We start from the raw sequence: 120,600 nt of genomic DNA, 5'->3' as shown, positions 1-120,600 counted from the left end.
AAGATCACCAGGGATAATTTAAAATCACATGGGCCGTTGAAGGAACATTCCAGTTAGATGACATCATTTACGAAGTGCAGTTAAAAGCAAAGGCTTCAAAATTCCAAATTAGCCCCATTGAAAGTTTTGTTGCAAGAAACCTAGTGAAAAATGAAGAGATAAGAGGCACCTAAAAGAAAAGACTATACGAAAATCTGTTAAGTTAATGGCTTTACAGACATTCACATATCTATCTTTGAAGGAAGACCCCTGCATGGGCTCCTTCCAGAGTTAACGAGACTCTGAGAGGTTTTCTGGTGAACAGCTACATTCATCTGCCAGAAACCAAATTTGGATTCAACTATTCCTTCATAACTAGTGAGCTTTGTATTACTTACTCTACTTAATCCATGGCAGTAATTTTAAAACAATAGCTATGGGGTCTCTACGTATGTATGTCTATATATGTATGTTATATATATGATCATTTTCACCTCCAGATGGCATAATTTCTAAGAGTTCTATTGAACTGTCTTAAAGTAAGTGCTTATATAAATTATTTCTAAATATAATAAAAATTAACCCAAATGGGGCCAGCCTCAGCGGTCTAGTGGTTAAGTTTGGTGCCCTCCTCTTTGGTGGCCCAGGTTCGGTTCCCAGGCACAGACCCACACCGCTTTGTTAGTGGCTATGCTGTGCTGACGGCTCACATACTGAAAAATAGAGGAAGATTGGCAAGGAATTTAGCTCAGGGAGAGTCTTCCTCAGAAGAAAAAAAATTAACCCAAGTGAATTTCAGCATCATGTAATCTGGGAAAATATTCAATATTAAAGCTAACTTGTTTGTCGTCTTTAGAGTTATAAACATTAAATATAAAACTTTTGTTCTACAGAGGTTTACCAAAAGCCAAACAAATTCATGTTACCTCTTTTACAAAATCTGGCAGCAAAAATTGATGGCTAACTATGTCTAATATCTCATGAAATTTTTGTAGGTAATATAATTATTAGAAACAAGTAAACTAAACAAGTATAAATAACATTAAACAGCTTTTAGGTGAACTTTTTAACAATAATTTTGTGTTACGGTACTTAAAAATAACTTCAAAACCTTTTGGTAACTTGAAACCTTAGACTTTTGCTAAATTAAATTAAATAGAAATTTATTGAATATCTGGATAATTTCTAAATAAGATAAAATATTAGGCATTAATTACTAAATATAGGTTTGTTTAATTTTGGCTTCTTACTACAAAAAAGTTAAAATATTTGGGTTTATTAATAAATAAGTTTTGTGCCATGCTGAGAAATTTTCTATGAGAAAGCATGTGTTTTTAGAAAGTATTTTATAAGTCTACCATCCACAGCATGAAAAGACAGTTGATCATAGCTTGCTGCTTAGTTTTCACTAAAAATTAAGGTTTCTATGGGTTAAGAATTCTAATTATTATATGTGATTACAGCTACTAAAATTTAATAAGGGGAACATTTCTGTACTTAAGGAAAGTTAGATGCATGCTTTTAGTAAAGAACATATAAGGAATGGGGATATTTTTATTTGTTTGTTTTGTTAAAAAAGTAAACTTGTCTTAAAATACTAGGAAAAAAGAAAGGCATGGGATAAATTCTGAACATAAAAAAGAAAATTATAACAGGTTTGTGGAAGGAAAACCCTGAGAAAACAGTTTTATGTGTGGTCTTGGTGGCTTAGATTAAAATAAATTTAATTAAATAAATGTTTTAAAATCATAAGTAAGCTGGTGCAAAATTAGAATTTGGTTTTCTCTCAAAAGGGTAATTTCCTTGAACTTTTAGTCTGCTCTTGATAAATAGATTTGAAAGGCTTTTTTTTACTTTTGTGTAGTCTACCGAAAAGGCAGGGACTTTATGTTTTATCAGAATAAATTTCCTATATTGTTTTTATCAGGTCTTTAATCACAAAAGCTAAGGTTTTTCTTACAACTATTTAAATCTCTGTATTTACCCAAAAATCTTTGATTGTCACCATGATTAAAGGGATAGCTAGGTATTGTTTCACAATGACCTATGATCCTATTTGACCAAGTGTTCTAAAACCTTTTGATATTTTTGACAAACTTCCCAAAATTCAACTTCAAAATAAAGTCTTCCTTTTGACCTGAAAACAACTTTGAAAATTTCTAGCAGATCCCGGGGACTTCTCAAAAAATTTGTTGTCTTCTTATAAAAAGGGATGTATTAAACCAATTAGGTTTACTTGGTAGTTGAATTGCATGGGAAGCATTGTCAGTAGGTGATGCTCAGCCTCCCTTATAGACATCCTTGAATGCATATCTGTTATCAATATAATGTTTTAAGAAGTATATGACCTTTTCCAAGTTTCTAATATGTCCTGGTATAATGTTATATTTGTAATTCTAGTTATTATCTTAAAATGTCATATGTCACAGAAATAACCAAATTTCTTCAGCATTTACATTATAATGTTAAATCTTTTGTCATTCACAAATAGCTATTCTTTTATTCCAATGCTTTTACAGATGTGTTTTATCTTCAGAGAGACTCATGGAGAGGACTCTGACACTTACTCTAGAATATAGACGTTCAGATCGTAAAACAGAAATAGGTAAGAAATTACTGAATTCTAACAGAGAAACTGGTGGCTTTAAAAAAACCTGCTAACAAGAGATCAAGAACAAATATTAATTACATAAGGATGGAGGATGCTCTAAAGTTTTGTTTTTCCAGATTTAAAGAAATCTTTTCTCTTAATCTATTAATAATTTGGTAGGATAGATCTTTATGAACAAGGATGAAACATTTACTTTTTCTCCCTATCTGATCCCTCCAGAATTCAGAAACTCTCAGTGAGTATTCTTATTTTCACTTGTATAAATAATCAGGCCAAATTTTTAATATAAACAAATTAGTTTTACTATAATTATCTTTGGTAAAAAAAAAAATGATGAGGGTAATTGTGGAGAGAAAAATTATGTTACGTCTTTGTAGATATTGAATTCTAGTCCTGTTAATTGTCTTTGAGGTTTCATTATACACCTATAGACTGGGCTCCCCTGGCCTAAGGTATTGCCTTTGGTCAGGCCGACAGTTCACAATGTCCTCTTTGGAGAACATGAGCTGATCCCGCGTGGGATGACCACTAGCAGATCAATGTCTGTTGGTACACACCCTTCTGTCAATCTCTTGTTGTCTTATGGTAGTATGACCAGCTACTGTAAGTCTCTTAAGGTCTTATGCTCCAGCCTATCAACAAGTTAAAGAAGGTGTCCCAGATACCAATTTAAAGGATCCTATTGATCACAGTCTAGAGCCTGGTGACTGGGTATCTGGAAACATCATCAGAGGAAGGCAGCCCTTGAGCCCCATTGGAAAGGGCCTTACCACCTCCTTCAGATGACTGGAAGTCCGCTCTGATCTCAGACATCAAAAAAAAAAGCCTTCTTGCAATAACAACTTCCAGGAGGAGAAGTAGCCAACATCCTTTGTAGGCAGCTGTCCCAAGACCCCAGACAAGGCCTGTATATCCATTTCCATGACTGTTTAATGTCACCATTGTGATGTTCAAATGTCACTTAAGATTTTTCTTATACTGTGTTTGTTTTTCCAGTCTACATCTGAATGGACCCCCAATAGCAATGTCTTTTTACAATAGGCTCATTTCTTTGCTACACATCAAAATCTAACTATTGGATATGTGGGCAACTCCCCCTTTCTAGTTCATCTGGGTTATCTTGGTGGATTTCTCCCTGCCAGGGCACAAACGGGAAAGCTTTGAAACAATTTATTATGATGGCTCAAATATGGCCCTGCCTAATGATAAATAAGAGACTGCCTGTATAACCTCATTCCTATTTCCCCCTTTCATGCTTTCCAGATCTTTTTAGTTGGTTACTCTGAGGTCTGGGCTCACTTTTAAGATTGGGTCTTCAGGTCCTCACATTATTGTTGGTTTTAGGACTAATCATCTTGTTATTCTTTAAAATAATTCTGGCTTGTTTCCACAAATACCTCTGGGGAAACTCCTACCCAAATCATAATGCCCACCCTTGCAGGAACCTCCCTGAACTTCAATTCTGAGACTTAATTGACCTATACCAGGTACCTGGCTAGATCCCTGCCCTGTATGGCCCAAGTTACTCAGTTGGATAACCGAGTCCCGCTAAGCCCACAAGTCCTTCTGTGGGACTAGATGGACCCATGGCAGGCAGAGGTTACCTTGGCACTGAAATGGGACAAGCACCAAAGTGATCATCAACACCACTCATGGCAGGTTTTGATCAAAAGGGAAAAATGTGGAATTAAAACAAAAGACACAGGACCCCTACAAGAGGAAGACAAAATGGACTCTGGCTAAGTGGAACCTAAAACAAAACATAGTCAAGTGCCCATGCTAAGACTGAGGTGCAGTCATGTAGTCTGTTCTCAGAAAAACTACAACTTGGCACGCTTGCGGCTTGATGGCTGCTGCACTGCACTGTTTTTTGTTGGGTATTGCCATGATTTCCCAGACTAAAACTGGGGAGCTCCAAAAGCTGAGTCCTTGTCCAGCTGCCCTGTAGAAAGCCGCTGGCAGCGTCGGGCACAATATGGTGGCCAGAGGGCACCTACCCCCGTGTCTGTACAGTGCCCACAGGAGTGCCCAGCAGGCCACAGGTCAAGTGTCTGGAATCGTATCAAGTGCTTCTCCGACCATAGTGGTAGGAAGGTGGGAATCACTAGTAGGGAGAAATTGGAAAATTCACAAACATGTGGAAATTAAACCACAACTCCAGAACAACCAATCGGTCAAAGAAGAAATCAGAAGGGAAAGCAGAATCTTGAGACAAACAAAAAGAAAAACACAGCAAGGGAAGCTCAGGAGATGCAGCAAAAGCAGCAGTATGAGGGGCTTTCATAGTGATAAATGCCCATTTCAGGGGACAAGAGGGATCAGAAATAAGCAACCTGAGCTTCATCCCAGGAACTGCAGAGAGAAGACCATGCTGAGCCCAAAGCCAGCAGGAGGAAGGAAAGGGTAAAGCTTGGAGCAGAAATTGGTGAGATAGGCTAGAAAGACAAGAGGAAAAAATCAACAAAATAAGAGTTGAGGTTTTGAAAAGATAAACAAGACTGACAAACTTTTAGCTAAACTAACCAAGAAAGAAAAGAGGGAGGACTCCAATAAAATCAGAAATGAAAGAGGAAATAGAACAACTAATATGAGAAAAATACAGGGGATCATTAGAGACTGCTAAAACAGTTAAGTGCCGACAAATTGGAAACCTGTTGAACACAGAGAAGGGTGATCAGACCTCACCTGGGGGTGGGGGAGGAAGAGGATTCTGATCAGATGCCCAGGGTGACCAGAAATGGGGGGGTGGGAAGGGCAGTTCTGGTGAAGCTGACTTAGCAGGGTTCTTGCTAAAACTGGATTTTACAAGTGCACAGATGAGCCAGATGGGTCCCGCCCCGTGGAGAGGACACCCTGGACTGCCTGGCCTCACCCCTGGACCCCACAGCAGGCCCCTGCCTGAAGGGCACCGCTGGTTGTGGTACACTTGCTGCTGATGGCTGCTCCATCATATTGGTTTTTTGTCAGGTGTCACCTTGATTTCCAGACTAAAACTGGGGAGTGGCAGAAGCAGAGTGCTCCTCGTGCTCCCTGTGGAGAGCAGCTCACACTGCCACTCTGGGTCATGCGTGCAGGCCTGTGGAAGGTGCCACCAACATTGCCCACGTGGTGCCTGGGCCGGAGTCCAGGAGCCCACGACTCAGCGCCTGGGCCCCTGGACCGTTTCTCCAGCTTGTGTGCCCCGGGGAGGGAGCACTCCATAACCACTCACCCTCCTCTCTCTGAGCTTCTCTGAGTCGAAAGTCAGCCTCCGCAGAGCGTGGGAGAGTCCTCTGCTGGAACGCTCCTGCAAGTGTCTCAGACAGTCGCTGGGCAGCGTGCAAGCTGCTCAGGGAGTTGGGCCTTGCTGCTGTCGGATTTGTCCCCCAACCAGCCGTCTGCAGAGCGTCCTGTCCCTGGAGAAACAAAGACACTCTCAGACAAACAGAAACAGAGAGAACTTGTTGCGAGTAGACCTGCCTGTCAGAATTGTCAAAAGATGTTCTTTAGAAAAAAAATAATAATAATATATGTCAGAAACCCAGATCAACATTAAAAAAGGGAAAACATCAAAGGAGTAAGTGAAGGTAGAATAAAAACCTTTGTTTTCTCATTCTTAATTGAACTAACAGATAACCGTTGATTCAAAATATTAATATCAATGGTGTATTCAGTGTGTATCTTATGTGTGTACACATATGCTCGTTATGTGTATGTCTAAGCGAAACGAGTGACAGCAGTGACACAAGGCACAGAGGGAGGAATGAGGATTATTTTGCGATTATAAGGTGCTCACACTACCCATGAAATTGTATAGTTAGTGGAAAGTCAACTTGGCTTAGTTGTACATTCATATTGCACACTCTAGGGCAACTATTAAAAAAATTTTTTAAGATATCAAATTAGATATTGAAATTGACTTTAGTTTGCAAGGAAAGCTATAGACCCTCTGTCTTTGGAGGTCTCTATGAGAATAGAAATGTGAGCCTGTGCGTAATAGATCCTAAATACTTATTGAATAAAGAAATAAAAACCCAGTCTGAGGTATTTAAATAATCACCTGCATGAATGCAAAATTCATGTGATTTTTTGACACTCTTTTTCTAAAACGTTTGGTAATTTTAATTCTCCCCGCCTCGGTCAACCAGCTTCTAGTGTGAATTCAGTAGCTGGTGGGTTTTCTTGCTTATATCTGTACAATTGTAAGTACAGATTGCATCCCAGAACCCAAACTTGGTTCTATGAAGGGACAAATACAATCAGTAAACTTTTCATCAGAAAGAGTTAAAAAAGTTAATTAATTAAAAATTCAAAAAATAATAAAATAGGAAAAGAAGTACAGCTGATGTGCCAAGAAAGGGGAGAAATGGAATCACACGTGGTGTATACCATTATAGATAGCGTGTGTACAGGCTGTGGACAATATATTTAAAGGTTTGATGTAGGGTCCACAGTACCCTCATTTGGGTTGCAAAATGTTTGCTTTAATGAAATTTTTAATTATGACAGTGTTTTTTTCTTCATAGTTCAGTTGACATTATACAAACATGTAGTATCTTTGGTGATTTAAGACTATGTGGTTCCTGTCCCACCCAAGAAGCAGCTCACTCTGTACTACAGCTGAAAATAAGTACCTTCATGAGGAATGCCGTTCTGCTTTCTATAAAGTAATAATTATGTAATATGTAAGTGCATGAGCATTGAGAACCTGTTTTTCTAAAATAGGTTTATAATGCAAAATGGATATTCTTTTTTTTTTTTTTTTTTTGAGGAAGATTAGCCCTGAACTAACTGCTACCAATCCTTCTCATTTTTGCTGAGGAAGACTGGCCCTGAGCTAACATCCAAGCCCATCTTCCTCTACTTTATATGTGGGACGCCTACCACAGCATAGTGTGCCAAGCGGTGCCATGTCTGCAACCGGGATCCGAACCCGCGAACCCTGGGCCGCCAAAGTGGAACGTGCTCACTTAACCGCTGCACCACCAGGCCAGCCCCCTGCAAAATGCGTATTCTGTGCATGGTGTGTAAAAACAACCCCTATCTCTGACTCCTGTAAGAATACATCAGGCATTCTGTATGTAAATATTCTGTCAGATACGTACCATCCATCAGCTAGTTGTAAATATTGATTCATTTGAATTTACCGTATATTGACATTATGTTTTATCAGGCTTTGCTTTAGAAGAGTGTCAGTAATAATTTGATTCTTAAAGTCCTTCACCAAGTCTATTATAAAACACCATGGCAAATGAAGAAATGATTTGATCAAATATCAAGTAAGAATTATTGCCCGCCCTTTAATATTCTTGCTGCATTTTTTTTTTTCAGATGCACCATTTGCTCCTGCGAGCTACCCCGTACTCAGGAGAGCCTTATTTTGCCTGTTAAACAGTTAGGTCCCTCTGTCTGCAAGGTCCATCCTCTCCCGCTGGGAAGGAGACCCTCGAGGAAGGTCGCTTGATGGGTCTTATTCACAGGTTTCAATATTTGTCGCTGTAGTAATGTACTCTGATAATCTTTTAACTAAAGTGGCCTTTTAAATCACTTCTTGTTTGTTTAGAGGTGTCTCGGACATAATTCCCACAACGAGAATGAATAACCAGCATAAATAGTTACACTGTGGCTCTGAAAACAATCTTCTAGGATGTTCAGAACAGAAATTCCTCTCTCTCGTCTGTTTCTACAAGGATTAACCTCTAGAGCCAGCAGTTTGAGCTCAGTATTGCTTCATTTTGCTTGCTGTTAAAGATACAAATAGAATTAACTTGTTTAGATTTTAGAAAAGAAAAGAAAAGAAACTACTCTTTGTTCTCATATTAACATCACCTATAAAACTGTCATTTCTCCGGGCTGTTTTTTGGCGTATGACTTTGCCATAACTATCCCTTCAGGCACCTCCATGGGTGTCATGTGAACTCTGGCAGATTTCCGTATTTGTTAGAACTTCTGGAAGACATCATCAAGTAGAAACCTTTCACCTCACTTTCCAACAACTGTCTAGGACCACTTCGCTTCACGTTGACTCCTCAACATAGCACATGAGGATCACCTCCCAGGTAGGGTACAGCTCGTTAGACAGTACTGAGGCCCAGGTTCCAGAGCTAAATTAAAAAAAATCAATTCATCCAAGTGGTTCTCTTTATTTTAGTAGTTGGTAAGACGTTTTTTTCTTCTCCCCAAAGCTCCCCAGTACATAGTTGTGTATTCTAGTCATAGGTCCTTCTGGTTGTGCTATATAGGACGCCACCTCAGCATGGCCTGACGAGCGGTGCCATGTGCTCACCCAGGACCCAAACCAGCGAAACCCTGGGCCACCAAAGCGGAGTGCAGGAACTTAAGCACTCAGCCACGGGGCCAGCCCCAGTTGGTAAGATTTTATAAGTGGTATGTGATGCATGGAACTGTTTAAAAAATAAATATTTATTATGCTTGAACCATTTAAATCCACAGACTATATGTATGCAGAATTATTTGCACAACAAATTTTAACTGACCTTAAATTTTTGTGCAATTAGAGGAAAACCTTGGAGCTAATTCAACCCCGGTGCTGGCAGTAGGGGTGAGAAGGGCAAGTTCTGCCAGTGCTCACTTCATCTGCAAGTAGGCCCCTTGGGCAGCGTGTCAGTGCCTGCAGTTTTTTGTGATCATATTGTGTCACTTTAAGCAATCTTTTATTATTAAAAATAAACATTTACTGTATTTGCAGCTAGATAACAGAATACTTGGAGAAAATCTTTGTGTCCTTCTATAATAGATGACACAACTGAAGTGTTCTTTCATATCTCCTGCCAGTTTGTCCCATGGAATAGGCAGCCAAAGAGAAAATGAAAAACCCCAGACTCAGTCTTAAGCAAACTTTTAATCCTCAGTTTGTATTTGTGTTTGAAACAGGTCTACTGGAGATCGCTTACTTAACAAACGGATAGCACAGCCTCAGAGTCATCAGATACAACATCAAATTCCAACATATTAAAAAAGGAAAGAATACATGTGACGGAAATTACCTTTGCTTACAAAAACTTGTTACATACAATCTGCATATTTTTATTGGACCAAGAACTGTACTCTCCATTTACAAAACCCAGAGAGAAACCTGGTAAGTATTGAGGATCAAGGCTGACCCTGCCCCAGGGAGAGAAGCCCAAGGTGTCCCGCCCTACATACCCATCTATATCATCCTCAGGGAAGCGTGGACATCCTGACCTGATCCGATCTAATTCTTATCTAAAGTTATGGGACCACCCAATAACCAGATCCCACCTGCACTGATACCATTTTAACGATTTTTTTAAAATGTTTCCATCGTCTTGTAAAGAAATAACTCACATACCTATGCCTTATAAATTTAGCTCTAACCCTCAACACATTGCAGCTCTTTACTGCCCATGGGTCCTGTCCCCGTGCTACTCCATGCTATTCTCTGAATAAAGGAGCACTACTGCCAGACCTTGAGAGTCCAAGAAATCTTTCTTTCAACTCCTCAGCTCGCCGAGCCTGCATCAAGTATTATTCCCCCAACCTCTTGTACATGCACTGTGTGTAGTCCCAAGTTTTTAAAGCTCATCTCGGGATCCTGGGTCTCCATTTACACTATAGTCTGTTCACTACTCTTTTCCAGCTAAAGCAAAGCAAATTGAGTCTGCAGTTTTCACCAAGAGGTTGAAGGACTCTTCCACGCCAAGAGCAGTGCTCCTGACGATGAAGACGTGGAGAGGGTGCGGAGGGTGGCTGAGCACTGGTGATTGTCCCACCTGAGCATGATGGTTCCCGATTTGGGAACTAGCCGTTCCACCCCCTCTTTCACTATGTGCCCGAAAATATTCAAAATGTCGTATACACATACAATGAAATGCTTTTCAGCATTAAAAAAAGGAAGACATCCTGCAATATGCGACAACGTTGATGAAGGGGGACGTGATGCTCAGTGAAATAATCCAGTCACAGAAGCACAAAGGCTGCGTGATTCCACGTGTATGATGTAAGTAAAATCATCAAACTCATGGAGGCAGAAAGTAGGATGGTAGCTGCCAGGGCCTGGGGCTGGGGGACATGGGAGTTGTGGTTGAATAGGCACGAAGTTTCAGTTGTACAAGGTGAGTAAGTTCTGGCTCTCTGCTGCACAGCACAGCGCCTGAATTAGCAAGACTGTATCGTGCACTTAAAAGGTGGGTGGATCTCACATTAAATGTCCTCACGACGAAGAGAGGGGGCGCACAAGGAAACTGTCGGAGGTGTTGGGTGTATCTACTACCTTGATTGTGACGCACAGATGTGCATGTGTCCAAACTCATCAACTCATGTAGGTTATAGATGTGCAGGTTGTGTATATCAATCACACCTCAACAGAGCTGTTTAAAAAAAATAAAATACACTACTAAAAAAAAGAATATTCTACTTTAATGTTATTTATTTTTCATCAAATTAACAAAAATTTAACAGTTATAATATTAAGGGCTGGGAAGGGTGATAGAACACACATATTCTCATATAATATTAGTAAAAAGCTTTCCTGAAGGGGAAAGTGACTGTGTATATGAAACTTTAGGCTGAATATACCTTTGTTCAGGAAATTCCACCTCTGAGACCTATGTACAAAAATTTTCACACACATGCACTGAGAAATATGTGATAGCGTTTTTTTCTAAAACATTGCAACTTAAAGAAAAAAACTGTAAAGTATGTAAATGATTACAGTGAGAAAACTCACCCCCCCAAATGGTGCTACATCCATACAATGGGATCCCATCCAGGGGTTAAAAATAGTGAGGTCAGCCCAGGGGTCAGCAGACTGCGGCCAGCCGCAGGCCAGATCAGGGCTACCGCCTGTTTGTGCAGCCTGCAAGCCAAGTATGGTTTTAAATGGTTGTAAAAAAAGAGTAACTAGATGCACACACAAAGGAGAATATGTGCAGAGACTATATGTGGCCCACAGAACCTAACGTTTTCACTATCTGGCCCTTTACAGAAAGTTTGCTAACCCTTGGGTTAGATCTTGATGTCTGAGATGGAAAGTTTTCCAAGCAAAGTCAAGGACTGATATTACCATATTAATAATTCTTAGATGTGTGTGCATACCTATACGTGCAAACACATCCAGACAAATATCAGACAGACAGTGAGCAAATGGGTGCCTGTAATTTCCCCTGAGGAGTAATGTGGGAGCTGAGGTGGGCTTTCACTGCTTACAAATTTCTGTTCTGTTCTTGTCTTCTACAAAGAGAATATATTCATGTATTACTTTTATATTTGAAAAATTAAAAAAGATAAAACATAATGCCTTGGGGCGGGCCCCATGGCGGAGAGGTTAGGTTGTGTGCTCTGCTTCAGAGGCCCAGGGTTTTGCCGGTTCGGATCCTGGGAGCCAACATGGCCCCACGGCCCCACTCATCAAGCCACGCTGAGGCAGCATCCCACATGCCACAACCAGAAGGACCTACAACTAGAATATACAACTATGTACTGGGGGGCTTTGGGAAGAAGAAGAAAAAATAAAGAAGATTGGCTGCAGATGTTAACTCAGGTAACATCTTGACAAAAGGTACTAGGGTGCATGTGGCAGATTAGTGCCCAATATCCATCCTACTCTCTTTCCAGTGTGCCCTCCTGTGTGAGAGGGTGCAAGATTAGAGATGAGCACGCCCACATGTTCCAGACTCCCTCACAGCTGGGGCTCCCAATGTGATTCACGTTCCTCTGCTCAGACAAGGAGGTGGAGCCCACTCTTGCTGTCCCTGTGTCTGTGCTTTGAGTGTTGTCAGAGGTGCGTGGTTCTGGAGGCCCCTGAGCAGAGGCCGCGCACCAGGCACCAGCTCTGCTGTGGAGGGGCGGCCGTGGCCTCAGGGTGCGTGGTCCCCAAGCTGGCCGCCATGGGGCAGCCTCCTCTTCAGGAAGCCTTCCCACTGAGTCAGCAGGTGCCATGCCTTCATGGCCAACTGCCATGGTGGTGGCTTCCCCCTTTAGCAGATGGTTTCCTGATAGAATATGCAGCAGCTTCCTGGGCATCCTGGTTCTGCAGTGTGACTTTGAGAGTCATTTCTAAACACTCGGCCTAGGATCTGTTTCTTCAGCCTCCAAATTGTGACTACTTTTCCACTTAAACCAGCTTGAGTGGATTCTGTTCTCAATTAATGAACCTGATCAATACAGCCACTTCACTCCGTCCTATAAGAAAGGCTATGGGACCAAAGAAGGAATTCCAAGGAGGTCACAGACACTCTTTCCCATCCTCAGAGTGACACATGAGGTAGAATTCCCGTTTCAGAGAAGAGAAAATAGGCTAAAAGGAATGAAATTACCAGGTCAAGGTCATATAATGATTAAACAGCAGAACTGGACTTTGAACCTATGGGGGACTGGAATTGGCCACCCCAAGATATGTCTCTTTGGCATGAGGATTATTTTGGGCTGCTTACTTTTAAAAACTTCAGGCATGAGAGAAACTCTGAAAAGTAGAAGTTACCCTTTGTTAAGAGGCATTTACATTTGTAAAGGAAATCTCCATCTGTAAAGGTGTCTCCCTCTCTGTACCAGGAAGAAGGGGGGATGGCCTTATCTCTAGAAACTCTTATCAATAAGGAAGGCTAGGACTTAAATCTGCATGATAATCTGACTCTTGTTTACTGTGCTTTTCTGGTAATCTCCCGTAACTGACTCCCCCCACGCCCAACATCCTCCTTTGTCTTTATTTGAGGGTGGTATTTAAAATGAGAGCTTCTGCCATTTTGGCAAGTTGCTCAGTTTTCCTGAGTCTCTCCCATGTACACATGTTATAAAGCTTTGTTTAATTTTCTCCTGTCATTCTGTCTCATGTGAATTTAATTCATAGTCCGGCCAGAAGGACCCTGAGTGGGTAGACGAAATGTCTTCCTCCCCAACAAACCCAAACCTGTCTGAGCACAAAATCTGAGCTTTCCATACACACGAGAGCGTGCACGTCCACGTGGCCTCAGATCCTCAGGCTCACCCTGGATGAGGTGGTGCTTGTCGTCGTCATTGTTATAAGCACAAATCCACAACACAAATAGTAACTGGGCAGAGGTCACATGTAGGTGGCTCTATGTGACTCAGAGTATTTCTCAAAGTGCACCCATAGGTTTTCATCTTTGGGGGTCACAAACCCCATTGATAATCTGATGAAACTACAAATCCTGCAAAGGAAGCAGTTTGCATTCAGAGTGAGGGAGTTTATGTACCCAAGTTAAGAACACATTCAGTAAATGTCATTCCTTTGTGCTCCCCTGAGTCCTGAGGTTCTAAGAGTTTGTGTGTCTTAAAACAGCCTTTTATGAATTGTGTTATTCCAAAGAATTAAGCCACACGACCTCCCTACTGGATTTTTCTTAGCTGATTCATCTCTTCGAATCATTCCCCATTGCAGGCTTTCCTCAAGGTGTCAGGAAGCCCTTGCCTCTGTGCCTTTCTCACTTATAAGGTTCTTCTGACGTTCAAATATGATGGCATCTCTGGTCTCACAGCCTGTCTGCCATCATGCTTTGTTTTATGGGAAAATAGCCCTTCGTGCCTGGCTCGTCCGTGAAAGAACATGTAAGTGTGCATCAGCTCAGTTAAATTAAGCAACTCAGGGAATGTGGGAAATACTCCAAGCTGTCTTAGTGCAACACACATCCTCCAGCCACGCCAGTCAAGAGAGATCATCTAGAAAGGTGGCCTCGCTTCCATCTCATGCATGCTGCGGGAACGCCCGCCCACCCTCACACGCCTCCCAAATGTGCTGCTCGTCGCTGTCGAGCACCTTCAAGGTGTCCTTGACGCAACCCGCCATCTGCCTCACTCAGCAGCCTGAGCAGGTGCCAGGGCCTCTGCAGCCACCGCAATGTCACCAAGGCCACGTCCTTCCTGCCTTCCCCATGAGCCCCTGTGTCCACCACCCGCTCCAGCAGCACCGAAGGAGGAAAATGTCCCTTTGGATGGAAGTAAAAGTGATTAAAGCAAGCTCAGAGCAGCCACTTCACCTTCCAAGTTGCCGCAGTACATCCGCCATTCACATCAGGAGACAAAGCAGTGTCTTCACCACCTCTTTCTACCCAGACGCTGGAGAGGGGAGAGGAGAAGGGCCTGGAGTCTCCTCAGAGCTGCTGGGCTGTGGGCCACCGAGTAGATGGCCCCCTGTCTCAGCAGAGATGCTGCGAGACGTCAGCTCTAGGAAGAAAGGCCTGGAGAACAAGGGAGGGTGGAGAGTCTCAACTGGCGGCAAGGCGGGAGATGCAGAAACTAGGTGTCTTGGTGTCAGGTTTTCCCCAAAAGCAGCCCCTGAGGAGGGCCCAGGAGCAGGCGGTTTGCTTGGGAGGTGTTGCCAGGAAGCAGAGGTGAGGGGCTGAGAGACAGGGAAGGGAGAGAAGCCAGGGAGAGGCACACCAGCGAGGGGCCTATGTGGGCGAGCTCATCTCCGTCCTGCAGGGACCCCTGGGGGCTGTGTGGATCATGCCAAGAAATGACCCCCTGCAGGGTGTTTGTCTGGCTGTCTGTGTCCCTCAGTGGAGGGTCAGTGCTGGTACGTTGAGCCCCGTCCTGGGCCTGTGGAAGCCCTGAGGCAGAGAAACATCTGGGGCCTTGAGGTGAGGGGTGTCAGCGCTCCATAACCGGCGCCAAAGTGGAGGTGGCCTCGTAGGGGGCAGACTGCTCTGCAGCGAGATAGGAAGACCCTTCCAGGGAGGCGGAGCACGTGTGTTGACAGGGTACAACGTCTGGACTCTAAACATCAGGTCAGAGCTGCCTCAGATGAACGCCTTAGGTGAGGGCATCTTTGAAAAAAGTCAGGAGTAAAAATCACAGGAAAGTGCCTGGATTCCAAATCCAGGTCAATGGGGAAGAGAAGCACCAAGGGGGCAGGGGCACAGAAAGTCCCGTGGAGTGGACACCAGAGGTGACCCGGGCACAGCCCGCTGGACATCCACGGAGCAGGGTGCTCTCGCTGAGGCTGCAAAGTGGGGTCTCCTGTCCTTTCTGCACCTTCAGAGGTCCAGGCGGGACAGCTCCTTCTGTCTTCACTGGATGCTCGTTGCAGCCGTGTCTCCTTCCCGCTGGACTCAGGAGTGCAGCCCAGGGAGCCGGCCCAGGGGTCATCAGGGTGACAGACGCCCACTGTGCTGTCCTCAGAATGCCCTGCCCCCAGCACTTGCCTCTCACTGACTTTGAACCAAAGATGTGAATTTCAACTCTTTCCTCCCTTAAAAAATAATTTCTTCTCCATGAGGCTCCTAATCCAAACGGCCAACCCCGGCCTGCATCAGCCATCCAGATCATGCCACTGCAAGTCTGAATCCTGGGCGAGCCTGGCTCAGGCTGTCGAGGAGGCGTCCCTGATATGCCTGCACGCCCGCCGGGAGGGCACTGGGCCCAGCCGCCAGGCCCTGGCTCACAAAGCCTCCCGAGCCGCCCTGCATCAGCAGCTGCATCCGCACTCTTGGAGCAGGCGCTGCAGGGAGCCAGAAAGAGCTGGTTTCCTAACCGCTGGAAAAGATCTAAGACAAAGCCTGGTCCTCCGAAGCCTTAGCCAGAGTTTTATGCCACGGGCAAATTAACCACCATCCTGCACAGTGGGGCTCCACAGAGGGAAATGGTGGGGCTGGGGGCTGCTAAGTGACCAGGGCAGTGCCTGAATGATGGCGCCACCGTTAAGGCAGGTGACAAATTCCAGATCCTGCTGGAGCTGGGGCAGGAAGTCCTCGCACTCCGTCATGCTTGGTCTTCAGAGTTTGCAGGCGCCGACTAGGTCAAAGTTTCCAAACATTTTGTTTTCTTTACTCATGTTCTTGAACGCTTACTTACAGACTGCCCAAAGTTTGGAGTGTCTCCTCCTGAGATTGCTTCCATTCCTGTGAACAGATATGTAAAAACCTTCTCTGAAAACAGAGAAGAACAATGTGCAGGTGCTCAGGGAACAAATACAGCCATTCCTGGAGTCAGCAAACGGAAGTCAGCAGTTGCCTGCGACTGTCAGAAGTGCGGGGCGCGGGGACGGAGGACAGCAAAAGATGGTGCGAACTTCTCCCTCCGCCACGTAGGGAAGCCTTGTCACCAATGACCCACTGAGTGACAGCTACCCTCAGAATCCATTAAACATCTTTTATATTTTATTGTATTAAAAAATATCCCCAAGTCAGATGGGCAAAGTTATGCTACAATAACAAACAACCCTGAAATGTCAGTGGCTTAAACAGCAAAGGCTTGTTTCTCGCTGTGACTTCACAGCCATCACACCCTGGCTGGACGCTCTGCTCCAAGTCCACTCCTAGATATCATACCATTGAACCCATAAACACTTCGGTATTCGCTGCTAATGAGGATGTTTTCTAACATAATCACCTTTCCGTTATCACACCTGATAGAACTGATAAGGATTCCTCTGTTTGTCACATCTAACACCCAGCGCTCATGCAAGGTCACAAAGGCAGGCAGGATTCAATAAGGTCCAGACCCTTTATTAGCTTACGAGGTCCCTTAGATCTCTTTCTCATAAGACCTCCTTACCCCTTTCTTCCTCACACCATACATTTGTTGGAGGATCATTGATCCTTTAGAATGCTTCACATTTGGGACGAGGCTGACAGCTTTGTCGTGATGTCATTTAACTTTTCCTCCATCCCCCAAATTTCCTGTAAAACGGCAGTGAGAGCTAGCAGCTTGACTAGATTCTGTTCAATTTAGTTTAGGCAAGAATATGCCATCAGTGACGCAGTGCCAGTTCTCTCCCAACGGTAACTGTCAACCGAAATGTAAAATGCGATTCTTTCGTCCTTAAATTATATCCCACAAGGATGTGCAGGCAGGATATTGAAGTAATTTTTTCTCTGTGTGGATATGCTACCAGCTCGATACAGAGGTTCATTAGTTTCTGTTTGTTTTCCATTTTTAGGGATTGTTCCTGAAGGAAACCAGAATACGTGACCCCAAAATATGCCACCTTGACACAGTGGTTAATTTGCATTAAAGGCACTTGAGAAACAGTTGGTGCAAGAAGGCCACTCTGACGCCCCTTTGTCCTCCTGCGACTTCCCTGCGGCATGTCCCCTCCCAGTGCCGGGACAAGGGAGGCATCCTCACCGCCAGACACAGGGACTGGGGCCGAGGAATCTGTGCAAACGAACCTTGCGAAACTCACCCTTAGCTGCCCAGTTCCATCCTCATGATTTACTGCCCCAACCCAAACCCCTTTGTCTTGCCAATTTTTCACAAATTTCTTGTTTCTTTGTCTAAAAGATATAAAAGCTTCCTGCTCTGGTTGAGTTTTGTCGACGAAAATAATCTATAAATGAAAATTTGGGTGAGTTTATTCCGAGCTGAAATCTGAGGACCATGGCCCAGGGCCTTTCTTCCCGAAGGAAGAAAGGGTACCAAAGAAGTGAGATATACAGAGTGGTTATATACCCCCAAACAGGATGTTTCACATATGATTGAAATGTCCCTCCCACAATAGTCACAAGATTGCCCTGTAGGCACAGCGCTTGATGGACACAGCACGTAGTGGGTCTGCTCTCTCAGAGGGCAGCACGTAGTGGGTCTGCTCTCTCAGAGGGCGTAGCAGGAGGCAAGTCTATTGTCTCGAGCTGGGCGGTCACAGGTGAGGGCAGCAATCAGTTCCTAGCCTAAGGAAAGATGCTTAATCCTTAAAGAGATGCCAATGTTGGGAGTGGGAGGGAAGTTGCACCTTTATCTCAAGGGCCTTTGTTCTTGCCATAGGGAATATCTGAAGCAGATATACAATGAATGCTCAACGGCCACGGTCAGGCCCTTTTGGAAAGACAAGGTCAGGCCGAATTAGGTTTACACCAAATGGCTTCCTCATATTCTCCAATATATCCTACTGCTTGCCATTTTTATTTGTCAGTTTTCATTCTCTTCTGAAGGCTCCTACGTACATGGAAAAAATTAATAAAATTTTATGCTTTTCTCCTGTTAAAATGTCAAGGTTATGTCAGTTTAACTCCCAGGCCCAGCCAGAGACCCAAAGAGAACAGAAGAGACTTTTTCTCCCTATATTCTCTTCATTTGATTCAATTTGTTCTTTTAATTATTTAAAGCAAGTATGGTTACTGACAAACATTCTTTGACCACTTTAGTTGGGCTCCTGACCCTTCTTCCCGGCTCATCTGTGCACTTCGTTATAAAGCCTGGTATAGCAAGGACCCTGCTAACCAGTCTAGAAGAGTCCCCTCTCCATGCGAAGGGTCCAAACCACTGCTGGTCTAACATATCCCACAACTTGAACATCTGTGGTGAATCGTGCTGTGTAAACCATATGCAACGACGAGAGAGAGAGAGACAGAGAGAGAGATAGGAGCTACCAGGCCGCCATCTTGGTGTTTCCAAAGTCCGTGAAAGTGGATTAAACATCCAGCTTCCCCATCCACTTCTTTCTGAATCCAAAGCTGTCATTTGGGCCCTACAGATCTCTTTAAGATTTCCTTAGAAATGACCCTAAAGAAGTTCTCTCCCTCAAGGAGGGGGTGAATAATCCCATCAAGTATCTAGGGCTGTGCAATGGGATCTAGGGGCATAGCCCCAAGGCTTGGAGACTGCTTGGATTTCTCAGATGGTTGAGGAAGAGACTGCTAGTTTAGCATATTTATCAGCTATTTAGGGGAATTCTCCTAAACTGATTTAACAGGATTCTTGCTAAAACTGGATTCTACAAGGAAGAATCCTTGTTGGAGAGTGGGTTCAGAGGAGCCAGAGTCAAGTCTGGTCAAGCAGACTCTTTGTCAACACACACATATACGTATATACACACACACACATTCATACATACACACATATATGTATATATAATACACACACATACATACACACATATACACACGTACACACACACCCTGACTTACTGAAAAGGCAGCATATCATAACACAGTTCTGGACCCATCTTTCTCAACTAAAATATATCTTGCTGAACACTCCACATCAGTATATAGAGATATTCTTTCTTCCTTTTCATCTGCAGAAGACTCCACTGTACAGAGGTACCATATCTCTTTGATTTAGGTGTGTCTCTTATATATAGCATAGAATTCACTTAGCTTTTTTTCTTTTTTGCTAAGGGAGATTAGCCTTGAGCTAACATCCATTGCCAATCCTCCTCTATTTTGTATGTGGGTCGCCACCACAGCATGGCTGATGAGTGGTGTAGGTCCGCACCCAGGATGAGAACCCGCAAACCCCAGGCTGCTGAAGCAGAGCACACAGGACCTTAACCGCTACAGCAAGGGGCTGGCCCCAAGTTAGCTTGTTTTTAATGTCATAAAATGATTTATAATTTTGTAATGCGGTTGCCAGTTCTATATGTATGACGTGTCTTGAATGGCTGCCTGCAAATGTCTCTCCCACTTAAACTAGGTCACAGTGTGGATCAGCAGGACAGAAGGCTGGGAGGCATCATCTTGGACACTGTGGCTGCACAATAAGATGCTCAGGACACTGCCAACAATTGTCAGAGAAGCTTGTCTCCTAAGACCAGTGAGAATAAACTTAAGATGAGATAAGTGTGTGTTGCCTGGGAATGGTCTCTGACATTTTATTGCTCCTTTATGGCTTAACTTAAAAGAGTGTGATGCTACAACAGACTGAAGCGATAAAAAATTTCTCCTTGGGGCCGCCCAGTGGTGAAGTGGTTAAGTTCGCACATTTCGCTTCAGTGGCCCAGGGTTCACTGATTTGGATCCCAGGTGCAGACATGACATCGCTTGGCAAGCCACGCTGTGGTAGGCGTCCCACATATAAACTAGAGGAAGATGGGCACAGATGTTAGGTTAGGGCCAGTCTTCCTCAGCAAAAAGAGGAGAATTGGTGGCAGATGTTAGCTCAGGGTTAATCTTCCTCAAAAAAAAAAAAGTTCTCCTTGGCACGCAAACTCTGACTTCTCTCAGGGTTTCTGGCAGTGGCATTCGTCCGAAAGTTTCGGTCACCCGTGGTCACACTGATCCCCTCAGTTTGAGGTGAAGGTCCTTTTAGATGTTCCCACCACTCAAAACCTTCACACCGAGCCGCTGAATTCACTCCTGTCCCTCACTGTGAAGCCTGGTCGTTTCACCAGCAGATCTGGGTGGAGAATCAGGAGACGCTGAGCCGAGCTCGCAGGACCGGGCGCAGCCACACCTGTCTGAGGGGACTTCCTGCCCGGACACCGAGCAAGGACACAATTGGTTCAGAACTCAGATCGGGTACAAACTAGGATGTCTCTCACATCCCGGAAACATGGCATCAGAGGGTACCAGCTGCTGTCCAGCCCTCTCTCCTAGTAGAAGCTGCTCCTGCGTGCGTCCAGCCTCCCCAGGCCCATTGACTCTCCCGGCCCGGCCTTCCCAACCGCTTCTGGGCCAAAACCCTCCTGAGTAGAGAGTTTGTCACTCAACGGGGTCAGGAAAATAATAATAACAATCCAGCTGGTGAGCTATGAAAATGACTGTCCCTGGTGTCTCCTCTGAGGACAAGGCCGGGTTTTCTCCAGCCTGTCTCCCTTGGTGAGAGGACTCAAGGTGAGCTGCCATGAACCGTCCTCACCACCTGGGACCATATCAGGAGGTCTGCGCGTGCACTTGCTTCTCGTTCCATCCTCACAGCAACACCCGGACGTTGGTTCTCAGTCTGTTAAGTTTTCCGTTTGTTTCAAAAACAAGTTGCTCAGTTTACCTCCCACACTGAGACTTTCCCATAATGTTACCTTGAATGATGAAGCCGTGGTTATTTTTCAGGGATTTTGCATCATGTGATATACGGGAGTTACAATTTGGTCTGGTAACAGATAACAACAACAAACTCAAAGGAATGGGGACCTAAAGGCCTGTGTCCCTCAAGAAAGTGAGTTTGGAGGTAGAAGGGGGTCGGCATTGCTTGAGAGCCTCGAGACTTTCCGGGCTGAGATCTCGGGGATTCTAGATTCTTGTAACTTCTCTCCTTCCCTTATGGTTCCAAAAGAGCTACAGAAGCTTCAGCCATCGTGTCTACCTTCCACAGCACACCCCCCCAAGGCAGAGCCAGCTTTCCTTGAAGGCCAGCCAATGTTTTCCACATAAATCATAGCAACCCTTCTCCGCATCCGTGGAAGCTGGAGACGCAGACACATCGCTGTCCTAGACAAAACTGTGGTTCTGATGCTAAGAAAGAAGGAAGAATTTTGAGGAGGCAATTGTGTCCCTGCCCCAAGGAGAAAAGGTAATAATAGCACTTACCAATCCATAGTCTACCTGGAAAGCACCGCGGGCAAGTCATGGCATAGTAATCATAACGTTTATGGAGACCTCACTCTTCAGTGCTTTCTCTGCTGTCTTACTGACCCCTCACAACAACACCGACAGACAGTATGTCGATAATGTCAGCACCCCCACTCTCCAGGTAGAATGCCAGGGCTTGGAGAATTTCAGAAACTCTCTCAAGGTCGCTCAGCCAGCCTGTGGGGGCAGAGGAGCTGGAACCCAGGCTCTCGCGAAGCCCACCATCCGGCCGTCGGCACGTGGGTCTTCGCCCTCCCTCTGACACATCGACTCATCCCAAACCAAGGCCTCTGCCCCACAGAGGAAAGACCCATCCCTGGGTGGGGTGTCCAGGCCCTTCTCTGCACTGGCCCTTCTTCTGATCAGTCTGCCTCTGCTTTTTTCTCCTGCCCAGTAGTCGCTTCAGCGCCATTTCCATTTTCTGTTTGGGCTCAAGTGTCCTGCTTTGTGCATTTACCACCCTTATGTGCACTGGTGCAGTAATCATTTGGGGTTCTTTCCAGATGAATTTCCAAGTGTGACATTTATTGTGACGTTTGGGTAGCTGAAATGACAGGAAAGAAAGAGAAATATTAAGTATGCTCTTTTTCTTGTGCATCAAAGAGCCATCAATTTGTGTCCGTGGGAGGGGGCTCTCGGCCTCCAGCCGAGGCTGCAGCCTGGCGGCTCAGGTGCTAACTGGCCCCGCGGGATGCAAGAGAAGCGTCCGTTGTTCCACTTCAATATATTTATAATTCAGCAAAAAGTTCTCCTCGCTGTGCTTCCTGGACCTCGTAAATTTAAATGGAAAATATTAAATGGTTTAATAGCTGGGCAGCACCAAATAGCATGCTTGGCGTGACTTAACATTTTTTGAAATATAGAGTCTCATTATATTAAACATGTCTCATTATTGTAATTATGCCGCTGCAAATGTAGTGGATAACACATCACATAATTATTTAATTTTATGGAAAAGCTTTCTAAGCTGTTTGTTGACAGATAATGCCAGATTCTGTTTCTATTTTCCTAAATTGCAGCCTGGCTAGGGTTTTATGGTCACTTTAATATTTCTTAGGCTGTACTTATCTTTGGGATCTAGCTTGATCATACTTTATTCCAGCGTAAGACAGACCAGGAATTGCTTTGAAGTCAGGTTTGACAGCACCGCAGGTTTTGTGTCCCAGGATGACAACGAAGTCCCCACTTTCTTTTTTTTTTTGACTTAACAAACATTTCTTTCTCATAGTTCTGCAGGCTGGGAAGTGCAAGATCAAGGCACCTGCGGGTTTGGTGTCTGGCGTCCTGGTTCATATACGGCTGTCTTCTTGCTGTGTCTTCACATTGTGGAAGTGGTGAATGTAGGGATAATGTACACATTCCACACTTGAAGTCATTTCATGTGAAGCAACGCAAATGAAAGGATATTTGGACATTGTTTCTTTAAGAGAAGTTAGAATTTTATCTCTCTAAACTTGCTATTCAGGGCATTTATGACGACATAATGACAGCATGAGGAGTACTTGAGTGCTGAAATTGAGGATGAAATTAAAGGCAAGAACATATTGATAATTTTGACAGGAATAAACGCATACACTTCTGTGTATGGTATGCACATTGGCACTGTCTTCCACATTCCATGACACTCATCTCACCCTAGCCCGGAGAGTGCGCATGTCCCCAGCTCCCAGCTGAGATAGCCTCTCTTCACGGAAACCAAACCGCTTCAAATCTTACACGTAGGTATCACATGAGCTGTGCTGTCTGTGTTCCAGTTTCTAACTTAGGATTTAAACCTCTGTGTCTAACTGCTGAAGCTACCAAGGGTGATTTCTATTTTAGAAATAAACTGATAAAAGTAACTTGCTGAAATTCATGCTGTCCAGATGTCCTTGAATCTCATGAGCCTGGTGGTCTCTGGGGGCATCTTGGTGAGAGGAGGGACCTCTCCAGAGACTGAGACGTTGGTGGGGGCCGTTGTTCTGACCTGGTCCAGGCGTGCTGACACTGACCCCGGCAGACCCCATGGGGGTTCTTCCCCTGGCCTCGAAGTCCCCGCTTTCTAAAACGCCTTAGAGAACATGTGTAGAATGTGCTTTAGGCAGTCAGTAAAAGCATGTTTTTGAATAGTATAAACGTCACGGGAAAATGCTCATGGTGAAGCAATAAGGGCACGTTATAAAATTGCAAGTACAACCTAATCACACATAAATATTTTTAAAATATAGAAATATGCCAAAATGTCAAGGGTTTGGTTTCTCGAAACAGTGGAGTTAAGGATGATTTTAGTTGTCACTTTATGCTCTTTTGCATTTTCTGAATATTCTGTGATAAGCATACTACTTTTTTATTGAGAAAAGTTCTTATTTTAAAAGTTCCTTTGAGCAGGTGGGTGAGAGGTGGACGGCAGGCGCTGACCTCAGAGCAATGAATCAGAGCCGGCAACTGCCGCCTCACCCAGGCAGGTCCCACTCGGGGACAAGGACACCAGCATCCTCGCCGACCAGTGGAGGTCGGGGCCTGACTCCAGGGGACCAGGTGCCCCTGCGGGGACTGCTGCCTGCTCCTTCCACCCACACCACCCAGTGGGGCCGGCACCCTCACCTTTTCAAGCCCTTCCTCTGGCTGCTGGCAGCCTGGGGCCCTTCCCGGGCCTAACCTGTCTGTTGAAACTCCCTTTAAAAATTCAGTACAGGGGCCGGCCCCCTGGCCGAGTGGTTAAGTTTGCGGGCTCTGCCTCAGCAGCCCAGGGTTTCGCCGGCTCGGATCCTGGGTGCAGACATGGTGCCGCTCATCAGGTCATGCCGAGTCAGCATCCCACATATCACAACTAGAAGGACCCACAACTAGAAACATACATAACTATGTACCCGGGGACTTTGGGGAGAAAATGGAAAAATAAAATCTTTAAAAAAAAAATTCAGTACAAAAACAGGAGATCTTATCTAATTGGTGTAGAGTTGCACATCTGGAAGATTGAAAAGTTCTGGAGTTCTGTTTCACGACAGTATGAATATTGAACCACTGAACTGCATACTTACTAATGGTTAAGATGATGAATTTTATGTTGTGTGTTTTTCTACCACAATTTAAAAAAAAAGAAATTAAAAAAAATTCAATACAGCGAGCTCCAACACGACAGAATAAACCCAGTGGACGCAGACACACCTTGCTGAGCTCATGTGGTGCCTGAAGGGATGAATATATGCCACCAGAATACGCCCCTTGGTGCAAGGATTATCCTGAGTTGAAGGCACTCGAGAAACAGCAGACGCAGGAGGAGCACTCTGTGCCCCTTCTTTCTGCCTGAAAGCAGGACACCACTTTCCCTTCGTGAAGGTAAGCGTTTCCCTCTCCTGTGCCAGAAGGAGAAGGACTCTTGTCACTGGGGATGGCATTGACCAGAGTCTGCAAGACAAACCTCGCTGTCTCAGTCCCTTCAGGCTGCTGGAATAAAACACCGAAGACTGGGTGGCTGATAAACCACAGAAATTTGTGTCCCACAGTTCTGGAGGCTGCAAGTCCAGGAGCAAGGTGCCAGCATGGCCGTGTTCTGGGGAAGGAGCTCTTCCTGGTTCACATTCAGTGCTTTCTCGCTCTGTCCTCACAAGGAGGAAGGGGCAAGGGAGGTCTCTGGGCCTCTTTTTCTTTTGCTGAGGAAGACTGGCCCTGAGCTAACATCTGCTGCCAATCCTCCTCTACTTTATATGTGGGACACTGCCACAGCATGGCTTGAAAATGATGCGTAGGTCCACACCTGGGATCCAAACCAGCAAACCCTGAGCTGCCAAAGCAGAGTACACAAACTTAACTGCTGTGCCACGGGGCTACCTTCTGGGCCTCTTTTATCAGACCACTAACCCCACTCATGAGGGCTCCACCTCATGACCTAATCACCTCCCAAAGGCCCCCCCAAGACCATCACCTTTGGGAATTAGGATTTAACAGATGAATTTAGGGGCACACAGACAGACTTTCAGACCATAGCACTTACTAAATAACCCTCGTCTACCATCCGTTTCTTAGTTACCCTCCCACAATATATCACCCTGAGAAGCACAACCACCCCGTTTCTCCACAATTTATTACCCCTTGTTGAAATGGTGAATAAGCTCAGGTGCCTAATGGCTTCTTTGCGTTTTTCCTTCTTTCCTGTGAAGTTCCTGTGTGCATGAGAAATACACTTTTTCTCCTGTTAGTCATTTTGTCAGTTTAATTCACAGGCCCTAGCAACAGGACATAAGAGGGCAGAGGAAACGTTTTTCCTCTCCTACATTATCTTTTCAGTCCCTGTGTGTCATGGCAACGGTGTACCTGTACACTGACACCTGGAGCAGATCAATTTTTAGCACCCTCCCCCCTTCCTCAATATGACCAGATTATTTTAAATAATATCATGAAATGAAACAAAAAGAAGACGAGATGGTGAGAATTCTCATTTACCGAACTTGTCTATGTAATTATGTCAGGAAACAAAATGAAAAATAAATAAATAATACGTGTTTATAGTATAAAAGGAGGAAAAACGAACAAGTATTTCTTCAGCAGTTTTTATATATAGCTAACAATTTGACTCTTGATCCCTAGGTTACAGTCTGATACAATAATATTTTATGCAAATAATTGTCCAGTGACAGGGCTCAGGACACGCTACCCCAAAATGTGGCACCTCATCCTGCATGTCGTGGGTCTTAAGCTGATGGAGTCAGAGGAACGGCAGGTGCAGGCAGGGCTCTCTGGCCTCCCCTGAGGCAGGTCCTAAGAGCTCATGTGAGAGGTGCCCTCCTGGTACCCGAGGACAGGAGCATCCTTATCGCAGGATGGAGGGACACTCAGGTGTCCTCTCGGGCCACAGGCCTTGCCCCGTTTCCCCCGGTCACTCCCCTCAGCTCACACCCTTTGTCCTATGTCATTTTCCGACGCCTCTCCACTCTTCGTCCAACACAGCCTGAAAACGCTCAGTTTTAACCATTTTTTTGGGTCTTCATTTCCTTATGAACACAGGCTCTCGTGACACATAAAATGTATTAAATGAGTTTGCCGGCTTTTCTCCTGTTAACCTGTGTCTGTCGCAGGGGCGCCACTTAGATGGACCAACAAAACAGTTACTTTTCCTCCCCCATCAGCAATTAATCACCGACTTTTAATAAAGCTGGTATGCCCGCAGAAGGTACAATGTTTGCCACTGTTAATCACCTCATTGCTGTAATGCTTTGACTTTTTGAATCACTCTTTCGTTTTAAAACAATTTTTAAAAATGATTTTCAACTTAAAAAATATTATCCAAATTCAGTAAAAAAAAAAGTGTGTCTGTGGACTAAAATTCCCATTTGCCTAACAAAACATAGTCCTCCTTGCAGCTCCCTGTTGGTTGCACCATTGGATGTTTTAAAGATAACTAAAAACTCCAAGTGGTGGCGTGGAACAAAGAAGTCAAGATGCCTTCAGTTCTGTTTCTCACTCTTGACCACGACCATCCCATGGTGTGTAGTTCAGATCTGTTGTTGAGATGCACGTGCAGCATGTCGGTGGGAAACACAACCTGCCCCAGTGACATGGACCCTTTACCAGCTTCATCTCAAAAGAAAGCATCACTGAGTCCACAGGTGGCACTGGGGCAGCCCTATAACTGGGAGTTTTTTCAATTAACTTCCATGTAAGATACGTTGTCTATTAAAGAATAAGTAACAAAAATTAAAATAAGTAATTAACTTTTATGTAAAACATATTATTTATTTAAAAATAAATTTTAGATATATATATATGAATATATATATAACTAAAATGCATAGTAGTCACAACAATCTTTTTAGAACTTAAGGCAACAAAAGATTTTTTGAGGGGAGGAGTATTTCATCGCCGCCCTTGTTGGAATCACTGGCACCGAGATCACAGAAGCAGAAGGGCTCCGGCTGCACTGCTGCTCCTCAGGGCCCCACGGGCAGGGGACTCCCTTACCACCGGCACCGGGCAGGTGGCTCCCGGGACACCAACTTTGGGCAGCACTGTTGTGTAGTTCAGCTGGTTAAAGGTGGTTTTGTTAATTTAATCATGTTTATAATGCATTCAGGTTTCACCAGGAAAACACAGAGGATTCATACTTTTTAAATGAACAAACCTAAAATTTATTAAGCAATAAAAATGATTGCCCAATGACTTATCTTTCTGTGTACTCAATTTTCCTAAAGTGAAACAACTCAAGAGGAAAAGAATTAGAAACGGACATGAGGGTGGAGAGCGCAAATTCCCGGAGGGTCCAGATGGTGCAGTCTGAGTGGGGGGCCGGGAGAGAGGTGTGGAGCTGGTCGGGGCCTGGAGCAGCCATGCTCAGCTTCCGCCAGCCGTTTCCTCGTGGGATGCAGGACCATTGTTACCCAGATCTGGCAATTTTTTCATGAAAGGCCGACAATCTAAATGGCTATGGAAGACCTGCTGATTTTTAAATGACAGAAATTAATTCAAGCTCTAGAAAACACTGAGCAGTGCAGACAAAACAGACCCACAGCTGCAGGACGCCCCAGGCCACCGTGCTCCTGATGAGAAACGCAAGTCGTCACCGAACCCGGAAAACAGGTCAGGAAAACAGGCTTTTTTCTCTGATCCTTTTTCTTTCCCAAAGTGTGACATTTCAGGAAAATCCAGATACGCTTACATCATGTCAGGAATCTGCAGTCTAACGAGAAAAGCAGCATAATTAGAGTAATAGCTGGGAGCGGCCTCAATTCTCTGAGCCGTCCTTTCTGTTGAATCAGGACCAAGGATGGTGTCACCAGATGCCGGCTGACTATGTAACACACACCAGATCTATTTAACCACTGACGAGCCACATTCTCTTTCCAGGGCAATAAGTTAAAAGATTATTTACCTCCCTTGGTTACAAACAGAGGAAATACGTCTTCCAAGACTCAGGGTACTGCGGCCAGTGCCCCCACCCCCACATGAGAAACTATTAGCCACAAAGCTGCAGGGCACAGGTGTCTTCTGAGAGGGAAGCACTCACTCTGCCCTCAAAAGCTTCAGGCCCTGACCTTCTGAGACTCGTAGCTCAGGGCAAATCTTCCTCAAGGAAAAATCGGAAGACTGGCACAGATGTTAGCTCAGGGACAATCTTCCGCAACAACAACAGCAATAGCAGCCCCCCTCGCCCCCCCGCCCCCGCACCGTACAGCCAGGTTGGCATGGCCCCGTGTGACCTCCGAGCCTCTGGATCTGTGACCGCGAGTCTATTTCAGCACCTCAGGAAACTTTGCATGGTTCCAGCCTCACCATTCAACCCACTATTGGCCCAGAGTGTCACCCTGGCCTGCCCACCCTGAAGAAAGCGGCCGAGAGACACTGGCACAGGGAGACAGGGTCGGCCTGGAGGGCAAGAGGGAAAAAATTGAAGAGAGGGAAGCCTTTCCATTTCTCACAAATCAGCTTCTTTCATAAGAAAATCTTCATTTGTGCAATATTCTCTCTTTTCCGGTGATTATGTTCTGAGCTGATTTTTTTTTTAAATAAACAGCAGCAAAAAACTTAACAACAATCAATATGACCCAATTGCATTCTCCCAAATATCCATTTCTGAAATTCCTATCATCAGGTGTTGGGGGCAAGTATGCCATTTTAACCTCAGATCAGGAGGGAAGAGATAAGGGTGTCCCTGATCACATCACAAGACGGAGGCCATGCTGCTCACCCCAGTTTTGTCTGGTGGGGTTGGAGTGGGGCGAGGGGATGACCATCTTAAAATCACCTGATCCATCCTGAGGATTAGAACTTCACTAGAATAATACAAAGCTCCTCTTTTAAAATGTAATCTCTTCAAAAGAACGATTCTCTAACAGTGAAACTTCAAGCATCAGTGGAGAAAAGATATTTTGAGGGACACAGCCTGCTCCCAAAACCATATGATGGAGGCAGCATGCACCGGCTCCTCTGAGCCCTGTTGCCGTGTTGACCTGCTCACAGGCCGCGCCCGCTCGAGAGACCCTTGACACGCTAAGCACGGCAGATTGAGAACTCACAGTGATGCAGAAAATGGCCCAACTGCCCTGAAATCCTTTTATCTGACCAATGTTGTTCCTGCCCCTACCTTCCATGCACTCGATTCTGGAAACATCTCTTCTCACAGAGGGACGGGTAGTCTAATGATGAAATCTCTTAAGCACGTGGGGCGTGGAGTCACTACGCCTGGTTCTGAGCTCCCACTCTGCAGCTGACGACAGAGGCTGTCTTGACAGTGCTCCCAGGCTCCCACCCTCCCGCGTAGCCAGTGCCCCGTTGCCCCTCAGGCGGCAGTAAGTTATCTGTAGCCCATCTGAGCACTTCGGCTCCAACTCCTTGTGAAGCACGGACCAGCTACAGGGCATACCTTGCCATGTCGGCCGGGCTCCTCACGCGCACAGCCAACGACAGGCCTCATTGGCCGAGAGAGTTTATTTACGGTTCCTGATTTTTTTGGACCAGTTTCAAAGCTAAGTAAGCATATGTTTCGCCTCTGCTGTTTTAGGCAGTAGCTGAAACGTAAAAATAAAAATGCTTACACTCGCCTGGGCTGCAGTGTGAACTGCGCTTGACCCCTTCCTGGCACATGGTAAATGCTTGCTGAGTGTCATTTCTTGTCTTCCTTCTCTGTCCTTTGCTACTTGATGCTTTCTGTTCTGCCACCAAAAAACAAACCCAAAACCACATAAAGTAACCAAAACTTCCTGAAATTCTCCCCAAAAATGTCTTTTGTGGGTGAAATTGTGCTTTCATGCGATTCCGGAAAGTAGCGTGTAACTATCGGTAGATACTGACGTTGCTGATGCAGAGGAGCGGGAGCTGGCGACAGAGCTGGGTCTGCAGCCGGGAGCTCCCCTGCTGCCTCCTGCCACAGCCTCCTGCACGCTGAGGCAGCACCAAAAACAAACCTGCCACGAGGATTCACAGTGGTTATTTCTGTGGAATCAAGGGATGGGGGCAAACGTGGGAGAGCGGATATCTTACAGGGCAGAGGGGCATCTGTAGTTTGAACGAGGGTTCCAGTCCACCCCCCAGGATTATTCCCACATGCTGCCACACCCCCCCTGCCCCCCCAGTGAGGGGCACTGCTTTAGATTTTCTAGACCTGGTCTCGCAGGGGAGGAAAAATAATTTCTTCTCTACCTCCCTTTGTTCTTGGTGCAGACGCCCCTGTAACACAGACAGATGAACAGGAGAAAAAAAGCAATTCTAGTTATGTGCCTCCAGGCGCCCCGCAAAGATATGAGACTCCAAAGGCGGCCGGGAGATTGAGGATTATGGGCTGCCCGGAGCTCCGGAAAGGGACAGGGGTCTGTGGCTGACAGGGAGGAGGCAATTCCGGGAAGCTGAGGCTAGGAATGTCGGTAAACAGGCGCCCTGCTGGGCGGGTGAGTCTCAGGGGAGAAAGGGCCTGGGACAGCGCCCCCCCCCCCCCCCCCATGCAGAGTGCCTTTATAAACGTGGATTTCCCTTTCAAAAGGGCGACTTCTACTCTGGCTCCAGAGCTGCTTCTGTCTGCAGTTTCTCAAAAATAATCAGCTCAAAGCAGGTCTGAAGCTTCAGATATGTGTTTGGGGGCACCGCCAGCTGCCCTGACCCTTCCCGCCGTCCAACCGCGTGCTCCTCCAGCTCCTCCCCACGACGTCCCGTTAGCCGGCCTAGCGATGTTTTAGGACCCGATAATGCTCAATTTCCAACGTCCTAAGGGCAGGCTGACGTCAGACCTTACAAAGATCGAGTTGTTGTCTCTGCAGAGGAGAGCTAACCACATTAAGGCTTGCTCCCTTCAGCCTCCACACTTCTCACCCCCTGAATTTCTGAGTTCTGAGACCGGCCTCAGGTACACACTTGTGTCCACATCTGCCAGGACCACAGGTGAGATGAGGGATAAAAGTCAAGACTTTAACCTCCTCAGAGCCGGGAAACATGATAACTAATGTGATTCTCATTCTTCGCTATCAGAAATACACGGACTCCTGGTCTGTAGAATCCTTCTCACGGGTCCCACCGTCTGCTGTGTGCTCCGGGGCTCTCCTCTAACGTTCTAACGTCCTCTCCATTCCCTCTTGGGGGGAAATTTAAGTTGACTTTTCATAAACAAAAGCCCACCCCAACAAAGGAGGGACTGGAGCCCCCTCCATCGCTCCTTTTCAGCCCGTGTTACCCGCAGCCAATAGCAACACTCTCCGTTCAGAAAACAAACGTCAGTGCCCCGTGTGCACACTGAGTCCAGCACCAATCTGTGCGGCGTCCTCGCGGCTGGCTGTCTCCCGCAGCACACGATGAACTTTTATGGAGGGGGCGGGGAGTGCAGAACCACATGCAAGCGAAACCCAACATCCTTCTCCTCCTCAGTGTCATGTCAAAAGCCAGATAAGAGCCAAAGAGGAGGCTGGGCGAGGAGTGCGCCACGCAGCCGCTCGGAGAACCACCCTCCGGCTCATTCCGGAGCGGGTCACGCCTGGGCACCACCGCAGCGTCTCTCCCCGCACAGGACCCACCGCGGTAAGTGCCTCCCTGTTTGTTTTCCTCCCACCACACGTTTGCAGCTGACCTGGGGAGGATTCCTGCTAATGACGTGTTTACAAAACAGTAGCCGGACTAACCACCCGCTGGTAAAAGGGGAAAAAGACTCCAGATCGTTTGTGGAAATGCTCCATGTGCAGATTCTTGTTTTGGGTCCTGCCAGCAGTTTCCAGGGAAGATCACAACAGGGTTCGCTGCAGCTGCTGATTGATGTAAAATCCTGGAAGATGATGAGGCTGCGGGGGAAGGACGGAGGGAAGGAGGGCAGAGAAGGACGTTCAGTAACTTCCTCAGCTTTTACCTAGAAAATTACAGCGCACAAATGTGGGTTTAAGTAGCTGTGACAGGACTAGTCAAAGTCCTTATGGAAAGCCCACTGCAGAGAAACCCAGTAGGAGACAGCTGCTCTCTAAGAGGAAAACTGAGTTCTCCCTCCTTCCAGTACAAGGTAGGGAAAGCTCTAAATTGAGTAGCAATGGGATTGGTTGTTTTTTCCCTTGCTTTTTAAGATGAAGAGCTTGTGGTTCTTCAAAAGGAACGTTTCTTTGCTGTGCTGCATGTCTGAAATCTCACACCCAAGACCTGTTGGAATAATTGGCCTCGGGCTCGCCTAAGGAAGGACCGTGGCTAGACGCAGGGAAGGAGCTGGGAGAGGGCTGCGCCTGCCCGGTGGTCCCTTGGTGGTCAGACAACTGTCAGCACCAATGGCTTTTTGTCTAATACTTTATTCTTCCCTCCAAAAGAAAGCTAATGAAAACCAGATGAGGCTTTGATAACAGAACTTTCATCAGCAATTACTCTCTTAAATTGGCCCTTTTCACTTAAAACAAACTCATTCGCCCAAGTTTCCACTAACTTGTTGCTAAATTAAATCCATCAATGTTTTGTTTGTTTGTTCTGCAGAAAAAAAGGCCCAGGGACGTTTCTCCGGGTCTCAAATTACCCTCTTCAAGTAATTCCTCTTACTGAATGATTCTCCTCGTGTTGGCACGTCTTCCAGACACTGAATGGTTTTTAAGTTTTTCATGGCCTTTATTTGTGATTTTACCTGACACTGAAGTCCTTTACTTTATAAAAGAATGTCATGCATTTTTATGTTACCTTACAACGAATTGTCATGGGAAGCAACATCCCTGACCTATGTGTTTAACCCAATAATCCCCTTTCCAGGGCCACAGCACATGGAGCTAGCCTTCAGAAGAAACTTTAAAAGGAGAAAAGCTTTATGCTCAAAGATTTTTTTTCCAAATTATTTATAATTTTAAAAAGCCAGAAGCAATCTAAATATCCAACAGTAGGAGGCTAGGTAAGGAACTTCTTATATATCATCTCAATGAAATATTTTGCAGTCATTAGGAAGTCAAAATTTGGAGGGTTATGAAGCATCATGGATGGGTGCTCATGTTATAAAGTTAACAATGATTATAATTATGTAAAAAATAAATGCAGGTGAAAAGAATTGAAGAAATTATGCAAAATTGAAAATAGTTGTGTTAAGCTGGTGGTTTGTCAAGAAGAAAAACTTTTCATCTACTCTCTTAGGTTCAGTTGCTGAGGGCCTGCAAATTACCTGACAAGTGACAGATTAGCAAAAAAACCCACAAAATTTAATCGCATATGTTATTAAGGTACATAGGGGAATTCACAGAAAAATGTGACTCAAAGGGATGGTTAGAATTTGGGGGGCCAGCCTGGTGGAGTAGTGGTTATGTTCATGAGCTCCACTTTGGTGGCCTGGGGTTCTCAGGTTCAGATCCCAGGTGCAGACCTGGCACCACTTGTGAAGCCATGCTGTGGTGGCATCCCACATAAAATAGAGGAAGATTGGCATGGATTTGGCTCAGCAACAATCTTCCTCAAGCAAAAAGAGGAAGATTGGCAACAGATGTTAGCTCAGAGCCAATCTTCCTCAAAACAAAAAGAATTTGATCCTTGTATACTGTCTTAATAGAGGAAAGTAAGGAGGAAAAAGGCCACTTATGGGAAGACAAATGACCTTTTAGAGATAAATAAGCGCTTAGGAGAGTAGATGGGCGGTACGTGACAACATCTGCTAAGGTGTGGTTGGAGACTCCCCGTCTCCGGTGGTGAAGTGTCAGTCTTGCGGTTGCTCCCAGGGAGGGGACTTATGAAGCTACGTTCTCCTGAGACCTCAAACGCCTTCTGCTCACAGTAACTTTTGCGCCACAGCAGCATATGCTGGACCCCCTCAGGTGATCTATTCCTTCTTTTTCACCCAAACTTTTTCTAGTAGCCCGTTACTTTTATTATTGAAAAACTTTATAATGTTGCTAATTCCTATCTATTTTTTTCTTCCGGTCTCAATTTTCACATAAACTACAAAAAGACCCTTCAATCTGGCAGGTGCTCTTTGGTTCTCATTCACCTGGTTTCTTCAGTGACATTAACTCTAATAAAGGTTTTTGCCTCATAAAACTTCTAATGAAAGTCGTAAAAGCCAAGACCACAATAAACATTGATGATATAAAAATTTAAAAGGTGGGAAAGACATAACTAATTAAATGAAGATTACTAACAGCCTTCTCTTAAACTGGACCGTCTCCACACACACCTTGCATCTGTGGTCACACAAGCTCGTCACGCTTGCTACTCGATTTTTCCTGTCGCCCAGAGCTGCGGTCCCAACCCCGCCTCCCGCCTGTTCCACAGCTGAAGCAGAGCAAACTAGCGCCTCAGTTTCCTTTCCTCTGAAATAACGTGATGGACTCAGCTCCTCCCAGCACCTCCATCTCCTCCCTTTTTTAAACCTCTGCTTGTTAAATCGTCCACAGCGTGGGGCACGTGGTGGGCGCCCAGCACGTGCAGTTGGTACCTAATAAAGGTTGGGAGAGTCTTTTCTTCAGACTATTTTTTCATCTTCTTCAGTGATCAGAGTATGCTCTGATTATTCCGTTGATACTCAAATAAGATGCAAATACTCCTCATCGTTAAAGAGAAGGGAGTCAGGAGGAACACAGTACACGTGATCCAGGCGCAGCTTTCTGCTGGAAAGGATGAGTCCTCCGTTCAGCCAAATGAGGATGTTGTTCAGGTGGTTAATTAGGGGGTGGAAGGGCAAGGGTCAGACGGGGCCTGGCTTTGCCCGTGGAAGTTTCTCTGTGAAGCAGACTGACCCAGGGGGGAACCAAACGTCCAGCCTTGGTCTCCTTGGCTCCCCCACCCCCACACCCCGCAGCAAACACATCCACTGGCCCGTGTGGCCTTGGGTGTGGGAAACACACACAGCCGCCCCCCAGCACAAGTGCAAACAGGGACCTGGTTTGTGACAAACAGATCCATCAAGTCAAATAACCAAGGTGTGTGAGCGCTTTCTGAATGGCTGGGATTTTGTGTTATTTTATTGTTTGTTTTCGCCTCTATCTTCACGCAAAGGGAGACAGAAGTTGGAAATCTGTTAGTTATTTGGAAGTCTGCTATTTTCCATATTTTGGGGGGAAGGGGGCCTGTTTATCGTTAACCAAGAGGCCACCTGCCCCTGTCACACTCAGTCAGGCAAGTGTCAACCGGAGCGTCGGTCAGTGTGGTGGGAGAGGACGCCGGGATTTTAGTGGGAGTTCTCGCCTTCACTGAGCTTAGAGTTGTGCTGCCTGGGAGACAGAATACGTTACAAACAAAAAGGTTCTAAAAGTGTGCGGTACCCACAGAATACGGAGTTCAGCAGAGGGAGGGAGGGACAGATGGGAACCGGAGTGTGCGGCTTCACAGGCCACGTGGGAGGGGAGACTGAGGGGGAAGATGTGGACTGACTGCGCAGCTGCGTGTGCGCACCTGCCAGAAGGCCTGCTCGGCCGAGGAGCCCCGAGGGAGGACTGCCAGGAGGGAGGAGCCCGAGGAGGGGGTGTGAGAGCAGCACGAGAGGGAAATGCCAGCAGTTTGTTCCCCCAAAACGTCACGGCACAAGCAGCCGTATTTGGGGTCTCCTCTGACAGCAAATGTCGGAACGGAAGAGAATTCTCCAGCCCACTCCCCTCACTCTGTCCACAGCTCCACCCGCTTTGACAAGGCAGCAGCCCGTGCTCGGGCGGGGCCCCCATGGAGTCTGGTGCTCAGGAGGAGCTCAGTTCACCTCCTCGAGGCCCCCGCAATGCTTGTCAGTGCTTCTTCTCAAGTGCGATGTATTTACCGGGTAAACGCAGTGGGTACCGCATCAGCCGATGGGGACACCCCAGTGAATCCTGAATTGAAACTCTAAACACTACCCCATTTATGCCCACTGTCAACTGGGCAATTTCAGGTTACAATGGGAATATATTTATATAGCACTTCCCATTTCACTGCGCTATTTTGGCAACACTGCTGACTACTCTCCTCTAGGGAATCCACATATAACCCGATTCCGCAAAGAAGGTTCTCACTGAAGCCCTGAAAACTGGTAACACCAGTGTGGCTGATCTTTGTACAGTCTTCAGAATTTAACCAAGCCAGTAATACAGCTGCTCTCAAAGCCAGGCAAACCCAGTTGGGACCAGGAGGTCCCCAAGTGGACTTGGCTTCGGGTGCAGTTCTGTATTTTGTTTTTTGCAGGGTAAGACTCGCCCTAAGGTAACATCTCTTGGCAATCCTCCTCCTTTCCCCCACCAAAGCCCCAGGACATAGTTGTAAGTTCTTCTGCTTCTTGCATGTGAGCCACTGCCACAGCATGGCCACTGACAGATGAGCAGTGTAGGTCTGCGCCCAGGAACCAAACCTGGGCTGCTGAAGTGGAACGCACCGAATTTTAACCACTAGACCATCAGGGCTGGCTCCAGGTGCAGTTTTTAAATTGAAGGCTGAAGTAGAGTAGGAAAGCTCAGGCCCACAGTGGGTTAGGTGGGCATTCTTAGAACCCAAAATAGGAGGCCTGGTTGGGATCACTGGCAAAATGGCAGCCCCTGGACAACAAAGTTGAAGCAAGGTGGAGCCAAGGGAGGAGTTCACGTGCTAGGTTTAGCACATAAGGAATTCAATAAGCAGAGGTCAGAGTCTTCTCTCAGGAACTGTGCACAAGAAAGGCAGAGCTCACACGTGCTTAAGATGGCCTCCAGGGTTACCCCCTGAAATTCTAGTTGTCTTTCTTTTTAGGCAAGAAACAAAAAAAGTTATTGAAGAACTGTCCATGGTCAGCCAGTCAGTCACTTAGTACCAGAACTGAATCCGCTGGGAGGGGTTCCCCCATTTCAAACACTTCACACAGTTGCGCGCAGTAGACCCCAGCACTCAACCAAGAGTGATCATTGCAAACACGTGTAGCGCGATCATCACAAAGTGTCTGAGGACGCTAAGGGTACATCGGGCTCAGACACAGGCAGAGGGAACATTCAAAAGGGAAGACCCCAGGCAGAAGGACCTTGAAAGGAGCTGTGCAACCAGGCAGCTTGCAAAGGACAAGGGACCCAGGCCAGGTCTAATAGACATGTGCAGGGTTGAATTTTCATTAGGACCAGATTGTCCCTAAAGGCACGAAAAATAGTTTGTATATAAAGTCAGATCATTGGGCCTAGAAGAGAGTGCTTATAGATAGGACATCCTTAATTTTTCACAAAACTTTCTCTTTGGTGGTTTATAATGATAAACCTCGATTTGAGTGGGAAAAATGTGGTAATGGAGCATTCTGCTTAGTTATATAACTAAGAGTGGACCTAGTTTTTTTATTAGGTTGTAGCATATAAAAGTGCTGTTATTTGACCTTGACCTTTTTTTTTATCGGTCCTACTCCTTTCTTCACAAATTTTTTTAAAAATTTTTCTGCTTTTTCTCTCCAAATCCCCCCAGTACACAGTTGTATATCTTAGTTGTGTGTCCTTTTAGTTGTGGCATGTGGGACACCACCTCAGCGTGGCCTGATGAGCAGTGCCATGTCCACACTCAGGATCCAAACGGGCAAAACCCTGGGCCACTGAAGCGGAGCATGCAAACTGAACCACTCGGCCATGGGGCCAGCCCCCAGACCTTGACCATTTTTGACCTAACAAAATGGCAATTTCTTATGTTTCAACATAAAACATGGATTACTAATTTAATAAAAAATAGCACAGGCCAGTCCCATGGTGTAGTGGCTAAGTTTGGCACACTCCACTTTGGTGGCTTGGATTCACTGGGTTTGGATCCCAGGTGTGGACCTACACCACTCATCAGCCATGCTGTGGTGGCATCCCACATATAAAGTAGAGGAAGATTGGCACAGATGTTAGCTCAGGGCCAATCTTCCTCAGGGGGAAAAAAAGAGTACAATATATTTATATATATAATTATTTGTTTTATTATACAAACATTTGATCTATGTTTTTTATTTATACACATTATATAGTTGACTCTATTTAACACTGAAACCATACTAAACATACTGTAGATTGATGATGGAGAAAGCGCTTCCTCCTCAGCCCCTAAGCTGACCGAGCACCCGTCGTGGTTCCTGCCCTCTGCGCTGTGCTTGAGACACAAGGGTGAGTGAAGCACCATCCTGCCCTGAGGCTTGCACAGTCGAGTAAAGGAAACTCACACATTAGCAGAGCATTGCTACAGGAGGCCGTGTGCACAGGGTCAGAAGGAAGCCCTGCAGTCAGGCAGACCCAGAAGCCTTGTCTGAATGACTCGGGCAGGAGGGCCCGGGCCCATGTGCATAAAAAGCTGATACTTATGGCCTGGGCTTTTGAGAAAAGAAAAGGTCAACCAGCAAGGAGACAGGAGGCACGGTGCTCACATCTGTCTCCACTATCGGGGTTTGGGTGAAATTTAACAGGTTAGGGGAGCAGGCAGGCTCGCAGGCACAGGATTGGAGGGGTGTAAGCATTTATGGGAGGGTGTGGACAGGGCTTTAACTCCGGATCTTCCCAGGCATCTGAGGAGAGTCCGGCTTCCGAGTCCTGGTCGGCCCCGTCCTCTGGTTCTGTGGGGAGAAACTTTGGTTCATGTCGCAAGTCGCCCCCTGCTCAGCTCTGGAGACCAGCTTGCTGTCTGGGCGCTGCCCCTGCCGGGCCACTTTACCGTTCTGCGATGCACGGGGCCAGTTTAGACTGGTGCCAGCGTTGCATGGGCTTCGCCACTTTTGTTAACTGCCCAACCCCCCTTAGCCTCATGGAATAATAGCAGTCCTTCAAGGACTGTCAGGAGATGAAATGGGGAAATGCGCGTGAAGTTGCTTTCCACTGTACTGTACTTAACACGTACTCAGGAAATGCTAGGGATTACCGTAATGTGTTAGATGCTACTTATATAATTAGGTATGCTTGGTATTTGCTTCCTTCTGAATGTAGTTGGGTGAACTGGTTCTAATTAAAAGCGATATAGGACTAGACAGCCAGACAGTGTATAGTGAACTTGTTTGCTCTTGATAATAGTTGGGAGAAAAATCTCATCATCTCTCCCTGGAAGTCGAACCTGTTGTTAATCAAAGGTCCTGGTCTGATTAAGTGGCTGGATGGATTCAACACGGCCCTCACGAGAGAGGCTAGCATCCCAGGTACTCAACATTCTTTTAACACCTCTAATAAGAAAGAGGAACGCAGAGGCTGGCTCCGTGGCCGAGCGGTTAAGTTCGCGTGCTCCACTGCGGCAGCCCAGGGTTTGGATCCTGGGCGCGGACATGGCACTGCTCGTCAGGCCACGTTGAGTCGGCGTCCCACATGCCACAACTAGAAGGACCTGCAACTAGAATATACAATTATGTACGGGGGTTTGGGGAGATAAAGCAGAAAAAAAAAAAAAAGAAGATTGTCAACAGTTGTTAGCTCAGGTGCCAATCTTTAAAAAAAAAAAAAAGAGGAACTGAAAATGGGAGCTAATGGATTTGATGATAATTAAGAATTTAAATGCCCTGCTCAAATTCACCTTTGCCTTCACAGACAAAAATAAACGTTAGTTATCACCGAGATGCCCATGGGCGTGAATGCCTTTTATCAAAATCCACTGAGCAGTCTTTCCACCAGTCAGGAAATCTTATTCTGTTCTACTCCCCGCCAGGCACCACACTTGGCTCTGGAGGTAGAAACATAAACCAAACGACAGCCTGATTTTCATCAAATAAGCCAGCAAATGTATAGCTGAAAACTGTGAGGAGTGAGAAGCAGGCCACCGGTATAGACCAGCACAGGCTGTGGAGGTCAGGTAAGAGTTCTCTTAGGAAAGCGATGTCCAAAAGTACAGCTCACCCACTAGAAGTTTGGTGATTTTCTCCTTAATTCCAAAACCACCAGCAAGCTCAGGAAATAAAAGCTTAGTTGAGTCAATTGTTGGGTAACCTTATGGAAAATACTAAGTTGACATAAATTATTCATTCCATTACCCAACTGTGTAGATAATATTAAACATGATTTTTCTGTTTGTCATTCTGCCCCTTAGGGGTTTCCTTTCATAACTTGGTTCAAAATAAAACCATTCACCTCTGGAGTGAGTTGATCACAATCCACACACACACAAAGTGTATACTTAATTACAGTTCTTTGCACGCACTAACCAAGAAGATGTGAAAAATGTAGAAGACAGTAAAATGACTGAGCTCCCCCACCTTGTCTGGGAGGGTTGCCTTGCTCTGGAATATTTCACATATAAACATGATATTTCTCCGTCGTCTGGAGAGGTTGCATGGGGAGCGGCATTTCAGCACACACTTGAAACTGCATGTCTTGTAGGAGGGATTATAATATCCCAAACACTAAATAAAAGCAGTATTTTCAGATTTCCTCAGAAATGTATTACATCTCCCAGAACACAGGGAGGGAAAAAAAAGATTATAGAATGTCTCTCCATTTTAACTTTTTATTAGAATATTTTTAAGACTGTTCATACTCATTTATTCCAGCCTTAAGGAAACAAAGACCTGATTTTTGAGAACCGGATCTATTTTCTAGCCAGAGCAAATGGAATCTGCTCAAGTGCGCCAAGTGTTCTCTGTAATTTCCTCGAGAATGACTGTTTCTTCCTTTTTACATTCTTCTCAAGCAATCAGTAAGTAACTTATTCATAAACCTAAGACATTGCCCAAACAGAATTTCCTTGGAAAAGCTGGGTTTTTCTTGCTGAGCCAGACAGTTGATGTGTTTTCTAGCCAGCTGGATTACAGCTAAAGCAGTGAGATTACAGCAAGAAGCCAGCTATGCTGTACAGATCTTCATCACAAGCAATGAACTCATTCACAGGAATCATTTGATGCAAAATAAATAAACTCCTTTAGTAGAACATAGGATCAGACTGTCCTGCTTTGGAAAGGAAGGGATGAGCACAATGTAGCTTTATTGTAACAGCAGGAAACCATTCTTTTGTTGCTCACAGTGGTATCTTGGCTGATGGTTTCCCTTAGAATGAAACATGAATCCCAAATGTTATCTTTAGATAACTAGCTCTCTTTAGAGCCATTGACCATTAAATTAGCTGGAAGCCCAAGAATTTGCCACCTTTCAACAGTCATATGCTAGTTATATATGTTTTTTCATAATACACCCTAACAACAGGAGTAGTGCAGTAATATCATAGCAATGACATCTCACAATTTCTGAGCTCTTCTGTGAGCCAGACACTGTGCTGAAACTCACCCACATCTTCTTGTGTAATTCTCACAGAAACTCTCCAGTGACTTACTGATGAGTTTTCTCCCCAGATGACAGAGGAAGAAACTGGAATTGATTGTAATCGAAAAATGATGTAGTGTCTGTGATCACTGTCTCTCATTTGCTATTGTAGGGGAGGAAAAATATCTTTTCCTCCTCCTCTTCCGAATTCTTGGCTGGAGAGGCTGTAACAAAGGACAGGTTAACAAGAGAAAAGCCTACAAATTCATTTAACATAAGTTGTGCACGACAGAGGAGCCTTAATAAGAAAATGAAGACCTGAAGAAACAGTTAAACTTGTGTTTTTATACTAGGTTTGATGAAGAGCAGAAAGTCATGGAAAATGTGCTAGGACAAAGGGATATGAGCTCAGGGGAGTAATCTAGGGGACTGAGCCAGGCCTGTTGGTCCAGATCCCTCTCAGCATCCCTCCTTCCTTGGAGATAAGGATGCTCCTTTCCTTGGGTACCGGGAGGGCCTCTTGCGTGAGGGTTTAGTGACCCGCTTCAGGGAAGATCAGCGGGTCCCTCTGACACTTGCTGTTTCTTAGATTCTTTCAGCTTAGTTTTTCAATATGCCAAGGTGCTGTATCTGGGGTAGTGCCTCCTGAGCCCCATCAGTATCTATGCTGGATTGAGGAAAAGAATGTGAAGTAGCACCTACAAACTAGAAAACAGGACATAGAAATCCACTCTGAGTGGAGGGAAACAGGAAACGGGAGACTGCAGATAAAGAAGAAAATTACAATAGTCGTAGAGGACCATGACCCAGACACTGAGCTTCACTTAATCGCCTCATTTCATCCTCCCAGATGCTCAGTCCAGTTGATACTATTATCTTTATTTGACAGAGGAGAAATGGGGGCTCAGAGCTATTGACTCACTTCTCAAGGCCACACAGGTAGGTCGTAAGTGACACTGCAATTAGAAAGCAAGATCTGTGACCCGAGGGCTCCGGTTCTCATGCCGTAAAATTCTGCCCAGAGAGGCTCCTGACGGTGTCTGAGTCACATCGAAGCACGTGGTGAGGATGGGCTGGTGGGAAAGAGGGAGGTTCAGCAACTGGAGCAACCAGGGCATCAGAAGAGAAGGAAGACAGGCATGGAAGACTGGAGAAGGGAATGCAGAAATAAAACCCAACTTGACGCGAACACCCAAGAAATGTTTAGCTATCCCAAGGGAGGGTTGAGGCTAGGAAAGTTATGGATTAGCTGTGACTGAACTCCTTCAGGGGCTGCTGTGCCCCACTTTGTTGAAGCAGATAGTGTCCTCAGGCCAAGGAAGGCTTTCTGTGTTCTCAAACCTCAGCGTTGATCAGGCAAAGGCGCATCTAACCAGTTATCCTGGAGTTTGGGGCTGGCCAGATCATTGCCTGGGCTCCCTGTCTCCGTTTGAGTAGCTATAGCAGAGATTAAAGTGGTCTCAGATTGACTCGGGGCGGGGGGGGGCGGGGGGGGCGCGGGCGGAGAGCTGCACGTCCTTGAACCCTGTGCTAGCGTCCTGGCTACGCAAACAGTTGTGATAATCTTGCTTATTGTCTCCATTCCAACAGTCGTATTAAGGACCCAGCTTCTAAAACACAGTCCTCAAAGAGAACAGAGAACAGAGAGGGATAAAGGGAAGAAAGTCTGGGATCCCTAAAGAAAGAATTTATCTCAGCAACACCAGACTTGCAGTGGCGTGTGAATCCTCTCCTCTTGAGCCCTTCCCTGCCTGCCCGCTCTTGCACTTAGCACCCTTCCTTTAAGCGAGGGCGTCCCTTGTCATCCTAGAGCGGAAGGTAAACTTGGGTTTTGGAAACTGAGTGTACCCAAAAGAAACTTCATACACATTTTTTTTTAAACGTTACCTACACCCCTACATTTTTCTCCTTATCTCTGTTGTTCTCTGAAGGTCAGACCAACACTTTTGGATTAAAGACTTACTAAAAGATAATTTTTTTAAAACTGAGCTTGCAGATACAGAGAACAGGCTGGTGGTCGCCAGAGGACGGGGTTGGGGATGGAGAATTGGGTGAAGGGGGTCAAAAGGTACAGACTTCCGGCTGCAAGACAAATAAGTCAGGGGATGTAACACAGTATGGTGGCTATAGTTTATGATACTGTGTTACATATTTACAAGTTGTTCAGAGAATATATCTTAAAATTTCTCATAACAAAAAAGAATTTCGTAACTAGGTATGATGACAATGTTAATTAGATTCATTGGGGTGATCATTTTGAAGTATACGCAAGTATGGAAGCATTATGTTGTACACCTGAAACTAATATAATGTTATGTTGTCAATTATACCTCAATAAAAAAAGAAAGAAAAACAAACAAAAAAAAGATAATTTTTTAAACAAGTAAATCATGACTCAGATACAAATATAAATTTAACGTTTCAAATGTTTTATTAAACTTATTAATTAATGATAGAATCTGTAAGGTGTTACAATGGGTTAAAAGGAGAATTCAGGGGTGGGTAAGTTCGCACATTCTGCTTGGTGGTCCAGCTGGACCTATGCATTGCTCATCAAGCCACACTGTGGCAGGCGTCCCACATATAAAGTAGAGGAAGATGGGCATGGATATTAGCTCAGGGCTAATCTTCCTCAAAAAAAAAAAAAGGAGAATTAAAAGTATGACACATACAGGCCATCGGGAATATTGAAATGGATTTATAAGCAGTTGCAAAACTGGCCAAACTGGTCAGTATTCACAGAACAGCAATCAATCTCATTCCATGGACACGATTCGTTTGTGCTTCCATGGACAAGGATCTTTTGCACCATTGTAAGTTGTCTACAACTTGCACAGCTGTAAAACACCCAGAGAGTGACAGCACAGAGAACTGGAAAAGGCACACCTCACAGGATTCCCAGGAATCTTGTTGCCCGTTTCAAAGTCCTTCACAGTTTTTCCCGACAGGCCCTAAATACTGAAAAAATTATGATATCCTTCTTCATATGTAATTCAATATTAAAAAACCCTAAAGCAAATCTCACCAATTTCATAATGAAGTAAAATGGCTTCTTCCCAGAATTTCTCGTTGTGAAGTTATGGATAAATTGGCGGAAGTTACCCTTTCTGATGTCCCGCTGCCTCTGCTTTGCTGGTGGCCTGAGTTGGCTGTGGAGCAGTCCTCTCCTCCGGTCACTTAGCTCCTGGCCACACGGTGACGTCTTTAGAAAATCCTCTTGTGGGCCAAGCCTTAGTATAGGCCAACAGCTGAGTATTTCTTAATGAAATAAATCTAAGGAAAAAATGCAGGAAGCATTATGTGGTACTGTCACTGGAAACGGTCAAACATCCGAACTGACACCAACCATAAGCTGCGTCTTCCCGGGCACTTCCACATCACGAATCGGCTTCCTCTGTGTGAACACCGCTGTCCTGACTTCACTCCATGTTCCGGGTCAGGGGGTCGAGAGGCTGGGGAGTGTGGTCCTTTTTAAACTATGTGGTAAGACGCCACCTTGAAAACACTTTGGATATTTGCTAGGTGTGTCAGTTAAAAAGATAATTTTTATATTATTCAGTGCAAAATAACTAGTTACAAACTTAAACGAATTATTTTAAATAAAAGTTGCCTAGGGCGGAGGTAGCTTTCTAGATTTGAAAATGAGAAGGTGGGGGCTGGACAGGAGGACAGAGATGAAAAGTGAAGGCTCTCGGTGACACTCTGCTCCACTTTCTCTGGTTCTGAGCTGGAAGGAGAAATAGTGAGTACAGTCAAGCAGACCAGACAGAAGACCCAGAAACTACAGCGGGGATCTCAGGGTGACACTTGCCAGTTAGAGCCGAGCCCCATCAGCCACTAGCACCATCAGCAATCCCCCAGTGGTTTGTCCTGATCATGGGAGGACTGTTGTTTCCTGGTTGACACTTCCACCCAGCCCCAAGGGGACAAGGGTCCAAACGGGACAGGACTGACACCTGGCCCATGCCCATGTCCACATCGATTTGGGTTCCTGGTGGTTCTGCCTCCGGTTTTGATTTCTGCATTCCGACACCTAGCTGACCGTCCCCTGCAGCTTTATTCATTTCTGGCCCCACTGAGTGAGCACCGACGCTTTGCTAATAAATAAGCTGTATTCAGCGATGCCAGTTCATACCGCCGGCTGACTTCATTCCTCCACGGGTGGTGGACCACCCCTTCTCTGTGTGGTGAGTCGTCCCCCGGGCCCTTAGCTGTGCTGCACGTCTTTGCTCAGGGTCACTGCACACCTCGGTGCCCTTCTTTCCAAGCGCCCCCTGCCCCTCCTGCTCCAGGAGCCGGGCAGCACTGCCTCTCACGCCTTCCAGGGCAGCCTCAGCCACACCAACTACAGGTTGCTGAAATATTTCCAGAATTCTGATTCTCCCAACTTGCAACAGGAAAGAAGAAGTAAGAAAAGAAGCAAAGACACATTTAATTTTGGCCAGAATGCTCAGAGCTGACGTGTAGAGGTAAAATGATTAACTATACCAAGATGGTGTTTGTCCCACATCTCCCACACTTGTTCTTTCACTGGGTGTCGACTGAGTATATTCCTTGTTCTAGGAATTGTGGCTACAGCTGCAGCCGAGGACACAAAAGGCAAAGTTGGGTCCTGGGAGTTCATGCCGCACAGTGGTGGGTTTTCTTAGCATGAGGAGGTAAATAATTAACAACTTAAGGAGTTCTACTTTGAGAGGGGGAAATTTGGAGTCTAATTGGCATGCTGATCTCTGTGAGGAAGCTTTAAACTCCTGCAGAATCTAAAGGGTGCAGTGCTCCAAGAAGGGCTGCCTTGCAAACTCGAAACAGAGTTGAAAGACTGGAACAACCGCATTCCTACATGAAATCTCAGCTGTTAACATTTTGCTCTATCAGGTTTCTCTGTAATTATCTGTATATGTATATACATATTTTTAAAATTTTTTATTAGAAAATAATTTCAAGCTTACAGAAAAGTTGCAAGAAAGACACAAAGAATCCTCTCACCCCCCCTTTCCCCAAATTCACCAACTGCTGACATTTCCCCATTGCCTTAGTGTTCTCTCCATCCGTGACGCACGGAGGGAGCTCTGCGGAACCACTGCAGAGGAAGTTGCGTGCACGTTGCTCCCGTCCCCCATATGTTTCAGTGTCTATTTCCTAAGAATAAGGATAGTCTCCTACATAACCTCTGTGGACTTATCAATCACAGGAAACTTCAAATTGATACAACACTTTCAGCTAATCTACAATCCATATTCCAGTTTTGTCAATTGATCTAATAATGCTCTTTTTGGCATTTTATTTTTCTCCAGTACAGGAGGCAGTCCAGCATAATATATTACATTTAGTTGTCATGTCTCTTTAGTTTCTTTTAATCTGGAACATTTCCGCAGCCTTTCTTTGTCTTTGATGAATTGGCGTTTTTTAAGAAAACAGAACTTTCAAAACAAAATGTTCCTCATTTGGAGGTTATCTGATGTCCATCTCATGTCACAGGTTGAGTTCTCCCAGAACAAGACTCCGAGACAGAGTTTAACGATCAGATGTTTCTTAGGTTGTGCCCTTAGGATCAGTAACTGTGTGTGGAAGGGCGAGGGACGCACAACTCATCAGGGGGAGAAATTGAGCTGCAAGGTAGGACTAACAGCCAGAACTGACTCTAGGTGGACCTCTGAAGCTAAAACAGACCCGTCAGAATTGTCCCCCATTGGGCCAAAATGGCCAGGCTTTTCCACTTTCATTTCATGATCACTGGAGGTGAGCCACCCTGGAAGGGTGTGACGTGGGGTGAGGGGTCTCCTAGGGCTGCTGGCTGGAGGCTGTCTCTTCTCGACTGCTCTCCCAGGAACTCGGAGAACAAGTTTTCCCTGAAGGGTATCTGGACAATGCATTTCCATGCACCACATTTCATGATGAGAATCAGATCCTACATTCCCAGCTGGACAACTACTACGTGCATTTTTTCTGAATTTTTTGAAAGTAAGTGTAGACTTTAGCCCTAAAAACTTCAGCTTACACTCCCCAAAAAAGAGCATTCTCCTACAAAATAATATCATTAACACACCTAAGGAAACAAAACATAGTTTGTTAATGAGATCCAATCTATGTTTGAATTCCCCCAGTTAGTCTCAAAATATCTTTTAGAGCTTTTAGAAATAAGTATCGAATCAATGATCACACACTACATTCAGTTTTTGAGTCTTTTCTCTTTTAACCTGGAGCAATCCCCCTATTTGTTTTTCTATGACAATAACTTTCTAAAGAGACCAAGCCTGGTGTCCTGAAGAATGTTCCTCTTTTTCAGCGTTTTTCAAATTTGAAAGTCATAAGACTTAGTGTCGCAAGAAGTGAGGAAAATACCATTTGCTTTTTCTTAGATGATTTTAAGTATTTAATGCAGATGAAACAATTTTGGAAGAAGTAGACTATCTTTTCTAGAACAGTAATTGAAGGCCCACTTCTATATTCATTATTAATTAAATAGACTCATTAGAGAAGTAAAGAGATAAAATGACCGATTATACTACTTTTATTACTTAGTCATAAAACTGGTTAACTCAATATTTGCGCGCACGCGCATAGTGTGTGTGTGTGTGTGTGTGTGTGTGTAGATAGCCAGATTCTACTTAACCTTCACATCTTCTCTAAGGAAGAATGAAACAAAATAAAAAGCCGCTTAGTTTTTTTTTAATTTGCTAGGAAGTACAGGGAATGAAAGAGTCATCTTATACCATCAGATTATATTGTATCATCATCATATTATATTGTTACTAAAGCCTCTTTAGTCCTTTAGATGTAGCACTGTCATTATAAGTAGCTCTAATCCTCTTAAAGTATCATGCTTCATTCATTATAACAAATTAACAAAGACCTGAGACACAAGAATCTTTTCAGATTATTTCTAAACAGGCTTCCTTCACTACTGTCTTTCAGTTGACCTAGTTATGAGTTTTCTGATGGAAAATAATGATATCTCTGCTAGGTATTGTCAAAATACTTTCAAAATGTGTCAGTGGCCATCACCTTGACAACTGGCAAGATTATTTTCCTCTCTCCTCCCTCCTTTTTTCCATCCTTCCTTTCTCCTTTTCTTTTATGGAAAGAATTTACTGTTATTATAGGACTCATTTTCCACCCAAATTAAGATATATTCCTTACAACTAGAAAGACCCACAACTAAAATATACAACTATGTACTGGGAGGATTTAGGGAGAAAAAAGCAGGAAAAAAAAAAAAAAGAAGATTGGCAACAGTTGTTAGCTCAGGTGCCAATCTTTAGAAAAGAAAAAAAAAGATATATTCCATAAAAATTAAAAGAAGTAGGAAATCTTCAATATAAAAGTTATACAATTTTATGAGGGATAAATATAAAACTAAAGATTTAATTTTATGAGTAGGATAACATATAATAGAGAACAGGTCAATTTTGCCTATTTTAAGCCAATCTATTTTGATTCGGCACCTTTCTTGAGTACCCATTATGTCTAAGTCTCTCTACTGGACCCTTGATGGGTCACAAATCTAATTGATTTATTGATCCATTCATTCACTTTTATGGTTGCTAGAGCTAGAGCAAGTTTAGGAAGGAGAAGGAGGTGGTGGGAAAAAAATACATTTTTCCATAGGAGGTGAACTATGAGGTGGGCTATATTCCTCTTAGATTTCTATAAGCCTAGTATTTTAAAGAACACCATGCTATTTGGGCCATGTCATTTTCAGATGCACAAAATATGCGTATTCAAACTCCACATCCAGGTGACACCAGTGAAAATTGCAGAGTAAGGACCTTGGAAAATTCTCTCCACAAAAGCAAAAAGGAACTGGTGAAGTCATCAGAATCAGAACTCTGGAAATTACCCACAGGCTTACAATAATCTGGGGAATGTTTATTTTAAAAAAAGAAAAGAAAAGAAAGGAAAGAAAAAACAGTTCAATCTCAGTAAAAGAAGTGAGCTTTGTGGCCTTGTTGATTTGCCCTGATCCCAACCTGGACTCTCCTGCTTTGCGATATTCTTAAAAACTAACAGCCTGCATTCATGGTGAAGACTGGCAGCCTGGCAGCCAATGGAAAGGAAGGAAAGGGGCTGGAGCTCCTTCTAAGCTTCATTCCCAGAGAATTATTACGTGACCTGTCTGGTGGCTCCCTGGAAAGCCTCACTTGCAAGACTGTCTATACTTGACCTAACTCAGAGCTCACCTGGTATGAAAAGCTTTTTCCCCCATAAGCGTTTGTCAAAAACAATTACAGGCAATTACTTAACTTTGCAGCTGCCTGAGGTGATAGATACCAGGTGGGAGAAAGCATTAGACTAACCAAAAGCTTAAAAAGAAAAACTGGGGAGTGAGACATACAGAGGAGTTTTGAAAAGCTCTGACACACACCTGGGAATCAAGAAGGCCACAGGCATGTATAGGCTTGTGCTCACACCCAGGACTCTGTGCATTGCCAAGAACTGAAAAGGCCCTCCATTCTCACCCTGGGATGACTTGTCCTGTGCAAGCAGAAAGTGAAGGTTAAGGCAGAGTTGAAAGCGTGCCCCCAACATGCACACAGGGCCCCTCACCAAAAGCTGGGAGACTTATTGGTTCCAGGCATTTAAAGAAATGTCCAGGCCCTATACATACTTTCTGAGCTTTGCATGGTGGTAACAACAAAGAAACAGTCACATGGGCCATAGGACAGCCAGTGGGTTTGATGTCTCTCTGGATTTCTGCTCCCATTTCAGTTCAGGCCACTAAGGAGTTTTCTTACTTTCTTGCCAGCTCAGCCACACATTTAAAAACATGACTTTTACATCTAGTCCACTGTTTTTAGAGGTTTTGTAGTGAAAAGTTTCTAAAGAATATCTGGATAACCATATTGCCAGAAACATAACTCCTCCCAGCCTTTGAGCTATCACTTCCCCATTGTGGTTTTAGGAAGGGTCTACCTACTCTGTCATTTCGTGTCTGAATAGAATGAGGGACAGAGATTGTGAGGCTCCCTGCCCTGTTGGGGAGTCCCACTGCCTTTTTCTGCTCTTCAGCCTCAGAGACAGACTTCAGCCAGCTCGCTTGCTCTTCTTGTCCTTGGGGTCCCAGGAACTCAGACACATCCCTCTCCCTTGGTCGCTGACTCTACCCACTTTTCTTCTCACAGATCTCTCCAATTTCCATAGTCTTTGCTCTACAAAAACTTATTTTTATCTTAAGGCTTTTACTGTTGATCATTAGAGGAGAACAGTAAATAACAGGAACATGATGAAGATGAGAAATTTACAAGCATCTCATACTTTTACAAAAGGTCTTATAATCTTGGTCCTGATTTCCTTGTAAGATGAGTTTTTGTCTTCCAATTTAGTTCTTTTAAGGAGTTGTTCTATATTTAGGTGAAGATCACAGGGACTCTGTTCTCAAAAAACGACCCTTCTAAACTGAAGACGTAAGGGCCTGTGGACTCTGTCAAGACAGGACACAGGCACCCCTCTCCTCTCTAGAGGACATTTGGCACTGAGAATCACCAGACTGAATGACACTAAAATTGGTCATCTTCTGTACTGATCAGGACTATTACAGGCATTCTTTTATAATCCTCTATTATTGTATGATCGAAACACCCAAAATATGAAGTAGATTCTGATTGTGGACCCATTTTTAGCTACCTGGTTAACACAGAGCCTTACCTCCTTCTGAAACTTTGATTTGACGTGTGTTGGACCTTCTTACTCTCTCCTCTCATTTCTTAGCCTTTCTTTCATATTTTCCATCTCATTGTCTCTCTGTGCTAATTTTGGGTAAGTTCTTCAGATGTATCTCCTAGTTTACATTCTCCCTTCAACTGGGTCGAGGCTACTATTTTACACATCCATTATATTAAATTTCTTTGTTTTTTTAAAAATTATACATTTAATTAAGCATAGATTGTTGGGATTTTTTGGGTTTTTTTTGGTGAGACCGGCCTTGAGCTGACATCTGTTACTAATTTTCCTCTTTTTGCTTGAGGAAGATTATCCCTGAGCTATCATCTGTGCCAGTTTTCCTCTATTTTGTATGTGGGACGCCGCCACAGCCTGGCCTGATGAGCGGTGTGTATGTCTGCACTTGGGATCTGAACCGACGAACTCTGAGCTGCAGAAGCAGAGCACATGAACTTAACCACTCTGCCACCAGCCCAGCCCCATTATATTAAATTTCAATATTAACTCTGTAATTTCTTGAAGTTCTGTGTGATTCTTTATAAACTTTCCTGGCCCAAAGTAGAGTTTCTGCCTAAAATCCTAGTAGTTATTAGCGTTTCTGTCTTCAGTCTTCAAGACTTTTAAAGTATTCTGCTAAATTTCTGTTTTCCCATGTATAAAATGAAGGGACTGGATTAAACTATCCCTAACACCCCATCCCACTTTAACAGACTGTGATTCTATGCTCTTTGGCCACCTTGACTCATCCTCTTTCAGAGAGATTAAAGATTGGAAACTGGTTTATAAAAGGAGAACACCCATTCCGCAACTAATAATGGCAAGTTGAAAAAGAATAGAAGTAATAGACATGACAACCAGATCTGTGGGGTGAATACAGGATGTAAGAAAATGGTTTCCCTTCACTGTACATCATACATGAAAGAAATTTTATAGAAATTTAAAGAAATTCTACCCTCCATGCCACCCCATCCCTCTAAAATTCTTGTCAGAGGCAGCATGGCATATGTGCATCGATCGACAGGAGACTGTGTCTGAGCCACAGAATCAGCTGTGTACACCCCGACCAGCGGCCAGGAGAGCCGTCCAGCTGCGGCAGGTGTAGCATTAGACTAGCCAAAACAGAGCTTCAGGTTGGCAGAACTTTAGACATCATCAAGTCCAGTCACATTCAATGCCTGATTTCCTGCTTCGAAGCCTTCAATTTAAGGTCGCCTCATTAAACATCCTCAAGTGTGAGAAAGTGCCGTCCTCTGACACAGCTCTGTACGGAACGAAAGCCCCGTGGTTTCTGTTCACGACTGTTTCTCCAGGCCCAGAACACAGAGTAGATGATGAGTAAATATTCATTAGGTGAATCAATGCCATTTTTAACAACTGAAATCCTTAGAAGGTTTTGCTTTGCATTGAGCTAAAACATGTCTTTCTGTCATATTATTAGTTTTACTCTCTGCCCAGATAAGGCAGCTCCCTCTTTGGCATGCCAGCCCTTCAAGCTTGTGAAAAAAGTCACCCTGCCCTTTCTTCCCAGGATAGAGAGCTTCCACCCCTTCATTCCACGCTCCTCACATGTTTGGTGTTAAGCTTTCTCTCCATCCTCTTCGCTCTCTTTGGGCATGCTCCAGTTTATCATTGTTCCTCTTAAATTGTAATTCTCAGAAAAGAATACCGTACCCCCAGTGCAGTCTGACCAGCTCAAGCAGAGTTGGACAAACTCTCCTCAATTCTACTAGTACAACCCAAGGGCACATTCACCGTTTTTTTTAAGCTGTCATATCCCTTTCTTGACTCACAACCAGCTCGTGGTCAAGGAGAAAGCTCGTATCGGTGCAGAAACGTGGCATGTCTGAATGTCAGAACAGGTTACCACAGGACACTAATCTCAGTGCCTTTGGTGAACGGGGCACATCCTGTGGAAATGCCAGTGACAGCGGACGATGGGGACCTCGTCTGGGTGCATCACGTCAACTCCCTTTTCATCACATCGACTCCCTTGTCACAGCTAGTGAAAGGCACTGAGTAAGCCATTAGTGCACATTACATCTCTCTTTCACGTGGGCTTACCGAATCCATCACAGGGCGATAACTCAGGCCCTGAGCTGCTGCCTAAGCACATCGTCAGCTGGGAAAACCTGTTGAAGAAGACAGTTCAGTTCGTACTGTCACTGGCACAAATTCAATGCAGGTGTTGCTTAACAGGTGAGCTCTGAAGTGAAAGACAGGTCATTTCTAAAGGACATGCTGGATACGGCCTTCCAGTCTCGTTTTCCAGGTCAGTACAGCAGAACTGGCTTTTTTTAATAAGTAATTTCTCTTTTCAGAACCACCAAAACTTTATCTTGAATGCAAGCAAAACTAAAGTGCCTTCAACTCAAGATATGTATGGTTACTACTAACATGACTGTTCTTAGGGGGTTTTAAAGATGAACTTAGAATTGCCAAGCTCTTTTGCTTTTTAATAACTAGTCTCACAAGTTGTTAGATGCCATTTCAGGGAATCAGACTTGAGGCTTAAAACGGTTGTCTGACTTTGCGTTGTTAGAGAAAATCTGCGATGGGCAGAAAAGACGTAGGAACCTGTCCCAAAGGCAGAACTTTTAAAAAGAAATTTTATTGTATCAAGTAGTTTGTTACTGAGTTCCTTCCAAGGTCCTTGTCGGGAAATCAACTGCTTGCCTTGTGTTTCAGCGAAAGTGTGCTGAATTACGTACTGGCATAGGTGCCAAGATACTTTCTGACTGCTTTCTTGGACTCGAGGACCTGGAGAAGCACTTGGCTCCTGAGTCTCCAGAGTACCACAGGGGCGGTGCAGGGACCTGCCTGCATCCGTTCTTTCTCATGAACCACCACGCTCAATGACCTTAGAAGGTCACTTCCATTTTCCTCAAGTACCACACCTCTGTTTCTGAGACGAGGTGAGTAACATCAAACATGAAAGAAAGATATTAAAATGATTTAATGTATATTTACTAGTCCAGAAGCAATTTGCAAAATAATATAGTTAAGAGGTCCCAGAAGTGGTTCTTCCCGCGCATTTCTACCGCTGGCCGGACAGCAAGTAAATGGAAAAGATGCCACCACATGAAGTGAGCTGAGAATAAAGAGAAGAGCTCTTAACATACAGCCGTGTGCTTTACCGTTGAACCAGTGTCTTTTTCTCACTCCCTTCCCTTCCTCCTTCCTTCTTTCTTTTCCTTCTAAGGAAAGAAGAGGAGAGGATAAAGAGGGGTTTAAGCTACGTTCGCAAACGCTCCCTTGCCCTCCCCTCTAATTAAGCAAACTTGGACTTGGAGAGCCAGCTGGGAAGTGAAGAGTCTTTCTCCTGCAGCTCTACAGCTGTTTTGGGCACGGCTGCGTGTTTATAACCTTCTCTCACAGATGTTACATTTTATGAAATGTGACTCATTAGGGTGGTACTGGTATCTTTAGATGAAAAGAAATCCCTGAGGGTTGAATGATTACACAAGTCTGGTTCACTGAAAACCTGAAATATTTTAATAGAATATTTCCTGGAAAAAAAGGCAAGACTTTGCTGTACTTAAATGAATCAGAAAGACCAATGATTTTAAATTCGTTCTTTCCTCCGGGAGGAACGAGGGAGGGACGATATTCTGGTTTGGGGAGCGGTTGTTTTCATTTGCAGAATGTTTTCAATTTGTGTAGACTTCTTGTTTTGGACCTTGATCAATATTTTTGTTCCAATGTGCAAAAAAACCATTTACTAGAAGACATTTTCTGATGCCCACTCTGTGCAAAGCCCTGGTGCTACGTGGAGGCGTGGAGAGCAGTAAAGGAGCTGGAAGATGTTGTTCTGCCATCTTTGAGCTTCTCATAAAGGTTTAAAACTAGATGTCACCTGTGCTTTCCAGACGAGGCACCTGGGGTCTCAGGGGGAAGGGGTCTCACTCACAGTCACGCAGCTAGTGACATGCAGAACTCGAACTTAGAACCTCTCTCCTGAGTCCCCTTGCTCTGTCAACATGCTGGGCTTCCTAGTACCCGCGCACTTAAATGGGGTCAAGCGGCATGGCAGGGCCAGAACTGGGGTGAGGCAACTGAGGCTAAATGTTAGCAGGAACCCAAAATTCCAGCCATCAAAACTAAAGCAAAAAACTCCAAGCCGAACAAAATGTCGTGGTCTCAAGAGAAGTCAGAACCTGACCTGCACTTGCGTGACCCAGCCTCCTCGCCTCACCCTAATCTTGGCCCAACGTCATGCAGGCTGAACTTTTGGGTGGACCAAGGGGGAAAACCGACCAGAAAACATTCCCATGGCTGGGATAGTTGTACAGGAATCCTGAGTGTACAGAGGGAGATGTCCAGATGTTCAGAGGCGGATCACAGACTCGCCACAGCAGCGACTTGAGGTGAAACAGCTCTGATTTGTTCTAATGAGAAGCTGAGACTGAAGGGCATAGGGGGAGAACTCAGGGTGTGACAGTGGGTCATGCTAACCTCTCGGAGATGCTGTTCCTGTAATGAACTTGGTTGCCTTCAAGGGCTCTGCTGGTGGAGGACAAAATAGAGTCCCGAGCCTGGGAGTGGGGTGTGGTTGGGGGTCGGAACTAGAAACTGGGCTAAAAGTTTTCCTCCCCTTTTTGATTTTCTTCTCTCTCATCCACGCCCTGTGCCTGAAGTATTCAGCCAGGACATGGCTGTGCACCATTTGAAAGTACCCTTTGCCCTTAGAAGGGGTGCAGGAGGAAAGGAGAGGCCTTGGGCACATGCTGTCCTCCAGGGTCATTGCTGGTCCAGTCACCACGAGACACCAAAAGGGGACTTGAGTCTTTGCCCACTATGAGCACTAAAGAGTATGCATTTGCCGGAATGTCCTCAGGGCCTACCTGCCATGGGCTACGTGGGACTTGGTTTAGGTTCCTGGTCTGCAATTTGGCTCTTCACTTTTCCACGTTTTGCAATGACTTTAACAGCAGAGTGAGAACCAGCCCCAAGAAGAGAGTAGATTCTGGGTGACTGAGGCTCTGCCCCAGGCTAACGTGTCACTAGGACAGGAGCTCCAAGTTAAAAACTGTTCTCACAGAGGCTCCCCTGGGCCTGGAGGTGGGCAGTGGCGAGGAAGTCTAAGAAAGAACCAAAGCAGCTTTCTCTGTCCCGTTCCTCCTCAGCTTCCCCCCACCTAGCCAGCCTCATTTAAGGGAGGAGGGGTTTAGCTTTCATGTCGTCTTGTTTTTTCCTTCAGCCACAAGAACAGCTCTAGAAAAGGAAAGTAGAATTCTTCTCTAAAGTTCAGCCTCCTTCTCAGAATCTCTACTGCTTTAAACACTCTCGAGAAAGGATTCCTGTCCCTCGGGTGCCTAAAGGTTAAGAACATGGGCGTTTACAAATCTGGGTGAGAACTCTGACCACGCCAACTTGCCAACTGAACGGTTTTTGCAAGTTCTTTAATTTTCCTCTCTTCAGTTTCCTAATCAGTAAACAGAGAATAAGGGCTCAAACATAATCTCTGTAGTCATACATTCTTGCCCTTAAAGGAGCATGTTCAAGGCCCCGAGTGCAAGCATCAGTGCCTTCCAGGGTCCCCCATCCAGCAGCCACTCGGGCTGTGCCGAGCCCCCGAAGGGCCCCCAGGGCAGCGTGTCTGTTTGGTGCATTGGTTGGTAGGTTTGTAACGTTCTCCACTTTGAACAGCTGTAAGTTCTCGCCTCTACTAAGCCAACATTTTCCTGCCTAATGGGCCAACATTTTTTCCCTTAGCTCCAACCTTGGAAAACACGGAATAAATCTCTTTCTTCTTCCTCAACTTCAAGTATCTGAAGACAGCTGTCAGACGCCTTAAGTCTCCTTTCTCACTGATTCCTTCAACCTTTCCAACAAAGACATATCCCAAGGCCCCTCAGTCTCCTGAACCCTTTCTTGTGCACGGCTGTGGTTTTCCAAAGTTCTTCTCAAAAGCTGTTTTTCAGGCTCAGCAAACTACTCCTGATACAGATTCGCCGTGACAGAAAGGAGTGCTGAGGGTGCTAGCTCGGTCTTCACTGCCATCAAAGGATTAAAGTGTTCATGACGGATGTCTCTAAGCCATCACAGTAATGACTCTGGCACCCGTTGTGTGGCGATGATCAAGGGGCGAGTCTTCCAACGTGTACTTTATCTTCCACAGCTGTTTTATCCCACATTCCCTCCTGTCTCCTCCTAAGGGGAAAAAGTCAAAAATGTTTCCAGGCGTAATCTTGCATGAATGGGAGGAGGTTCTAGAATTGTCGCTCTTCCCTCCTCCCCCAATTTTTTGCTGCTGTGTTGAAAAAGCATTACTGTTGCACCCAAACAGGTTCCCCCTCCCCTCCCTTCACCGAGTTCTCATACTGCCTCTCTGCATGAGGGACAGTATTGGTTTGTGAAGTGGCTGCAACTTCAATGTATTCTGCAAATTCTTTGACTATTGGTCCTTCTCCTTTAGGAAAACAGTCTTTTCTTTCTTCAAGAGAGGAAATATCTTAGGGGCTGGCCCCAGGGCCTAGTGGTTAAGTTCAGTGCATCCTGCTCAGGCCCAGGTTCATGGCTTCGGATCCCGGGTGTGGACCTACACGGCTCCTTAGCCATGCTGTGGAGGTGTCGCACATACAAAATAGAGGAAGATTGGCACAGATGTTAGCTCAGGGCTAATCTTCCTCAGGAAAAAAAAATGAAAAAGAAAGAAAGGAAAAGAAAAAAAATGAAAGGAAATATCTTAACATAAAATAAAATAAGAATATAATGGCTGCCAATTCACCCTAAACCAGCTACTCCTCCTAGACTTCTGTAAATGTCATTGACTATAAGTGGTTGAGAACCAGCATATCTGTGGTGTCAAGCAGTGATGAGATAGAAAACAGGTATACTATGGCAGCAGCACAGACCTCCGCTGGGCACCTCTGACTTGTCTGAAGTGCATCTTGTATCCTTGCCTGCAGAGATTTCAGGTCACGGTTAAAGATTCTAGACTCACACCAACATAGGATTTTCAACCTTTTAAAAAATTTTTAAACCATGGGTGGTATCTAATTATGAGAAGTTTTACAATCTGTTAGGTACCCTGTTGTGACTATAGCTTCCAGAATCATTTCCTCAGTAGACATAGCACTGCCCAGAGGACGTTAACAAGGATCGAAGCTTTAGTTGTGACTTGTATGTGAATGAAAATATCCAAAACATAAATTGGAACAATTCAGATCTCCAGGAGCTATCTAGCCATATGCCCTACAAAAATAAAGTTACAGAAATCCTGTGCCATCAGGGTTTTCAAATTCAGTGATTTCATTCTTTGTGCTAAAAAATTACTTGTGTATGTGGAAACCCCTTTTCAAGGAAATGCTGGTTTGGGGATCTCTCTCAGCTAGGACCAGGGCTTTGCAACATTCCATTGTTGGTGGTGGTGCAACATTCCATTCTTTCCCAAACTCTACACAAAGTTTGGAGAGAAATGAGATAAAGGCCTGGACTATATCTTTTAATAGCTTTTTTCAGAGAGAAGTAAGAGAAGTATAATGCCTTACAGCATTCTCTTTTCTCAGCACTCTTGGCAGATATGGGGATAATAATGACATTTGGGGGCAGACACGGGGCTGGTGTCTCACGAGGTGGGAGCACCATACAGAGTCAATATATTTTTTTTTCTGCTTTTTCTCCCCAGATCCCTCCAGTATATAGTTGTATATTTTAGTTGTGGTTCTTCTAGTTGTGGCAAATGGGACGCCACCTCAACATGGCCTGATGAGCCGTGCCATATCCATGCCCAGGATCCAAACCCTGGGCCACCAAAGCAGAGCGTGTGAACTTAACCACTTGTCCTCAGGCTGGCCCCGCCAGAGTCAATATTTTTAAATATAAGAAGCACACAAAACAAAATGAGTTTTAAAATCTCTACTTAAACCTTCTCCCCCTCCTCTTGAAGCAGCATGCATAAATCCCGCTTTCCCCTTCCCAGCCCCTCCTCCCTCCATCGCCCACTGCTTTCCATCTGACGCTGCAATCAGTCATCAGCAGCCATGACTACTGAGCACGCTGTGTGCCAGGCACGGAGCCACCTGCTTCTCGAGGGTTTCCGCACGTGTTGGTCACAGCAGCCTCTGAGCTAGCAGTATCACTGTTCCCATTTTACCAGTGAGGAAAGTGAGGTTTCCAGGTGCTCGGTGACTTGTCCAATATTCCACAGCCAGGAAGGGGTAGGACTGGAATTCGAAGGCAGGCATTCTGACTCCAGAGCCCACAGCCCACTTTACCCCCTGATATTTAAATTATACTTATGTGTTAATTATCTTAAACTCTTGCAAACGAATGCAGCCTAAAAGTTTCTCTGCGACCCAAGGTTAATCATTCACTCTGTTTCCTCCCAGCAGTCAACAGAGCTGTACAAATCATACGAGTCAGGACACTACCTTCTGGGTGGAGCGTTAAAACAATGGGCACTTAAGTAGGCGTTGACTTTTCACATACGTGCTGGGTCCTCTGAGGCTGTCCAGGCGGATCGTGGGGCTTAGACCTGCAGGTCAGCCTGCAAGCCTTTTATGAAAAGAGCTTGGTCCCAGCAGAGTGAAAATAGATGTCATTTCATTTCCGCTTGATTTGATCATCTCTTTTTTTTCATAATGGAAAAACTTTCTCCCAACGCTACTGCCTTTAAAACTGAATAAAAGATTTGTACATCTAAAATTAGTTAGCTTTTCTACCCAAGGTTGATTTTCAATGTCAATTCAATAAAAAAATTATTCTCAAGGCTATACTCAGTTTAGTTAAGCTTCCTGAAACATTCTACTAACTTCCTAAAGGAACATCTCTCAAATATGTCTCCTCATCTCCATCGTCACTCCCCCTGCCTCAGGGCCTTCCATCTTGACGTCAATTGTGGCAATATTCTCCCGAACTGCTACCAGATGATCTTTACAAAAACAGTGACTTGGTGATGTCGCTCCCTGCTATAAACATTTTTATTTGCTCCCAACTGGCAATGGATTAAAATCCAAATACTTAGGCATGACATTCAAAGATTTTCATGAACAGAACACTCCCTTTTCTTTGCTGTCTCTTTCCCAGACAAACCAAAATACTTCCATTCTTCCTAATATACCAAGGAATATTGTCATTTGTCTTAGTGTCTGGGATTCAGCAATAAGCGACATGGGAGCTACAGATAGGCAAGACACTTCTCTATCACAGGATAGGCCATGCCGGGCTTGGGGTGGCAGGGAGCAAGCTGCAGTCACTGTCCTACCACCTCCAACCAGCTGGAGCATCGGGATCAGGCCCCACCTGTTTCCACTCAAGCTCCTTTGGTCCCATCAGTGAGTACCCACGGTTTCTATAGAACACCGCTGTGCCTCAGCACCTTCCAGACAGAGGCCGTTTATCCAAAGGGCAGCCAAATATTCCACTGGGGCCAAGCATCTTGAGTACAATCTAGGGTGTGGCATACAGTTTATATTTGACAGTTAGTGGAAAATTCTGAGCAATGCCCCAAATAACCCCCACCCCGCAACCTACACACACACACATACACACATGCTTTGCAAAGATGACAGCCTTTGAAAAATCAAGTTTGCTGACCATAGTTGTTTGCTGGGTCACAGATCTATGGTTTTCACCAGAGAGTTTCTCTTTCATGTCCATGGGTTTTTTTCTACACACTCCTGTCATCCAATCAGGAGGAGAATAGGGGTTCCCTCCAGGGCCCTATGGTTTTCACAGGAGACACATTCAGCTTTTGAGTTCTTTCCCCCCAGGGTGGAAGGGGGCCTCTCCACGGGCACAGCACAGAGACGAAGGTCAGCACAGCAGCTCCTTCTCTCTGCTCAAAGTGGGTGAGGGCCTCAGTTTTCTTAGGGATGCACTTTTGAATGGTCCATGAAAACCCATCTGACTTCACGTTATGGAACTAAATTAAACCTCTCTGCATTCACCAAATGCTCTGCCAGAAGGATCCTTGGGGTTTTGTCAAGGTAGACAAACACAGCGCTTCCCTCGGTAGCCAAGTGTCGTTTAAAGCCACATTTAAAAGTTTAACAATACACATTTCTACCACATGTCCCTTCCCAAAATCATCTGGATTTTATAGACTATTTATCACTACTCGTTCTGCCAGAACTCTTGCAGTGAAATCTGTTTATTCAGAAAAGACTTTCAGCTTTACCGTCTAGAAAATCTGAATTGATCAGAAACTGATTGGTTTAATTCAATAAATAGTTCTGTGCTCTGGAACTAGACACTTGTCACCTGAGTATCCGGGTAAATGTTGCCCAGGAATGTGGGACCTTGGGTGCTGCACCGCAGCTGAATGCCTCTCCACATTCTTTGGAGACCAAACTGCAGCCTTCAGGAATGCTTCTCCGAACTCGCTCCACACCAAGCAATTTTCACACATTTCTAACAGACTTGGGTAGACCTGCATGTACTCATGTCCACATCATGTCCACAGTCAGCCTGGCACATACTGGAGTGGTACTCAAAAGATTTTATGATCCTGCAGATGTTTATTAGTCTTTATTTCAATCAGAATTATTTACTTGCCTTCCAGCAGCACATATGGTTTAAAACAAGTACAGTAGCTCTTTCCCATCTAAAAGCCTTGTCCTGGCATTGTTACTGCGTTCTTCCAAGCACTTCCAGATTGAGAAAACTATACGTCTCAATGGAAAGTCACTGCCAGCCAAGAAGCTTTGACCCTGCCTGTTTAATAAATAATAGTGTTTCCTTTAAACCTGGCTAAAGACCTAATTCTGCCTGCCGTCCATCTTCATTTCTGGTTACTGCTCAACAAGGCTCCTTCCTATTGCCCAGACATCCCTCCAGTTTCACCTCTGAGTCTTCATTCACATCCTCCCCGTCACTTCTCAAAAAGAAGGTATATGTAGACATAGGCACACATATGCACATATATGTATACAGATAGCCACCTGGTTAGATTGAAGACAGATTTCCCCATATTTTCTTTCTGTATCTCTTTTTGCCCTTTCTCTCTTATCTCACCAAGATTAAACAGGTAAATATAACACAGCATGATTGGTGATACAGCAGAATATCAGGGTTTTTTTTTTTTGAGGATGATTAGCCCTGAGCTAACTACTGCCAATCCTCCTCTTTTTGCTGAAGAAGACTGGCCCTGAGCTAACATCCGTGCCCATCTTCCTCTACTTTATATGTGGGACGACTACCACAGCATGGCTTTTGCCAAGCGGTGCCATGTCCGCACCCGGGATCCGAACTGACGAACCCCGGGCCGCAGAGAAGCAGAATGTTCGAACTTAACTGCTGCGCCACCGGGCCGGCCCCAGAATATCAGTTTTTAGAAGTGTGAAAAGACATCTCCTTAAATGTAAATTGGCGGAAATGTGCAGCGTAGGAAGCTTTCTTTGTAGGCCTTATTTCACCTTGAGATTGCAGGTAATATTTTGAGATTGCATTATCACACACTTCATTCGCATTCTCACGTGAACGGTTTTAGATTTTTCAACAATTTTATTTTTTACTATACACAAGACACGGTGTCAGCAAAGATTGTAAATTCAAGTGCTGACAGCATCCTGGGAAGCATAGCGAGCGCCTTGGAAGAGGCAGTGGCCAGGGCCGAGCAGGACATACCTGACCTAAGAAGAAAGCCATGCTGCTGTAGGACGCACGAGCCCATTCTGAACAGATAATGCAAATTATCGAGAGATGCTAAGAATTGGAATCTTTTTGTGAAATCTCCATATTAGCATCTACATCAAACATTTTTTAACACTTTCAACCAAATTAAACACACAGATCAATAGTTTGCAACCTGTAAAAGGCACAACTGGTTGGTAGTGGTGTAGACAAGAGCAGGCCAAGCCAGGACTCCAAGGTGAGAGCACCCCAGAGAAGAGCCGGCTCGGCAGCAGGTAGAAGAGAGGAGTTTGACTGGGCTCAGGATGTGTAGATCAGGGTTTCTTAGCTTCAGCATCATTGACTTTTCAGGCAAGATAATTCTTTTTTGTGGGGGGGCTGTCTAACGTAGGATATTTAGGAGCATCCTGGCTTCTCCCCACTAGATACCAGTAGCACATGTCCCCCCATCCCCGTTCCCTGTCATGACAATCAACAATGTCTCTAGACATTGCCACATATGCCCTGGGAGGCAAAACTGTCCTGGGTTGAGAACCACTGGTGTAGACTTTGGTGGTAATAAGGGATGGGAATTGGTGGTAGGGAAATGCCTCCTGGGGTGGTAGGTGAGTAGTCTAACCAAGGAGGGAGAAGGGAGCAGGAGAGAGAGCAAAGCAGAGTCATGTGGTAACAGGTCTATGTTCTCCAGAGGACTGGAAAGAACCAAAGGTATAGCAGCCCAAAACCGGAACCCAGTAGCCAGCACTAGGAACAAGGCAATGACCCAGTTACCCAGATCAAGCAGAGCGATTGTAGAAGCGGAACCACGGGTCAGGATCTCTGCTGACTTGTGCTCTGAACTGGAAGCGTGGTTGAGTTTAAGTTTGGGGTAGTGCACAGCTCACAGGGAAGAGATAACAGAGCCAAGCTGTGGACTTAGAGCAGTGACAAGGCATCGGCATAGGGTCTTCTAACCAGAGATGGCAGGAGGCGGGGTGAGGGTCCTTCATCAGGGAGTCTACTCACCCTCCACACTCAAGGACCGGGACCTCTGACTCAGCTCCGAAGAACAGCTCCAGTCCTAGGGGCTGATCCATTGCTTTTGCTTTTCTTCCAGGGTCCTCCTTGGGAAGTAATAGAAACCCAGTAAAGTCAGGAACTTGTCCATGGCATTTTTTCCCTGGAGAGAAAAAGAGCTGGCCCAACTCTTACAGTCAATCCCCTCTGTCAACCCCGAGGTTAGTGGGTCTCTGCAGAGGCCTCTGAGCAGCACTGAATCCTATGACTGTCTCTCTGGGGACCGAGGGCAAGTCATTCACAGAGGCCAACTCAGAGTTGCTATTTCCATTCTAATGGGTAGGTTCCTTCTTCACTGTGGAAAACCTCAAAGTTTTCAAGAGTTTGTCTGCCCCAGGGGTCACAGACTAGGACCTACGCCCACGGCTATTTTGTTTTAAAAGAGTAGCTTAGAAGTTGGACACTTTTCACATTAAAAATATAGATATCCAGCCATTGTTCAACAACTCTGGCAACACCAAGCCCTCATTTTCCACGTGGAAACAATTGGCTAGAACTGAGTGGCTGCTGTCCACTGAAGGCAAGTCTCCTGCTCTTGGGTTCACCCAAATCCCATTGTGTCCCCAACCTGGACTACTGCACCCATTAAGGCAGCCTGCCCCTGGGGGCATTTACATTATGAAACGATGGGCAGAGGACGTTAACTCTGCCCAAACAGTCTATGTCTAGTATCATCACAACTCAAGACCTGCCCCTCATTTTCTTATACAGCGGGAGTCTTACCAGCCCACCATAGTCAATTGCAAAAACTCCCTCATATTCAGTGTCCATGGTTAAAAAGGGGGTTCTTAAATGGCTTCCTGACCCTTGCTGGGGTAAGAGAGACCCCCTCACCAAGCCAGCTTCTTCCTCTTTCCATTCTCCCTAAGGTAAGCTCCCTTCTCTCTCTTCCGGTAAGCTTCTGGAAGCCAGGACCATTGCTAGGAGGAGCTCCTACCTCAAGGGTTTCTTACAGCATCTTTCACAGGAGGTTGGTACCGCCAGGTCTCCATCACAGTGCTTAAAGGCAAGGCCTAGAGAAGCTAAATTTGTTAGGATACAGGTTCAACTGCTTTAACAAAAGCCCAAAAGAATAGCAGCGGAAATATTTTCTCACTTAGTCATCCAGAAGGAGCTGGTCCAGAGAAGCAGGGCAGCCCTGCTCCACGCGGTCATCCAGGGGCCTAAGCTTAAAACCATGTTTTCCTCATCCACATGGTACAAGATGTCTTACCACTGCATCCTCATCCAGCCAGTGAGAAGAGCAGGAAAAGGGTACTAGGGGGACTTGGACTCTGGTACAGAAGGTCCCAAAGTCTGGGGGTCATTGTTGACTCTTCTCTCACACCCCACATCCGGTCCATTAAGAAATCTGTTGTCTCTATTTCCAAAATATCTAGAATTCAATCCTTTATCATCGCTTCTACCACTACCGCCTTGATCCAAGCCACCCTTCTCTCTGGCCAGGATGATTGCAATAATCTCCTGACTGGTCTCCCTATTTCTACACTCAGTCTATTTTCAACATAGCGAAAAGAGGGGTCTTTCTATAATATGAAGCAGACTACTTTTTCCTCTGCTCAGAGTCCTTCAATAGCCTCCATTTCTCTTTGAGTAGAAACCGAAGTTCTTCAGTGCCTACAAACCTCTGCATGAGCTGAGCTCCCACATCCTTGGTGCTTCTTTCCTTTTGATCCTGCCCTTGTTCACTTGCTCACCACGTTCTAGACACACTGGCCTCCTTAGTGCTTCTGGAATGTTAGACACACTTCTGCCACAGGGCCTTTGCACTGGCTGTTCCTTCTGCCTGGAAATACCCGCATCACTGACTCCCTCACCTCCTCAAGCCTTTGCAGTTGTCATCTTCTCAATGAGTCCTTCTCTGACCACCTTACTGAGGGTTAAAACCACCTCTCCCATCCCCTTTATCCTGTTCTTTCCCCCTATTTTTCTACAGCACTTATTATCTAATACACTATGTAATTCGCTTTTTGCTTATGTTTAATTTTTTACTGTCTATCTCCTCCTGCTAGAACCTAAAATCTAAGAGGAAGAAAAGTTGTCTTATTTGGTGAAGAATCCCAGTCAGCTAGAATAGTGCCAGACAAACGTAGGCACTTACTAAATATTTGCTGAATGCATGAGTGATCAGGGTTCAGAAATGGTGGTTGCCAGCTCTGGGTTAATGTGATGGGTTGAATTATGGCCCCCCAAAAAGACATGCTGAAGTCTTAAACCCCAGTATCTCACAATGTGACCTCACTTGGAAATAGGGCCCTTACGGAGGTAATCGAGTTAAAATGAGGTCATTAGGGTGAGTCCTAATCCAGTGGGACTGGTGTCCTTATAAAAAGGGGAAATTCGGACACAGAGATAGACACGCACACAGGGAGAACACCTTGTGAAGATAAAGGCAAGTATCAAGGTGATGTATGGACAAGCCAAGGAAGGCCAAAGCTTGCCAGAAAACACCCGAATCAAGGCAAAAGACATGGACAGATTCTCCCTCACAGCCCTCGGAAGGAAACAACCCTACCCACACCTGGATCTCAGACTTCTGGCATCCAGACTGTGGGCCAATACATTTGTTATTTTAAGCCACCCAGTTTAGGGTCCTCTGTTATGGCAGCTCCAGGAAACTAATACAGTTAGTCTCTAGATATTTGGGTAGATCCAAGGGAGATTTGGAAAGTAGATTAGATCTGGAGGTGCCTGTCCACTAAAGCGATACACAAACAAGGTATAATAATTAAACAAGAACATGTCCTCCAGGATTAACCCTGTCTGCCCCAAGGACTCGGTAGGACAATTGCTGAATTCTGCCTTACCCCTCTCTTCTCCATCCCACCCCTACCCCTCATCATCACCACACAGATACTTCTGGTCTAAGTCATAGGGGAATTCCTAGCTTATTTTTCCCGTGAGGCATTCAGCTGGGCAGCACTCTGCTCCTCCTGAAGGTCCTTCTCCAAGCCTGAGCTTGTCCTTGCATCTAATCAACTCATCTGCTTTCTGGAAGATCAGGAACCTCTCTGGCACAGGGATTTCAGTTTAAAAGAATTCTGTTCAGATAGGTCACTCATCCTCCAGGTCCCTCCCCCGCCCCAAGAGAACTGGGAAGAGCGGGTGTTGGTGTCCTTCCACAGGCCCTGTGATCACTCTGGCCCATCAGGGTCAGTGGACATTGGAAAGAAAAGGCTCCTGACTTTCCGTGAGGATAGTGGTTGTGTGTACTTTGGGGGTTTCCATGGCTTTCTATGTTTGGGGAATGAGGTTCCATCTACTCCACTGCTTAGGGTTTTGTAAGGTGATTTAGACCACCACCTGGGCCTCTGGGCTTCAGAATTGCTAATAGCCTAAAAGAACTGGTCCTAGGCACAAGGAAGGTAAGGGTGTCCTGGAACACAGGCAGAGAACCAAGGCAGGGAGTTAGAGAGTAGGCTTGAAAGGCTTCGGCACTGGGGAGGGTCAGCCACCAGAAAGGGTGGAGAGGGCAGGGTAAGATCCCAGTCCTGAAAGAACAGGGCAGCAAGCAAGAAGCCAATTCTTCCTTGCTGGAGTAGGACACAAAGGAAAGGACTTGGTATCAAGAACAAACCAAGATCCTGGGGATAGAACTGTGGGTCATGGCCAGAGATTCTGGCAGCGACACTGACTTAGGGGTGAATTCACAGATCCTCTTTAAAATTACATTCGGTTCTGAACCAGACTCGTGGCAGAGCCAATCCTTTATGAGACACATGTTAAGCACCTGTGATATGTTAAGACTTGTACTAGGCGCTGTGGGGCAAGGAGATGACAGTTATTGTTCTCAAGGAGTTCACAGTTTAGTGGGGCAGATATTAAAGATAAGTCAGTGACAATGTAGCTTTTTAAGTATGAAGGAGAAGTGTGACAGAAGAAGGCAATGTCTCAGTGATTAAGAGCTCAGGCTCTGGGTCCAAGAGATCCCAGTTCATGTCCTGCCTCTCCAGTTACAGACTATGTGATCCAGAGCAAGTCACTAAGCTTCTCCAGGCCTCAGATCCTTTCCCATAAATGGAAATAATCATAGTGCTTACCTGCTTTATAAGAGTCTTGTGAGGATCAAATCAGATCACATATGCCTGGCACCTAGTAAATTCCCAATAACATTGACTATTATTTATAATAATAGTTATTAATACTGTTATAGTTGTCTGGGGGAAGAAAATGTCAGGAAATGTTTCCAAGAAAAGGGGGCATTGGAGCTGAATATTGAAAAATAAAGTGAAGTTGGCTGGGTCTGGGGTTGGGAGGATGCTAATGAATTGCTTTTGTTTCCTAATTATGCCCTGCCAGATTCTTCAAATGATTTTAGGTAGGATGATGAATTCAGTGTTAGCCAAATTGAGTTTGAGATGCTCTGAGCAACACAAGATGTTTGACCTCTTCATTCCAACCCTACTGTAACACCAAATCTTACATATTTGCCCCATTAATGATTGTAGCTCCATGAAATGAATACAACTAAATCTTTTTTCTACTTGATTTTCAATACTACAGATGGAAACAACACAAAATAAAATTAATGAAGCTAAAATTGCACCCAGTAAACTTTGTTTTGATTGAAAAATTGACATTTAAGTTTTCTTAACCCAGGAAAACTGGCCTTGAAGGAGAAAAGAAAAAGGGGCCACAAAAGAAAACTTTAGGTGAAATTATAATAGGCAAGATTTGGTAGGGAGAAAAATAAACAAAATAAAACTGATTAATAATAAACCAAATCTTTGTTGTAAATCTAGAAAAGAATTAACTCAAAAGAAAGGAATTTCAATAAAATAAAAATTTAAATAAAGGTTAACTGTACTCTATAGGAAATTAATATAGAAATTAAACGGTCATAGTCAAGTTTACTCCAAAAGATTCCTTTTGGTTGAAAGCCTTCCGCATTGATCTAATTCTTATGAACATGTTTGCATTCATAAAGTAGAATCAAAACATCGTTGGGTGCAAAATAGTGGGTCAAAATCTCCAGGGCTTGCCGGTGAGATCCAGGTGGGTGGGTTGAGGAACCAGTTGGAACTCTGTCTAGAGCTTAAGAAGTCAGGGTACAAATAAGGATTTTGAAGTCACCACCATGTAAGTATTCATTTATTTTCTTTTGCATCTTCCATAAAATAATAATGCAGAGTAAGAACCTAATAAATGCTCGTTGAATGTTAGATTCTCTCTGGTCAGCCCTACAAGCATTGTGAATGGAGGAATTGCACCTGTAGAGTCAACATCTTAATTTAGCACTTACCGAATACAAAAATGGACTCTCACACCTTTGAGAATAATCAGAGCGAAACTGAGGTCCACCAAGACTTGGACACGTGGAGTGTAAGCACAAGTCCTACCAAGAAATATACTATTTCCAGTTCATAAGATGAAATATTCTTATCCTTGTGTTCCTTATCATTCACCAAAGATTTCTTCTTCTTTTAACAATTGTTATCTTTCTTTTTAAATTTGCGTCTATAGAGTTCTTCATTCTCCACTTAGCAAGGTCATGGAGGATCTAGAGGAAACATTATTTGAAGAATTTGAGAACTATTCTTATGCCCTGGAATATTACTCCCCAGAGGCTGATTTGGAGGAGAAAGTCCACCTGGGAATTGCTCACTGGGCCTCCCTGGTGCTATACTGCTTAGCATTTGTGCTGGGCATCCCAGGAAATGCCATCGTCATTTGGTTCACGGGATTCAAGTGGAAGAAGACAGTCACCACTCTCTGGTTCCTCAACCTGGCCATTGCGGATTTCATCTTTCTTCTCTTCTTGCCCCTGTACATCTCCTATGTGGCTATGAATTTCCACTGGCCCTTTGGCATCTGGTTGTGCAAAGCCAATTCCTTCATTGCCCAGTTGAACATGTTTGCCAGTGTGTTTTTCCTGACGGTGATCAGCCTGGACCGCTATATCCACTTGATCCATCCTGTCTTATCTCATCGGAACCGAACCCCAAGGAACGCCCTGATTGTTATTATATTCGTTTGGCTTTTGGCTTCACTAATGGGTAGTCCTGCCCTCTACTTCCGGGACACTCTGGAGTTTGATAATCACACTCTTTGCTATAACAATTTCCACGAGCACGACCCTGACCTCATTGAGATGAGGCACCACGTTCTGACCTGGGTGAAAGTAATCATTGGCTACCTCTTCCCTTTGCTGACAATGAGCATTTGCTACTTGTGTCTCATCTTGAAGGTGAAGAAGCGAAGTATCGTGATCTCCAGTAAGCATTTCTGGACCATCCTGGCTGTGGTCACGGCCTTTTTGATTTGCTGGACTCCTTATCATCTGTTTAGCATTTGGGAGCTCACGATTCACCACAATGGCTCCTTCCACCAGGTGCTGCAGGCTGGAATCCCCCTCTCCACCAGCTTGGCGTTCCTCAACAGTTGCTTGAACCCCATCCTTTATGTCCTAATTAGCAAGAAGTTCCAAGTGCACTTTCGGGCCTCGGTTGCTGAGATTCTCAAGAACACCCTGTGGGAGGTGAGCTGCTCTGGCACAGTGAGCGAACAGCTCAGGAGCTCTGAGACCAAGCATGCACATCTCCTGGAGACAGCCCAGTGAATTGTTCCTCTCCCACAGATCAGTAGAAGGCGCTTGTGTGGGTCCCCGTACACACAGTTTCAGCTTATCCGGTTGCAAGATACAAGACCTTATCTTTTTGTTGTTTTTGGTCAGTTTATCGGCATCACACTTTTGTGTGAATATAAAACTTAGGAAGGATCTTCATTGTTTTCCCTGCAACTTACATTATCTGTGTCATTCTTGCTAATCATACTATAGTGGATTAATCAACACATTATTTTTTCAATTTTAATAATTTTTTAAAAGTCCCAAATCTTAAATATATGACTAATTTCAAAAAATGTTAAAATGTTTGCTTAAGATCCTTTCATTTTCAACAAGTAACCTATCAGACATATTCTTAAAGTGCAACATATGTACTCAATTCCTTTATTTCATGTAATCTGTGTACATACATTTATGAATTAAAGTAATAGTTGGTTATAGTAGTTTAAAACATTGTTTCAGTTAACTATTAATGCTTAGTTACCTGCCCCAAGATCTAGTTACTTAAAACAAGAATTTATTGTTAGACTTCACAATTCCGAGGTCAGAAATTCAAGCAGGGCACAGAAGGGAGGGTGGTCTCTCTGCTTCACGATGTCTGGAGTGTCAGGGGGACTGGGGTGACCTCAAGGGCTACAGTCTGAACAGCTGGGGACCAGCTGAGCAGCACTCTCCCCTCCTCTCCCCCTTCCTTCTCCTCCTCTCCTTCTCTCCTCTTTACTTTCCTCTTCTTTCTCCACACAGGTACTCTGGCATGGCCCCTCAGGGTGGCCAGACTTCTTAGATGGCAACTTAGGGCTCCCAGAGACCAAGGTGGACATTTCTAGTCCTCTGAAAGGCTATGCCAGACCCTGGCACAGTGTCACTTCCACCATATTCTGTTGGTCAAAGCAGTCACAGGTCAGCTCAGATTCAAGGGGAGGGGACATGAACCCCAGTTCTCGATGGGGACATACTCCCATCTCTAATCCCCCACGGTATCATTATAAATAGAAATGTTCTTGGAAAATTTTGGGTAAGTGCAAGTATGTGTAAGATGGCTATAAAAATGAAACATTGACATCCAGATAGTAGGTAGGTCAGCCCAATCTTAGAATGATTTGAGAAAAAGCAAGCATGTATGACATTGATGTATTTCCAGCTTCTGTTCCTGTAACTATGGACACCAGTATAAGACCAGTAAAGTACACCTTTAAGTCAGTGACCTCTTCATGGTGCAAATCTGTTGCATTTTAGACTGTAAAGCATTTGACCCCTATTCATTTCTCCCTTTACCAAATAGATGAGCACCTAAGAGGTACACAGAACCATAGGAGAGAGATGCCAAAACGCTTGGGGTATTTACATGTTAGACAGTGAGTCACACCCACACAAAAAGGATTCTAGAACAAAGGGACAGTAATAAGTGCCAAGAGAGAGCCAGGAAAAGTGCAGGTTGTTCAGAAAGGGAGATGGCATGCAGTTGGAGGTGAAGAAACACTGTGAATTTGTGTCCTGCCTCCGGGGTTCCCTAAGGCCCCTGCTCCTGCCCCCCGTCTCCTCTGGGACCCTTGTATGCATTCAAACTCTGCTATCACTGTAATTTTTAAAACATATTTAATTTTCTACAATTTCTCAATTTTATTTAGAAAGTTGTGAGGGGAGCCATGTTATTTTTTGAATCGGTATCCTTTTTTATTTCATCTCCTAGTTTTTGGAAATGCTAAAATCAGATCATTTATTGGCTATGTTCTTTACTGTTAGCCCCATGCAACAACTAGACCTGGTTTTGGGAATTATTCCAAGAAAATGGGTGGCATAGCTCAGCATATCCCAAACTTCTGTCATTCCCAAACTTTATGGTTTCTGCCAAATCCAGGACGGGGTAGAGAAGGCAGGAGAAAGGATCATCGTGAGTTTCTGGCTTCTGAACAGCCCTTGAATGTGCCCCCTCCACCAGCAGGGTTCGAGATGTTCCACTCTGTGTTCCCGTTGGCCCTTGTTTCCCAGAATCAAGAGAAAAGCTGGAGGATCCATGACAGAGGTTCCGTGGGCTCATCCTTAGTTTGGGCAAAGGGGGAGACTCTCAAGGCTGACAGAGAAGGAGGAAGGCTGAGGAGCAGGAAGAGGAGGAAGCCACCAAGGGCAGGAGGAAATGACAGAGCAGGTGGTGTTCCAGAAGCTGCACCTCAGGGCGGCGCTCGCTTCCTGGCCTCTGTGGGTCAGGGAGCAGGTGGAGCTGCTTTTCTCATTCCACTCAGCAGGCACAGCATCCTGGCCTGTGAGTTTTCAAGGGCCGATGAAAATATTTGACTTCTTAAAAAATATTATTGGCTCTAAAATACAAGAAGGAAGCCTGAAAAGTCACAATTAATAAATACTTAATTACATGCCTACAAAATATGCCTTTATATCAGTTAATCAAATGAAGTATTTTGTAATTATATAAAAACTCATATACTTATATAATATGGGATTTCAATATGTTTCCATGTTTGATATGAGGACTGGGGCTTCCAAAAAAGAAAAATGCCTTAAGGTCTAGAAAGGTCTTAGAGGAACTCTGAATTCATTTGAGAATCCAATGAAAGTAATGGGTCCTTACCCCAGAAAAATGCTTTTAAACAATACTTCAGGGAGTCTTTAGACCCCAGACTAAGAATTCCAGTTTCAGTGCCTTTTAACACAGCTGATAGTGGGCATGTAACAGGAACCCACCAGGAGAAAGTAGCAGCTGGTGCGGGCAACCTCCCAGCAGAGAGTGGAGTAAATGTTTCTCAGCTTCAAGGAAGGGCTTGGCAACAGCAAGCCTCGCCCAGCAGCTGGAGTCTCCAGCGGTGTAAGGACCCAGAGCAGGATGATGACTGAAAGGACAGAGGGGATGGAGAGGGGACGGGCAAGAGGGACGGGGGAGGAAGCGAGGGAGGGGAGTGAGGATCCCCAGGTTCCCAGTGCCCGGGCCAGCCTCAGGGAGACAGATGTGTCTCCTCCTCAATAGGAGGCAGCTCTTCCAAACAAAGGGCAAGCCCCAGGGCTCCCGAGGCAGGGTACCTGGATTTCAATCACGGCCCCACTAGCTCTCAGGCCTGTGGCTTTGGTAAATTAATTCACATTTCTATACCTGTCTTCCCTGTCTGCAAAATGCCTATAGCAATAGTAGCACCTGCCACATAGGGTCACCGTGAAAACTAAATGAGCCGATGCAGGTAAAGCACTTATACAGCGGCACTTAGCCCTACAAATACCTGATAGATGTCACCCAGCATTACTCAGTGAAACTGCCAGCACCTTCTGACCCAGGACCACTCAGTAAATGGGAGATCCCTCCCTCCTCTTGAATGAACGTGGCATCTCATAGGAAGAACAAGGGAACGACACTAAAAACGAGTTTATAAGTGCTATAAAGAGTTACAGGCTGGTAGGCTGCAAGGGGCAAGAAGGAGCAGAATCAAAGTCTTCTCGAAAGAGGCATGTGAACTGCATCTTGAAGAATGGCCACAATTTTACCAAGTGCCGCTGGGAAGAGGCTGTTTCAGGTAGGTGGCACAGCGAGAGCAAATGTTCAGAGGTTGGAAAACACTGGCTGTGTTCACAAGAGTCCAGTCTCATTTGTGCCATGGGGACAAAGCGAGGACAGAAGACTCACAAGTTAGTGCCAGGCTGAATAGTACTCCAGTTCTTCAGTATTCTCCCACATGGCAGTGCCGCTTTTTAGGGTGCAGTCAGAAGTCTAGGGACATTTCCCTCTGATTTTTACTTTACTGAATGCCATTCAAGCCAATGACATTCCAAATAACAGATTCTTATTGGGGACGTTTCCCGAATGCAACTCTTATCATCCATGCAGAGCAGCTAACGGGAGAATGCCTGTCAATCAGTCTCAATTTCCATTTTAAGTCTACCCCTTACGTGACATTACCTTCTCTCATTTATTGAGGGCATGAAGCAAGGGTCACATTGAAGGAACAGGATTTAATTTTCTAAAGGCAGGGATGAAAAACTTTCCCATTTGATTGCCAGCACATTGTCCAGCCTATGAAGAGCTGGGTCCTAGTTCCTCCTCTCACTCACTAGGTAAACACCCGGGCAAGTCGTCTTGCAGAGTCGTTTCCTCATCTGCACATGGCGAGGACAGCGTCTGCTTTGTTCATCTCACAGACTTATAGTGGGGGCAAATCAGACAACGGGTATGAGGCATATATTGTTTTACTTTTTTATTTTAAGGACAGTAATTGCCAGTGCCAAATTGCATTTGTTTGGAAAAATATACATAAATGCATCTTTAAACACTAATGCAACTCTTTGTATTTGTGTCTGCCTATAAGCATATCTTTTCATAGTAATAGTCAATGAAAAATCAAGAGTTTTTCAATTTGCTATAGTCTCCATTACTTTTTAAATTATATTAAACTGATAAAATACTTCATTGAGTCTATATGCCACAACTTAGCCATTTCCATTTATGTTATGGAGCAGTCCTTTCATCTCCCTGCTTCCCTCCACACCATCTCCCTGAGAGGCCTGCCTTTGTCTTGTCAGCCCGTCTTGGAAACCGTCAGGGCTCCCCATCACCCTCTCAGAACGTGCCACCCTGTAATTTACACGCCTCTACAACTGGCGCCACCCTAACTAACCCCAGACTGAACTGCAAACCCTGCCAGACAGGTCTAAGGGCGGCCCCCAGCTCTGTTCTCACCCCTGCCCTTAGTACTCCGCCTTTCCTACCCTCCTGCAACATTCTCTCTTTTTTTAATGAATTGCTGATTCAGGTCCATCCGGCTCAATCCCTCTAAAAAACTTTTATTCAAGTCTAAGCTTCAATCACCCTCTGCACTTTTGGATTACTTGCTCAATTACAATGACTTTTATCCTTAACAATTTTATGTGTTTGAACCACTTCTCTAGAGTCATTTTCTTAACTCCCCTTTGTGTTTTTACAGCATCTAACAGTGATACTGAATGGACCAGTTGTGAATTCCCACAGTATGCCCAGCCCTGTGCTAGGGGTGCTGAATATGAAAAACAAACAAGGTTTCAGAGTCACTGTCATCACTTGCCATGGAGCATGCAAAAAAAGACAGGCTCTTTTATTTTTTGTCTTCCACTTCACAGCCAGAAACAAAAACATCTCTTTACATATACCCATTTCTGGGCCCACTGGTTCAAGAATGGTTCATTCAGTACACTGGCTCACAGCCAATGTGAGCACTGCTCATTACAGCCCAAAATTGGAAGCAACCTAAAGATCCAACAAATAGGCTTTGCTTAAACAAGACAATGGGTTAAGACAAAGGAGACAATGGGTTAAGCAACTGTTAAAACGTGAGGGAGCCTCCTAAGTACTGATAAGGAATGTCCAAGATAGAGCTCATCTCCAGAACAGAGAGAGTGTCTCCGTGGACAGAGCGCACGGGGCAGTCCGTGTTGTGTGCTGGCCAGCCTGTGCATGTGCTTACACTAGGACTGCGAGGACCTGAGAACCTGCGAAATTGGTCGCTTTTACGGAAGTGGCGGGAAGCCTGTGGGACAAGGGAGACTTCACTGAACAACCTCTTGAATTTTGAACTATGTTATTATATTATCTACTTTTTAAAATTAAGATACCATTAAATTTATTTTTTATTCAAGGCCATGGAATCAAGACTTTAAAGTCACATGCTTCATATATTTTAAGACTTACAAGACAGCTGTAGTCTGAATCAGCTGTTCTAAATTTTTAAAACTCCTTTTACCTTTAACCAAATTTTTCAGTTTTTTGTTGCTAATAGTTTTCATCAATACTTAACATTTTGGTCAAGCCATTTGGTACTCACTCCCTTTACCAGGTCAACCATGGTGAGTTATTCGAGGCTACTTACTACTCATAGTTACTGCATCCCTGTCCACAGCAGCACTTCCAGAACACCCACGCTGTTCTCCAGAAAGCCAGCACTGCCCTCTGCCGGCTCTCATGATACTGACAACCTGAACAGTTCCCGTGATTTTAGACTGGACCTGTTGGACTAATATCGTTTAGTGAAGATGCTTTTATTCATCAGTACACACGTCTGATTAAATAAATTCCCCTCAGAATTTACCAATTTCCCACATTCAAGGTAGTCATATAGAAACAAAATCAAACTGAGAACCAAAAAACTCAGCATCGCCTGGCTTTGCTAGGAGAATTTGCACCTTAAACAAACCATTTAATCTCTTTGGCCTACAAAGAGATTACAAAGACTACAAAATGAGACCTTCGGAGGTCAGCGATTCCCAAACTCTTTTGTAAAACCTGCCACAGTAAAAAAATAATCAAGTGTGCCATATATCCCCAAGTGACTGTTAAGATGCAGCTGTTCGCAGTCTGACCCTCACTGCAACACACTGCCCTCACCTGGGCACACTTAGCTGCAGCACCACCTCAGCACTGAGGTCCTGTGTAGGCTCAACCCATTTCCAGACGTAACTACCGTCCCACCTCCACACCCAAGCCAGGCTACGCCCCACAGCCCACAGCCTCCCTCCCAAGACACTCCCGACACTTAGAACAAATTTCCCCTGAACAGTATGAGGCATTATTTTAATTTGCATCAGCCTTGACAAACTCATGACAAATTCTGGGAATCCGGGTTCCCTCGAGGTTAGGGTTCTTTACTAATGCTGCACAGCCCATCTCGTAACACGTTATTTTCAGGTGGGATTTATAGCTGTGCGATTTTTTAGTCACAAGTAACCCCCCAACTTGAAAATGCTAGGTTACAACAAATTACTTCACTAGCCATTTAAGTCACTGAATGGTCTTAATCCTGGCATTTAATCCCTTTATCTACAAATGTTTTATTAGCTATCTGGCAAATAAGCGACAATATTCACTACGTGCCTGGTATTGTCCTAAGCACTTTAACTGTATTGACTCATTTCTCACGATTCTTTTATTCCCAACATTCCCATTGAGGAGAACCAGCTGAGATAGCATATAACTTTGAAACCCCTTGCAAAGGCCAAGGTCAGAACCATTATAAACCCACAGGCCCAATCACCTAAAATCAAAACTCCATACAATGCCCAGGGGCCAGCCGGGTGGCCGAGTGGTTAAGTTTGTGTGCTCCACTTTGGCGGCCTGGGGTTTCACTGGTTCAGATCCTGGGCACAGACATGGCACCGCTCATTAGGCTGTTTTAAGCCGGTGTCCCACATAGCACAACTAGAATATACAACTATGTACTGGGGGGAGTTGGGGAGAAAAAGCAAAAAAAGAGCAAAGCTTGAGCCTGGCAACATTGTTAGCTCAGGAGCCAATCTTTAAAAAGTCCACAAGTGAAGTTAATCTCCCTGATTTCTTTTAAAAACGAGGCAAAGATGGAAATTTGAAATATTGTGGTAAAAGCAGTACCATCATGTTTACCGAGGACATCACTAATGGGTACAGAAATTATACTAAAAGTGAGTCCACTGCTATCAATTTGTTTATACAATCCAATCGATACCTATGTATATTTAAGGTATTGGTAATAGTTTTCTCCTTTTTGGGCTAAATGTCTAACGAGAATGCTTTATGAATTACCCATCCACTGAATTTCCTGCCGCAAAACAGAAAGAATATAAATAACACCCTCCTATGTACAAAGAATTGTCTTTCAAGCTTTTATTTAAGAGCAACGATCCACGACGGGTTTTAGATCTTGTTGAAAGCGGCCACATCCATGGACTGCACATAGTCCTCAAAAGCAGTGATCCGCTCCTCCAGCATATCAGTTCCAACTTTATCGTCTTCAACTACACACTGTATTTGAAGTTTTTTAATTCCATACCCCACTGGAACTAGTTTAGCTGAAAAGAGCATTAAGAAAAATCTTAGTTAGAACCGTCCTGATTAGTCAAGGTTGAAACTATATGTGAATTCCAGACGTCAGTTTCAAAAAAGCAAAGAGTAAACTCACAGGAGCCCCAGACCAAGCCGTCTGCTTGAATGCTTCTGACGCACTCCTCCAGCTTTGCCATATCTGTCTCGTCATCCCAAGGTTTCACATCTAGTAAGATGGAAGACTTGGCAACAAGTGCAGGTTCTAACAAAAAAGTACAAGAAACATTATTCAAATGCTGAATTATATTTTTTTACCCTAGTCCAAGAAACTTAACAAAATCTGTTTCAAACGCATCATCTCCTCAGCCACACCAAACTCACACATCCTGTGTTTGTCACACACATGCCCGCTTTCTGTTTTGCTGAGAAAGCGGTTTCAATCGTGTAACAGTTTCTCTCCCACAGAGGAATGCCACAGCTGCTGCCGTGAGAACAGCTGCGGCCCAGGAGCTGTGGGGACAGTGGGAGCCACCCCTACAGGGGGCTTCAAACACCGACCTGCTCCACCAACATGGAGGACATTACTCCGGGGATCAACCTTTGACAAAGATCACTCAGATTACTGTGAAAGGATCAACTCAAATTATCAAAGGACCTACTCTTGGCTTTCTTTGACTCATACTGTGCAAGGCGTTCTTCTCTTAGCCTCTTCGCTTCTTCACTTTCCTGCAAAGAAAAAATTGATACATTTCACAAAGCTGGCTGTTCCTCAGCTTAAAGCTGGTGGGGTCTACAACGAAGACCAACTGTATCAGAAAAAAGCAAATCCATCAGGAGCTCAGCCGAAAGATGGTGATTTGATTTTATTCATCATGTAACAGGTGACAATTCTTAAAAGGCAAGTAATAAAGTGAGGCCAGGATTCAAACCCAAGCAATGTGGCCACAGAGCCTGCGCTTAAGCACAATGATCCACACACAGCCCATCGATTTTGCCTACCTCCTCGTCATCAGACCCAAAGAGATCTATGTCATCGTCGTCTTTACTATCGGTAGCTCCACTTCCTGTGGTGTCTTCCACATCCGCAGGACCATACTTGCCCAAAGCTTTCTTCACTCCTGGCAGACTTGAAAAAAACGTAAATTCAACGACTACTAAACCACTTATCCACAGACCCCTTTTGGACTAAGAGCATACCTACCCTTCAAAACTCGCAGGGGGGCAGTTTCACGTGCTTTAACTCCTCCCCCGGCAAACATTAGGAGCAAGGAGGACGCCACGATTGTTCTTTCAGAGCGGAGACTCGTGGGACAGCTTAGGCACGCTCAGTTCCTTCCCGAGTGAACCGGAGCCCCCTTCCCCACACCTGCAGCCGCACTGGCAGCTTCAGAGGAAGGGCCAAGGGCTGAAGGAGCAGCCCCCTCCCCGCAGCGGCGGGCCCTCAGGTCAGGATCAGCGGCGGGGCGGGCCCGCTGAGCTGCTGCTGTCCACGTTCCACCTGCTCCGCGAGAAGACGGAGGGCTGCAGCCTCCCGGCCTTCTCAAGCCACAGACGCTCAGTGATAACTTCCCCAGGAAATAAGGTGAGCCGGGTCCCGTTAGTCGCGGAAAAGGCCAGCCTTGTGACCAGGGAACCAGGCACAGAAAGGGTCGCTGAGGATCTGACCGACAACTACCACGGTCTGCCAAACGTTTTGCAGAGACGGAGAAGCCATGCCCCCTTCTGCAAGTGCTGCTATGCTACGGAGAAACTCACGTCTGCAGCAAGACCCTGCAGAGCGTTCCAGCGGCACCATCAGCGCCCCGCCCCTGGGAGGGCCCACCGGCCACTTTCCGAGCACGTTTCCGCGCAGCAGCGCCCCGGCCAGCAGACAGCCCGCCACGCTCTGCCCGCGCCGAGCTCGCGCCCCGCCCCCGCCGCTCACCTGGCCTTCTCCTTCTCGTACGACTTGATGTGGTTGTACCAGCGCAGCGCGTGGCACAGGTCGGCGGGGGGCGGCCCGGAGACCGCCTCGAACACGGCCACGTCCGCCTGCGACGGCACGAACCTGCGGCGAGAGTCACGCAGGCTTCAGCGCCCGGCCCGTCCCCCGGGCCCGCCGGCCGTCACCGGCCCCTCGCCCGCCCGCCCTCCCGGGGACCTAGGCCGCAGGCACTGCCCGCGCGGAGGCCCGGCGCCCGGGGGAGCCAGCGCGGGAGGCCGCGTCCCCGGCCCGCGCCCCGCGCCCGGCCCTCACCCCTCGATGTAGCTCCGGTCCGCCAGGTAATCGTTGAGCACCTGGAGGCCGGCAGCGCTCCTCAGGTCCCCGAACCCCATGGCGCTGCGAGGCGGGCGGCGCGGCGGCGGAAAAAGGGCCGCAAAAGGCCGGAAAGCGCCTTATATAGCCGCGGGCGCCTCCTTCCGCGCACTGGCCGAGGTTAAAGGTCAGAGTGCGTTGATAGTCTTCGTCCCCAACGTAGACATGGGGGGCTCTGGATTAGGCAGCCCCCAAACTACGCGCGGGCCTTTCTTTGTGTTTGGAAATTAATGGATAAGAAGGGTACTTCTTAAATTTGTGCCGCCACGGCTCCGAAGATTACGGGAACCGCCCCTCGAGGCGCCGGAGATGACCGAAGACGCTCGGCCCCACCCTCTCGGCACTTCCGGCGGAACTGCGGGTCCTGCCCTGCCCGCTCCTCCTCCCGGCCGCTGCGCCCTCCACCCCGCCCCCTGTCCGGCTGACGGAAATTGCCGAACTCAGTGTCCGCGGGACGTTGTCGAAGCGGGGATTTGCGGCCCTCTTGGCTTCCCGTTCTCAGGCGCGGTGAGGGAGGGCGCCGAGGCTGCCATATTGAGTAGGCGGGCGGCCGCGGAGGGTCGGTGGGGCGCTGACGGCTCAGCGGGGCGGCGGCGGCAGCGGCGGCTGCAGGGGCGAGGTGAGGTCGTGTTGGGTGCCGGGGCCGAGCTGCCTCGGCCGCGGGGCTGTGTTTCGGGACGAGCTGTTTGCTCGGCCCGGCGCCCTCTTCTGCTCGTGTCCTTGACTGGGCGGCTCTCCCCGCCTTCTCGGGACCCGGGCGCCGGCCCGACGGCGCGGGCACGGGAGGCGGGGACCCGACGACTGCCGCTCTGCGGGCAGGGCGGGCACCCTCCGCGGAGGCGCTCGTGTCGGCGCCTAGGACCCCGCCCGCGCCGCCCGACGTGGCCGGCCGCCTCCGGTCGCGTGCTGCGGCCCCGGTCGTGCGCCCTCGCCGTGCGGAGGCCGGGAGGACGCGCGCAGCCGGCCCAAGGTCGCGCGGGGGACGCCCCGGGGCTGCCGCTCGCGCTGCAGGGCCAGGCGACAGCCGCCTCGGGTCAGAGAGCGTCCCGCCGGCGGCAGCCCGGGGCGAACGCCGGGGTGTCTTCTTGCGGAGCGTTCTTGTCTTCCCCGCATTGTGCGCCCCGCGTTAGGCGGCGTTGGGAGGCTGCCGGAGCGCCTGCACCTTCAATTCGGGGGAGGTGGAAGTTGGGGCCAGAGAGTGCAGATGGAGCTCACTTAGCGAACAGTCGTCCCGCGTCTACCGGAGGCCCGGAATGAGTCCGTGAAGAAGTGAACGGGTGACGGCACTGGGCGGGAGTCGGGAAGCCTTGGATAGGCTGGTCGAGGGACAGCTCCCCGAGGAATGGCGTTTAAGCCAGAATTTGAAGGATGAGGAGCGGTCGGAAAGATGCGAGGGAAGAGCGTTTCAGATGAGGCCACGGGCACTGGGAAGAGGGGAGAGGCCGTGGGAACAGTGGGGAGGCCTGGAGACTTGCAGGGCGAGAGATGGTGGCTCGGAAGAGGGCGAGAAGAGGCCGTGCAGATACGTGGTGGGGAACGCCGAGTAGTGTCTCTACCGAAAAGCGTCCAGTCTGGCTTTAGGAATGACTGCTCATCAACGTTGTCCCATCCCAGGGGGCTGTTGCCTTCTTCCCTGGCGGCTAAGTGTATGTGAGGCGCATACCAGAGTTTTGCAGGTCTCTGTTTCATGTGTGGGCTGTACAGTATTCCATTTCATGCTGGATTTTCAACAGGCAGTCGAGTTCTGGTTGATTTCCTAGCTAAAGCGGCCACTACTTTCATATTCTCTTGGAGACAAAGAAAATAATAGTAGTATAGCTTTTACATTGTTGAATGAAATACTGATTCTTGATTTTGAGTTTGTCGTTACTCGCATTCTGCGAATTCAGGTTTACCTTTACCTCTCTATCAATAGATTTTAATAGGAGAGATGCTTCTCATTCTGGAACTTGGTGATAAGACTGTTTGCTGGTTATTTTCCCAAGGACATGGTGCTAGGTCTTCAGAAAAGGGAAATTACCAGAGTGCACCATTCCTTGTCAAGGAGCTTAAGCTTTAGGACATACTCACATTGATTACTAACCTACAGTTTGGTAGGTGGAATAATAAAGATAGGTACACTTTGTGTGCTGATAGTAAAGAGAAGGAGCACAAAAGAACATTTTAAAACTGATCTTGAGGGGCTGCCCGCTGTGGCCAAGTGGTTAAGTTCTCGCCCTCCGCTTCAGCAGCTGGCGTTTCGCCTGTTACAATCGTAGGCGCAGACATGGCACTGCTCAAGGGCGATGCTGAAGCAGCGTCCCACATAGCACAACCAGAGGCACTCACAACTAGAATACACGACTGTGTACCAGGGGAATTTGGGGAGAAGAAAAGAAAAAAGATTGGCAACAATTGTTAGCTCAGGTGCCAATCTTTAGGGGGAAAAAAAACCTGATCTTGAGTGGCTACTGCCTAAATCCGGCCTTAACTGATATTTATTGAACTCCTACTAACAACACATACTCTAGGAAATATAGTTCTCTTCTTGCTCTATAGATAAAGAAGCAGGAACTCGGATTTACCGAAAATCACTCACTAGTAGGTGACAGACCTGAAGTCTGCAAATTCAATACCACAAATTCTGAATTAATGAATTTTGTGAGTTAAGTCTGACTTAATGAAATTTCCTATTATACATCATCCATAATAGGTATCTGGAACTTAATGCTTCAAACTTACGTATATGGAGCTGGCCCAGTGGCATAATGGTTAAGTTCAGCATTTTCCACTTCAGTGGCCTGGGTTCGCATGTTTGGATCCCAGGCGTGAACCTGCACACCACTCATCAAGCCATGTTAGTGCAGTGACCCACCTACAAAATAGAGGAAGACTGGCACCATTGTCTTTACCTTTAAAATTCTTATGTTGATACATTCTGATCACATAGTTTTCATTTTTAGAAGTTTCAAATGAAAAATTATAGTTTAGATGCTTAGCCGGTATGATCAAGTTAGTAGACAAAGTTCAGTGTTTCCCCCATATGATCAAGTGAATGGACAAAAAACTCTAAAAGTTCAGATAACACTTTTTTCTATTTGCTTAGGTATACCTTTAATTGTTGTTATTTATATAATCCACTCCCATTTGTTTCCTAATTCAGCAAACCTTTTAGAGCAGGGTTTCTCAACTTCAGCACTGTTGCCACTTTGGATAATTCTTCATTATGGAGGACTGTCCTGTGCATTGTAGGGTGTTTAGCAGCACCCAAGCCTCTGCCTGCTAGATGCCAGTAGCTTCCCCCGAGTAGTGACAACAAACAGTGCGTCCAGACATTGCCAGATGTTCCCTGGGAAGCAAAATTGTCCCTGGTTGAGAACTGCTCCTAGAGCTTACTGCATGCCAGCCTTGGGGATAGGCTCTGAGGATAGAGTCAGGAAGTTCCTAAGGCGGTGAGGGTAGAACAGACATCTGTAAGATAAATGTACTCAGCACAGAAAATGGCACTCCAGACACAGAGAACGTTAGGATGCATGGTGGTAGGAAACGAAGGCAGAGAGGTAGGCTCTGTTTTACATAGCTATGAATGATAAGCTCACTGTTACTCTTTAAATTTATGCTATTATATAGTAGTGTTTTATGTTTGATCATTTGTTGATAGTTAAAAACAACAAAATTGTCCTCAACATAGAATTAGAAGGCCCAAATTTATACATTAGCTGCTGCGTCTTAGCTCCTTGACATTGTACAAGTCAATTAGTCTCTCTGAGACTTGAGTATTCTCATCTGTGGAATTTCAGGGAAAATATCAGGACTTGTGAATGTTGAATGAAACAATGTACAGTGTGTTAGAACCGTAAAATATTACCAAAAAGTTTGTAATTAGGGTTTTTTTCCTTCTTATAACGTAACTCATTTTTGTTCTGTTCTTAGCAATATGTTAAGGATCCCTGTAAGAAGGGCCTTAGGCCTTTCTAAGTCTCCTAAAGGATGTGGTGAGTATTTTTGTTTTTAATTTGCATTTGTGGGTAGTCGACTTTCATTCTTTGTAAATTTATAAGTCGGTGGAATGTTTCTTTAAAGGCCCCAAACATGTAGTATGTTTTAAATAAAAGTAGAAACAAATGACCCAAATCGAGTAGAATAATTGTCAAAATATAAGTTTACCTTGAATAGTCGTGGAGCGAAGGGAGCAGGAGCTGTCCATCAGCGCCAGAATGGGAATGGCAGTCCTTCTCCTGAAGAGTGGTCCTCCCACGAACATGTTTTCAGTGATGCTAAACGTCTCAGCTTAAATTACCATTAAAAATAGACGACTGTATTCTGTTTCGTATTTAGGATTGGAAAAGCTTCTTTTTAATTGAGTATTTTAAAAGTTCGCATCTAGAGAAATAGAAGGGAATAGTATAAAATGAGGGGAGATTTTAGGCTTGTAGGTTAGAGTTAATCCATTGTTCTCGGCTATAATAAATTCAACTTTGTTCATTTATTTTTCACCTCAATATTTTTGATGGTCAGTTCGAACAACTGCCACAGCAGCAAGCAACCTGATTGAAGTATTTGTTGATGGCCAGTCTGTCATGGTGGAACCGGGAACTACCGTGCTCCAAGTAGGCATACGTTCCAATTCTTTGTTTTTGTCTACTGATTTCTTTTTAGTTCTAATTTATTTCCTTTATACTGTTTTTTTATTTCTAAAATTTTTAAGATTCCTTGGTAAATGCTCATAACAGACCTGTGGATGGTACAATTACATGAAAATAAGTTTGATTTGAAATCTTGGCATTTCAAAGTAAGCTATCATTTATCTGTTTCTGACTTTCTTAGTGGATGATGGCAGTTCTTTTGTTTCACTTCTGCCTTCCAAACAAATACCCATTAAGAAATTTGAAGTTACCTGAAATAAATTATTGCGTAATAATAGGTAAGTTTTAGTAAAAAGGTAACCTTTGTTTGTTATGATCCTGCTTGATACTTTTCACTTTGATGTAACCTATTTTTAGTAATATTTCTAGGAATGCGTCTTACAAAGCAGGTAAATGGAGAGTAGGACATTCTAGAATTCATGCCCTTAGCATTTAATTTCTCCAAATTCTTCCAGAACTAACGAGTTGGTCATGGAGAAGTGATATTTTGTTTCATCTCTGCAAGTTAATCAGAGATAAGTCCTCTTTATTCATCTTAGCAGTCATTTCTAGACTATCTGCCAGGCACAGACATGTAAGCAATAAATGTACAACAGAAGTATGTTCAAAGTACAGTGTATTTAAGTAGGTTTAAGAGACGGTAGAAAAAGATGTTAGGGGTGTCTCAGGTGTTCCCTGAGGAGATTTTAAAGGACGAATAGGTGTTTATATATTGACAAGGAAGCTTCCAATAGTTTGGTATTGATGGAGCATAAGATATATATAGAAGATGAGATAACAGGAAATCGAGTTTATTTTGGTAGGGAAGGTCCAGTCATGAAAGAAGATATATGCCATACTAAAGAGCTTGTAGTTTGACCCATCGAGAGTTTTTGTGACTATTAGGCAGTATGACAGTGACTGTAGAGGATGATGATTTGGAGAATAACAAGACTGGAGAGACAAGAAAAGAATATCTTGCCTTAAGGGAACAGGAAATGAAAAGACCAAAAATAGATGGTAGTGATGGGAATGAAAACAAGAGGGTAGATTCAAGGGAGAGCGAGATTTGGATAGACAGATTTTTAAGAATGATGAAGCACAGAGAAATTTTTATGATTTCTGGCTTTGTTAGCTAATTTGGGGATGTATAGGAGGGGACAGAAATAGGCTGAATTTTATCTGTCTATGGAGTATACACATGCAAATACCTATTGAAGTCTAAAGCTTAGAGAAGTGGAGGACTATCAGGGCTGCTGGTGAAGGCTTGGATGCAATCATTATGTGGAATGTGGGCTAGTATGAAGGCTGGAGCAATGTCTGGCTCACTGCTGTACCCCCTGCATCCAGCATATGGGAAGACTCGATACATTTTTGCTAAGTAGTTAAAACATTGGAAATGGGTGAAATTGCCTTAGAGTGAGGGCTGTGGATGGAAGAATGGAGGAAATTTGAATAGGCTCAGAGAAGGAGGACTGATAATTGGTAAAGCAGGACTAGTCTCCCTTACTAGGCAAATGGGAACTGGGAAGAGCTTCAGCCACAGTAGGAGGGTGAGTCCTGGGTGGGGCATGTGGAGCCCAAACTAGAACCAGATCATAGCCAGCAGGATGGTGTGCAATGGAGCCTCTAATCCAAAGGAGGAGAGCTCAGCAAAGAGGAAGTCCAGGTGTGAAGCCACTGGGACACAGTTTGAAGGGGGAGTCTTTGTGGACAGTGGTTCAGAGTAGAAATGGGGACTCCAGCCTTCAGCACAGTAGGAGGATGCTTCCTGCAGTTTCTTCCACGTAAGGGGTAGGCATGCTGAGGATTCTAAGGAGGCAGCTTCAGAGCAGACAGGGGTTACAGTCAAGAGCAGAGAAAGGGAAATCTCTTCCGGAGTGAAGTAAGAATGAACGAAGATATAGATTTTTATGGAGAGGATTAATAAAGTAGGTAGGAGATGGCCTCTTTTTTTTTTTTCCTGCATTTTAGGCAAGACAAGGATGAGATCAGGTTATTCCAATGCAAACGTTTTTTGCTTTGTTTTCTAGGCTTGTGAGAGGGTTGGCATGCAGATCCCTCGATTCTGTTATCACGAAAGGTTGTCTGTTGCCGGAAACTGCAGGATGTGCCTTGTTGAAATTGAGAAAGCTCCTAAGGTACGTGATACCTAAAATTCCACACCATGCTGTAGAAGGTAGAAAACGTTAAATCTTGTAGAAAACATTGAATCTTGCAGCAAAGTTTATTTAGAATCAATGTTGTGGTGCTGGAGAACCTAGCCCTGTGTACTTCTATCTGTAAATTCATTGTTTTGTGCAATTGAGTCTCTTCCTTTCAGAACTGGAAACACATCAATGAAAGTGCTTTATAAAAGCAAGTGCTATATAATTGGAACAGATTTAAACATTAAAGATGACTTCTTAACAGCTGTCCATATTTCCAAGTGGCTGTATGATACACAGCTAGGATGTGGAGTTGCCAAGCGGCACATTAGAAGTGTTTGTGCTATGCCATACTTACTGGAGAAAAGAGTTGAGTGAAGAGGTTCATTTTCAGCTTAATTTCATTTTGTCTTATGCAATTTTGATTCAGCAGTGCCTGCTAATCAAAGCACAGTTATTTGATGTTCTGTATCAGAGCCTCTTATAAAAAATTGCATTGACTATTTAAATAAAATTAAGAAGTAGGATGTCTTATTTGTTTCTAAGAGAAATGTAACATGCCAGATGATCATATTATGAATAGGAAAACTAAAGAATTCAGTCTTCAAAAATACTCTGTTCTTTGCTTGCTTTCAAATGTGTAATTTGGTGTTTTTATACACTGGGTAACTTATAATTACAAATAAATACAAATACTTACAGATTTTTCCATTGAAATTCCAGGTTGTAGCTGCTTGTGCCATGCCAGTAATGAAAGGTTGGAATATCTTGACAAACTCAGAGAAATCTAAGAAAGCCAGGTACTTTATTGTTACTTGGCGTAGTAACTTTCCTCAGAGCAGAAAATTGTAAATTTTTATATTTAGACTTTTCCATAGATGAGAAATTCGGTATCAAACTCTGAAGAAATTGATGTGCTTGGCTTCTAGAGCACTGGGAGTGAGGACGCAGTAGAGAAGACAAAGGCGGGTGTTTATAGTTTTGAGCCTAGAGTGGGATTAGCCTTGAAAACCCTTGTTTAGTAACTTGCCCAGCTTGTGATGAACAGTGAGTCTGGGGCTTACTGAACTGAGATGACTGCAGTGATATATTGCTGTCCTGGACTGACTGTGTTTGGTTTGCATTTGTGTGTGTGTGTTTGTTTGGAATTAATGTGAGTGTTTTCTGAAGACCATTCAGTGACTTTTGGTAATTCTGTATTGTTAAAAGTTATAATTTTCTAGGTTCTCTAATGGTATTTTATTCTAGGTTCCTATAAGCATTCTGTAGATTGTGCTTTTTTTTTTTTTTTTTTTTTAAGATTTTATTTTTTCCTTTTTTCTCCCCAAAGTCCCCCGTACATAGTTGTATATTCTTCGTTGTGGGTCCTTCTAGTTGTGGCATGTGGGACGCTGCCTCAGCGTGGTCTGATGAGCAGTGCCATGTCCGCGCCCAGGATTCGAACCAACAAAACACTGGGCCGCCTGCAGCGGAGCGCGCGAACTTAACCACTCGGCCACGGGGCCAGCCCCTAGATTGTGCTTTTAATATTACTTAAGTGATAGTTACATCAGCATTTCTGATAATAAATATAAAATTAATACTAACTATATGGGAGCCTACATCTGCAAAGGTTATTTAAATAGCCTATCCATAAACCATTTTTGAGTGCAGGAATTTGTCATTTTATCTATTGCAATTTTCCATACAGAGAGGGTGTGATGGAGTTCCTATTAGCAAATCACCCACTGGACTGTCCTATTTGTGACCAAGGAGGTGAATGTGATCTGCAGGTATGTAGTCTAATTTCGTAAATCTTTTTGATTGTCTCAAATTTTAATTTCGTTAGCAGCATTAGATGAACTCTCTTGTAATCTACTTAAGGACCAGTCCATGATGTTTGGAAGTGATAGGAGCCGATTTTTAGAGGGCAAGCGTGCTGTGGAGGACAAGAACATCGGGCCATTGGTAAAGACTATCATGACGAGATGTATACAGTGTACTCGCTGCATCAGGTGATTTTCTTTCGCCTCTCTCTTCTGAAACATCATTTGTATATTTAATGTTCACAAAATTTTGCGGAATAATAACACTGGAAAGGATGGCAACTTTGGTGAGAGAAGATGTTTTTAATATTTTTTGCATAAACCAATAAAATAAGTTGGTCACTTTCAGTTAATATCAACTTCAGTGGATTTAAAAAGCAAAATCTACAAGCATTAACTCTAAATTGTTGAGCTTTACATCTCTGATTTGTGCAGTGTTCTGTATGTGTGTTATATCTCAATTAAATGCGAACAGTTAGTGAATTGATTTTTGTTCAGGGACTGTGCTTGCCATTGAAAATATATTCCTATCTCTTTACTGTTTTGAAAATCATTTTCTCTTTGTGATCATGAATAGGAAAGCAGGTAATTTTGCTGGATTCGACAGTTTGATCGCACATTTTTATCTTGCAGGTTTGCAAGTGAGATTGCCGGAGTAGATGATTTGGGAACAACAGGCAGAGGAAATGACATGCAAGTTGGCACATACATCGAAAAGATGTTCATGTCTGAGCTGTCTGGGAATATCATTGACATCTGCCCTGTGGGTGCCCTGACGTCTAAGCCCTATGCCTTCACTGCCCGGCCCTGGGAAACAAGGTATTCACTGTTGTATTTTTTTTTTACAGTTTGGTTTTTGTCCTTTAATATGCTACTATTAAAAAAATTGAAGATTCATTTTCTTCCTGAGTTGTGATTGTTTTGGTTGGCTAAGTTTTTATTTGTTTGCTTTAAGTAGAATGGAAGATAAGTGGTTGGATTCGAGAATGAACCTAGGCAAATTAGTTGTAGTTTTCTTGGAAATTAATTCCAAAGTTTTTGTTGTTAGTGCCATCAAGTTGATTCCGACTCCTGGTGACCCTGTGTTTGGCAGAGCAGAGAGCCCTCTTTCTGGGCCGTCCTCTCGCCAGGTGCTCTATCAGACAGTGCTCTGCTGCTGTGCACAGGGTTTTTGTGGCCAGTTTTTTTGGAAGTGGGCAAGTAGGTCCTTCCTTAACCAGAAATTTATTTTATTCAGTTGTTCTTCCAAGGAGTAAAATTGAGTAAAATTGTCTTGATTTTTAAAATTTATAGTTTCCTTTCAGTGTATATTAAGTTTTCAACCATATGGATATATCATAAAGTATTTAACCAGTTCCTATTATTAGCCATTTAATTTGTTTCTATTTCTTTATAAATTTATGGTAAACATTTATATTCATAAATTTTATTTCATAATATGATTCTGATTAAACCAAGAAGTGGAATAGTAGTTGAATATTTTAAGGTCATCAAATTGCGTTCCAATTTTTAAACTCCCACCAGAATAGATGGGAGTATCTTAAAATTCCAGGTTTTAAACCATGTATTTACGTATACAAAAGGATTGGGGGGCAGGGTGCAGGGTGCAGGAGCAGTACAGAACTGAGATGTTTAAGTAGAGTTTTTTTCCTCCTCTCTCTATAATACGTATGTTGCTATGCTTGTTGTCCCAGAGGTCTCTGAGACACTGTTCATTTTTCTTAAATCTTTTTTTCTTTGTTCTTCAGATTGGATAATTTCTATTGATCTATCATCGAGTTCATTCATTCTTTTTTTTTGGCCATCTCAAATCTGCTGTTGAGCCCCTGTAGTAAATTTTTTTATTAGTTGTTATACTTTTCAACTCCAGAATTTCTATTTGGTGCTTCTTTATAATTTCTGTGTCCTTACTGAGAATCTCTACTTGTTGATTCTTGGTTGTCATAATTTCCTTTAGTTTATATGCGATTTTCCTTAGTTTTTTAAACATATTTTAATATTTTTGGTTTTTTTAAATTATTAATTGCCGTAACATTGGATTATAACATTATGTATCTTTCAGATGTACATCGTAATATATTTCAAATTCTGTGTAGATTATATCATGCTCCCCACCCAAAAACTAATTATAGTCTATCACCTCACATGTGAGCCTAATCACCCCTTTTGCCCTCACCCTCCCCCCTTCCCCTATGGTTACCACCAATCCAGTCTCTTTTGCTATGTGTGTGTTTGTCGTTGTTTTTATCTTCTACTTATGAGTGAGATCATACAGTATTTGACTTTCTCCCTCTGACTTATTTCACTCAGCACAGTACCCTCAAGGACCATCCGTGTTGTCACAAATGGCCAGATTCCATCATTTCTTATGGCTGAGTAGTATACCTTTGTGTATATATACCACATCTTCTTTATCCATTCGTCCCTTGATGGGCACCTACATTGCTTCCAAGTCTTGGCTATTGTGAATAATGCTGCAGGGAACATAGGGGTGCATGTATCTTTATGCATTTGTGTTTTCAAGTTCTTTGGATAAATACCCAGCAGTGGGACAGCTGGATCATATGGTAGATCTATTCTTAATTTTCTGTGGATATTCCAAACTGCTTTCCATAGCAGCTGCGCCAGTTTGCACTCCCACCAGCAGTGTACGAGGGTTCCCTTCTCTCCACATCCTCTCCAACACTTGTTATTTCCTGTCTTGTTGATTATAGCCATTCTGACCAGAGTGAGGTGATATCTCATTGTAGTTTTGATTTGCATTTCCCTGATAGCTAATGATGTTGAGCATCTTTTCATATGCCTGTTGGCCATCTGTATATCTTCTTTGGAGAAATCTCTGTTCAGATCTTTTGACCATATTTTATCTGGGTTGTTGGTTTTTTTGTTGTTGAGCTGTATGAGTTCTTTGTATATTTTGGATATTAACCCCTTATCTGATATATGGTTTGCAAATATCTTCTCCCAATTCTTAGGTTGTCTTTTCATTTTGTTGATGGTTTCCTTTGCTGTGCAGAAGCTTTTTAGTTTGATGTAGTCCCATTTGTTCATTTTTTCTTTTGTTTCCCTTGCTCGGTCAGGCATGGTACTTGAAAATATGCTGCTAAGACCAATGTCAAAGAGCATACTGCCTATGTTTTCTTCTAGAAGTTTCATGTTTTCGGGTCTTACATCCAAGTCTTTAATCCGTTTTGAGTTAATTTTTGTGCATGGTGTAAGGGAATGGTCTACTTTCATTCTTTTGCATGTGGCCGTCCAGTTTTCTCAACACCATTTATTGAAGAGACTCTCCTTTCTCCATCGTATGCTCTTGGCTCCCTTGTCGAATATTAGCTGTCCATAAATGTGTGGGTTTATTTCTGGGCTCTCGATTCTGTTCCATTGATCTGTGTGTTTGTTTTTGTGCCAGTACCATGCTGTTTTGGTTACTATGGCTTTGTAGTATATTTTGAAATCAGGAAGTGTGATACCTCCACCTTTGTTCTTTTTTCTCAGGAATCCTTTGGCTATTCGGGGTCTTTTGTTGTTTTTGTTTTTGTTTTTAAGCAAGGCTTCTTCGGGGTTGCTCCTGTGTCTGCCTGGCTTAGGAGTTAGATAGTGATTGTGCTGAAGTACTTTGAGCCGATAAAGCTTCCGTATTCTGCCAGTGGATCTGTGTTTGGATAGAGGAGCACATTCCAAGTTCAGGCTGTTTTCAGGTCTGCCCAGCTTGTGCTTTCCACTGGGCCCTTCGATCTCAGTATTGTCCAGGAGTCTGTGCATAGCTTGGGCCCTCTCGGTCTCGGCGGCACACATGCACAGCCTCTGCCAGGGCTGCTTGCCTTGACTGTGACTCCAGCCTCAGGCTAGGAGACCCTAGGTTCTCCTCAGCTCAGTGACCTCCAAGGTAGCACTTCTGCAGACAGCTTTGCCCATTGCTCTGAACTGAGTGAGTCTCACCTGCAGGAAAGAAGCGCCCATCTTTGCAGCCCAGCAAAACCCTCCAGTTTGAGGTGGTAGGAAAGGGCATAAGAACAGCCCTGAGCCAGAACACCATTGATTTCCCCTGCTCTTACTCAGAGTTCAGTTTTCTGTGCATAAAAGCTGCTCATGATGTTGTATGCCTCTGGTAGATTTCCAAAGTGCTGAATTGATTGTTTTTGTTAATTTTGTCTAGCTCGATTTTTGCTCTTTGGTGGGAGGATTTGTCAGACTTCTTAATTGGTCATAACTAGAAATCTTGCCCCTCTTTGTTATTTATTTTGATTCTGAAAGTTTCCCAGATTTGGCCATTTGGAGCCCTTTCAGTTGGCTTCTGTATTAGATAACAGGTTTTTTTGTTTTTGTGTTTTTTAGATAACAGTTTTAAAGTCTTCATTTTACATTAGGAATTTATGTGATGTATTCAAGTATGAGGGCTTTTTTCTTGCAATTCCTCTGAGTTCCATTATTTTTAGAAATTCAGAAAGTAATTTTACAGTTTTTTTTGTTTTTGGTAAGCCAGCTAACAGAAACTTTGTCCTTATTCTCAAAATCGACATAGTAAATACATGTGTTTATTTTCTTAGAAAGACAGAATCCATTGATGTAATGGATGCAGTTGGAAGTAATATTGTGGTAAGCACAAGAACTGGAGAAGTCATGAGGATTTTGCCAAGGATGCATGAGGACATCAATGAAGAGTGGATCTCTGATAAAACCAGGTACATGCTATATTGTTTTCCTTAACTTTTACAGTTGATTTAAAGGAAGTGTTGTAATTTTATTTTAAAGAACTATCTTTAATATTTGCAAAGTAATGAATGAATATAGACTAATGAAATCTGGATTGTTTATACAGTGATTTGGACAAAAATGACATTAATAGTCCTGGGTATATCACAGGCTTTCATATTACCTTTGAGAAATACTGTTTTTCCTCCCAGATGGAGAAATTGAAGTAGATTAAGATACTTACTGTAGTTCAGTTTGTTCATTGGAGAAAAGAAGCTAAATATAAGTTAGAGTTTGCACAACATAATTTTGAGAAAATATCCAGGGGCACTCAAGTTTTGTAAATAAAAATGTTTTGGCTTGTTCAGCTATCATATTTTTTTGTGTTGTGATTTTAAGATTATTCAGGTAGCTGAAAATAAATCATAAGAACTCAAACCTTTTAGATGGTGTTTTAGTTTTAGGTGATGTTCATAAAATACTTAATGATCTTTAAAATAATCTGGAATAATTATTTTATTCAAGTATTTATTATTCTTTTTGACACTTTAACCAATACTGTATTTAATTAACATTTCTCTTAGATTTTAAACTTGAAAATTATAGTTGCCTCTTAAGCAAGATTCCACAAATGGTATAATTTCTGTTCTCTAGATTTGCCTATGATGGGCTAAAACGTCAAAGACTTACTGAGCCAATGGTCAGAAATGAAAAGGGGCTTTTAACTTATACCTCCTGGGAGGATGCACTCTCTCGTGTAGCTGGAAAGGTAAAAAACTGAAATATGGAATAAATCGTATTTGTGATTTTCAAGGGATATGTTTGTAGTGAAGAGTGGATGTCTGTCCTTTGCTTCTTTCCTCTTACCAAGCTTACCTTCCATTTAACAAGTGTTTATTGAGAACTATATGCCAGATGTCGTGCCACTTGTAGGGGTATGAAGACCACTAGCACATGGTCCCTACCTCCCACAGTCTTGCGGTCGAGAAAGATGCATAATTGGGCTGCTATGGGTAGTTGTGCAGGAAGTGATACATGAGAGAGCACGTAGGAGGGGTACCTAATGGAAGCTAGCACATCAAGGATGCCCTCCTAGATAAGGTGACTCCTTAGGCAAAGTCCAGAGTGAAGGCAAGCTTCCAGAGCAAGAATGGAGGGCGTGGCTTTGTGGTCAGAGAAGAGCAGCATACAGAAAGGGCTAGCAGACTCCTCAGAACAAGTTGTGTTTAACCATAGCTCCACAGTCTCTATCCTCCAGACCTCATTCTGAGGACCTCTCGTTCCTAATTTAAAACAAAACACCTTCCCTGCAACCTGGTGTTATTAGCCGTGGCCCCACATATACCTGTGCTTCTCACATTTAGATTAATCAATAATTGGTGTAAAACTTTTAGTCAGAAGTTTATTGCTTTTTTTGTACTTGAAAATGATTATCGTTTTGTTTTCTGAGCAATTCATTGTGGTCTTTGGTGAGTGACTGTTTCTTGGTGATTTCCTTTTCATGCATTTCCAGTTGCAGAGTTTTCAAGGCAAGGATGTGGCAGCAATTGCAGGTGGTTTGGTGGATGCTGAAGCGCTGGTAGCTCTCAAAGATTTGCTTAATAGAGTGGACTCTGACACGCTTTGCACGGAAGAGGTCTTCCCCACCGCAGGTGCTGGGTGAGCAGTAGGGAGCTAGGAGCTGGGCTTTCGGGTTTGGTTACAAGTTCTGTATGAATCAACACATCTGTGGCTTCAGTGACTGATATGTGACAACTTGGATTCCCCAACATATGCACCAGTTTATGTTCACAGAGACCAAAGTCAAAGCAGGAATTGGAGAATCTAGTTATTAATAAGTATCTTATTATTATTAATAAATGTTGAGGTAATTTAGGAACACTTCATAAAATTTTTTGTCTGGGAGTGCCATGGGTTTGTTGACATGAGAATATTCTATGGATTGTTAGTGTATTAGTTTTAAAGTAAACTTGCATTTTTTATTTTGTATTTCTAGCACAGATTTGCGTTCCAATTATCTTCTTAATAGTACGATTGCTGGTGTGGAAGAGGCGGATGTTGTCCTTCTGGTTGGTACAAATCCACGTTTTGAGGCACCACTATTTAATGCTAGAATTCGCAAGAGGTTAGTAATAATATTCAGGGTTTTAAAAATATTTATATAATAATCTGGCTTGTATATGAAAAATGACTGTTTTAGCTGATTCCTAATAGTGTTAGAGGGAGTAAGACTCCATCAGATAACTGGAGGGCAGTTTGTTCTCATATGTCCATCTCTCCCCTGCCCCCCGCGGATCTTTTAATTTTTTTATCTTCTTATTTTTAAATAATTCAAGATGCTGGAAAATGGTGGTCTTCGTATACCCGTTTTTGTATACTGTTCACCCAGATTAACCACTGTTATCGTTTTGTCACATTGGTTTTGTTATTCTCTTTCCATTTGTAGCTATGTGTGAATGTAATTTTCTGAATTGTTTGAAAAGTAAGTTGTAGACATGATGCCCTTGTACTCCCAAATACTTCTGTGTGGATTTCCTAAGAACAAGGGACGTTTTCTTAAATAATCAAGAATTGAGTATTAATAGTATAATTTTATTATCTAGTCCACAGTTTGTATTCAGATTTCACCAATTTCCCCCCTAAGCACTTTTACTTTTTATTTATTTATTTTTTTTGAGGAAGATTAGCCCTGAGCTAACATCTGCTGCCAATCCTCCTCTTTTTGCTGAGCAAGACTGGCCCTGAGCTAACATCTGTGCCCATCTTCATCTATTTTGTATGTGGGACGCCTGCCACAGCATGGCCTGACAACCAGTGCATAGGTCCACACGTGGGATCCAAACCAGCGAACCCCGGGCCACCAAAGTGGAATGTGCGAACTTAACCGCTGGGCCACTGAGCCGGCCCCCCCCCCACCCACCCATAAGCACTTAGATAATCAATTTTTTCCTGCCCAGGATCCAGTCTGGAGTCACACATTGTAATTAGTGTCATGACTCTTCAGTCCCCTTTTTTGACATTTTGTTAAAGAGCAAAGGCCAGTTATTTTGTAAAATGCCTCTCTATCTTTTTATATCTTAGAGACTTATGAATAGGTTGACCATATAATTTATTGTCTAAACTGGGACACTGTTGAGAGTGAAAGGGGGAGTTGTTAATTACTCCAGGATGACAGGTGAAAACCAGCACTTTCTCAGACAAACTAGAATAGATGGGCACTGAATTTATAACTATTTTTGGAGGAGCTAGAGCATACTTCCCTGTCGTAGATAATACGTATGAATAATGTAGTTTATTTTCATGGACTATGTTTAAATAGCTTTAATGGATAATTCAGAGATAATTGGCTCTGCTATTTAAATATGGCAGAGTGAAAACTACAGATCATTTATTCTAAAAGTATTTATAGCTGGCTTAGAGTTAGCATTATACAGCAAATTAATTCATTGAATTACCTTGGTGTGTACTTTTGCAATATTTTATTTTGAAAGGTACACAATCAATTATATCTGTTAAGGTTTAATGTTCTGTGGGTGCCTTTGTGCTTTTGACATTCTATAATATAAATAGATGTAGTACCTATTGTTGACAAGACCAATAACTATGCCAACTTAGTAATTCAGCTCTAAAAACCTTGTTTTTATTTCAGCTGGCTTCATAATGACTTGAAAGTGGCCCTTATTGGCAGCCCAGTGGATCTCACTTACAGTTATGACCATCTGGGAGATTCCCCCAAAATTCTTCAGGACATTGCTTTGGGTAGCCATCCATTCAGCCAGGTGCTCTCACATTACAATGTATCTACTCTTGTTAATTTTTAAGTATTATTACTGTTTAAATTTATTGTTTTTGTAGTAAGATTATGTGATTACTGTTAAAAATTATAGCAATATAGACAAGAACATGGAAGAAAGTAAAACACTATCCAGAATCCCATCACCCCAGACAAGTACTGATGAAACGTCATAATCATCTCTCTATTCATAGATAGAGCAAGGTGCATGGATAGGCAAACAAACAAACATGAGATCGTACTGTACGTGCTATTTTTACTTACCAGAGTTAATTTTAGTTGAAATTATCATAGAGGAAGTTGAAGTGAAACTGAAAGAATTAAACTTCAAACTTCAGTGAAATCTTCCTTTACTGCAAGCGTTAGCATTCCTAAAAGAAATTTCATCTGTCCTTTTACATGACTTTTTCAATACTGAGTTCTTTATTTACATTCATTTCACTGCTGTCTGGAGTTTATAGTTTATTATTTTTTCGAGAGGGGCTTGTAGGTGCACTATTCTTTGAGTTCTTGCTTGCTTGAGGATGTTGATTTTATTTCTGAAGAAAGCCTGGGCGGGATAGAAAGTCTAGGGTCACACGTTTATTTCCGCTCTGAACTTTATACGCTGCTTTGGTTACTGTAGAGATGTCAGCCATATTCTCCCCCAACCCTGTCCTAATTTTTTTTCCCGTCTAGAGACTTCTTCCTTGATACTTTATACTTGATTCTTTATCCTTGAAATTTTGTAACTTCACCAGAATATGTCTTAATGGTGGTGTTTCTGTATCACTTTTTTATGGGACATGGGGTACCTTTCAGTCTGAAGATTCAAGGTTCTCTTTATTTTACGGGGGAGGGTGTTTGTGTGGTGGGGTCGTGATTGTTAAACCGTGTAAGGGGTTCCTGTCTCTTACATAACGACTGTTCTGGAGGTGGGCAGTGTGACGGGTGATATGGTTCTCCGAGGGTGTCATCCAGGAAGGAGCCTGCCTTCTTGCCTTGCTCTCCTTGTGCTTTGGCTCACTTGTGTGTTTGCATGGGAGCCTCTCCTCTTGGTTCCCAGAGGGCTGCTTCATTGACAGCCTCAGGTGTGGGCAAGAAGAGGCGAGTGCAGAGGACAAAGCAGCCAGCCCAGCCCCTTTGTTGTTGTGAATCGGAAGAACATTATCAGGATTACAGGGATTGAAAATGTTAAGTGTTGTTTATTGAGAAGTATCCTTTCTCTACTTCCCATCCCCATGCCCAGGAAGGTGTCACCTTCTTATTAGTGCTCTTCTGGAAAGTTTTCTTCTGTAATGGGTTCAAATGTATTTTCTATTAGTTCTGTTCTCTTCATTAAGAACTCTTAACAGTGTAGACGTTGGACCCCCTTTTCTCTTTTTCCTGTGTGCTTTTGTTCTTTTCCAGTTTGTTTTATATAATTTCCTATAGCCTGTCTTTCTCATTCCTGTCTTTACGTCGTTTTATTTGTTTTTTGTTGTTTGTAGAATGGTGTTCATCTCTAGTTGGATTCTCTTCCAGTTCTTTCCTGAATTCTGTGACGAAAATCTCCATGTGTAATACTCTGTATTATGTCATTCATTTGAGCTCTTTAAGTGAGAAAAGAATATGTTTTTTCATTTTCTTTGAGCCTATTGAAAACTGCTTCTCTGAACTCTTCACATTTCCTTGGGTAATTCCTCCTGTGAGGAACGTCCTCTTTGTAGTGTCTAGGCCTCCTTCTCATGCTGGTTCTTTGATTGGGGGCAGCTGTTTTTTGAGAATGCTATAGAGGATGGGCAGGAGAGTGCACTGTAGAGGCCACAGCTTTACTTCCGGTTTTTCTGTTCTCCACCAAATCTGAGGTTCCCTCTGCTCCTGGGGTGCTCTCTCCCTTGGATTTTGGTGTTCAGGAAGTTACTGTGGTTTAAAGCAAAATGCATTGTGATGTAGTGGTCATTTCTTTCCCAGCCTCCTCCTCTGTGTCTGTGGCATGGTCAGTAGATGGAAGACAGTAGACGTGGTACTTTAGCACAGTTTCTTCTGTTACAGAGGACTGTCTGAATCTATAAACATTGCCCAGTTTTTCTGGGACCTACCCATAGGCATTCTGACCAAAGGATATGTGGCTGGGGTTTTCATTCCCAGTGCTTACTTTTAGAAAATATGTTTTATCTGACACTCGTTTAGCCATTTCACAGTAGCATTGGCAAGATGTTTTTGATTAAATCTGTTTGTATGTCTGTCTGTGTGTTGACTAGCAAATCAAAGGCATTCACATTAGCACTAAGACTTAGAACATCATATTGTAGATGCACATTTGATTTGGTTTGGTTTACTTTTAATGTTTTTTAATTAAAGTTCTCCCCTTTTTTTCAATAGGTCCTAAAGGAAGCGAAAAAACCAATGGTGGTTTTAGGCAGTTCTGCACTCCAAAGAAATGATGGGGCAGCAGTTCTTGCAGCGGTTTCCAACATTGCTCAAAAGATGCGGATGAGCAGTGGGGTGACTGGTGATTGGAAAGTTATGAATATCCTTCATAGGTATGTTGAGGAGTTGTTCTATATACTATAAAATTCAAGTAATTTTGTGTATATGTGTTCCTGTTACACTGTCACATTTAGATTTACAAACAACTTAAAATTTAGCAACATTACCTCACTAGCAGATGTGAAATTTCAGAAACCCTTACTTTCTGTGTGAGAAGAACTCAAGATAATAAATAATATTAAAAATATCCAAAATAGCAGTAAGTACTGAGAAAATCTGTATCATTTTAGTATACCTTGGTTCAAAAATTGCAACAAGTCCTCTAACTTTGATTAAATAATAAAAATGTAAGCCAACATGAGAATTCATCTGAAGTAAAGTTTTTTACTATTAATGCAAATTTACTTTATAAAAATTGGACAGAGAAGAAAGTATACAAAAATAGAAATTATGCTTATTCCACAATCTGTAGATGATTACTCTTGCTATTTTGGTGAACTTGCTTCTGGTCTTTTTTTTTTCCCCTTTATAAATATTTTTTTAGTTATATAGTTGAAATCATACTGTGTATACAGTTTTGTGTCCTGATTTTGATCAGTTTTCATTAGCAAATAAGAATTTCCTCCTGTGGAAATGCAAATCAAAACTACACTAAGATATCACCTTACACCCGTTAGAATGACAAAAATATCTAAAACTAATAGCAATAAATGTTGGAGAGGTTGCGGAGAAAAAGGAACCCTCATACACTGCTGGTGGGAATGCAAACTGGTGCAGCCACTATGGAAAACAGTATGGAGATTCCTCAAAAAATTAAAAATAGTACTACCATACGATCCAGCCATCCCACTACTGGGTATTTATCCAAAGAGCTTGAAGTCAGCAATCCCAAAAGTCCTGTGCACCCCAATGGTCATTGCAGCATTATTTACAATAGCCAAGACATGGAAGCAACCTAAGTGCCCAGCAACAGACGAATGGATAAAGAAGATGTGGTACATATATACAATGGAATACTACTCAGCTGCAAAACAGAACAAAATCATTCCATTTGCAATAACATGGATGGACCTTGAGGGAATTATGTTAAGTGAAATAAGCCAGCAAGAGAAGGATAATCTGTGTATGACTCCACTCATATGAGGAATTTAGAATTATGGACTAAGAACAGTTTAGTGGATACCAGGGGAAAGGTGGGGTGGGGGTTGGGCACAAAGGCTGAAGTGGTGCACCTACAACACGACTGACAAACAGTGTGCAACTGAAATTTCGCAAGATTGTAACCTATCATTAACTCAATAGAAAAAAAAAAAGAATGTCCTCCTGTGATTAGAGATTCTTTATAAATATAAACTTTAATGGCTATTTAGTATCATGTGTATGTATAATTTCTTAGCCGTTTTCTTCCTGTTAACGTGGATTGATGCTAGTCTTTGTTTATAAATAATGCTGTGATGCCCAGGTACCTCTGAACTTTGGATAATCTCCTTTGGGTAGATTTCCAAAAGTAGGACTGTTGGAGTGAACAGGATAAACATTTCTAAGGCTCTTAATGCTTATTTCCAACCTGTTTTTAGAAAAAAATTTTAGAGAGGTTGTACCAGTTTTACATTAGTGAATGAGTTTTCCCATTTCACCTAATCATTTCTACCTTAAGTAGTTTTCAAATTCTTCAAATTGTTTAAGGATTGAGGCTAAACACTTTTTTAAGTATAATAGACAAATTTTTTCAATTTAAAAGTGTTCAAATGCATTCTTAAACATTAATTTCAATGTTCTATTTCTCCTGATTGGTTTAATTTGACCTTGTAGATTGTTATGTAAGCATTTCTTTAAACTTTGTATTTTTTAAATAGAGTTTATTTTCATTGACCACCTCTAGATCCTTTGTAGCCACAATTTTTACTTTCTTATTTTTAATTCACTTTTGCATTCATGTCTTTATTCTTACAGTACTTTTTTCTGAATGGGTACCCAAATTAATGACTTTTTAAAAAATTTCTGAACATCTAACTGTCTTTCTGATTCCTTCTCACAAGTGACCCACTTGACTAGGTACACAAATCATAATCTTTTTTCCTTTAATAGTCAGTATTTTTTCACCCTTTCATTTGATAATTTAGAGAGGATCTCGTCTAATCTGAATTTTATACATGATAACCTGATTTTATATATGTATGTGTGTCTGTCTGCCTGCTCACCCTTTGGATTCCTTACTTTTGATGTCCCAAAATTCTACCAGAATGTAACCAGGTCACACTCGTTTGTTGTTCACTACCTTTGTCTGGGAATATCATAGATGCTGTCCATTTTCAAAGTGAAATTTTTGGATCTGTTTTTTTGCTCTTGGTTTAGAAAAAGCTCATTGGTTTACTTTTACATTGTTGTTTGCTCTCATGCAGAAACTTCTGTTTGTTATGCTTTTGTTGGCCTTTCAGACTTTTGGCTCTTCTCTTTTCTCCTATTTTTTCTCACTTCCTTTTTCTCTGTTTAGAGAATATTTCTTAAATTATCTTCTATCATTTTGTGAGTTTTCATTTTAGGGAGCACTGACACTGTTGTAATTTTTAATTTATTAGCTTTGTTTTTTATTTCATTTCATTCTCATCACAAGATTTCCTTTTCATGAAAGTTTAGTTTATTAGGACATATCTTTTAACATCTTTTGAGAACATGAAACAGATATTTTTAAAATTTGTATTTCTTATAGTAAGTCTGTTTCAGAGTAAAGCACATTTTCTAATTGGAGAATCTTTCCATCGGCCCTATAGTTCTTTTGTTTACCTGTCATTTTCGAAGAGGCAAACTCAGGCGTACTCAGTTTGTTTTCTAAGATGCAGTGGGCTCATTTATAAGTTAGTGTGTCTCTGCCCGGATCTTTGTGAGAGAGAGAAACCTCAAAGCTTAGAATAAGGAAAATTAAGAAGAAAACTGGTGGGGTGGGGGAAGAGCTGAGTTTTGAAATTGGGAAGTATGAGTCCTTCAGCTTTGTTCATTTTTAGGATAGGTTTGGCTATTCTAGGTGCTTTGCATTCCATATGAATTTTAGGATCAGCTTGTCAGTTTCTGCAAAGAATTCAGCCGTGAACTTTGGTAGGGCTTGCATTGAACCTGTAGATCAGTTTGCAGAGTATGGCCACCGTAACAACATTGTCTTCCGATCCGTGACCGTTGGATGTCTTTCCATTTATTAAGGTCTTTAATTTCTTTCAGAGTTGTTTTGTAGTTTTCATTGTACAAATCTTGTGCTTCTTTTAAATGTTTTCTAAATATTTTATTCTTTTGATGTTGTCGCATCAGAGAGTTTGACAGAGCAGCAGCATATAATGGGAGTTGGTTTGACTTGCCCTCCTCCCTAACAAACAGGTGAAAGACCAGCTGGCTTTATGCACAGTGGGCCCTCTGGAGGGCTGCTGTTTGTAGAAAGAGAGCCAACAGTAGCACACTAGAGCAAAGACTCCCAGGCACTCAAAGCGCAGCTATCCCGGGCCTCTTCTCGTGAAGATTATTCTCCGCTTACGGAAGAAGTGTATGTTCACAGAGAAAGTTCTGTCAGGGCCTACACCAGTGTATGAATTACAGTTTGCTCAGAATTAGTTTCACGAGTGTTTACTTTCTCCCTTTTAGTTTTCAAAATCATCTAATTTTTCTCTAATGACTGTATTTGGCTTATCATGTGTTGTATGCCTTACTGTATGGAAAAGAATCAACTCACAACAATTGTGATTGGTATAAAGTTTCGAGAATTACTCCTTAAATATGACCTCATGAAGAGACAGTGCCCTAAGCATCTTGTTTCTTTGGCTGCTATTCTGAAAACAATGGAAGACTGCTCGCTCTGGTTTTGACATCTGCTTTAAATGGGTGAAAAACGTGAGGTAAGGGAAGGTCTGTGACAGTTTTGAGGGAAAGAGACTAGGTATCATTGCAAGAGTCACATTGAATTTTTTGTAACGAAAACACTGCTGATATGCTAAAAGTCCCTAATTGTTTCACAGGATTGCAAGTCAAGTAGCTGCTTTAGACCTTGGCTATAAACCTGGGGTAGAAGCAATTCGGAAGAACCCTCCCAAAGTGCTGTTCCTCCTGGGAGCAGATGGAGGCTGTGTCACCCGACAGGATTTGCCAAAGGACTGTTTCATTATTTATCAAGGTAAGGGGCATTGTGACACCGAAACAGAAGAGAGAGTACGTTTTGTGTATTCGAATCAGTACAGCAATATATTTAGTGGATTGAATACTTTCCATTCAGGAATTTCCCACACACACAGCCCAGTATTTTTTTAAATCAAATCATAGGTTTTATTTGTTACATAGTTGATATTGCTATTAAGAATTATTACCTTATGTTCTTTAATAACAAAGAACTAGAAGAAACCTAAATGCCCGCAGTAACAGGAATGGTTAAATTATGGTTATTTATACAATGAAATATTAATGTAACATTAAATGCAGCTTTTCAAAGAATATTTAGGGTTATTATATAATCAGGAGAAAGCACTTTTTATCAACAGTGTAAAAAGTTAAAAAATCATAAGTCCTGTGTTGCAGGGCATTTAATGAATTATATTTAACAGTGCCCTTTTGGTTTTTTGCAGTTGACTCATTTTCTTGAATTCTCATTCATTATAAATGTAATCAGGTTTCTCTGGAATAAAATGGAGTTCAGAATAATCCAGGATATTTTACAGAGAAAAATATTACATAACTTTCCACTTCATTTTACATATAATCAGTATAAATTCATAATAGGCTTTTTGCCTTGGCACATAAAAAGCATTATATAATATTTTCTATCTTTAGTTTGATGAAGTTAAACCAAATGCATAAACTAAAATCCTGTCCCTAGTCTTATCCAGAGATAATCACTGCTGATGGTTTTGATACGCATGCTTCGTACATTTTCCTGTGGCTATACAAACATGTACACAAATGAGATGAAACTTTGTTTATTGTTCTGTAGCTTTCTTTCATCTAACTCATTTCTTTTTTCTTCTAGCAGCTTTCTTAAACTATTAATGAGTGATGTCTTTCAGTATACTGTTTTCCATAATTTTCTGTTTATGCCCTTTTCAACATTATTACTGTCATATTATTGTACACTTTTCGTTCCTTCACTATTTCAGTCTACTTTACGAAATTTCGCTAATATACATCTGAGCATTTCCACTTTGTAATCATCAAGAGAAATAATATACCTAGTTGCTCATTATATACGTTTGTATGATATTATACATATTTCCATATTTGTGAAAAATAATCTGGGAAGATACATACTAAATGTGTTAACAGTAGTTTTCCTGGTGGGTAACGTGGGCTTAATTTTTACTCCAAATACTTCAGTACTATATGATTTTAATTTTTAAAACACTTTTGTAATTTAAAAAATGGGATTTAAAAAGGATGTATACTATGTTCGTGTGTAATACCTAATCAGTTTTTTTACTAAAATGTAGTTTGCCGTTTTCCGTCTTTTCATAGGACATCACGGTGATGTTGGAGCTCCTATAGCTGATGTTATTCTCCCAGGCGCTGCTTACACAGAGAAGTCTGCTACTTATGTCAATACTGAGGGCCGAGCTCAGCAGACTAAAGTAGCTGTGACACCTCCCGGCTTGGCAAGAGAAGACTGGAGAATCATCAGAGCCCTGTCTGAGGTACTTGCAGTGATGCTGCTAGCTGGACGTTTGACACGCTAGCTTGTCGGGATGGTTTTCAGAGTCAAGGAAGATGCAAGTCTGAGACGCAGAGATGATTTGAATAATCTCTGCAGGAAAAATGTGTTCAGAAGATGGGGATTTGAAATTAGTATTTTTATTTTTGTCTTGTCTTTTGCCCAAAAACACTCTTTTCACTCTCTTTACTTTAAAAAGCATCATGAGATTTGATATAATAATATACAGTTGTCTGGTCTGAAACTTCGTATGTGATCAGTAACAGGTTAGCAGAAGCATTCATATTTAGCATAGCATTATCTCTTTAGTCATTTATTTCATAATGAGCCTATTTTCTAAACATACTAATGTACCGACAGCTGTTTATGAATTAGTAGAAGTTTTGACAGTTGTGTTCCACACTTACCCAGTTGCTTAATGTACATGTTAATGGACACCAATAGATTTTTCACTAGTACTGCATCATTTCACTATAGTTGCAATTATATATTAGTTGAAATTTTTAAGTTTTAAAGCTCTATGTCAATTTTGGGGACCTGATATCTTATAGATTGCAGGTATAACTCTCCCATACGATACTCTGGATCAAGTAAGGAACAGATTGGAAGAAGTCTCTCCTAATCTTGTTCGATATGATGATATCGAAGGAGCTAATTATTTCCAGCAAGCAAATGAGCTCTCCAAGGTAAAAACTTGCCTAAATGCAGTTTTCATTATTATGAAATCATACGTATCCTCTGGTGTAACAGTACTAGTTTTAATACTATTATTGATCTCTTACTCCTGTTTTTGCAGTTAGTGAACCAGCAACTTCTTGCTGATCCGCTTGTTCCACCTCAGCTAACGATAAAAGACTTCTACATGACAGGTATGCACTTGTCAGCATGACTGCCGAATGAGAAGGGCGGTCAGGAATGAGGTCACCTAAGTTAGCATTACGATTCCAGCCTGTTAGTGGTAGTATTTGATATTTCTAATCTTTGAAGATTTTCAAACACCAGAACTAATATAATTCTTATTTTCTGATTTTACTCTAATTTCTTTTGTTTCTGCAAGGTAGGTGGAGTTTGAAAATCCAAGAAAACTTAACAGATTTTAAATATAAAATTTTACTATTGTATGTAAAATGACTGTGTAGCAATTTAGGGAGAATTTTTCTAAGTGACAAACACCTGTGAAGGTTTTTCTGAGAATTACAGTAGAAGACTCAAAACACTCGAATGTGCAAAGGCTGAACAGAGCTGAGGAAAATCGTGAGGGACGGTTTTAAGGAATGCAGTCTAACTGAGACCTGTTTACTGCAGCTCTGGCAACGCTTGATCTGACATCTAGGTTATGAGGTAGTTGACAGATGATTTTAAATAGCTTTCTGTCTAAAAGCAGATAGGAGTATAGTTTTAAATTTTTGGTATAGTTTGTATCTGAGATTATTTTTCATAGGCTTTTTAGTTATGTTATAAAAGTTACGTTCATTGTAGAATACATCCCTAAGCCCAAAAGAGCAAGGAAAAATCACCTGGGTCCCCCACCCAGAACTAACTACATTTAGTTTTAACATTTTTGTCAGTCATCCAGGGGTATACACATATATTATTTATTTAAATGAAAAATGAGATTATTCATTTACTACGGGGTTCTCTTTTGACAGCTTTATTGAAACATAGTTCACATAACATAAAACTTGCCCATAAAGTGTAGAATTCAACAGATTTTAGTAAACATACTCTTTTGTAGTCTGTTTTTCAATAACAATATGTATGTACATTTTTTCCCTATGTCTTTAATAGTTTTCTGTAATATTTTTACTGGTTGCATACTGGCACATTGGCATGGCTGTATGTAATTATTTAGTCAACAGAGGAATACTTAATAAAAGCATTTAGCGAGGCAGCCCTGATGGCCTAGTGGTTCCAGCGCTCTCACACTTGAGCAGCCTGGGTTCGTTTCCTGGTTGTGGAACCACACCACCCGTCTGTCAGTTGTCATGCTGTGGCAGCAGCTCACATAGAACTAGAAGGACTCACAACGAGGACATACAAGCCTGCGCTGGGGCCTGGGGGCAGGGGAGAGGGGGTGACTGGCAACAGATGTTAGCTCAGGGCAGAGCCTTCCCTGCAAAAACAAAATAAAATAAAAGCTTTTATCTAGTGCGGGGCTTATGATCTGAATTTGCTTGTTGATCTCACAAAATTTACATACAGTTGCATAGAGTTTTATAGTCTTTATTTTTTGTTCCTGAATATGTGCAAGAAGAAAGTTTTACTATGTGCTTTTTAAAAGTTGTATTATCAAAATGCATATTTTCTTAATATCTTTCAGATTCAATTAGCAGAGCCTCACAGACAATGGCCAAGTGTGTCAAAGCTGTCACAGAGGGTGCCCAGGCAGTAGAGGAGCCGTCCGTATGCTGAAACGTCTGCTGGGAACCCAGTCTTGCCACAAATAGTTAATGGACGATTATGTTAGAATGATCTCTTAGAGGATCATCTCTTTAAAAACTGTCTGAATGATGTAATATTTAACCTTCTACCACGCTTATTTGAAAATGATACTAAACAAAGGAAAATGATTACTGCAATTATCAAAGAAATTTGAGGTTTCAAAACATTTATGTATTGTGTGTAAACGTTGTTAGTTTAATAAACATACACAGATGCTCTTTCATGTATAAGCATTTGATAATCTTTGTGACAAATACAAAGAAAATCCTTAAAATGTGAATTTGTTTATCTTCATAGATCATTTGTAAAATGGATGAAATAAGAAGAGCTTCCATTAGCACCCACTTTTTTCTAGTGCTGAAGAAAAGATGTAAGCATTCTGTCAAGCTGGATACACAGAAAAAATATATGTAATATAATCATATATCAGATATGTAGCTTGGAAATCTAAGTAATAATAATCATAGTCATGTAGCTAAAGATTATTCAGCTTTGTCTGTGTGCTAAGCACTCTGGTTTTACACGCGTTATCTTGTTTTATTCTTGCTACAGCCCTATCATATAGTATTATTTCATTTTACTGGTGAAGAAACTGAAGCCCAGGGATATTAGATAGCTTACCCGAGGCCACAGCAAAAAAGTCACAGACTCAAGCCTAGTTCTGACTCCAAAACCCATTGTTCTTAACTACAATGCATAATTTCTTCCCATTACTACATATTCTATAGGTTGTTACTTCTGAGTGTTGGTACTTAGGAGTTTAATGGATAACACATTTTTCTGTTTTCTCTTGAGTCTGTTTATATAATGTCATGGTGATTTATGTGACATTTTTCTTTGTAAATAGATTACACATCTACACCCTTGGAATGAGGAAGTATCAAGAGAGAGAATTTACGTCCTCAATGATGTTCCATATTTATTATATTAACACCACCTGTAGTATTAACTAAATTATTCCAGTAATAGAAGACAAAACTAACAGCTTTCATAATTTCAATTGTCGAAACAAAAAGGAAGCAAAAGTTTTGCAGTTAATCTAGGAGATAACCTAACCCTTTATTAAACTTTTTTCAAAATCTGTGTTCAGAATTCTTTTTTTTATAGTCCTCATTCCTTTCTGCTTTCCTGATAGAACAAAGGATAAGATTTTTAGAATAGTAGTCATGAATACTTTACCTTCAAAAATTGTACAAAATTTGTCACATGTAACAACTTTTTCAGAACTGTTTATCAACTTTAGCGATACATCATGAAGTTATATACTTTGCTTAAGTACTTTGCTTAAAATTCTCAGTTGCCTGAAATTGGACAAATTCTTGCTGGAAGTCTTTGAATTCAGTACAAACTTCCTATCCCTCTCTGCCTTCTTTACCCTTAGCACTGTTGCCGGCCTTGAGGGGCCTACCCCCCCCACCACCCAGTTTGTTTTACACAGTACTCTTCAGTGAATGTGTATAGACGTCATAGGATTGTTAGGGAATACTGCATTCAGTTGGAGAAGAGATGGCACACGATTGATGGTCCAGGACCCTCGGGCTGCCATCTAGGCAGCACGTGTTGGATTTGTAATTCTGCAGAGAATACCTTGTCTGGGGTAAGTAGTGCTCAAGAAAATTTGTTGGCTTTTACATAAAGTAAACATGAAAATCTGTCTCATGGGCACCTATTAGTCACAAAATGCTAGATATTAAGGTTATTGTGAGCATAAACATTAAAGATGGCTGCTAGGGAAAAGATTCTGAAGAAGAGAAATACATAGAGGAGCGGAATAGCCCAGCTCATGGGATTATAGTTCTGACCAGTGAGGGAGTCATAGTGAGGTCATCTATACAGGCTCAAGCTGCGTCTCTGAATGGAGAAGGCAGTCTGGAAAGACCCTGGAGTGATAACAGCATTTAGAGAGGACCTTCTAAATATGTGCCATTAAAGCTTTAAGTACATTTTATCTAATTTTCACAGAAACTCTGCTAACAATAGGTATTAACTGAGACCCAAGAAATATTAGATAACTGCCCCTGGCTACAGAGACTAGACAAGGGGGTTTAATTAGAGATACTTTTACTGCCCCCGTGTTGCCTCAAATAAAAACCTTTTGGACAGCTATAGAAATTGAACAGATGTATAAAGAAAATCATAAAGCCTAAACTCCATATGGAATGTCCCCAAATTTATTGTGAATTGTATTATAATGAATATGTTAATAAGTAGTATGCCTTGAGCCAGCCCTGATGACCTAGTGGTTAAAATTAGGCAGGCTTTGCTTTGGCAGCCCAGGTTTGGTTCCGTGATGCAGAACCACACACTTACCTGTCAGTAGCCATGCTGGGGCAGCAGCTGATGTAGAACTAGAAGGACTTAGAACTAGAATATACAATTATGTACTGGGGCTTTGGGGACAGGGAAAAAAAGGAAGATTGGCAACATTAGCTCAGGGTGAATCTTTCCCAGCAAAAAAAAAGTATTATGCCTTCTTAACAATACCCACTCTACAATCACTTATTGTTGGTTGCTGAGTTGTTTAAACACTTTCTTGCCCGGTCAGGCAGATCTTGTCCAACTTTGGAAAAGTTACTTAGATTTTAAGATTGTTTCTTCATCTGTAAAATGAGGATAAAAATAGCAATAATTGTACCTACCTCCAACTTCATAGGGTTGTTAGGAGGATTAAGTCAGAGAGCCTATAAAACTCTCATCCTATTTCCTGACACACAGTACTCAATGTACTTACTAACTGAGGGCCATCAGTATAGGAAAATGCATATTCAAAGTTTTGCTGACAGTTTTAGGAGGTTGCAGCTAACCATCCCTGGGAGTCCTTGGGATCCTAAAATTAAAGGTCTCCATTCTAAGTGAATCAGGTGAAAACTCAGTTCCATTGATTGTGAAGGAAAGTCATGCCTAATGTAACCTCCAGCTTATATTTTCCTAAAGAAATGCATTGCTTTCCTAAGGCTCAAAGGAATCAAATGACTTGTCCAAAGTCAGCCCAATCAACAAAATGCTGCTACCACAGACCATCCACCAGGGTTGTGAAAATCAATGTATTACATAGAACTCTGCTTATTTTGATGGACTTTTTACCAGTCACAGTAAGATTTACTGAGTCTGTTGAATTCTAGTCCTTAAAAGAGAGTACTTCTAAGAGCAAAAACATAAAACGGTGCTGTCAGAAGAGGGGAAACTATGTGCTAGTGACAGGGTAGCGAGGGGTTGTTGGAGCCATTGTGCATAGAGGGAGAGGTGGATTCCTTTGCCACCGTCAACCTTGGGGCAGTATAAGCCGACAGCCTTATTGTTGCCCACACAAGTCACCCCAGCACTATTCAAGCTCCCAAGGAGAGGCGCTGGAGCAGCTGAGCAACCAAAGCGGTAAGTTAGGTGTTTTTTTAAATGTTAACATGGTTATTCATGACCGCTGTTAAAATGTCACTAGCAAAGTCATTACAAGCCCCTGTTACCAGAAGCTTGATGTGGCTGTGAAAAGTAGGGTTCGAGCAGAAATTAATAATATGCATGAGTTTGTTGTTAGTTGTTGTTATACACTGTCAAGTTGGCTCCAACTCCTGGTGACCCTGTGAGGGAGTGACATGCACAATGTCCTGTCCTCAGCAGCCCTCCTCAGCTCCTGTAGACTCATGCCTACGGCTTCCCTTATTGAGTCAGTCCATCTCATATTTGGTTTTCCTCTTTTCCAGCTGCCTTCTACTTTTCCAGCATTATTATCCTTTCCAAAGAATCCTGCCTTCTCACCATGTGCCCAAAGTAGGGCAGCCTGTTTTATCATTTTTGCCTCCAGCAATAGTTCAGGCTTACTTTGCTCTAGGACCCACTTGTTCAACTTTCTGGCAGTCCAGGGTGTCTGCAGAGCTGTCCTCCAACACCATGTTTCAAATGAGTCCATTTTTCCTCTCTGCCTTCTTCACTGTCCAGCTTTTCCACCCGTACATAGTAACTGGGAGTACAACAGTGTGGATAATCTTAGCCTTGGTTTCTAATGACACTTCCTTACACATGATCATCTTTCCTAATTCTTCCATTGCTGCCCTTCCAAGTCTGTCTTCTCTTAATTTCTTGGCTGCAGTCTCCATTCAAATTGATGACAGAACCAAGGTAAACAAAATCTTTTAACTATTTCAATGTCTTCATTGTCTACGTTAAAGTTATGTAGTTCTGTTAGTCATGATTTTTGTCTTCTTGATCTTCAAAGGCAGTCCTGCTTCAGCACTTCTCTTTCCTCAGAAGTCATTTCTAGTCATTGCTGCTTTCTGCCAGTAGGATGAGTATGATAGACTGCTTTTTAGGACATTTTGTAAGGCTAATCCTGTCATAGCATGGCTAGACCTTATATTTGTGATTGACTCAACTTTTGGAAACAAGTAGACATGAAAAAAATCTGATGGAGATCTATTGAAATGAAAAATTATGTATATACACATACATGGCCACCTTTTATAAATTATGAAGATAGCTAATAATTTTTTAATAATTTTAGATATCTTAACAATTGCATAGTACTTTTATTAGTTTGCTTATTTAATTTAGCCCGAGAGAGAAGAATGTTAATGGGAGAACTATGACTATACCTCAGGGCTAGACTTCTAAGAGAACAAGGATGTCAGAACAAAACGCCCTTTGCTTAAAGTGCTGTTTGTGGGTTTTACCACTAAAACTTTTTAAAGACTAAAGATTGACTTACCTATGACTGATACTCAAAATCTTTGACATCTTAGGGTCTGGCCCCGTGGCTGAGTGGTTAAGTTCGTGCGCTCTGCTGCAGGCGGCCCAGTGTTTCATTGGTTCGAGTCCTGGGCGTGGACATGGCACTGCTCATCGAGCCATGCTGGGGCGGTGTCCCGCATGCCACGGCTAGAAAGACCCACAACGAAGAATATACAACTATGTACTGGAGGGCTTTGGGGAGAAAAAAGGAAAAAGAATAAAGTCTTTGACATCTTAATATTTTTTAAATAACTTACACTGAAAAGCGTACGATGGTATTGAATATGGTGAATGCATGGTCTAGGACTAGTGATTAGTTTACAGTATTTGAACTGGTACATAAAGAGATCATAAAATGAATCACTTTTATTAATTTTCTTCTTAGAAGCATATAATTTTGGATCTGAAAAGGACTATAGAAGAAAATCTAGTATTACATGTGCATTTTATCTTTGTGGAAATGAAGGCCAGAGAGAATAAGGGGCAGATTTGGGGCAGGTCTTGTGGTTTGAACGAGCTCTTCTGTTTCCTGGTTCAGTGACATCCCCAAGCCTTAAATTCACTCGCGACATAGATCAAAATTTGCAGAGTACCTACTGTGGTCGGGTACAACAATAAGTACCAGGACTGCAAAGAGAAATGTGGTTTAGTTTGTGCACCCCAGAAGCTAACAGTGTAATAAAAGGTATGTAAACATTAATTACAGTAACATCATAGCATGTTCTAATGCAGGAATGTACATAACATGGTGGTGGCCATGGCTGGACCGGAGGTTTCTTAATGCCCAGTGTTAGCCATTATCTAGGGAGACAGACACACTCAGACACTGTACGATACCCACCAAAATCTTAACTGCCCAATTTGTAGACCTAGCAATTCCACTTCCCAGGAATTTATCCTAAAGATATACCTCATGGGGCCAGCCTGGTGGTGCAGCGGTTAAGTTCCCATGTTCTGCTTCGGTGGCCCCGGGTTTGCCAATTCAGATCCTGGGTGTGGACGTGGCACCACTTGACAAGCCATGCTGTGGTAGGCGTCCCACATATAAAGTAGAGGAAGATGGACATGGATGTTAGCTCAGGGCCAGTCTTCCTCAGCAAAAAGAGGAGGATTGTCAGCAGATGTTAGCTCAGGGCTGATCTTCCTCAAAAAAAAAAAAAAAAAGATATACCACATGGATTTGCAAAGACTTGTAGGTAAGAATGGATATTTGCATTATTGTCAGATAAAACAAAAAATTTAAATGTCCATCAATGGAGGCCTGCTTAAAATATTTTTGGTGTAAATCATAAAATGAAATATTATGCAGATGTTTAAAAGAATGAGCTAGATCTCTAAGTGCTGCTGTGTAGAGCTCTAAGATACATACAGTAGTATGTATCTATCTATGTATATGTTTATGTGAAAAGTGTCTCAGCAGATACAAAAAACCTTAATTGTGGTTACCTCTCAGGAGTTCAACTGGTGTGAGGAATAGCATAAAGAAGGATGTCACACCTCTACCACTTGAACATTGGAAAGTCTACAATAAGAATAAATTGCTTTTATAATTTTAAAAAATATTACTTAATTTGTAGCAAAACATTTAAGTTGATGAAAACTAAAAATAGGATACAAAGTGGTGTGCATACTACATGTGGTAGGCAGCCCCTTGGATGGCCCGATCCCTGCCTCTGGGACTCACCCTTGGGTTCTTGCCTTTCCCTAAGTGTGGGCTGGACTTACTGACTCACTTCTGATGAATAGGGCTGTCCCTGCTGAGATTGGGTTTTAAAAAGACTGGCTTCCATCTTGGGCTCTCTCTGATTCTCTCCCTCTCAGATCACCACCTGCCGTGTCGTGAGGACACTTAGGCAGCCTGTGGAGAGGTAAGGAAGAGGCCTACCAGCAACCACACGAGTCAGCAGACTCCTTTGGCTCCCAATTGAGTCCAGATGACTGCAGCCCCAGCCAACAGCTTAACTGCAACCCCATACACTTCTGGAAACTGTGAGATAAATTTTTGTTGTTTTTAGCCACTAAGTTTTGAGTTATTTTGTTATGCAATAATAGATAACTAATATGCTATGATTATAACCTAGCAAAAGCACATGGCAGAGTGACCCACATCCAATGACAGATCCATGTGAGAGTATAAAGACATGGCCATCTAGACCCAATGGGTGAAAGTTCTGAAGGGCAGTTGTAACTTCTGAGTGCTCTGTTGGGGTGGCTGAGGCTGTCATTGGGCAGCATTGCAGCTCAACTTTTCCCTCTGCCCACTCCTGCTTTCTCCCCATCCTGTGCAGGTGTTGACGGCCAGGGAACTCCTTAATAATATTCTGCACACTAACCTCTACTGAGAGTCCGCTACCTGGAGAATTCCAATCCGTGACAGCCATCCAGAATACCTGTGGATCCTGGGTGCTGCTCAAACTATCACTGTGTCTGAGCCAGCAAGAAGGGGGTGAGGAAGTGGAGGAGAAGCACTTAGCGTTTTATGGATATGACTTGGAAATTGCATCACTTCCGCTCGCACACCATAGGCGAGACTTGCAGCCACATTCACCTGCAAGACAGGAGGCTGGGAAACGTAGCCTCTAGTTGGACAGCCATCTACCCGACTAAAACAGAGATTCTAGAGAAAGTGTTCTAGTTATCTTTTGCTGTGTAATAAACCACCCCAAAACTTAGTGGTATAAAACCTCCATTTTACTATGTTCATGAGATTCCATAGGTCCAAAATACGTAATGGGCACAACAGAGGTGGGGGCAACTCTTTTCTGTTCTGTAAGGTTAGAGCCTCAGCTGGCTGACTGGAATATCTAGGGATGACTCAAAGAGCTGAGGGCTGGGGCGGCTGTGGCTGGAGGCCTCAGCGCCCAGGTGGCATCTTCACTCACGTGTGTGGCTCCTGGGGTGGAATGGTGGAAGGACAGGTTCTGGGATGGGATTGTCTTCCAGAACATCTCCTTGTGGCCTGTTCAGCATGGCAGTCTCAGGATAGGTGTACTGATATGGTGGTTCAAGGCTCCAAGAGCAAGATGAGGGAGGAAGCTGCAGGCCTGTAATGACTTAACCTCAGCAGCTATACAGCATCCCTTCCACTGTACTTTGTGGTCAGCCAGGCTCAGAGCCCACTCAGATTCAGGGGAAGGAAACGCACATCCCACCTCTTGTGGGAGGAGGGTCAAAGAATGAAAACCACCACAAGGGTAGATATTGGCAGACAATTAGTTCCTGCCATGGGCCCTGTGATATGTACTGCAGTAATGAAGAGGGATACAGAGAAAAAAGAGAGACAGACCACAGTAAACTATAAAATGAAATTTCTCTAACATACCAATTAATCTATAACTGTTTTCTGATTACTTTCCACATATCCAACTCTACTGCTTTAGCAGCCAGTATAGAGTTGGTGTGTCCACTGTCACATATAGGATAGAGCTGAGGCCCTTCCTTTGGCTCCAATTCCTTAAGCTTTTCAATACAGCTCAAGAACCTTGGCACGTATGGAATGCTCTTTGTGGGATCGAGGTCATTTATAGGCGGAAATGGGTCTTTGTTAGGTTGCTACAGGTTGCCCAGCCTGGGTTGCCGTAGACTGGGTAAGCGCTAGGTCCAAATGAGTAGTACTCCAAACGCAGCGTATTTCGTATCACAGTTTGAGGACAGCAGGGGAGGCCAAACTGTAGTTCTCCACTGTCTGCTATTCCGTTTCCACTTTCCTAGATTCACTGTATTCTTCAGCAGGATAAGTAAGCTCTCTGCCAGACAATGTGCTATACATTATTAATCTAAGATAAGAACTGAGCCTATGGAGATCTGTAAACTCTTCCAAGACTGTGGGATTTTCCTCATGCTCCTAGGGGTAGGGTGACCTTGTCCTGTTGTTCTAGAACAGAAGCGTCGACTTTGGGAAGTCCTGGGATAATGCTGGAAGTCTAAAAGGAGCAGTAAAGCATAGCTAAATTTCATTAATCTCAATTTCCCTGCCAAGAAGAAGAAATGCCAAAAATTTTTTTGCCTTCTCCTGTTTGTTTTTTCTTCTAAGATTAGAAGCAACCTGGTCTTTATCTGAAGTGTACTGTTACGTGGATAAAGTTAAATAACAGAACACACGCCTTCCTGTAGCTCCCCAGGGCCCAAACTACAATTCCCATAAAGCATAGGGTGGAGATGTATTGTTTGCTTAGTAGCAGGAACTAAACAACCACACCCCTTCATGGGATGGGGCTCGATCTGTATCTGCAAGCCTGGAGGGAATGAGGAGGGAGAGGTGGTGCAGCCTCTGTGTGTCCTTACTGTGACCTGTGCCCTCTCCTTGTCCACCCTTCACTGTCCTAGCCAAACCTGTGTGTCCACCCTCTTCAAAGCTTGTCCCTAAGAGGTTGGGTGGGCTCCTCACCCCCTGCTCGCTCTCTCGTGGTTTGCCTTTCATGTTCTCGCTGCACATTCTCTCAGTCCATAGGAGGGGCACTTCTACAGGTTCAGATTTGTCATTGTCATGTGTCCTGCACCTTCCCTCCATTGTGACTCGGCATACAAAATATGACTCAGCCTTTGATAAAACTGGAACGATTCTCATCCAAAACGGGAATATTAGGACAAATATCTTGTAAGGGAGTGGTTTTAGGAAAGTGTGAGACCCTGTATAAATCTATTGATTGCCAGAAAAGAGAGATCTAAACATTTTAAATAATCTATTTGAGTCTCGAGCGTCCACTTCCTATTCCACTGTCAACTTTTTGATTGGAATTGGTTCTTCCATTCATGTTTTGTGGTTTAATTCATTAAGTCCTTGTGCAAGAAAAGCAATTTTCAGAAGGAAAATGAAAAACGCCCTAAAAGGGAGCAGAAACCTTTCTGCTAGGTGATCCGGCAGAGATTATTAGGAACTTCTCTGCTTCTGATGCAGCAAGCGGCCTGTTCTGACCCTTAATGGCTTTACAGTTAAGGCCACCAGCCAAGGACTGTGCCCATGCGCGTTTATTCCCTGGGCAGTACCCAGCGTGCTCTTAAATTTGAATGTTTTGATGTTGACTTGAATTATTATGCCTGATCCTCGAGGTTGAGTAGAGCAGTGAACTGCTCACCCCTAGGAATGACAGTTCGCTTCTCCCAGGACTAAGATACCGATTAGGGCACTGGGCAAGGCATCCTCCTAATCGGCCCTACGGCCCAGGAAGAGGTCACTCCTTCTCCCTCCTGAGCACCTCCCTCCCGGAGAGCGGGACTGACTTGCCCTGACTCAGCATGATCACACACACTAAACGGCTGAGCAATTATTGTCTCTGCTAGAGTTCCTGATGCAGTAAAGCACAGGGGTGAGTAGTGACCAAGAAGAGAGCAGATCTCCATTTCCTCTGGAGCCATAATTCTGCTCCTCCTCCCTTTCCTCCCCAGAACTCACCCAGCAAACTGATCCATCAAAAGCATTGGCTTCTCTTTCCTCTCCTCACCCTCCACATTGCTCCAAAGCCTCCCCCCTCCCTTCCCCCAAAACCCCAAAATGCTTTTTCCACTGGAGCTCAAAACATCTGCTCTTTGTTCTTCAGTATACGCACCAAGCTAAGTTTTTCCCTGGGTGTCGGAGGGAGGGACACAGACAGTCGGCCCAGACTGCCCTCTGCTTAAATAGAGTGTGTGGAGCCCTCTTTTTAAAGTAGCTGCTGCGTGTTCCATCGTGTGCCTCTACCAAAGTTATCCCACTTCCCCATCAATAATGGTCACTAAAATGCACGCAGCAGATGCATGGATGGGGCCCCGATCGGACGCTCTCACAGCCAGTGAAGGAGACCCTGTTGTTAGCTCCACTTTGCAGATGGGAAAACTGAAAGCACAGGGAGACAGTTTGTCAGGGACCACACAGCGGCTACGTTGTTGAGCGGGGATTTGAATCCAGGCAGTGCTTAGCCACTCTGCTGTTCTGTTTCCCTATTGATGGGATATTTAGGGTTTTCTCTAGATTTATTTTACTATTACAGATAATGCAGTAATAAATATCTTTCTACATAAATATTTGCATACTTTTCTAAGTATATCTGTAAGGACAAATTCCTTGAAATGACATTATGGGGTCGAAGAGCAACACATTTTTATTTGAACAGAAAAGTTTCTCCTCCAAATTTATCATTTGTTTTGCGGAGGGAGCATTTTATCAGAGGCAACAGGCCATCTTCTTGATATATTTAAAATTTTACTAATAAAAGTACTAGAAAGTCATCCTAGTCTTTTACCAGATGGAGTAATTATCCAAGTGGTCCTTTCCTCACATCATTTCTGTAATTTGATCTGGAGTAGAGACAAGTAAACTGCAAGCAAAGGGCCCTGGAGAGGGGCCTGTCATGATAGTGTAGTGCCTGATTTAAAGCACTGGGTCTTTGATTTTTTTTTTCCATCTGTAAAATGGGGATATTATCTACTACCTATGGATTCAGAGGCACTAATAGGAATGATACATTGCTCAGTATCACTGAGAACATGTATAATGGAGGGGTACCCCCCCCAGGGACCATGGAAGGAACCGCGGCCCCAGAGGAAACTGAGATCTGGTATCCTTTTGCTCACTGTGTGCACCCATGTGCTTCATGGCATCAGAAGCTCTAGGAGAGGCAGCGGCTCAACCACTTCCTGTGTGTGACCATCTGTGTAAGTCTCAGGACACTGTCAGCGGTGGGCTCACCACAGATGTGTCTGAATAAATGAATGAACAAAATTTTCAAGGCCACTCATCAGTTTTCCAAAGCTCACTCTAATGTCCCCTCTAAAAAAAAGAAAACAATGTTTAGCACTTTGTCTTACCCCTAAATAATAAATACCTGTATCTTCCTTAGGAGACCCATATTCATAATACGGTTCAAGGGCCTCAAAATTTGATCTCTAGCAAGAAATAACCAAATCATCCAGAGCCAAGAGTCTGAGGTTATCTGGTTGGTCAAATATTAAGTAACTGGCTCTCTATAAAATTGGAAAACAGCAATGTAGAAAAATAATCCACTGATTGACTAGTAATCCTTTACTTATGCTGTATAATTTACTGGCCCTTCAGGACACCATCTTCTGTGTCTTATTTTAAAATTATTGGTAGACAACCCTATTTATGAAAATCACTTCTAAGTGATTAGCAATTCAGTAGAAATTAGTCATGTGTAGCCATATATATGCTGACAAAATTTACTTTCAAATTATAATATAAACTTATTTTGAATATATTTTACATTATGTATATTTTATTGAACTATATAAATCACATTTCATACATTTCATGTTATATTTTATTCCAAAACTTTCAATTATCTTGAATACTTGAATAATGTTCCTTCTTGTTGAGTGTATCCATATTTCAAAGACCTGTACAAATGTGGATATAAATCGAATTCATTTTTCCCCTTTCCAACTTATCTAGATTTATATATTTTTTAAACTAGGCTGGGGAATATCTATGAACTTCAATGTGAAAATGCTTTAGACTCAGGTGTCCTGGAATAGAAAAACGTACACATGTCTATGAATGAAGCATGTACGTATTCAAATGCAGACATAAAGCAACATGAAAAACATTCTCTCTGATTAGGTGTGAACAG

General features: G+C 43.4%; 3 protein-coding genes, 4 long non-coding RNA genes and 2 other non-coding genes across 21 annotated transcripts; 3 read left to right on the top strand and 6 right to left on the bottom strand.

Moving 5' to 3' along the window:
- The first annotated feature begins 8,041 nt into the window (after positions 1 to 8,041).
- LOC139076855 (uncharacterized) lies at positions 8,042 to 17,803 on the top strand. The gene is made up of 4 exons (XR_011528872.1): positions 8,042 to 8,939; positions 9,464 to 9,668; positions 10,191 to 10,550; positions 17,448 to 17,803. It is a non-coding gene; the product is annotated as an uncharacterized lncRNA (long non-coding RNA).
- Positions 17,804 to 27,481: 9,678 nt separating this feature from the next.
- LOC139076687 (uncharacterized) lies at positions 27,482 to 30,162 on the bottom strand. The gene is made up of 2 exons (XR_011528575.1): positions 29,852 to 30,162; positions 27,482 to 28,447 (listed from the first exon to the last, which is right to left on the bottom strand). It is a non-coding gene; the product is annotated as an uncharacterized lncRNA (long non-coding RNA).
- Positions 30,163 to 31,515: 1,353 nt separating this feature from the next.
- CMKLR2 (chemerin chemokine-like receptor 2) lies at positions 31,516 to 75,107 on the top strand. 6 transcript variants are annotated; one of them, XM_070580885.1, is made up of 4 exons: positions 32,146 to 32,268; positions 41,087 to 41,232; positions 54,138 to 54,364; positions 69,546 to 74,919. In XM_070580885.1, the coding sequence occupies exon 4, from the start codon at positions 69,574 to 69,576 to the stop codon at positions 70,639 to 70,641; it is 1,068 nt and encodes a 355-aa protein (XP_070436986.1). In that variant the 5' UTR covers positions 32,146 to 32,268; positions 41,087 to 41,232; positions 54,138 to 54,364; positions 69,546 to 69,573; the 3' UTR covers positions 70,642 to 74,919. The 6 variants fall into 6 exon arrangements, with proteins under 6 accessions (XP_008526917.1, XP_008526918.1, XP_070436986.1 ...); XM_008528696.2 differs by lacking the exon at positions 41,087 to 41,232 and having other exon boundaries at positions 31,967 to 32,268; XM_070580884.1 differs by lacking the exons at positions 32,146 to 32,268; positions 41,087 to 41,232 and adding an exon at positions 50,841 to 53,721.
- On the bottom strand, positions 54,922 to 59,814 carry LOC139076686 (uncharacterized). The gene is made up of 2 exons (XR_011528574.1): positions 59,548 to 59,814; positions 54,922 to 57,602 (listed from the first exon to the last, which is right to left on the bottom strand). It is a non-coding gene; the product is annotated as an uncharacterized lncRNA (long non-coding RNA).
- A 3,128-nt stretch (positions 75,108 to 78,235) lies between the features above and the next one.
- Positions 78,236 to 80,848, bottom strand: EEF1B2 (eukaryotic translation elongation factor 1 beta 2). The gene is made up of 6 exons (XM_070580888.1): positions 80,646 to 80,848; positions 80,334 to 80,456; positions 79,409 to 79,535; positions 79,069 to 79,135; positions 78,546 to 78,671; positions 78,236 to 78,435 (listed from the first exon to the last, which is right to left on the bottom strand). Exons 1-6 carry the CDS (start codon positions 80,723 to 80,725, stop codon positions 78,281 to 78,283), a joined length of 678 nt encoding a protein of 225 aa, XP_070436989.1. The 5' UTR covers positions 80,726 to 80,848; the 3' UTR covers positions 78,236 to 78,280.
- On the bottom strand, positions 78,796 to 78,927 carry LOC139076893 (small nucleolar RNA SNORA41). Its single transcript, XR_011528926.1, has one exon. It is a non-coding gene; the product is annotated as a small nucleolar RNA SNORA41 (small nucleolar RNA).
- LOC139076890 (small nucleolar RNA SNORD51) lies at positions 79,213 to 79,291 on the bottom strand. The gene has a single exon (XR_011528924.1). It is a non-coding gene; the product is annotated as a small nucleolar RNA SNORD51 (small nucleolar RNA).
- A 224-nt stretch (positions 80,849 to 81,072) lies between the features above and the next one.
- Positions 81,073 to 109,396, top strand: NDUFS1 (NADH:ubiquinone oxidoreductase core subunit S1). Of its 8 annotated transcripts, none has more exons than XM_008528698.2 (19): positions 81,079 to 81,212; positions 84,618 to 84,679; positions 85,203 to 85,294; positions 87,343 to 87,450; positions 88,180 to 88,256; positions 89,147 to 89,228; positions 89,320 to 89,450; positions 89,895 to 90,080; positions 93,809 to 93,943; positions 94,608 to 94,722; positions 95,467 to 95,612; positions 95,950 to 96,078; positions 97,603 to 97,732; positions 100,090 to 100,250; positions 104,196 to 104,350; positions 105,679 to 105,854; positions 106,423 to 106,557; positions 106,668 to 106,740; positions 108,192 to 109,396. In XM_008528698.2, exons 2-19 carry the CDS (start codon positions 84,622 to 84,624, stop codon positions 108,281 to 108,283), a joined length of 2,181 nt encoding a protein of 726 aa, XP_008526920.2. In that variant the 5' UTR covers positions 81,079 to 81,212; positions 84,618 to 84,621; the 3' UTR covers positions 108,284 to 109,396. The 8 variants fall into 8 exon arrangements, with proteins under 8 accessions (XP_070436983.1, XP_008526920.2, XP_070436977.1 ...); XM_070580876.1 differs by having other exon boundaries at positions 81,148 to 81,324; XM_070580879.1 differs by lacking the exon at positions 81,079 to 81,212 and adding an exon at positions 81,485 to 82,351.
- LOC139076685 (uncharacterized) lies at positions 104,476 to 114,236 on the bottom strand. Its single transcript, XR_011528573.1, has 3 exons — positions 113,946 to 114,236; positions 113,013 to 113,227; positions 104,476 to 105,964 (listed from the first exon to the last, which is right to left on the bottom strand). It is a non-coding gene; the product is annotated as an uncharacterized lncRNA (long non-coding RNA).
- Positions 114,237 to 120,600: the final 6,364 nt, after the last annotated feature.

The sequence above is a fragment of the Equus przewalskii genome, chromosome 17 (genome assembly GCF_037783145.1).
Source record: "Equus przewalskii isolate Varuska chromosome 17, EquPr2, whole genome shotgun sequence".
Lineage (NCBI taxonomy): Eukaryota > Metazoa > Chordata > Mammalia > Perissodactyla > Equidae > Equus > Equus przewalskii.
The sequence above is the reverse complement of the archived record's forward strand: the minus strand, read 5'-3'. Positions and strand labels throughout refer to the sequence as shown.

Excerpts from the sequence above, each read along its gene's own strand:
- CMKLR2 (XM_008528695.2), top strand. The coding sequence starts at position 69,574 with ATGGAGGATCTAGAGGAAACATTATTTGAAGAATTTGAGAACTATTCT.
- EEF1B2 (XM_070580888.1), bottom strand. The coding sequence starts at position 80,725 with ATGGGGTTCGGGGACCTGAGGAGCGCTGCCGGCCTCCAGGTGCTCAAC. Across the intron at positions 79,536-80,333 it reads TACGAGAAGGAGAAGGCCAG|TCTGCCAGGAGTGAAGAAAG; the intron begins GTGAGCGGCGGG and ends GTTTTTTTCAAG. Across the intron at positions 78,672-79,068 it reads TGAGTCAAAGAAAGCCAAGA|AACCTGCACTTGTTGCCAAG; the intron begins GTAGGTCCTTTG and ends CTTTTTTGTTAG.
- NDUFS1 (XM_008528698.2), top strand. The coding sequence starts at position 84,622 with ATGTTAAGGATCCCTGTAAGAAGGGCCTTAGGCCTTTCTAAGTCTCCT. Across the intron at positions 89,229-89,319 it reads GAGGTGAATGTGATCTGCAG|GACCAGTCCATGATGTTTGG; the intron begins GTATGTAGTCTA and ends AATCTACTTAAG. Across the intron at positions 93,944-94,607 it reads TGGATCTCTGATAAAACCAG|ATTTGCCTATGATGGGCTAA; the intron begins GTACATGCTATA and ends TCTGTTCTCTAG.